The sequence below is a fragment of the Chrysoperla carnea genome, chromosome 1, assembly GCF_905475395.1.
Source record: "Chrysoperla carnea chromosome 1, inChrCarn1.1, whole genome shotgun sequence".
Lineage (NCBI taxonomy): Eukaryota > Metazoa > Arthropoda > Insecta > Neuroptera > Chrysopidae > Chrysoperla > Chrysoperla carnea.
In genome coordinates this window covers 11,440,612-11,566,597 of record NC_058337.1, presented here as the reverse complement: position 1 = coordinate 11,566,597, position 125,986 = coordinate 11,440,612, and the positions used below count along the sequence as shown (strand labels likewise).

General features: G+C 29.4%; 8 protein-coding genes across 12 annotated transcripts; 3 read left to right on the top strand and 5 right to left on the bottom strand.

The window, feature by feature from the left end:
- The first annotated feature begins 19,471 nt into the window (after nt 1-19,471).
- On the top strand, nt 19,472-42,604 carry LOC123305457 (alpha-tocopherol transfer protein-like). Its single transcript, XM_044887171.1, has 7 exons — nt 19,472-19,524; nt 37,865-38,087; nt 39,483-39,577; nt 39,734-39,887; nt 39,954-40,147; nt 41,561-41,822; nt 42,403-42,604. Exons 2-7 carry the CDS (start codon nt 37,901-37,903, stop codon nt 42,444-42,446), a joined length of 936 nt encoding a protein of 311 aa, XP_044743106.1. The 5' UTR covers nt 19,472-19,524; nt 37,865-37,900; the 3' UTR covers nt 42,447-42,604.
- A 1,335-nt stretch (nt 42,605-43,939) lies between these two features.
- LOC123290737 (oocyte zinc finger protein XlCOF22-like) lies at nt 43,940-45,213 on the bottom strand. Its single transcript, XM_044871029.1, has one exon. It carries the CDS (start codon nt 44,999-45,001, stop codon nt 43,940-43,942), a length of 1,062 nt encoding a protein of 353 aa, XP_044726964.1. The 5' UTR covers nt 45,002-45,213.
- A 1,250-nt stretch (nt 45,214-46,463) lies between these two features.
- Nucleotides 46,464-53,025, bottom strand: LOC123305458 (probable dimethyladenosine transferase). Its single transcript, XM_044887172.1, has 7 exons — nt 52,867-53,025; nt 52,616-52,802; nt 51,203-51,370; nt 49,630-49,765; nt 48,738-48,959; nt 47,649-47,755; nt 46,464-46,514 (listed from the first exon to the last, which is right to left on the bottom strand). The coding sequence occupies exons 1-7, from the start codon at nt 52,922-52,924 to the stop codon at nt 46,472-46,474; spliced, it is 921 nt and encodes a 306-aa protein (XP_044743107.1). The 5' UTR covers nt 52,925-53,025; the 3' UTR covers nt 46,464-46,471.
- Nucleotides 53,026-54,361: 1,336 nt separating this feature from the next.
- On the top strand, nt 54,362-65,480 carry LOC123305459 (protein crossbronx homolog). 5 transcript variants are annotated; one of them, XM_044887176.1, is made up of 5 exons: nt 54,362-54,419; nt 61,335-61,498; nt 61,814-61,878; nt 63,228-63,328; nt 64,605-65,480. In XM_044887176.1, exons 2-5 carry the CDS (start codon nt 61,425-61,427, stop codon nt 65,070-65,072), a joined length of 708 nt encoding a protein of 235 aa, XP_044743111.1. In that variant the 5' UTR covers nt 54,362-54,419; nt 61,335-61,424; the 3' UTR covers nt 65,073-65,480. The 5 variants fall into 5 exon arrangements, with proteins under 5 accessions (XP_044743111.1, XP_044743110.1, XP_044743109.1 ...); XM_044887175.1 differs by lacking the exon at nt 54,362-54,419 and adding an exon at nt 60,709-60,853; XM_044887174.1 differs by lacking the exon at nt 54,362-54,419 and adding an exon at nt 60,905-60,981.
- On the bottom strand, nt 54,448-55,111 carry LOC123305462 (M-phase phosphoprotein 6). Its single transcript, XM_044887179.1, has one exon. It carries the CDS (start codon nt 55,012-55,014, stop codon nt 54,556-54,558), a length of 459 nt encoding a protein of 152 aa, XP_044743114.1. The 5' UTR covers nt 55,015-55,111; the 3' UTR covers nt 54,448-54,555.
- Nucleotides 65,481-69,942: 4,462 nt separating the features above from the next.
- LOC123305461 (UPF0598 protein CG30010) lies at nt 69,943-72,950 on the bottom strand. The gene is made up of 2 exons (XM_044887178.1): nt 72,657-72,950; nt 69,943-70,738 (listed from the first exon to the last, which is right to left on the bottom strand). Exons 1-2 carry the CDS (start codon nt 72,795-72,797, stop codon nt 70,241-70,243), a joined length of 639 nt encoding a protein of 212 aa, XP_044743113.1. The 5' UTR covers nt 72,798-72,950; the 3' UTR covers nt 69,943-70,240.
- Nucleotides 72,951-73,096: 146 nt separating this feature from the next.
- Nucleotides 73,097-96,291, top strand: LOC123305456 (golgin subfamily A member 1). Its single transcript, XM_044887170.1, has 6 exons — nt 73,097-73,639; nt 74,848-75,065; nt 83,583-84,110; nt 92,473-92,687; nt 93,723-93,963; nt 95,519-96,291. The coding sequence occupies exons 1-6, from the start codon at nt 73,249-73,251 to the stop codon at nt 95,999-96,001; spliced, it is 2,076 nt and encodes a 691-aa protein (XP_044743105.1). The 5' UTR covers nt 73,097-73,248; the 3' UTR covers nt 96,002-96,291.
- A 21,856-nt stretch (nt 96,292-118,147) lies between these two features.
- On the bottom strand, nt 118,148-122,963 carry LOC123290731 (zinc finger protein 271-like). Its single transcript, XM_044871021.1, has 4 exons — nt 122,633-122,963; nt 119,576-119,661; nt 118,414-119,074; nt 118,148-118,359 (listed from the first exon to the last, which is right to left on the bottom strand). The coding sequence occupies exons 1-4, from the start codon at nt 122,961-122,963 to the stop codon at nt 118,148-118,150; spliced, it is 1,290 nt and encodes a 429-aa protein (XP_044726956.1).
- Nucleotides 122,964-125,986: the final 3,023 nt, after the last annotated feature.

The following is a 125,986-nucleotide window of genomic DNA, read 5'->3' as shown; positions in this document are numbered from 1 at the left end:
TGATAAAAAAAATTTTATAAAACAACGGCTATGATGTTTTTAACGGCAATTTTCGCATTGGCGCTTGTGACAAAAAAAGGTCAAGGGGCAAAAGATTTTAAATTACGTAGTTTAGGACTAGTCGCGACCTTTTATCTTGATTACCTTTCTGATTTTTTTCTGCTGAACAAAAGGTCGTATGGATATTTTGTTTCGATCCAAATGTTGGATTTTGTTCTTATAACTTACAGTTTTTGTGTAGATATTTCACGAATTTGGAATTGTTGTATAAACAAATTAGCTAATATATTCTTTCCGTGGCATTTTTTGTAAATTATTAAATACTTTTGTAAAAGAAAAAAAAGTACGCAACTCTAAACTCGCACTTGTCCGTTTTTTTTATAATTTGTGGTTATATCGGCATCAGTAAATAAAGTGGGCTCGGGGTGAAGTTAAGTATGCAAAATATGAGGACCGCATTTTTTTAAATGATTCTTGTTCAGAAAAGCTTATAGATTAATATTCTAGATGTTGCTAGAAACTCTCTTGGTCTAATTTTAGTATATCCCTCTCTCGCTCCAGAAATGTCAATTTTTGAACCAAGTGGAAGCTACTAGATGGTTTCCGAGATATTTGCAGTTTAATGTTTGGAGAAACTCCAAAAAAGTCATTTATAAAGCTGAAAAACGGGCCTTAAAAATTAGATTTTTGAGCTTATTAAAATACTAAAGGAATGTTTGAACGCCCTTTAATAAAGTTGTGGAGAGTAATTACAAGTTACTTCATTCTAAATTCTTATTTTTGAATTCTTAAAAAGATGTTATAATTCTTATTAATAACAATGTGTAAGACAAAGACTAAATATTTCAATCTTACACATTGTTATTTATAAGAATAATAACATTTTAGACCAATATACAAAAATTAGACCAATAAACTTACGGAATTTTAATCTATAAGCTTTTCTGAACAAGTATCAATTAAGAAAATGCGATTCGTATATTTTGTACACTTAACACCACTCCAGCGGCTGCATTAATACACACTCTGTCAGTTGTCTAACTATTACATTTATGAAATACAGCCCTCTGATAGACAGATACACAGTTAGCGGAGTCTTTACTAACAACTACACAAAGTTTTGCCCCAACTTTTTCGTTTATTAAGCCCTCCCCCCTATTGTTTGGCACCTGATGTGGGGCAACATCCGGCAAATGGTTGATAAAAACACCAAATTTCAAACCTATTCTGACCTTAATCTGACCAGTAGAATCGGAGATATCAACCATTTGGCGTCTCAATTGTTTAACAAAGCTTGCATTAACATAAAGTTTCTCTATGCAAGCTTAGTGTTTCACGAGGTACGAGGCGAGCATCTTTGACTTAATTTTCATGAGGATCACATAATATGGCATAATATGGTTAAAAATAAATTTGTTAGAAAATAAATGTCTTTTAAACACTATAAAGTACAATAAATAAGCCGGAAAATTCAAAATATTTAATTTTGCTCTATTACATCGAAATTTTATTCAATTTTGATAAACAAAGTATGTAATCCTACTAAATTTGGGCCATATTTTTTCAAATTTATGATCAAAATTAACCTAGCTCTATTAGATTTCCAGAATGTGGAGGTCTGGTCCCGGAATTAAGCACATGAGTGATAACTAGCGAAAAACTGACATCACAGCTGAAAAGAATGTCCCAAAATTAGTGAGTTTCAAAACAAATTCCAATAAGATCGGATCAAAATTGCCTGTTTTATTAAAAAAATCGAATTTTTGAACTTGATGACGTCATCAAAATTCAAAATATTTAATTTTGCTCTATTACATCGAAATTTTATCCAATTTTGATAAACAAAGTATGTAATCCTATTAAATTTGGGCCATATTTTTCAAATTTATGATCATAATTAACCTAACACTAATAGGTGTCAAGAATGTGGAGGTCTGGTTTCGGAAATAAGCACATAAGTGATAACTAGCGAAAAACTGACATCACAGCTGAAAAGAATGACCCAAAATTAGTGGGTTTCAAAAAAAATTCCAATAAGATCGGATCAAAATTGCCTGTTTTATTAAAAAAATCGAATTTTTGAACTTGATGACGTCATCAAAATTCAAAATATTTAATTTTGCTCTATTACATCGAAATTTTATCCAATTTTGATAAACAAAGTATGTAATCCTACTAAATTTGGGCCATATTTTTCAAATTTATGATCAAAATTAACCTAGCTCTATTAGATTTCAAGAATGTAGAAGTCTGGTCCCGGAATTAAGCACATAAGTGATAACTAGCGAAAAACTGACATCACAGCTGAAAAGAATGACCCAAAATTAGTGGGTTTCAAAAAAAATTCCAATAAGATCGGATCAAAATGGCCTGTTTTATTAAACAAATCAAATTTTTGAACTTGATGACGTCATCAAAATTCAATATATTTAATTTTGCTCTATTACATCGAAATTTTATCCAATTTTGATAAACAAAGTATGTAATCCTACTAAATTTGGGCCATATTTTTCAAATTTGTGGTCAAAATTAACCTAACACTAATAGGTGTCAAGAATGTGGAGGTCTGGTTTCGGAAATAAGCACATAAGTGATAACTAGCGAAAAACTGACATCACAGCTGAAAAGAATGACCCAAAATTAGTGGGTTTCAAAAAAAATTCCAATAAGATCGGATCAAAATTGAGTGTTTTATTAAAAAAATCGAATTTTTGAACTTGATGACGTCATCAAAATTCAAAATATTTAATTTTGCTCTATTACATCGAAATTTTATCCAATTTTGATAAACAAAGTATGTAATCCTATTAAATTTGGGCCATATTTTTCAAATTTATGATCATAATTAACCTAACACTAATAGGTGTCAAGAATGTGGAGGTCTGGTTTCGGAAATAAGCACATAAGTGATAACTAGCGAAAAACTGACATCACAGCTGAAAAGAATGACCCAAAATTAGTGGGTTTCAAAAAAAATTCCAATAAGATCGGATCAAAATTGCCTGTTTTATTAAAAAAATCGAATTTTTGAACTTGATGACGTCATCAAAATTCAAAATATTTAATTTTGCTCTATTACATCGAAATTTTATCCAATTTTGATAAACAAAGTATGTAATCCTACTAAATTTGGGCCATATTTTTCAAATTTATGATCAAAATTAACCTAGCTCTATTAGATTTCAAGAATGTGGAAGTCTGGTCCCGGAATTAAGCACATAAGTGATAACTAGCAAAAAACTGACATCACAGCTGAAAAGAATGACCCAAAATTAGTGGGTTTCAAAAAAAATTCCAATAAGATCGGATCAAAATTGCCTGTTTTATTAAAAAAATCGAATTTTTGAACTTGATGACGTCATCAAAATTCAAAATATTTAATTTTGCTCTATTACATCGAAATTTTATCCAATTTTGATAAACAAAGTATGTAATCCTACTAAATTTGGGCCATATTTTTCAAATTTATGATCAAAATTAACCTAGCTCTATTAGATTTCAAGAATGTAGAAGTCTGGTCCCGGAATTAAGCACATAAGTGATAACTAGCGAAAAACTGACATCACAGCTGAAAAGAATGACCCAAAATTAGTGGGTTTCAAAAAAAATTCCAATAAGATCGGATCAAAATGGCCTGTTTTATTAAACAAATCAAATTTTTGAACTTGATGACGTCATCAAAATTCAATATATTTAATTTTGCTCTATTACATCGAAATTTTATCCAATTTTGATAAACAAAGTATGTAATCCTACTAAATTTGGGCCATATTTTTCAAATTTGTGGTCAAAATTAACCTAACACTAATAGGTGTCAAGAATGTGGAGGTCTGGTTTCGGAAATAAGCACATAAGTGATAACTAGCGAAAAACTGACATCACAGCTGAAAAGAATGACCCAAAATTAGTGGGTTTCAAAAAAAATTCCAATAAGATCGGATCAAAATTGAGTGTTTTATTAAAAAAATCGAATTTTTGAACTTGATGACGTCATCAAAATTCAAAATATTTAATTTTGCTCTATTACATCGAAATTTTATCCAATTTTGATAAACAAAGTATGTAATCCTATTAAATTTGGGCCATATTTTTCAAATTTATGATCATAATTAACCTAACACTAATAGGTGTCAAGAATGTGGAGGTCTGGTTTCGGAAATAAGCACATAAGTGATAACTAGCGAAAAACTGACATCACAGCTGAAAAGAATGACCCAAAATTAGTGGGTTTCAAAAAAAATTCCAATAAGATCGGATCAAAATTGCCTGTTTTATTAAAAAAATCGAATTTTTGAACTTGATGACGTCATCAAAATTCAAAATATTTAATTTTGCTCTATTACATCGAAATTTTATCCAATTTTGATAAACAAAGTATGTAATCCTACTAAATTTGGGCCATATTTTTCAAATTTATGATCAAAATTAACCTAGCTCTATTAGATTTCAAGAATGTGGAAGTCTGGTCCCGGAATTAAGCACATAAGTGATAACTAGCAAAAAACTGACATCACAGCTGAAAAGAATGACCCAAAATTAGTGGGTTTCAAAAAAAATTCCAATAAGATCGGATCAAAATTGCCTGTTTTATTAAAAAAATCGAATTTTTGAACTTGATGACGTCATCAAAATTCAAAATATTTAATTTTGCTCTATTACATCGAAATTTTATCCAATTTTGATAAACAAAGTATGTAATCCTACTAAATTTGGGCCATATTTTTCAAATTTATGATCAAAATTAACCTAGCTCTATTAGATTTCAAGAATGTAGAAGTCTGGTCCCGGAATTAAGCACATAAGTGATAACTAGCGAAAAACTGACATCACAGCTGAAAAGAATGACCCAAAATTAGTGGGTTTCAAAAAAAATTCCAATAAGATCGGATCAAAATGGCCTGTTTTATTAAACAAATCAAATTTTTGAACTTGATGACGTCATCAAAATTCAATATATTTAATTTTGCTCTATTACATCGAAATTTTATCCAATTTTGATAAACAAAGTATGTAATCCTACTAAATTTGGGCCATATTTTTCAAATTTGTGGTCAAAATTAACCTAACACTAATAGGTGTCAAGAATGTGGAGGTCTGGTTTCGGAAATAAGCACATAAGTGATAACTAGCGAAAAACTGACATCACAGCTGAAAAGAATGACCCAAAATTAGTGGGTTTCAAAAAAAATTCCAATAAGATCGGATCAAAATTGAGTGTTTTATTAAAAAAATCGAATTTTTGAACTTGATGACGTCATCAAAATTCAAAATATTTAATTTTGCTCTATTACATCGAAATTTTATCCAATTTTGATAAACAAAGTATGTAATCCTATTAAATTTGGGCCATATTTTTCAAATTTATGATCATAATTAACCTAACACTAATAGGTGTCAAGAATGTGGAGGTCTGGTTTCGGAAATAAGCACATAAGTGATAACTAGCGAAAAACTGACATCACAGCTGAAAAGAATGACCCAAAATTAGTGGGTTTCAAAAAAAATTCCAATAAGATCGGATCAAAATTGCCTGTTTTATTAAAAAAATCGAATTTTTGAACTTGATGACGTCATCAAAATTCAAAATATTTAATTTTGCTCTATTACATCGAAATTTTATCCAATTTTGATAAACAAAGTATGTAATCCTACTAAATTTGGGCCATATTTTTCAAATTTATGATCAAAATTAACCTAGCTCTATTAGATTTCAAGAATGTGGAAGTCTGGTCCCGGAATTAAGCACATAAGTGATAACTAGCAAAAAACTGACATCACAGCTGAAAAGAATGACCCAAAATTAGTGGGTTTCAAAAAAAATTCCAATAAGATCGGATCAAAATTGCCTGTTTTATTAAAAAAATCGAATTTTTGAACTTGATGACGTCATCAAAATTCAAAATATTTAATTTTGCTCTATTACATCGAAATTTTATCCAATTTTGATAAACAAAGTATGTAATCCTACTAAATTTGGGCCATATTTTTCAAATTTATGATCAAAATTAACCTAACACTTATAGGTGTCAAGAATGTGGAGGTCTGGTTTCGGAAATAAGCACATAAGTGATAACTAGCGAAAAACTGACATCACAGCTGAAAAGAATGACCCAAAATTAGTGGGTTTCAAACAAAATTCCAATAAGATCGGATCAAAAGTTATTAAAAACATCAAATTTTTGAACTTGATGACGTCATCAAAATTCAAAATATTTAATTTTACTCTATTACATTGAAATTTATCCAAGTTTTACAAACCAAGTTTGTAATTCTACTAAATTTGGGCCATACTTTTCAAATTTGTGGTCAAAATTAACCTAGCACTAATAGGTTTCAAGAATCACAGAGAGACAATTTCTGAGGTGAAATTCAGAATTTTCAATTTTTTTTATCATTGACACTTCTAGGGGTAGTTTAAATGAGGTTGAAACCATTCTCAATTGCTTTTTGACTTTAAATTAATGAACAGCGAACCTTAAAGCTCCATAAGAAAAGATTTCTGAAGTAAAATTTTGAATATCGTAAAGTTTTTGTTTATCACTTCTAGGGGTAGTTTTTGTGGGATTGCAACTGTATTGAGTTGCTTTTTAACTTTGAATTCATGATCAGCGACCTCAAAAACCCTCGAGAGACGATTTTCGAGTAGAAATACTGATTTGTTTTCTCTGTTACTATTTGGAATGCTCTGGGGATGAGAAAACTACCCTAATTTCCTCATTTTTTTCTGTTATGCCAAGGTTAGTGCGGCTGAATGTTCCCAAAGGTCTAAGGAACACGTACACAAAAAATTTTTAAAATCGGAACTGTTCCACCACTTTTCCACATTTGATGGTATTTTCCGGCTTATTTACTACACTACTATGCAAGGTTTTCAAACAAAAGTTGTTTAATTTTTGATAAGGAACATTTTTTACATTTAAACTTTTGTTCTATCTCTAACGGTTTACAAGATGGGTCCTACGGACCCAAGACCCAATTGACCTATGATGCTCATTTACGAACTTGACCTCACTTTTTACGTCCTGAGTACGCTGTAAAAATTTCAGCTCGATATCTTTTTGCGTTTTTGAGTTATCGTGTCCACAGACGGACGGACGGAAAACCGGAAATGGACTAATTAGGTGATTTTATGAACACCTATGACAAAATTTTTTTCCTAGCATCATTATTTTTAAGCGTTACAAACTTGGTACTAAACTTAATATACTATGTATATTTCATAAATACATGGTATAATATGTATATTTCATATATACATGGTATAATAAACTTGATTAACAGCTTTCACTAACAACAATTTTTTATATTCCTCTTTCTTACTAGAAATATGGGAAAATTTATGCCGAAAGTATTTGCTTGATTGATGATTGCTTAGCTTAAATTGGTAAATCGTAAAAAACTGGCATATTACCGTGCTCTTGGCTCCCTGAATATTGGCATACTATGGGCAGGTGCCTGGCATACATACAAGGCTCTGATTTAATAAGTTAAAAAGTCAATAAAAATATTACAAAACTTTTTATTTTCTGAGAAAATGACAAATAGTGTTTTTTTCTTAATAATAACAATAAATAATTTTTTTATAACTCTCTGTTAAATTATTCCGTTCCACAACTACGCGATAGTTATGTAAATAAAAATATTCCATGTTTATTTTTATACCTACTGCAGGTAATAATCTCTACAGATATTTATACCAAACAGTTTAAGGAATATAGATAACTAGCTGTGAACTACCCGCTTTGCTGGGCAACATCCCCACTTGCACCCCTCCCTCCACATTTCCTTGCGTGGGATAACAGTTTTGTAATGTACTCGTCATGCTCTTTTATTTGATACCCCACTAAGGTATATTTGTAAATATTCGATAATTCCTTCCCACTTTCTCGCTACACCTTTCTACCCTCCGAAGGTTAAAAGTAGATAAAAACAATAGATCTTTGAAGCTGGTTGTATATCGTGTCAATATTTGAGCTTAATCGATGCACAACTTTTTTAGTTTTTGAAGCATATCCCTTTCAACCCCTATTTCAACCCCTTACTCTACTATAATATGGATGTATTATACATAAAAACCTTCCTCTTGAATCACTCTATCTATTAAAAAAACCGCATCAAAATCCGTTGCGTAGTTTCAAAGATTTAAGCGTACAAAGGACATAGGGACAGAAAAAGCGACTTTGTTTTATACTATGTAGTGATATTGTTTTTGTTTTTTGAGAAATAATCGGTAAATATCTTTATTCTATAGTCTTTATGAAAGTCAATGTCACATTAGTAAAAGTTCATTCTCTTATTTTAAATTGAAAAATAAAAATTTACGGGTTTTTGAAGATGACTCAGAGTTTTGTAAATTAACTGGTATTATGATGCGGTATTTGAGAATACAACAATGTGTTATTCCCAATTGCGTAGAAACTAGCCCAATTTTGATAGGTAAATTGTATGCTTTTTTTTTTTTGTCTTATTAATTAACGAATCGGTAGGTTTAAAATCTTAAAAATGTCCTAAGGATTAATGATAAACTTAATTTTATGTAGGCTTTATGTCAATGTCTTATAAAACAATGTTTGGTATTAAGTTACAAAAAAGCAACTTGTTAGTGAAGCAAGTATAATTCAGGCCCGTGCGCATGGGAGTGGTTTTGGAGATCAAAAGGATCAAAATCCCTCCCATTGAGAATCTGTCCAAATTTTGAATTAACAATATAGTCCTGTAAATGCACTCATTTATAAAACGCATTTCCACTGACAAATCAGATATACGTGCATATTTTGCGCTTGATCCATTCGTTGACTTTGTTTTTGATTTGAGTACTTAAACAGAAAACCTGGATTTTGACAAAGCTATCGAACTGGCTGATGTTGCTAAACATATTATGGTTGAAAGGAGAGGAAATATTGGAGAAGTATTTAGGAAAATTTTCAAAAATATGAGCGATATCCGCGATGAATGCGACATAGAATTGCGGTAAGTAAGGTTCGCGTCATAACAAACTCTACGCTCAAATATACGGACTGATTCAGTTGAAGATTATAGGTCGATTTTTGAATCATAACAATTTCTCAATTTTTGGGTGCCAAAAATTCTCTTGAAGCACTTGATATGTGTAACAAAAATGCGTTTCCGAATGTCTACCAAATGCTTCGCATTCTGGCAGTATTACTTGTAAGAACAAAAAAGAATGAACACTTCTTTTCAACCTTGCGTCGTCTCAAAACATATGTGAGATCACTTTAACCATTGCTCTATGATATACATCGCAGTGTAGAGATCGATGCACACAGAGTCTTGGAAAAGTTTTTTTTCTGTATCTCGCAGAATTAACTTAATGAAAAATATTGACTGAATATCACATTTTGATCTAATTAAATATTCTCTTTCTCTAAAAAGAATTTCTTGTTTTTATTGACTTAATGACGTAACATGGCAAACAAAAGTTTGAACTCCTCCCTTGGATAATTCCGGCGCACAGGCCTGGCCATATCAACTTATTTCGAGCTCTATTATAACTGGTAAGGCGTAGAGGAATATTATAAGAACAGATCTTCTAGAGGAGTGTTTTTCAAAGTGTGGGTGATACACATGACATATATATCAAGGTACATTAATTTTGGGCAAAAGTTTGTAACGCTTAGAAATATTGACGATACGAACAAAATTTTGTTATAGGAACCGTCTGTCCGTTCATCGACACAATAAATGAAAAACAAAAAGAGATATCAAGCTGAAATTTTTAGAGCGTGCTTAGAACGTAAAAAGAAAGTTTGATTTTGGCAATGAGCAACATAGGTCCGTTAGAGATAAAACAATGTTCCTAAAAAAAATAAACAACTTTTGTTTGAAACATTTTTTCGTTAACATTACTGTTTACCCATGACAAAACTTGCAAACTAGGACAAAATTTGGTGTCCAATTTTTTCAAAACTATAAAAGATAGGGAGTTTAACATTTGTAGATAGCTTCAAGTGAATATATAGCTTCAGTTATAGTGGTCTTATGAAACATTCTCGAAAAACGAAAAAAATATAGAACATCAAGCCTAAATTCGCTAATGTATATCAGAAAGTTACGGATTTGGCTCTATAAAGCATGTGTTTTAATACAAATCGGCTAAAATTTTAGCAACATTGAAAGAAAGTGCTTTTATGATACATTTATCCCTATATATTATAAATGTGAAAGTAAGCATGTTTGTTTGTTTGTTTGTTACGCTTTCACGCTAAAACTAGGGAATGGTTTTTATTCAAACTGTACAGCAATATAGCTGATATATCAGAATAACACATGAACTATAATTTATAAAGATATATTTAAAAAAAAATAAAAAAATTTAATTTAATTTGACATTTACCATTTTTTAAATTTTTATAGAAATCTTTAATTTTTGGTTCTAAATGATGATTATAGATGGAACGGATCTATGATCATCATTTTGAACCATAGATTAAAGAATTCTGTAAAAATTTAAAATAGTAAATGTCAAACAAATCATGGCCAACTATTCTGATATACTCAATGAATTATGATTATTTTACATTTAACAAAATTGAAAACTGTGAACATCAAGAGAGGTGGAGGCTATAAAGCGATGTTTTTTACTTTTAAGTCCAGTGAAGCGGGCGGGTATCAATCTAGTACCTTTATATTTTTATTTATTAATTTTTTTTAAACTTATTTAATTGTTAATAAATGTATTTAAATAAGAAAGTTTTGCATAATAAATTTGTTTTATAATGTAATAAGAAATATTTAACTAATTTTATGCAAAAAACTCTCGTGCAAAATATTTCCAATAACAATGATATTAATTTATATACAATATCAATGCCATCATAATATATCTATTATTTTCGAATTTACTTATATTTATTAACTTACAAGACAATCATAATATGATTATTTAAACAAATCGAATTACTTCCATTACATTGTGTTAATACCAATCTTTATGGGCCATTTTTATACCATGTATATATGAAATATAACATAGTATATTAAGTTTAGTCCCAAGTTTGTAACGCTTAAAAATAATGATGCTAGGAAAAAAATTTTGTCAAAGGTGTTCACTAAATCACATAATTAGTCCATTTCCGGTTGTCCGTCCGTCCGTCTGTGGACACGATAACTCAAAAACGACAAAAGATATCGAACTGAAATTTTTACAGCGTACTCAGGACGTAAAAAGTGAGGTCAAGTTCGTAAATGAGCATCATAGGTAAAGTGGGTCTTGGGTCCGTAGGACCCACTTGTAAACCGTTAGAGATAGAACAAAAGTTTAAATTTAAAAAATGTTCCTTATCAAAAATTTAACAACTTTTGTTTGAAACATTTTTTCGTAAACATCACTGTTTACCCGTGAGGGCGCCAATTAGGCGGAAATTTTATAATATGTACTATACTTGATTATCAGTTATGTATGTGTCACATGTTTATATGTGTAATGTGATAAAGAAAGTAAATGGTCATAGTGTCCCACAAATTCCCTGCTGCGTATTTTTTCAAAACGATTGCTCAAATATGATGTCATCATGCTCATTTGAAAACGTAACCTTTTCCAAAAAAAAAATCGTAGAGGAAAGTTTGGTAGACTCGTGAAAAGGAATCCACTCACGAAGTTTCAAATATGTATTCATCATGTAGAAAAAATCGTGGTGTCCTACGGTCTATACAAATCCCAACGGCCAAAAGTAAAATATTGATTTCACGAGTTAAATGAGAAACATTCGGAAGTCAAAATATATTTATTTATTTAATTATATAATATAATAAAAAATCATATTAAATGAATGTATATGTATACTTGTTTCGATGTAATTTGACAAAATTATAAATTTATTTTTTTAATTTTTTTTTTGCTTATATAATTGTGCTTAGTAAAATATTTCAATGTTATTTATTTAATGAAGTAGGTTTATGGCCACTATAATTCCGAAGACTCAATCTTTGTGATGGAATTATTTCCGGTCAAAAATTCAATTAATAAGCCAAACCTCACCGTATTCGATATATAACCGTTAAAAATTTTTGTTACAAAAATTCGATTATATATCGAATACGGTGAGGTTTGGCGAAAATTGTCACAGAGTCAAAAAATACTTGGCATCGTCGAAAATATAACATCTAAATCTTTTTAATTAAATTTTTGACCGGAATCACAAAATTTAATTAAACAGTTGTTTGACTAAACAAGGCTGTTAACAAACGGCTAATTTAACTATTTGACTGCGACATATATAAGGGCTAGCTAGAACCGTACGGTTTTTTTTTTTTAAGTTTTCGTAAATCTACTTACGGTCCTTTTGTTGTATGGTCTTTCTTCTAAAATCTTGACTATATTGAGGTATAAAATAATAAAAGCTTATTGCTTATAATTATCAGCTAATTAATTTATTTTCCATGCCTATAAAAAAAATAGTAAATTATGCAGTTTTTCAATTTTTATTTGCATACCTGACAAGTTATTAATATTATCACACTATCAAGAAAATTTTTGTAGAATAATTATTATTTATTCCACCAATCTTTGTTTATGTTTACTGGTCAGACTAGATTGTGAGGTCAGTATCAGTAGATACATCGCCAACTGTTTTAAAAAAACATCAGGGGCGTTTTTCCATAAAATCATAAAATAAATTTAAAGTTATGAAATGAATGGCATTTGTGTTATTTCTTCTATGAGTGGTTTTCTCTAAATCTTATGCATCAGCTTTTTAAAAACTATAGGTTAGGTTAGGTTATATTGGCTGTCCACGAATGACACACTTAGGCTATAGAGCGCATTGTGATACCATGTGGTTTACCGCCTTTTCGCTGATAATTTCATTTATCAGCTCCTCAATTTTAGAGGCTGAGTGCACCTCCTTCATGCATATACCATGCACTACACCGGTCCATCACAACTTTTAATTAAATTAATTATGTTGCGACGCCGGGAATTGGTTACACTTTAACCAACTTTAACCAGCGGCCGGAATTGGTTACACTTTAACCAACTGAGCTAATTTTAAAAACTATGATATATATCGCAAAATTTTACTCTCTTTTCCCAAGTTCTTACAAAATCCATCCTCAAAATTCGAAACGTAAATCTCAAATATTTTCATTGACTTATATTTTTAGAAACGTTCTTAACTTGCCCTATTAAATAAATTCATAAATTCCAACAATATACAGGGTATTCCGTAAGTAATGCACGCTTTCGTTACATCAGGTAGAAAATAAAATTCTAAGTCCTCTTCCATTTTTTGATCCGATGCACGGATAGTTAGCTGTTCTTCATTAAAGTAAACAACCAATCAGAAACATTGTAACTAAAAATTAAAATCACTTGATTCTGATTGAGACTGACTAATAATAATTTTTGGCAGATTAAAAATAAATTATGAAATATTTATTATTGTTATAAAAGAATAAAGTTTATATTTTAGTAAGTATTGAGTAACTAATTTTGATAGCAATAAATTAAAAGCTCTATTATGCTCAAACTGAATACTTAATAAAAACTTCTTTTTTTTATAACAATAAAATATTTCATAATTTATTTTTAATGTATCAAAAATCATTAATTAGTCAGTCTTACCCAGAGTCGAGTGACGGACAGACAACCGAAAATGGACTAATTATTTGATTTTATGAGCATCTATACCAAAATTTTGTTCGTTTCACCAATTTTTCTAAGCGTTATAAACTTGGTACTAAAATTAGTGTACCTTGATTTATATTTCATACTACTGTACCCAAAAAATAAAGTGACGTTGTATTTATTTTGAAAATTCTTTATTTATTCTTCCAAATCAATTTCATCCCTTACATCCCTTACATCCCATACTGCATCCCCTCCCGATGCAATGCACTTATGCAAACGGATTTTCCAATCTTCGAAACACTGGTTGTAGTCGAGATTGCCTTCAGTTCCATCTTTGCTGCGGCTTGAATCTCCTCTATCGTATCAAAACAGTGTCTCCGGAACCGTCTTTCGAGCTTGCTGAACAGCCAGAAGTCGCACGACGCCAGATCAGGTGAATACGGTGGTTGCGGAACGATATGGGTTGAGTTTTTGACGAAATGATCACGAATTATGAGTGCAGTATGGGATGGTGCATTGTAGTGTAAAAACCATGAATTGTCTTTCCACAATTCCGGCTCTTTAGGCGGATAGCGTTACGCAAATGACGCATAACGTTCAAATAATACTCCTTATTGACTGTTTGGCCAGGCGGAAGGAATTCAATGAATTAATGCACAACAAACGCGCGCAGTTTAAATTCAAATGTCACCTTATTTTTTGCTATAAATTCGTTGTGCTATAAATGAGCGGCACGACATCGATACGCGCTCATGAATGCTGAGCTTTAAATAAAACCCAAGAACAGGTACTCACAAAAGTTATGTTTTTTATACCTTCCCCCTTTAATTAAACTCTTAAGAATTTGTCAATACTTGTTCAATACTACCTATTTAACATTATGAAAAGGTACACAGGCATTTTGTCACACCATTAAAGATTAAATAATGCTAGACATTCCTTCGCACCAAAAATGGAATTCATCTATAAAATTATTATTTATATTGTTATAAATAAAATAAAAACTGATAATTTTTCAAATTTGCAAAATTAGCGATAAAATTTTATCTATTTAGTCATCCCAAAGAAATTCCACGAAATGAAGCTATCATGAACAAATTGATCTGTAATTTAAAAATTTCCTCCATGTGTTAATTGAAATTTAAGTTGGCAGAAACTTAAGACGTGTTGTGAATAACTTTAGGAGAACAGTCCAATATCTTTATGATTAAAACAATTATTAATACAATTGAAGAGCTTAGTGGATGAAGATGTTATGAGACAATTAAGTGGAATCGAGATAATCAGCTGTAAAGTTTTTAACTTGCATAACAAGTTATGCATACATAACAACTCCATCCACTGAAAATAGCTTTATTTGAAAGGTTAGCGAAAAGGGGAAACATGCTATGTTTAAAGGAGAGCATAACATGTTCATCTACATGAAAATCTCGATTTTCATGAAAATGTTACTTAACATGTTCATCCACTATGCTCTTCAATTTTTTTCTTACAAAAGCTGCATTCTTGGACATTGTAAAGACTTTCAACAACATTAAATCTGATTTCATAAGAAATGCCTTGAAATTCCAACAACTTGGTGATTCTTATTTCTAATAGATCATATACAAGATTAATTAGATCCATGGTTACCTTCTCAAATATATATATTAATTCGATTACGCTAACAACCAATTATCCTCCGAAAATGGACTTCAAACTTGAATCAAGTTGTTTTTATTCCTGTCCATTATTCATTATCATCATATATGTAGAACCAAGATCTTACAAAATCACCTGGAATGCCGCACTTGAAATGATCGAATGAACAATACCGATACTAGAAAGCAGAGTTACTACCTCTGAAATAAGAAACAGCTTTACTAGAAAGAAAGCAAGAAGAGAGAAGAGCTTGCAAGGAGGAATATTATCTCGTTTCCTCTGGCTGATCTCTTATGAAGAGAAACGGTATCAAAATAATAGCTTAGGATTTAGTTATTTTGATCACGGGCAAGATTACCCTCTCAATTTTCATGAAACATATGGAGATTCGGCTCGGACTTAACTCCAGTAAGAATGAATTTACCTTCTTCATAAAAAGAGACATTATTCCATAATTTTGTACCACCAAGTTTGTAGGCAAAGTTACTTCTATAAACAAAGACAAAGTAAGACTTGGAGGTAAGGACAAAAATAGCATTATTGTAGGAGAGAAGGAACTCTAGGAAATTGACGAAGCTTCTATAGTAGTTTTGGAAATAAAGACGGCAAAATGGTCATTTTTCATAAATTTTAAAATAAATATAGAGATTTAAAAATAAATCAAAGAAATTTCGTCCAGTATTATCCCCCAAAACCTTGCTTTTAAAACATTTAAGATATTCTATAGAGTAAGATTTTCTTATAGTAGAATGTTATATAAGATGTCTGGATATCTTATACAGAATGAAAACCAAAATCAGAAAAACGCGTATGAACTTATTTTTAGGAGAAATGAAAATATAGTATTTAGTTTTTTTTATACGAGGACGTGTTCATGCTAAAAACAGGAGTTAAAATTATTATGTTTTACGATAAAAAATATAAATCAGTAAAAAAAATTGAAAATTTAACGTGAAAATACTTAAATTATGGAAGTTACTTTTTTTGCTGCATAAAACAAGAATCTCGTAACAAAAATTTTCATTAAAATCGATGGTGTTTCTCAACTTTTCCATGCATCCCGACTTATTAAATGTACTACATAGTTTCTACCCTGAAAAATACTTGATTACAAATATATGTACTAGCTTGATCCGTACAGAATTCCGCTCTCGTAGACCGTAACCCGTGGCTAGAGACATCAAACAACAAATTTCGTGGAAAAGTGGTGAAAAAATCAAAAGTTCTTAAATTAATATTAGGAGAACATGTATTAAAAATAGTAATTATATGTCTGGAGAGCATCTGTAAAAACTAACATGTTTGCCTAATAAAATTTAAGTTTATTTAAATTTATATTTTTTCGTTCCAAATTTTTGTCTAGCGTGTTTTTCTCTAAGCGGTACATTTTTACACCGTGAGATCTAGGCATATAAATACCACGAGTATGACAGAATACATGCGATAAGCAATGTATCTAAGTGAGAGGTATTATATACATGTGTTGTAGCTTCGATATACGTTGAGACAGTTGTAAGACGCTTGGAGAATTTCTTAGTTGAATAGATAAACTACAACAGATAAGCCACGGTACAAGTCACTTTTGCAATTTCATATAACACCTATAATACCTCTTACTTAGATGCATTGCTTAACGCATGTAATCTGTCATCCTCGTGATATTTATATGTCTAGATTTATATCGAACATTCTGTATAATCCGATAATATGCAAAAAATGAAAAAAATTGTTAATATCAAATTTAAAGAGCATACAATTTCTATTAAAAAAGTCCTCACCAAAGTGTTAGTATTTTTGTTTTTTTGTATGTATTTTAGAGTATGTTATTATTGATTTTGCATATTACAATTATGAATATTACAATTTGGTTTATTTCTAGTCAGTTATTGACATCATTCCCACTGTACAAACATTAAAATTCAATATTCAAATTTTAATATTCCAAGCTACCTGGTCCTTAATTATTATTTTTCACTTATTTATGAACTATTTCTTTTAGGAAGTACTTAAAACCTATTTTGAAAACAATGAAGTGCACTATTAAGTCTCGAAAAAGCACTTGAAAGGAGTTCCCATTTACATATTACTCACTGAAGTCTTTGACGCAAAGAAGTGATAATGTTACTTATTGTTGTTTTTTACATTTAATCATGCACACGATATTTACATCATGGTCTATTCGACTATATTTTGATATATAATATATTACACATTCGTAAACTAAATATTGACAAATATCTTGTCTAGTAATCTTAATTAAAGAGAATTGAAAAAAATATATTTTTGATATTTGTCAATATTTAGTTTACGCCTGTATGTAACATATTTCATCAAAATATAGTCGAATAGACCATGATGTAAATATCGTGTGCATGATTAAATGTAAACAACAACAATAAGTAATAATAATAAATAAGTGGATAAACAAATCAAAATAATTCATTGAGTTGAAAAAATTGCATTCGTGTCTAGAACTCGAATAGCCTAATTGATAGGGCGCTTGACATGAATCCCAGAAGTCCGGGTTCGAGTCCTGGTTCGAGTGTATTTTTTCAATTCTCTTTAATTAAGTGATAATGTATTTATTAGTTTTTATATGTGTGTTCCTTTGTAGCACACTAGAGAATAAACGCGTGGACCGATTTTAATTATTCTTACGCCAATCGATTTTTCTAAATCTTGAGAAAGTCACTGAAGATATGGCAGTCATGAAAATTCATTATGGCAACTGCCAGACGCCATATTGTGAAAAAGAATACAAAAATGAAAGTCTATTAACTATGTTAAGTGGTTGGTCCTTTTAGAGCCACAAAGGACCAAACAATACATACATCTCTGAAACATCTCATACAGTCTGAAATTTAAAGTGGACGAAGTATGTTAAGTAGAGAATCGTTGAATAGGTATTGAAAATTCTAACCAAAAAATAGAAAACCGACGGCATTCAATAAATACTGAAAAGAAAGAAACTATCCCAATAGTTTACATAGCAACTTTAACAATCGGGACCCATAATTGGGAAGATTCGGGTCTGTCTAGATTTAAATGGGTCCCAACTGTTAAAGTCGCTGCACGCGCTGTGTTAGATGTTGATTTTGATATATGGACCTTCCTGAACATTTTAAGAAAAAAACTGGCCTGATAGGTTGAGGTACATAAAAATTCTTCATTTTGTACTTTTTATACCATGCATACATGTACTATGCAAGGTATACTAAGTTTAGTCCCAAGTTTGTAACGCTTAAAAATATTGATGCTACCAACAAAATTTTGGTATAGGTTTTCATAGAATCACCTAATTAGTCCATTTCCGGTTGTCCGTCCGTCTGTCTATGGACACGATAACTCAAAAACGAAAAAAGATATCGAGCTGAAATTTTTATAGCGTTCTCAGGACGTAAAAAGTGAGGTCGAGTTCGTAAATGAGCATCATAGGTCAATTGGGTCTTGGGTCCGTAGGACCCATCTTGTAAACCGTTAGAGGTAGAACAAAAGTTTAAATGTAAAAAATGTTCCTTATAAAAAAATAAATAACTTTTGTTTGAAACTTTTTTTCGAATACATCACTGTTTGCCCGTGAGTTGGCCAATTAGGCGGAAATTTTATAGTATGCATTTGAATATCAGTTATGTATGTGTCACATGTATGTATGTGTTATGTGATAAAGAAATCAACACTGACTATACATGGTATTTCAACAATTAACTCAGTCAATTGTTTGTTTTCACTTGTTTAATCTAAAATGATTCGTCTACTAGGTCGTCTGCTATGCTCAAAAACAAGGATTTATTAACATATCATAAAAAAACAAAAATACCTGATTTGATGCAACGTTCAATGAATGGACTGAAATAAAATAATTAAAAATAATGTAGGTATATTTAGAATAAAAGGTGCACTTAATTTTTTTATGAATTGAAAAAAAAAAAGTAAAGCCCATTTTGTGATGATATCGTGCATGTATCATATTTGGATATACCTCGACCTACCATACCGTATGGTAGCTGGTTGCTGGTAATTTGAAGTTTCAGTTTATTGGAAGTAATAGTAGAAGAAACACAATTTCATAGTGATATTAAATTATCGTTGAAGCCGTTACTTTCTTTGTTGTTTAACTTATATTATCATAAATAAAGTATTGTTATTATTGTTCTAGACCTCAATATACATATACGTTTAAATATTACAAAATTATTGTGTTCTTTATTAATTATTATTATCATTCTTTTAATAACAGTAAATTAGTTATTTTTATTTTAATTGTTGTGTGTTTTATTATTGAATTTTACGTAATTGTAAGTATTTTTTTAACTGTTTGTTTTTTTAACTATCTAATTATATTTTTTTTGCTATTTTTCGAAACTTAAAAGTTATTGCTTTTTTTGTTTATACATGTGTTTACTGTACTTTAAGTATATTAAAATAAGTAAATAAGTTATTGGTCAAATTGAACTTTAATTTGTGGAACTCCATAATATTAAATAAATATAACAAAATTAATTAAAGAGAATTGAAAAAAAATACACTCGAACCCGGACTTCTTGGATGCATGTAAATATCGTGTGCATGATTAAATGTAAACAACAACAATAAGTAATAATAACAAAATTAATTTGCAAAGTTCCACTTATATTAATAAACAATTAATTTACCAAGATATAAATATTGTTGTAATATTAATTAATGTCTTGGAATATTAATTGTTTATTAATATAAGTGGAGTTTTACAAATTAATTTTGTTTTATTTATTTAATAAATAAGTTTACTTTTTATATTAAGGATGTATGAGCGTGTATGATCAAGTAATTTCAGGTAAATAAATTAAAAAATATATGTTTTTAATTTTGATAGTGAATTATGTTATAACTTGACGATATAAGATGAAAGAAAAGTAAGAATACAATTTTTCGACTTCTGGCGAAATTTTCAAAATATTGAAAATTTTTTTTAATTATTTAGCTTTCGATATTTCGAAAACCAAGACAGATATCAAAAAATTTTATTCTTAGTTTTCCGTCTACATTCATGAAGTTATTCGATTAACAAAAATGTAAACCATACTTAAACAACTCAGCTGATTTTTTCATTGAATTAAATGCAAAAGATTTTATTTTATATTTTAATGTGCTGTACTTTTTTATATGTGTATGGTATGTGCGTATGGTTTAAAAGATTGTAAACAAACATTTCCGTTTAATATTATGTATCTATGGTTAAATATTATGTAACTATAGTCCTTTTTTGTATCGCTAGATAGAGTCTTTTTTAGTATTCAAATCCAATAATAAATTTCTCATCGTCAAAGTTGAAAATAAGATAAAAATAATTTCAACCCTAAATCTATAGCCTGCTCGTACTTTCCCTTTAATGAATGGAGACACTTGGTTTTTTTTCTTTTCATTGTTAATATGTTTATTTTCTATTAAAATGTTGTTTTTTTTATATTGGTTTTCATTGATTCCAAGTGAAAATTATAAAAACTTTCAAAATAAATGGTTTTTTGAGATTTCTCTATAAAAGCATGTATTTTATATCGATTTTCAATGATTTATTTTTAAAAATTTGTATGGATATGGAAAAATTTGTTTATTTTGTGCTTTTTAGTGAATCTGAAGTACACTAACTAATTTGTCACTAAAAAAAGAATCACCGAATCATTGAGTTATTCGCCCTCTTGTCGTGCATACTTAATGAACATTTAAGACTTTTATGGTTTTCTCACGGATGTGTGGACCAAAATAAAATGGGACCACACGGGAAGCACCAGCTTTCAAATCATCAAAATCGATTCAAAAGTTCTGAGGTAACGCACATAAAAAAAATACAGTTGAATTGATAACCTCCTCCGTTTCTGTTTGAAGTCAGTTAACAAATACTAAAAAATTTATAAATATTGAATTTTATGAATTTATATATTTAAAAAAATGTCGAATGTTAATCCCAGGATTTGCTTTCTACAAAGCGCGTGTTTAACCTCTAAAATAATAATTAATATCTATAATTAATAGATAACTAGGTAATATAATAATTAATATCTGAGAAGTTAATGATGTGGAACATAAGGTCCGCATTCACATGAACACCTTGTTCAGATTAGTAAGCAACAATCCGGAAAATCATCTACGTACTTATTGTTTTTGTTAACAAACAGGTAATATAGAAAGAAACTCATTACTCTTGTCCATAATGCACTAAATTACAGGAGTTATTTTATTATTTAAATAGATTCAGTATCACGTACTGAAAGTAAATGCACAAAATCCTTACAAAAATAGGCGTGGAAAGAAAACCGTTTTACGCTATATCTCCATAACTATATAATTGGATATTTTGTTATACAGAATGTTCGATTTACATCTAGGCATATAAATACCACGAGTATGACAGAATGCATGCGAATGGAGCTATTGTTTTTGTACTGATGATGGAATTTTGTAAAAAATTTCTTCAAATGTTCATAGATCCTACCTAATAGATATCAAAAATGACCAACGTTAAAATTTATATATACAGGGTGTCCCGTAAATACCGCGCGCTTGTGTTGCATCAGGTAGAAAATTATTATTCTGATTGGCTGCCTATTTTAATTAATACCTAACTAGCCGTGCATCTTATCACAAAATGGAAGAGAACGTTTCGTCTTAGAATATTATTTTCTACCTGATGCAACAAAAGAGTGCGGTACTAACGGCACATGCGCGAAGTACAAGATTTTGAATTTTTTCAAAATAAAGAACATTTTTGTATTTTTTGATCAGTTTTAAGTAAAAAAGTACTCGTGTGATTTTTTGTCTAAACGGTTAGTTTTTGAAATAAAAATTCTTGAAAAATTAAAAATGTAATTATCGATTTTAAGAAAAATGTGTTATTTTTTCAAAATCTGTGGGAATTCGCTTACCTAACGTAGCTCCTTCGCTACGAATTTTGTTTCTTATTGGAAAAATACTTGTAGATAAAATTTTTTGAAATATTTATATATTGTATTGCGATAAAGAATAACAAAAAAAAAATTATAAAACACTCAAATTTATCATTGTGTAAGGGCGGGCCACTTCCATTTGTTTATTATTCTTTATCATTTGTCTAGATTACAAATTGAGAGCACTTACAACAAAAGATATTTTCTTTATTTATGTTTCAAAAAATTATAGACTAGGTAATTTTCCTCGTTGTACTATTTATGTCATTCTAAAGGTTTAATTTTTCATTCGCTTCTGCAAATTTTATATGCACTAAAATTCAAATTAGGTTGTACACTGCACGGTAAGAAATGTATAGTGTTTGTCACAATGTTGGTATGATATAGAGACACGTCATGTTATGAGTATATCTTTGTGAGCAGTAATATTACAGTATTGAATAGGGCAATCCACCAGATGTATTGTGGATATCGCCAACCAGTATGGGTCTGACGCCCATGATGCATTGAGTCGTATGCCCTTACTTTTGCTAATGTTGCGATTCTGTTCTCACCGATACTGGCAAAATGATACACACAAAATTTCTTACCGTGTATGAACCTTAAAATAAACATAGACGTCACAGTCACAAATCACAGAAAATATCTTGCATGTTTTTTAATTTAATTTTTTTCGAAAGTATAATAAAATTACTAAGAAAATTTAAAAAAAAATTGATTTTTCATGTTAATGTCACGAATTAAAAGAAAAGAAGTCTTTTAACTCGTAGTGTCTGCGTGTCTGCTTGTCTGCCGAAAAAACTTCGATTTTTATCTCCTTTTCCGAGATCCAATCAAGCTGAAACTTTGCAGCGAGACTTGTACTCCAGTAAACGAGGCTTAATGCTTCAAACTTTTTTCCTATAAATGCGATTGAATGGAAATTTTGGATTAAGCTTTGCTCACCTTCTAGATCAAAAGTTATATGGTGACTAGTGATGCTTTTGCCCAGGGGGTGGTAACCACCTCATCTAAGGGGTCGCAAAGTATACGTTAAAATTGGCAACGGGCATCGATAGAGCGATGAAATCTAAGGAGCGTCATTTAAGTATATTTTGAACCTGGAAAATGAAAAAAATATTTATAATGAAAACAAAGTTTTTATGTTTTATTCAGTAAAAAAAAAATGATGAATTTACCACAGGAACTAAAATCAATGCTTGCTGCTTTTCAGTTTATTTTATTTAGGAACTTACAACATGCTCAAAAAGTTCAAGCAGTTTCGGATTTATAGTTTTCAAAATATTGCAATTTGAATGCAATAATACTAGGCACCATATAACTTTTAATCTAGAGGATAACAAAGATTCATCTCAAATTTTCATCGAAATCGGTCAAAATTGGTCAAAATTGAGAGATTTCAGTTGTTGAATAAACTGTGGATTAAGAGCTAATCATTCGTAGAGATGTTTAGCTTTTGAATTTGAATTGTTCATAATTTCATAATTGATTATGTTAAACTTGATATTTACATAATTTTCTTATTCACTGAAATAGTTACAAGTTTACATTTTATGTAATAAAATAATAATAATAAATATACGCATTATAGGTAACTATGTAATGTATTGTAATTCTGCGAATGCAACTGGTTTTCAGTTACTATTTAGTATTTATTAATTAACTTACTGTTAGTGAATTATTGAACTTTATAAATAAACTTGAATGAAAATAATGTTATGGAAGACTACTTTATTAATCAATTACTTCAGGCTACAGAGAATTTTTTTTCTGCATTAAATTACAGGAGTTATTTGTTTATTTAAATAGGTTCAGTAACACGTACTGAATGTAAATACACAAAATCTTTACAAGAATAGGCGTGGAAGTGCCTCCATTTTGAGAAAAAACGTTACGGCCTATAACCCCGCAACCGTGCACTTTAAGCCCAAAATGGTAATAACTTAATCTTTTTAGACAATTTTTTTTTAAAAGGCAAATAATTTATTGCTAATTATGTCACTAACGTTAACTTTTTTCATATATTTATTGAATTTTTATCATTACGCTATGTATACTTCTTTTTTATTAATCTTACAACCGGTGGTTGGAAGCATTAAACGCGTTATAACTTCATAAATATTAATTTTAGAAAGAAAAGTTTAAAGTAAAAGTTTTAGAAAATTTGTAGATTTAAAAGTTAAGTTATTAGCATTTTCTTGTTTAAACAAATATTAGAAGACATATCGGTCAAACAGTCAATAAGTAAATCGTCATAGTCGTATTAGCCATAAACGATTAGTGATACAAAAAAAATTTGTTTTACGAAAAAGGTAAGTAATTTAATTATCTACAATAAATGCTATTACAGATATAGTCTAAAACGGTTTCCCTTAAAATGGAGGTACTTCTCCCCCCGCCTATTTTAGTAAGGATTTTGTGTATTTTCCTTCAGTACATGATTCTGAATCTATTTAAATAATAAAATAACTCCTGTAATTTAGTACATTATGGACAAGAGTAAATAGCTTCTATATTACCTGTAGTAAATTTCATATCTTGAATGTGTTTTATTTAAACTTATTTCTTCCATAAATATTATATTCAAAAATAATAATTAATAAATAATATTCATCATTTTTCTTCTACGTATTCTACGTATTTTTCTTTCCTACGAGGAAACTTTCCACGATTTTGCGGCTGGGTAGTTCCCCAGGTAATAAATGGTGTTATTTTTAATGAAATTAAAATAAATATTTTTACTATGTTTTTATTTATGAAAGAATCAATGAGGAAGCCTCGGCTGACTAGAATGGAGCCTAGAAAAAACCTAGGTGCGAAATCGACCTAATCTAATGATAACATTATTTATTTCTAGTGCCAGTAATTTTTCTAGTTAACAAATGATTTGTGTACAATATGTATTGTACAAATTTGCAAAATTTGCAAGACAGATCATTTGTTGTGGAATGTATGAAATCGCTAAATATATACCGATAAACCATAGGCGTTTTGACTAATTATAAATCGCGTTAAGGGGCTATAGCCAGTTACGAGCGCAAAAAAACACCATTATATTTTTTTTTTTTTGGAAATATCATTTATTTTACATAAGTATAGTAAACGTATACATGTATGACATATTTAACTTTAAGAGGTCGTTGTCTGATTTAAAAAATTTGATACGATGCTGCTCCTGTAGACAATCTCTTGGAGGTACCCCAAAAAAAATGTCCGGCGGTGAGGCACCACAACTCTGGTTTCGATTATCTAAAATCCAGAAAATTTCGTTAGTCGATAGATGAATACAGGTTTTAACCGAAGGAATAGTCAAAATTTTGATTTTTGATGAAATTGAGGCTTCCAAAAAAAATCAAAATTTTGAAAAAATTTTAAGTATCTAAAATATCGAAATAATTTTCAGAAATCTTATTCGTCCGATTAATACCTGGAAAAAATCTAAGAAGATTATGCAAAAATTCAAAACCGATCGATCGAGCCGTTTCTGAGAAATCTTGCTAAGCGACTTTGAAAACGCTGTTTCGAGAAAAACGCGTTTAAAATTTCAAAAGACCTTTGAACGTATACAGATGTCCTTGCATATATGCGTTTATCTTCGCGAATATTTTTCAAATCAACTTGAAATTTTCAGAAAATATACTTAAATATATGTACATTCCGGATATTCGCTCCGTGCGTGAGTTTCGTTTCCATGGTAACGATACACTACTTTAATTATAGAATTGTATGGATGCATATATAATTGTATGGATTGCATTTAAGACTTACATTTAAAATTTAATATTCTTGTCTCACAAATTTAAATAAATAATTATGATAATTTACATTTGAAAAATAATATTTGTTCAATTTGATTTCTTATTTTCACAATTTTTAATGCATTAAGTTTAATTAATTAGTGTTTTTCAATAATTTTAATTTGACATTTCTATTACATTAACATGTAAAGAATTGCAAATTAGTCATAACAGCCCCCTTTAACTCCAAAATTTTTCACTTAAAGCGCTGGCATCGATTTTATTGTCCCTACCATGACTACGCACACAACGAATCGATTTTTTGAAATGTTTAATAGAATCGTCGAAAATGGACAACGCAGTTATATCGATTACTCTTTATGATTAAAACCTTCAAAATTGAAGTTCATTACAATTGAAGCCGTGCACCTTACCATATGCATATATATATATATTGGTATAAACCGAATTTTATAAAATTTGTTATCATGGATTAGGAGTTGAGAACATTAATTATTTATTCGATATAAAATCATCTTTCATGTAAAGCTTTGCTTTTTATTACGATTATTTTAAAGTGTTAGATTTCAATAAAAAAAACACCTTTATATTTAAATGTTAATAAATATTTATATTTAAATGTTCATGATAAAATTAATATTGTGAATATTTAAATTGTAAATCCTTGAGATTATAATAAAAATTGAAATTATTTTCTATGATATTAAAATTAAATGATATTAAAATTAAATGATATTAAAAACATATCTAACTTATTTTATAATTGCATATGATTATTTAGATTAGTGAAGCCAGAACAAATGCCGTGCAATTATTTCTATCAAATTCATCGAATAATCAAATTTTCCATCCCACTAATATATCACTCTGATAGAAAGTTATAGTAAAGATTCCTTTATATCAATTGAAAAACTCTACAACTCAGACTCAACAAAAAGTTTTATATAAAATTTATCGAAATTTATTCCAATTTATTGGCACTCAGCGGTTTTTTTTCTCTTTAATACGGGCAATAAGGAACACTTTATTTAGTCCATTATCCTGCCTTTTAAGACATAATCGAAAGCCTAAGAATCTATCACCGATTGATTGAAAAGCTATTTCCAAATTTTTAAACTGGGATGGCAAACTGTCCTTATACCACTCATTCGAATACTAATATTGTCCTAAAACTTGCCTCCGTCTGATTGAAAACGCTTTAAAATACCGAGACGAAATTCGCTGATCATTTTGATACCAAGCCGATTTAGAAGCAGCCGGGCCATAATTCCATCTTATTACCGCATTATTATCAAGAAATGAAAAAGAAGTCTCTTTCAAACAGAGTTTCTCTTTTTTCTAAAAATACATGTTCTAACGGATATCAAAAAAGGTAAAAATAGTAAACAAATTTCTATCTCAGATGTTTTAAAAAATTAATCAGTCTGCCAAATTATATTTAAAATTAGTCATACTGTTATATATCATACATAATATTATTATACAAAGGAGAGACCACCTGTTGAAAAATAAACGGTAGATAGTTTTCTCTCACATCTGCCCATCAAGTGAATTACATACTTACCGTTTTTGAAATACAGCTTGCTAAAAAATCTGAAAGTTTTTTAAAATTTTGAAAAGGAGTACTTGATTTCCTTTTTATTTTCTTGGTTTATTTTAAACATACATTGTTTTACTATAGCTCGGAAACAGTAAGTTTTTCATAAAAATTGTTTAAATAAAAGTTGAAGCTAATTTTGAGTCAAACAACTTTCTCATTTACACTTTTACAAAAACATCATTTTTTCTTAATGAAAATCGTGAAAAACCCTTTTTTTGATACTTTAACGCCACCTACTTTTTGTAATTTAACTCGTATGACGTTGCTCCAATGACATAAAATGTAGCTGACAATGTCTTCTACATTTTTTATTTGAAAAACTTTTCCCTTAAACCAATAGATTCCGAGAAAAACGCATTCCAAATTTTTTTTCCCATTTTTTTGGATTTTCTCAAAAACAGCTGAACGAAAAATTCTCTTAATTTTTTTTAAAGTTATTTACATGCCCCCCTAACGATCTATAACCTCAGAGTCACTATTGTAATTTTTTCCAGGTCCGGCCTTTTTTTCGTCTATATTGACTGAATCAATAGTTAATAAGTTTCATTAACACAACATCTTTTGTTTGTGAAATTGGGAATGTCGGCATAGAAACGAATGTGAAAGCAGTTCCGGTCAAAACCAGAAGCTGAAAATATATACAATTTGACTTAGGAGTAAGAGTATTATAATCCAGTACTTTTATCGTTTGAAAGTACGGGGTAGTTTGCGTAAAATCCGGTAGTTCTGATTTTTTGTATACTGGTTTATGATGTTGGTCTAATGAATAATCCAAATTTGTGACCTCAAGCTCCGAACGCAACTTGGTCAAAAATCGAAAAAGACCTTAAAGGACTAGTTTTTGATAGTAACTTCAAGATGTTTTTAAGTAAACTAAATTTGCTATAATATGAGACTAGAATTGTTTATAGATTCTGCACAGAGCAGAGGACATTGAACATTGAACATTGAATTATGTTATAAATATGAAATGAATATCATATAATACAGTAGAATCTCGATAAGTTAAAGTCCAAGGGAAACAAAAAATATTTTAAGTTATAGAGGTTTTTAGTTATCAAGGGTCTATGTTATTGAATGCATCAGAAGGATGGGTTCAATAAAATACTGAAAATTAAATACATATGTAATCATATTTATTCACATTACTTACATTACATAAAAATAAAACAACAACTAAAGGTTTAGTCTACTTATAAAAATCTGTGATCTACTTATAAAAAGCTTTGAAGAATTTAGATAAAGCAAACAATAGGTAATGTTATTGTTTACGTTAACAAGTAAAAACGTGCAAGCAATAAATATCGAAACCAGTTGTTTTGACACTCTTTCAAAATGACTCATTCACACAATTTTATGTTATAGAGGTTGTGGAAAAATTTCTTTTAGTTACTGAGGGCCTAACAGAAATTATTTATTTAAGTTATAGAGGTTGCGTATTTTAAGCTATAGAGGTTTTGGGCTCTGATGGGAAGGGAACGTAGTATTTTTTGAAGTAACTAAGGTTTTTATGTTACCGAGGTTTAACTTATCGAGATTCTACTGTAATACATGAACCTTCTACACTCTACAGAAATGTTTTTCAATGCTTAATTTAAGATAGTTATTACTTTCACTTTAATGGAGATTCATATATTTTTATTTTTTAAATTTATTATTATATATGTATGTATGTGTTATGTAGGACATATTATTTATTATTAAATAATTACAAATACTTAAAAAAGATATAAAAGAAATATAAAATAAACTGTTACATAAACAAAACAATCTAAAATGTAAGAGACCAAGAGTGAATGGTCTATTCAAATCAATTTCGCTTCAAGTCAAATTATTATATAGGATTTCCTTAACCAAATATATCACTCATTTAGGTATGTTCTGTTGAATTATCAATGTACAAAAATGAAATCTTGTATTTTTAATATTAAATATTTTGGAATTAATAGGCAAGAGGTCACCTTATGTGAACAAATGATTTTTGTTCAGACCAAATAAAAAAATATTTTGTTGCCTTTATTTATAAAGAAAACAAAAAATAATACATATTTATCAAATTATTTCACCAATACAGAGACACTTAAATGTGGGAGGTATCAAATTATATATTAATATAGATACGGAATCAATTATTGTTTTATGATAGTCCCCTCTATATTCTAAACTGACACCTACTAATTTAATGGATTTGATAGGTCTGTGAAATCATAAATTTTTCTAATTTTCTCATAGCCACATCTCCCGAATCAGGCCTCAGATCGAAATTCGGTAAAGAGCATTTCCATATGTCTTGATAAGCTTAATTTACTGGTACAGTAGAACCTCGATAACTTAAACCTCGGTAACATAAAAACATCTGTTACTTCAAAAAATACTATGTTCCCTTCCCATCAGAGCCCAAAACCTCTATAACTTAAAATACGCAACCTCTATAACTTAAATAAATAATCTCTGTATAGGCCCTCAGTAGCTACATAGAAACTTGTACATACCTCTATATTAACTAAAACATGTACATACCTCTATATTAACCTTTACCTAACATAGACCCTTGATAACTTAAAACCTCTATAACTTAAAATATTTTGTGTTTCCCTTGGACTTTAACTTATCGAGGTTCTACTGTATAATTATCTGCTATCAATAACAGAACATTCTGTATAATTGGGAAATACCCATAATTGCATTGAATTTATCCTTAAAGAAAAGGGTCAGTTTTATGATTTCAAATGTGAATGAAAACTCAAGTCTTTAGGTAAAATGATATCGATGGTGAAAATACTTATAAATTGTATCGCATCTATTCAGTTTTCTTTCGGACAGATGTTTGGAAATGCAATAATGACATATTTTTATGTCGCATTTCCTCCGAAAGCTAACGATTTTCGAAAAAATGTTATAAATAAAAAATGTTAGTTTTTATGAGGATCAACTTTTTAGACTCTAAATTGCCTGTTAAAGCAATTCCCGGACAACTAAATCCAATCTGATGTCGGAACATGATGTCCCCGATCAAACTCTACAACTTTTGTTAAAGTTATTTATTGATTGATTAAATACAAAATGAGCTATTAGCTATAACAGATTAAAATGGGGTCCACCCTGTAAAATACTTAATTATAAACCACAAACCTGCGGTTTTATTAAAAATCAAAGATAATGGTAATAAAGAAAGTCTTTAAGTTTTATGCTTCATTTCGTAATAAATTCGGACCTAATAAAGATATTTGAGAAATTCGAAACCACCCTGGTTCCAAGTTTAATTACCTAACGGTTTGTATAGTACTAAAAAATTACTATCAGAACCAGATAAAGAAATTTATTAACATGGTGCTTCTTACTAGAAATTCTATCTATCCAAGCTAAAAAAGTTTTAAATAAGGATAATTAAAAGGCCTATTGGAGCTTATAAACAATAACAATTAAGTTAATCATGTGACACTTGTTAGCACATTTTTATACCATGCAAATATGAAATATACATAGTATATTAAGTTTAGTCCCAAGTTTGTAACGCTTAAAAATAATGATGCTAGGAAAAAAATTTTGTCATAGCTGTTCATAAAATCACCTAATTAGTCCATTTCCGGTTGTCCGTCCGTCCGTCCGTCTGTGGACACGATAACTCAAAAACGAAAAAAGTTATCGAGCTGAAATTTTTACAGCGTACTCAGGACGTAAAAAGTGAGGTCAAGTTCGTAAATGAGCATCATAGGTCAATTGGGTCTTGGGTCCGTACGACCCATCTTGTAAACCGTTAGAGATAGAACAAAAGTTTAAATGTAAAAAATGTTTCTTATAAAAAAATAAAAAACTTTTGTTTGAAACATTTTTTTGTAAACATCACTGTTTACCCACGAGGGCGTTAATTAGGTGCAAATTTTATAGTATGTATTAATATAGGAATATCAGTTGTGTGTGTCTATTTAAAAGTGAATATCTTTTGTTATTTACGTGACGTCAAAAAAACAAACGATTGCGCATCAACACTGTCTATACATTTTTGTATGTGTTATGTGATAAAGAAATCAACACTGACTATGCATGGTATTTCAACAATTAACTCAGTCAATTGTTTCTTTTCACTTGTTTTCTCTATTATCAATTATTTTACCTGATGTGACGCATTTAAGTCATACAGGGTTATGGGTCACATATTTTAAGATACTGAACCGAAAACAGAAGTTTAAATCCAGCCTACTACAAATTGACAAATAAGGCCGATTCTTAATATTTTGCATAGTTATAAAAGTATATTTTTTAATTTTATAACTAGTGTGCTATGGAATGTAAAAACTGGATAAATTGATAATTTAATAGATAATGTTATGTATTTAAATATTTCAGGACCAAAACGACGGACGGGCGGGCAACCGGAAATGGATTAATTAGGTGATTCTATGAACACCTATACCAAAATTTTTTTCGTAGCATCAATATTTTTAAGCGTTACAAACTTGGGACGAAACTTAATATACTATGTATATTTCATATATACATGGTATAAAAATTATAAATGCGAATTTTGTCATGAAAATCGGTATATGGGTATAAACAAGTATTCTCCCCCCTCCACTCCTAAAATTTTCAGAACTGATTTAGACTTACACAGCTTCATATAAAAAAAATCATGCCTTTTATCCAAAATTGCCTTGGCGATTGTACATCCTGAAATGCAATAAAACTATATAATACACTAATAACTTCGAAAAAAAAAGAATAATACCTATTATCATTGAGGATACAAATTTTCCAATTAAATTTTCTCCTTATGCCTCTGACTGATGCGGGGCTCCTAGGTAGTTGCCTACTCTATATAATGGTTAAATCGACCCTGAAGGTAATAAAAGTAAAAGCAACCTAAGCACTTACCCTTTACATCCCGCTTTGGCTCCAAGATAACATTTTTATTAAGTTTCGTCCCAAGTTTGTAACGCTTAAAAATATTGATGCTACGAACAAAATTTTGGTATAGGTGTTCATAGAATCACCTAATTAATCCATTTCCAGTTGTCCGTCCGTCCGTCTGTGGTCACGATAACTCAAAAACGAAAAAAGATATCGATCTGAAATTTTTACAGCGTACTCAGGACGTAAAAAGTCAGGTCAAGTTCGTAAATGAGCATCATAGGTCAATTCGGTCTTGGGTCCGTAGGACCCATCTTGTAAACCGTTAGAGATAGAACAAAAGTTTAAATGTAAAAAATGTTGCTTATAAAAAAATAAAAAACTTTTGTATGAAACTTTTTTTTGTAAACATCACTGTTTACCGACGAGGGCGTTAATTAGGTGCAAATTTTATAGTATGTATTAATATAGGAATATCAAAGTGAATATCTTTTGTTATTAACGTGACGTCAAAAAAACAAACGATTGCGCATCAACACTTGCGCATTATATGAGAATATCAGTTAAATATGTCAGATATGTATGTATGTGAAATGTGACAGTGTGTTATCAACACTGCCTATACATGGTATTTCAACAATTAACTCAGTCAATTGTTTGTTTTCACTTGTTTGTTCATACATTATTTACAATAAATTATCTTGTTTGATCGGTAATAATGAAATCACTAATACCTACTTAAGTTAAAACCATTGACTTTTGATAATTTTTTTTAAAATAAAGTACTGCGTAATAATAAAACAATACTTTTGTTTTTTTATAAAATTATAAATAATACCTACTTACAAAAATATAAAAAATACTATAATAATGGGAATTCATATCGCAAATTGAGTCGGAGCTTGTTGAGGTGACGTTATACTGCAGTTTTATGTAGAAAGAGTTCAGCGAGTAAGGGTTATACAGGGTGTTCTATTATTGATAGCAAAAAATTATACCAGTAAATTAAGCTTATCAAGACAAATGGAAAAGCTCTTTACCAAATTTCGATTTGAGGCCTAATTCTAGAAATATGACTATGGGAAAAAATAAAAAGATTTGTGCATTCATAGACCAATCAAACTCATTAAACGTAGTAAGTGTCACTTTAGAATATAGAGGGGAATAGATAGAGGCAAATAGATAATTTTTCTAAATATAAAACTATTCAAGGTCTGATATTCAACACTGTATATACAGGTGTATTTCAATAATTAACTCAGTTAATTGTTTATTTTTACTACTTTTTAATTTTGATTGTTTATATTATTAGATATATTTTATTTTGATCTTTAAACTATATTTAACCCAAATAAAAATGTAAAACTAACTTCCTGATCTTTATCCATTATTTGTTAATGAATTTATATTTTTATATTATGGTTCATAAAATTTATGAAATATTATGAAATTTTTAATCTATATTTAAAACAATTAAATTAATTTAAAATGCTAATCATATTCTACTTAAATATTATTTGGTTATTAAAAAACTATTATTTTGCAATTTCATAATAATTATGACATAATACGGTTAATAACAAAAGAAAAAAAGCGACACTTTTTGTTTCGTTAAAAATTCACAATATTTGCAAGCATGTAACTTTGTTATACTAGGACTCATTTTAAGCGCACAGAAGTGAACTTGCGAAACATGCGCTATTATTTTACTATAAGATTTAAAGTGTTATCACAACAATAGGAAATTCAAAACCATTTGTAAATAGAAAAAAAAAGTTCAATTAAAACTTTATAATTTTCTAAAGAATCCTCATAAATATTCATTGGTGGAAAAAAACATTTATAAAGATCAGGTGAAAACAAACAATTGACTGAGTTAATTGTAGAAATACCATGTATAGACAGTGTTGATTACATACATACATGTCACTCACACATGTCACATTACACATACACACATGTCACACACACCTAACTGATATTCCCATATAAAACATACTGTACAATTTGCGCCCTCTAGGGTAAATAGTGATGTTTACGAAAAAATGTTTTGAATAAAAGTTGTTTATTTTTTTATAAGGAACATTTTTTACATTTAAGCTTTTGTTCTATCTCTAACGTTTTTGCAAGAAGACCCACTTGACCTATGTTGCTCATTTACCAACTCGGCCTTACTTTTTACGTCCTGGGCATGCTTTAAATATTTCAGCTTGATATCTCTTTTCGTTTTTGAGTTATAGTGTTGACAGACAGACGGACAGACAACCGTCTGTCGAAATGGACTAATTAGATGATTTTATGGACATTTATACCAAAATTTTGTTCGTAGCATCAATATTTTTAAGCTTTACAAACTTGGGACTAAACTTATAATTGCATATATACATGGTATAAAAACGGTTTTCCAGATAAAAATGGTTAAAGTTACAATTGAATATCATGTACTGCGATTATACCCTTTACTCTATCGATTTGAAAGGATATGTTATAGGTATTCATATTTTACCTGCCCTGGGTATTTTTTATTTTTAGTTTAGACAAAACTCTTTGGTAGTTTTGGAGGAAATTGGAATTGAAGTAAACCGGAAAATAGTGGACTAACCGGATAAACTCAAGTGCGATTTTCTTGTTAAAATATGTACCTACTTTTATGGGAAAATAGTATCAGGCAAAGCAGACTGGCTGATTGACGGCATGACGGCAATTTGAAATCAAGCATGGGAGAGGTCCCAAAACAAAGTAAGTAAAAACTGAAAAAAAATTCTGCCGCTTTGCCAAACAACTTCCATAATGATCGCACAATCGTTACACAATACTGGCAGCACTAAACGAAGCACTTTTACTAGTCGGAAGTAGTTTGGGGAGGAGGTGGGAGGAAAATGTCTACCAGTATTGTGTAAGGTTTGTGCGGTCGTTATGAAAGGTATTTTGTAAGCGACAGACATTTTTTTCAGTTTTTATACCATGTATATATGAAATATACATAGTATATTAAGTTTAGTCCAAAGTTTGTAACGCCTAAAAATATTCATGCTACGAAAAGAATTTTGGTATAAGTGTTCATAGAATCACCTAATTAGTCCATTTCCGGTTGTCCGTCCGTCCGTCTGTGGACACGATAACTCAAAAACGAAAAGAGATATCAAGATGAAATTTTTATAGCGTACTCAGGACCTAAAAACTGAGGTTAAGTTCATAAATGAGCAATATGGGTCAATTGGGTCTTGGGTCCGTAGGACCCATCTTTTAAACCGTTAGAGATAGAACAAAAGTTTAAATGTAAAAAATGTTCTTTATAAAAAAATAAACAACTTTTGTTTGAAACATTTTTTTGTAAACATCACTGTTTACCCACGAGGGCGCTTATTAGGTGCAAATTTTATAGTATGCATTAATATGGGAATATCAGTGTGTGTATAGCTATTTAAAAGTGGATGTATTTTTTTATTAACGTGACGTCAAAAAACAAACGATTGCTTCATCAACACTGTCTATACATGGTATTTCAACAATTAACTCAGTCAATTGTTTGTTTTCACTTGTTTTTACTAACTTTGTTTTACAGCAGTTTTTAAGACTTCTTCCACGCTTGATTTCATCCACAAAAGTACATGCTGTAACAAGAATAATTTTTTGAGAATTGTTTCGTTTTTTTTTTATAAACTTAATAAATTTCAATGTATTTATTTATAAAATAAACTATGTAAATGATTATATATTTTTTGTTTACTAAAGTTATAGTTTAATTGCAGTTTGTTACTAAAAGTACACACATTCGAATTAATTAATGGAGTGCAATGGCACTGTTACATAGCTGTCGTGTGTAGGTTTAAAAACAAATTAAATTCATTAAATAAATTTAAAAGAAATGGTTCTTTAAAAATACTACAATTTCTAAATTGAATTATTAATTAATTAATTTTAAAATATTATTTATACAAGGTGTTAAAAAAGTACTAGAGCAACCGAAAAAAAAAAAAATGTTGAAAAAAATAGCTTTTTACAAAAATTGTACAGTTAAAATAGTTTGTATTGTAAGCTCATACCTTGAAATTGACCTTGACTTTCAAAGTCATTGAAAAATGAACTCTTGCTTGTACCTGGTTAGAGATGGAAGAAAACGTTAAATAAGTCATGTTGTTCTTTTAAAAAACACATCAAATTTTCCGTGGCGGATTCAAAGCTTGGCAAACGAGCAATTGCCCACTGGATATGATCCGAAGTGCATTTACGAAGACTAAAAAAAAGACCAAATTTAATAAGAGGGTACTACAAGGGAGCATGGAGTTCATTAAAGAATACTAAAAAAAGAGAGGGAAAAGACAAATTTGTAGGAAAGTGCACCACAAGGGGGGCACCAAGTTCATTAACGAAGACTAAAACAAAACCCTCTTTATTTATAGATTGTGCCCAATGGGCCTTTTTCCTTTAATCCGCCACTGCAAATTTTGTTCCAAATATTTTTTCATGAACCGAATAGATTGGCAGAAATTGGCCTTGAAAATTCTATATATTACTGTATGGAAGTAAGATTTTGTAAAACCTTTTTAATTTAACGAGTAAAATATGTTGTTAAAAACATTTTCGGAAGGCGGCTCTCTCTGCTTCTGCAAGCATAGAATACGTCTTAATTCAGCTAAAAGGAATAATATAGGAAAAAAATTTTAAACAAAAGTTTTTTATTTTTCGAATCTGAAAAAATTCAGTATTTGAAGAATTTAAAAATAAAATTTTTAGCCTGTTATTGCCGAAAATTGAGCTTTAGAAAAAAAATTTACAAAGAAACCGTCTTTGATTCTCCACTCTGTTTTCAAGCTATTTAACAGGAAACTTTTTTAAAAAATCACCCGTATACTTACTCTACAGCTAAGAATTAACATTTTTTACTTTTTTCACTTGTTAATTTTGTAAAATTGATATTTTTTCGAAAATAAAAAAAACTTTACTTTCACAAATCAAATTATCAAAAATATTTATTTTAATTTATTAACTTCCTAATAGAAAGTAATTGTTTTGACATGAAAAAGTTAAATCTTTAATTTTATGGTAATTTTGAAACGTAGATCTCAGCTCATATCGGATACAGTAACTGACGCCTTTTATGCATCAGATAGAAAATAAAATTCTAAGACGAAAAGTTTCCTTCCATTTTTTTATCTGATTCTCGGATAATTATCTATTAATTAAAATAGGCCGCCAATCAGAAGCGCACTACAACGGCAAGACAGTGGGGAGTGGAGGCAAATAGTAAGAAACTGCCAGAGTAAGGTCTTTAACGTTACGCTGGAATGTACGTATGTGTTTGTAAGCAAGTGTGTGAAGTGTGTAAGAAAAATCCATTACTCCTGTGACACCCTGTATGTGGGTTTTATGCCAAATAATACGAAATAAAACAGATCAAGTTGGTTACTGTAAAAATAAAAAACTTTTAGCTTAAAACTCAAAAAATTTAACTTATCTAAATTCTATAAAATGTTTTTAAAATAATTTTTATATTTTCTTATTCAAGGTATTCAACGTTTCCACCAACGTATTGATCATTAAAATGTCCAATGAACTAAAAGTGAGCATTGGTGAAGATGGAATTCCATTCATTCAATTGGGACAAGAACAATTACGATTGGATTTAGAGGATCTGGATGATGAATATAAAAAAATTGCTGAAAGTGAATTACGTGAAACGCCTGAAAATGTACAAGAAGCTGTAGAAAAATTACGTGAATTAATTAGAGGTTTTTATTTTGATATTGAGTATTATACTTTTAAAACACAGTTTGTCCACAAATAAAATTTTCTAGAATAACAAAATAGTAAAAATCACCCAAAGGAATTACACGACTTTGGAAAAGTCGACAAAAGTTTCTTAAAAAAAAATTTTACCCAATTCATCTTAACTTTTTATAGATGGTTGCCAAAGTTTTATTCCAACGGGAATATGGTCAGGCGCGTTCACTCCTGCTAACTTCTTGACAAAATCTCCACCAGGACCGTGAGTAGGAATCATCCTAGGGGTGGTTGATTTTTCATATTTGAGTTTATGATGAATTTGTTATGCAAACTGTCCACAAAAATGTGGCGCACTTAAAACTATTCCAATATTTTCGAAATTTTAAACACCTAACAGAGAACTCTGTGAAAAATGATTGAATACGGCTCATTCGAATGCTGTTATCTCTCGTGGCTCCATTTCAGTGAAACCTACAACATTTACATTTACGAAAACTTTGAAATTGGGGCGTTTTCAATGTGGAAGACGGGAAACATGTCAATTATATGACTTTTTGAAAAATTTTGAACAACCGTTTGCTGTTTTCTTGAATGCAAGATTTATGAATATAATAAGAGAGAATAATAGTGGCCTACAAAAATATTGGGCCATTTGGTGTAACCCACACCCCCAACATGTCGGAAAAACCGGAGTTTGCTCCAGAAGGTATTTTTGGCCACTGATTACGAATCCGATGTCAGATTACACGGATTCTGTCACGCCTTCTGAAAATCGTGCCATTTTTGGTCAAAAATTGAATTTTTTGGACACAAACACGGCAAACTAAGTGTTTATAAAAAATGACACGATTTTCAAAAGACATTATAGAATCCGTGTAATCAGGCATCGGGTTCGTAATCAGTGTCTAAATCTATCTCATAGAGCAAAGTTTGGACGGTAAATACAGCGACCAATTCGTAATAAGCGATAAATATTTAGTTTTCCGTTTTTGTGCCAAAAAGTAAAATTTCGGGTCAATAATGGCACGATTTTTGGAATACGCAACGTAATTCGTGCAATTTGACATCGGATTCGTATTCAGCGAAAAAAATACCTACAAGATGACAATTTTAAGCCAAAATAAGCATTTTAAAAAATTTGGGCTTTCATATGCCCCCCCGTTGGTGCTCTATGCCCCCTTATATGAACAGGTTATGTTGGCTGAATGTTTCTTGAGATCCTATAAACATGTTACAAAAAGTTTCATTAAAATCGGTGCTGTTTCTCAACTTTTCCTTATTAGTTTTACTATTTATTGAATTTTCTTTATTTATGGACAAACTGATTTCAAATTTGATAAAATCTGTTTCTCAATTACTATTTTATGTTTTTAATGTAATAAACACTTATATTTTTCTAGCTGAAGAAAATTTATCCATTCCATTGGATGATGAAACATTTTTATACAAATTTTTAAGACCATGTAAATTTTATGCAGAAAGTGCTTTTGTTCGTGTAAGTATAATCTCATCATTATACTTAAGCACGTATTTAGTGCGTTCATTTTAGATTTTAACTCGAAACCCTGGTACTTTACTGTTATATCTACACTTATTATCGAGATGAATGCCCTTTTAAATTGTATTCATAAAATATAACTTTTTTTTCTAGATGAAAAATTTTTATAAATTCAAATTAAAGCATGAAAAAATGTGCTCTAATTTATTACCCAGCAATGAACAAAACGTATTCAAACAAGGAATTATAACATTTATGCCAAAACGAGATCGTTTCAAAAGGCGTATCATGATAATACAAAGCGGATGTATGTATTTATTTTTAAAATAAAAATTATATCAATGACATACTTAAACTTTTATACTGGTTTCAGATAAATGGAAACCAAAACAATGTTCATTAGAAGAAATATTTAAAGCTGTTATGCTAGCATTAGAAGCAGCTATGTACGAACCAAGAACACAAGTAACTGGTGCTGTTGTTATTTTAGATATGGAGGGTTTGTCTTTATCACATGTTTATCAATTTTCACCACAATTTGCAAAAATGGTCCTCGATTGGGTTCAGGTAATATTCAAATTCAAATAAAATAGTTATAGTTTAATCAAATACCATATGACAGGGGTGGCGAACCTTCATCTATCAACGTGGCTTTTTTTTTATAGAAATGGTTAATGAGCCATAAACGTGCATCTAATAATTCATTCATCAAATAATTTTGACTGGTCCTCTTAATTGTTGGGATTCGCAATTAATTCTTGCTTAATGACGTTTCTTACGTGACGTCAGTGCTTTCGTCAAGACATTTTATAAAATGAGTGGAGTTTATGTCAATTTTTTTATTGATCTGTTACTTTTCAGATCAGTTAGCTATCCAGGCTTCCTTCAAAACCTTCCCTCTTGAAAAGTATGACTATGTCGAGCAATGACATTTGCAACGGAGTAACTTGCCGCTTTCGTATAACAATTTTTACAACATTTTTAATTAAAGACTTCAATTGTTTATTTCTGTATTTAATTGCAATTGCAATTAATTCCTTTTGCACTGGTTCGCTTTTTTGAATAGCGGATTTGTGATTTTATTTGTTTTGAAATGCCAATTGCAGTTCAAGATGTATCTACAATAACAAACGAGCGCGCATTCGTAAGATTACTCATAGTGAACTAATACTTCTTAGTGAACTTTGTGATCGATGGCGTGCCCAAAATATTATAGGCACGCGGGTTCGCCATCCCTCCCATATGACATAGAATCTTCCTTACCTGTATTTCGAAGAATGTTAACATCATTGACACAAATCAGTTACATATGGACCAAGATGTGGCCGCAAAATTTGCAGGGTATCTCTTATATTGATAAAAACCATCCATGGTGATCTTCACGTTTATAAAGAATAAGCTCCATGATTTCCTGAATTCCGTATAATCTCAAGAGAGGGGATTTTTTTTATTTTTTATTGCAAAATTCACACACTTACTTGGTCCAAATGTTATAGTGATCAAATCTATATCAAATTGTAGAATTCAAGGTGTTATTCAATAAAAAAAAATGGTTGCCAGTATAAAAAATGATCTAAGTTGAGGCATTCGTGAGTTTTAATGGGGAGAAGCACTGAAATCGCGTGGCGCTAAACGGTCGAAACTAAACTCTAAAAATTCATTCTGAATTCTTCCAGCTTGGTGGATCAGTAGATCGCTGCTGGACTGACCTACAAAACCAGCGTTCGAAACCCAACCCAATCAAAACATTTCTTTATTATTTACAATAAGTTTTATATTCCATCAGTCAGTCAATCAATTGTTCGTTTTCACTTGTTTAAAATTACTTCCTACAATTTGATTTTTTCTTAAAAACTACTATTTTCTCCAAGGTATCGCGTTGAAAAACGCGACGGGTAAAGTTTTTTTAATATGAAAATTCTCACCCTGTACTATTTTTTAATTATTTGTAAATAAATTGTTAAACAAATTTTTTTTTAGGAATGTGTTCCATTACGACTTAAAGGTGTTCACATAATTAATCAACCATTTATATTTAATATGCTGTATGCGATATTTAAACCATTCTTACGGGAAAAATTAAGAAATCGAGTATACTTCCATGGTAAACAGCGTGCACAGTTAGTTGAATATATTGGACCTGAATCTGTACCAGCAGCAATTGGTGGAAAATTAGAAATACCTGAAATACCTGGCCTTGTTTTATATGATATTTTATGCGAATATGAAGAAGAATATAAAGGTATTATGCATATTTTAATTTTATATAAATATGATCGATCTTAATGTCGAAATAAAAATTCTTTTAAAAAATTAAATCATGTTGGCTCATTGTGCGGATCATTTCCGGATTAACCATTTGGCAGAGTAGACAACTGTCTAAGAGCCCCGCGCGCACAAAAAGAGTTGATAATGTTTCATAGAGAGAAAATAAAATTGGAAAATTTGGGACCTCAATGATAGTATGTATTATTGCTTTTTTGGAAGCATGCTGTCAATTGATGAAATACTTCATACTTACAGAAAAGAAACATCTAATATCGAGTAGTAGAAGTAATACTACTTCTCGATGCTTACTACTCAATGCGTTTCTTAACATAACACATCCATATTATTCGCCGTTATCACGATGATGGATCTGTAGAAGAAGGTGTGATCAGAGGAAAAGATATTATAAAATTGCATTGCCCAAGGACCCTGCCATGGATAAAATCCGGCTTTGATGCGGATGAATGTCACAGGTCCCTTCCATGGTTAAAGATTGACCCATAGATTAATTGAAAAAAAGACACGACTTAGAATAATTATTTGTTTTGTTTTAGCTTGCAACGAAATTGGTTACATGAACTGTATCAGCGTTAAATAAAAGTCAAGTTGGTGGAGTGCTCTAAGCGATATTATGGAAAATTGAAAATGTGATAGCAACTAGATAAGAAATCGATTTAATGAAAATATTTTTTATACATAACTAATGTATTTTTAACCTATTATTTTGAAATTTAAAGATAGATTTAAAATTTTTTAGCAAACATTATATATATATATATTGAACATTATTTTTTAAATAAATTTTTTGAGATTTTATAATAATAATTCTATATATTTATTTATATTTCTTGTAAGTTGATCTAGTATTCTTATGGGTTCCATAAATTATAAAACATTTGTTTCACAAACGTATTTGATGAAAATGTTTCAATTTTAAAAGTAAATAACATCGCGCTATAGCCTTTATAGAGCGGGTACTTTTATAAATTGCTATCTTTATAAATTATAGCCTATGTGTTATTCTTATTGTAGTTTCATTAAAATCCATTGTGTAATTTTTGCATGAAAACGTAACAAACATACAGCCATTTTCGGTTTTATAATGTACTAGCAGTTAACCCACCCGCTTCACTGGGTGGGTTATATCCCTGCTAATTTCGTTGTTTTTAATTTTTTGATGTCGAGTCTTAATTTTTTTGAAAATAAAAAATCATGTTACTCGCTGATAATGTAGCTTTCTATAGGTATATCTAATGTATCCAAAAACCTTCATCCACTTTTCCACCCACCACCTTAAGAGTTAAATTTTCAAAAAGCCCTCTCTTAGGCTATTGTGCCAACAAAAAAAAACCCACATACAAAACATGGCCCTACTCTCAAAAATTTTGACTGTGCGTTGTTTTATCAGTCAGTCAGTTATACTTTTATATAATATACAGATTGAATTTTATACTGTTTTCCATTATCATATATGTAGTAAGAAGACATTATTATTTATAAGACAAGAAAAGACTCTTCAGACAATTAATTGATGATATTGTATGTATTGTATGACAATTAATTTTGGTACTTGAATAGGAGAAATATGAATAGGAGAACATAGTGTCTACGAGAGGAAAGAAAAACTTTAGTAGATAATATATAGAACTGTAACTATTAGTAGTTCTGTATCAAATATTCATTCTATATTATATTAGATTTTGTAAGAAAATCTTTTATACTGTGTTTCCTTTAGAAATCTGTTAAAAAAATTCAAGTTTCTATCTTCAATGTTTTGTTCTTAACTTTTTCTGCCTGTTCGAACTTTATACTTATGGGTTTCTAACCATTGTTTCAAATTTTTCGTACAACGATAAAATGTAGATTCAGATTTTCCGATTAATAAAGAAGACAATGTGTAGTGTCAGAAGTTTCAGGTAAAGCAAAGCACGGAAAAAACAAATTAAACAAAATCGTCCTGGTTTATTACTAAAACTATAATAAATTACAAATCATATTTTATTTATTTTACAAATTATATCACTCTTTATTTACATTTCGAGTCAAACAAATCAAGTTATCACATATCACACAAACAGCTACTTTGTTTAATTATAGTTTGTGAGTGCGTTTATGCAGTGTTAAATAATGTTTTAAAGTAAATGTTTTATCACAATATTCACAAGAAAAAGGTTTTTCACCTGTATGAAGTCGTTTATGTAAATCTAAACTGCTTTGTCGAGGAAATTTTTTTTCACACACCTCACATGAGAATGGTTTTTCCCCAGTATGAGTTCGTTTATGTAGATTCATACTATATTTGGAAATAAATGTTTTATAACAAACTTCACAAGTAAAAGGCTTTTCTCCGGTATGAATTCGTTTCATATGTGAAATTAAATTACCCCTCACGGCAAATGTTTTATCACAAGCATCACATGAAAAAGGTTTTTCTCCGCTGTGAGTTCGTTTGTGTTCATTCATCTTCTGTTTCGAAGTAAATGTTTTATAACAAACTTCACAAGAAAAAGATTTTTCTCCGGTATGAATATATTTAATATGTGAAATTAAATTACCCTTCACAGCAAATGTTTTATCACAATTATCACAAGAAAAAGGTTTTTCCCCAGTATGAGTTCGTGTATGCTTGATTAAACTACCTTGTAGAGTAAATATTTTATCACAAAATTCACATGAAAAAGGTTTTTCTCCAGTGTGAGTTCGTTTATGTTGAATTAAACTGACCCACTGAGCAAATGTTTTATCACAAGCGTCACATGAAAAAGGTTTTTCTCCTGTGTGGGTTCGTTTATGTTGGTTCATATTATATTTCGAAGTAAATGCTTTATCACAAATTTCACAAGAAAAAGGTTTTTCACCGGTATGAATTCGTTTAATATGTAAAATTAAATTATTCTTCACACTAAATGTTTTATCACAATTATCACAAGCAAAAGGTTTTTCTCCAGTATGAGTTCGTAAGTGATTAATTAACTTACTTTGTACAGTAAATATTTTGTCACATACTTCACATGGAAAATGTTTTTTATCGGTATGAGTTTGATTGTGTCGACTTAAGCTACTTTGTCGATTAAATGTTTTACCACAAATTTTGCATAAAAAACATTTTTCTCCGGTAAAAATTCGTTCTTGTTCATTTAATTGCTGTTTCATAATAAACTCTCCATCTCCAACTTCACCTTCATTTTCACCAAATATTTCATCCCTAATGACTAATTCAGTTTTTATTTGCTGTTCAAGTTTAATATGTTCATATTTATCCTTAAACAACTGATTGTTTAAAAGGATTCCTCCTTCTTCTAGCTCTGTCGTAATAAAATCTTCAGGTGTTTCTTTTTTAATTTGTTGATATTCCGTTGTCTCACTTTTATTGAATATTTCATTTTTAACAATAATAAATTCTGTATTATTTAAATCGTTTTCAATTTTAATATGTTTTTCGCTGTTTAAAAAATCCGTATTTTTATCTGCCATTATTTTTTCTTTTCCAGTGATAGTTGACAGTCGTAAATTAGTAGTATAAAAAACAAACAGTTGAGCACATTAGCAGACTATATCAATAAACAGATGAATAAGTTAAATGCACAAGTTTAAGGCGATTTTTATTTCTAACTGACGATGATAGATGGTATAACAAGCTAGTAAATTATAATATTAATATTTTTATTTATAATTTACTAGCTTGTTACACCATCTATCATCGTCAGTTAGAAATAAAAATCTTAACTTATTCATCTGTTTACTGATATGTTCTCTGATAAAAACTTTTAAAAACATTTTAAGTTCACAAACTAAAGTTATTTTATAGATTTTGGGATATTTGACCTTTTTAAAATGTTTTAAAAGTTATTCTACCTGATTTACTTTACGGCTTAAACACCCTTCACCAAAATGGCGCGGGGGTTAAAACTAAAAGGTTTCGATTTAAACCATATAGTTTTTTTAGGATTATTTTCTGAAGTCAATGCATAAAACCGCAACTCGTTACAGGCAGCAAACAATTTTTTTGAAGGAAAAAGGTTCGTTTATTATACTACTATGCAAAGATGTCCACTAAAATCTACACTCTCTCTTGAGCGCCACTTTGGTTTGAACGACTTGATAAGAAAAAAGAAACTTGTTGAAACAAGAAATTATAGCCTAACATAAAATTATATAATATTTAACAACAAAAACATATACCAAGCGAATATTGGTTATTTCAAACAAGTTTCATTTGATCCTGGATTATCATTAGTTGAAAGCGAAATACGTTTACAAACCAAGAATATGCCGATATTAACTTTATTTACTGATATTGTGATGGCAATATAAGAGCGTCAGTGCAATAATACCAGCGGCGGTTTCCTGATTAAAGTATTCAAAAGTAATGTGTTACAATGCAATCCGACTTCGACTAAATTACACCCCAGTATTCCGCTCGCAAAATCATTAAAAATAATTAAATTTGAATGATTTTGCGGGTGGAGTACTGGGGTATAATTTAGGCGCAATCGGATGACATTGTAGAAAGAGGTATAATTAGTATTTGGGTTTTATTTACACAAACAAAAATATGTTTTTAGTTTTTATTTATTAATTTAATTTAAAATATAACAAAATTATTTAAATAAATGAAGCACATCAAGCAAAATGAATGCCCTCTGAATTGAATGCGTGTAATAAGCTGAAAAAGATAATTTTAATTAGATTTTGGGAAAAACAAATGACATTTCACTTTTATACCATGTATATATGAAATATACATAGTATTATAAGTTTAGTCCCAAGTTTGTAACGCCTAAAAATATTGATGCTACAAAAAAAAAATTGGTATAGGTGTTCATAAAATCACCTAATTAATCCATTTCCGGTTGTCCGTCCGTCCGTCCGTCCGGCTGTCCGGCCGTCCGTCTGTGGTCACGATTACTCAAAAACGAAAAGAGATATCAAGCTGAAATTTTTACAGCGTGCTTAGGACGTAAAAAGTGAGGTCAAGTTCGTAAATGAGCAACATGGGTCAATTGGGTCATGGGTCCGTAGTACCCATCTTGAAAACCGTTAGAGATAGAATAAAAGTTTAAATGTAAAAAATGTTCCTTACAAAAAAATAAATAACTTTTGTTTGAAACATTTTTTTGTAAACATCACTGTTTACCCACGAGGGCGTTAATTAGGTACAAATTTTATAGTATGTAATTAATATAGGAATATCAAAGTGAATATCTTTTGTTATTTACATGACGTCAAAAAAAACAAACGACTGTGCATCAACACTTGCGCATTATATGAGAATATCAGTTAAATATGTCAGATATGTATGTATGTGAAATGTGACAGAGTTATCAACACTGCCTATACATGGTATTTCAACAATTAACTCAGTCAATTGTTTGTTTTCACTTGTTAATAATATGATATAAAGTTCTTCAGTTATAAAGACTATATTGCAAAAGCATCAACATTCTAAACAACTTCTAAACAATAATGTTTAACGCTATTTGATCTTTCAATCACGGTTTAATCGATTTCTGTCAAAAATAATTGAATTCTTCAATTTGTATTTTTTTATGGTTCACATTTTATAAAGTTTTTAAAAATTATTTTTGAAATTTGATATTCAACGTGAATTTCTGGTAGTATAACTGGTGTTATTAAAAAGTCTCGACATTTAAATGCTGGCCTATAAACGAAGCCGTGGTTAAAATCCGAACGATATTATTTTGGCATAAATTGCTTCCATCTGTTTTACATTAACAAAAATACTTGTAGCGAATACAGAACTGAATGTAGTGCGTATTTAAAAATATTTATATCCTACCTAATGAAATCGTCGATATCCATTGTTCTTGCCCGTTTTTGGTCAGCTTCTACTGTTTTTAAAATCGTTTCAATTTTTGATTTTATGTCAAAATTTGGATCAATTGCCTAAAAAATATAATAAATAATACGATAATTTTACATCAAAAAATTAGAACCAAGCTAAACTTTGTCGAAAACCATTATTGGGATAATCTGAACGTATTACAAAGACTATCTTTCATTTAAACCTCGGTTTTTAATTTTTTTTTAGAGAATGAAAGGTGATAAATTTGATTTTTCTTCGTTAATAATTTAAAAACTCTAGTTTTTGGAGTAGAATAGCCTTATGTTAATCTATCTCCTAAACGGAAGAACCGATTTTGATTTGTGTGTGTTCTTAGCAAAATTTCAATTGCGAGTTTAGTGGAAGTGGAAGAGAGGCGATGATATTCAAAATCGGTTCAGTTTGGTGAAGACTATAAGGAAAAAGATAATTTAATAGAAAGTGTTCTTAGCTATGTTTCAAGTGCGAATTTAGGGTTGCGTACCCTAAAACATTTGTCGGGGATTTTTTAAATTTTATAAACATTTGTTTTTATACGTGTATACAGGTTATATTATTTATGACATTACTTCTACTCTAAATAATTTTATCTATCTTATAATAGACCAGGGATGGAAAGCCTTTATGTATCAACTATCAACGTGTAATTTTTTCTAAAGATCTAAAGAAATTTTTAATGAGGCCATAAACGTACCGTCAGACTTCTTGATTATTGGGAAAATATAACACAAATAAATTTTAAAATACAGTTGTGTCAACGAAATTGACTAATATGTCATGTAGTCCACCATGTAACTACAATATAAAACGTGTTCATAGTGAACTTTGTGATCGATGGCTTGCCCAAAATATTGTGTCATTGGTTCGCTATCCCTGCCAATGATTCTAAGCTATTCTTACTCTTCACAGATCACTTTTCAGAATAGGTTCTGGATATCCAATTAAAGATTTCTACCAAAGTTGGTCCTATTTTTTTCACAGTTACAGTTTTACTTGACCTATTAGCAAGAAGTAATAATAAATTTTCAAAGTGAACACACTTACAATATTATTTAAACTACAATGTCGTTTGTAATTTGCTTCTAAAGCCGCAGTAACACCTCCTTGTTTAAATGCAGCTGATAAGGTTTTATTCTTTCTCGTAAATGCAATACGAGTTAAGGCATCCCATTCTGGATAACAAATTGGTGGAGGGGGTCGAATCGGTTCAATTCGAACAACATTTGATTCTACTTTCGGTGGTGGACGAAAATTATTTTTTCCTACCTAAGAAAAATATTATATTTAGAAAATCATTCAAAATAATATTATTTTATATTGTCTAGTCCCTTCCTTTAAAACGTAGTAACGCGAATTAAGATATGAGCGAAAAGTTCAAAATGCGATGAAAAGATAGAGAAAAACCCACATATAAAAAAAAAATTCTTGTTCTTTGCCGCAAAAAAGAAACTTGTACCTACCCAATTGTCGATATTTTAGATCTCATACTTACCGGTTAAATTCACTTAAGCAACAACAGAGGTCGTTAGTGCATAAGTTTTTGTTCACGATATGGACTCTACAAAAAACAAAAACGACATACCCATGTCCAAATCAACGTTTGCCACAAGTTAAATTTTTAGAAACTTTTTGTAGTTATGTTCATGAGAAATATCTACACAATAAAATCAAATTTTTCTTCTATTATTAATCGAAAATTTAGAGCAAGACAGAATTAAAAATTGAAAACATATTCAGCAATTTTACTTCATACATTTCCAGCATACATTCTTTTTTTAAAAAACATCATCAAATGTGATGATGAATGGATGATTCTATATTTCTATGCCGATTTTATGCAGAGAAAATTTATAACAACAGCTCGCAATATTTTAAACCGCAGTAACACTGAGAGACGCATTTTAAAAAAGAGAACTAGACTACTATTCTCACTTACCTTCATTAACATATCGACACGAGCTAATAACTGAGTATTTATTGATAATCTACAATATAATTTATCTCCAGGTTTTGCAACCAGACGCTGTGCGAATTCTCTTTGAAACATTAAAACAGCACATCGAAATTGGGGCCTGAAAATTTGTAAATACAGCCATATTACTAGATTAACTTACTAAAGGTCGATTCACATTATACATAAAAAAAAATACATGTTTACATAAAAATATTCTTGTGTGGTAATAGAATTCGACAAATTTATCATATAGAAATGAACTTGTGTATTATCAGCGAAATAAAGAGATTTTCTTTTCGACAGTGGATTGATTGTTGTTTCAAACGTTTGAAACGCTTAAAATTAGTGAGCAACAAATCATTTCTTTAATCGGAGTGTAATATCTGTTCAAAGGTTACACTATTGGCTATCGAAAACATACTCATCTTATCTCAGCTGAAAATATACAAAAATGAAAGTTTAAAGTCGTCAAAAATGAAAGGTTCAAATTTGAAGAAGTGTAAAAATGAGCAAAAAACGATGTTGTTTCGAGTTCCCTGCGATTTTAACCAGTGATACACAACGATTTGACACTTTGCATGTTGTATATTTCTTCATTTTAGAATAAATGAAAATACCGACCGAGACCGACTCTCCCTCATCGAGTTTCCTAATTAAATAAATACATATTTTATAAAACATAATAAATAAAATACACCATATCCCTGTAAGAAGAGATTTTATAAAAAAATTTATGAACCAATCAAAAGAAAATAAGATGTAAATAACACGGCAAAGTAAAGGTGCTTACTAATTTTTAGGCAAAACTGAACGGTTATCAGATGGAAACAGGTGAGTGGATATTAATAAATCATCCTAATCAATTTTCAATTTATGTAATATACAGGTTGGGCCATTTTAATTTATACACCTAAATATCTCGTTTTGTAATTAACCAATCAAAAAATTACTTAACAAAAGTTGCATAGTTTGATGGGGAGCATCATGTTCTGATATCAGATTGGACCTAGTTCTTAATAGTCTTTAATAGTTAGTTTAGATCCTAAATATTTTTGTTTTAAAAATATTATTTGAACGTTAACTTTGTGAGGAAATGCGACTTAAAAATATGTCATTATTGCATTTAATCGAAAGAAAATACGCTTAAAGTTCATCGATAATTGTAGGTCAAAGCCATGGATACAGGCAAATGTCCTCTATTGAACTTAGCACTTTTGGCTGAAGCATTTTTCCGCAGTTAGTATTTTTTTCTTTCTATTAAAAGCAATAATGACATATTTTCAAGTCACATTTCTTTCGAAAGCTAACATTTTTCGAAAGAGTGTTTTGGACAAAAATTGTTAGTTTTTTATCAGGATCAACTTTCTAATTTAAAGTATTATTCTATCTCTTACCGTTTAGGATCTAAATTGGCTACTAAAGCAACCCCATCAAACCCCAATGATGTACCCCATCAAACTCTAAAACTTTTGTTTAAATTATTTTTTGATTGATTGAATGATTAAAATGGCTACAATTGCTACATTAAAAAAATACTTTTGTGAATAAATATTACCTGTGTAATAATAATTTAAAAACTAAAGGAGAACTAATTTGATATGGCACATTGGCAACACATAAATCGAAAAATGGTAAATCAGATTTCAACACATCTCCAATAAGTATTTGTAATTTTGGTTGGTATTGAGTTCCTTGCACACGCTTTTGAAGTTCAGCCACTAACCTTTAAAACCAAATAGTTATTGAAAATTTTATAACAATCACATACAATCTATTCAGCGAGCGAAATTTATACACCGCCTCATTACTACCACACGTAGAGAATTTTAAGAAAGCTTAGAAAAAATGAAGTAACTTTTCTATATGAATGGGCATTTGAAAGTATTTCCCTAAGATCAGAAAGAAAATGGGGAAAACATTGGCTTATTTCTAACAAAATTCTACGAATATCGATCCACAAAGAAATTTTTATATTTTTTATCAAAATATAAAAATGAACATTTTCGCCAAGCTCGTTTTGTTAATGAGCTAACTAAATTTTCTTTGTTTTTATTGATCATAAACTCAGACGAAAATTATCAAGCGACGGCTTTTTGTTATATAAAACAATTTTTTGTATATCATAACCGCAGGTCTGTTATGGCAATAAAAATTCATGTTTTTACCTTTCAGCAATTACGTTAAAACTGTCATGAAGCAGTAAAATCGCTTTATTAAAATCCCTCCGTCAAACAGAAATAAATCGGTGTTAAAATTTCCCTCACTATTATATGACATTAAATAAAAACTAAATTCACAAGGGAATTGTTATACCAAGAGCCAGATTATTTGAAAAATAATCGTCGTGCGCTGGACTTCTTGCACTTCTTCAGTGTAGGAATTGATCCCAATAATATTTATTTATACACAGAGTAACAAATTTTAATCGATGGACCCACATATCTTCTAAAATACACTACAAAAAAATGTTTCGTACAAAAATTATTTGGATTAAAGTGGGACACATCATATTCTTCCGTCAGATTTTATCTGCGTCTTCTGGGTCCTTTAATAGTTAACTCAGATCCTTAACTGTAGGAGATAGAATAACACTTTAAATTAGAAAGTTAAACTTCATAAAAAAAACTAACATTTTTTATTTAAAACATTTTTTCGAAACTCGTTAGCTGTCGGAGATATCAAGCTGAAATTGTGTTGATTTTTAAAATTTTTCTAATTTATAAAAAAAAAATGCAGGCACTGATATTCAACACTTTCTATACAGAGTATTACAACAATTAACTCAGTCAATTGTGAGTTGATCAGTCTTGCCGATTTGGTTCCATTAAAAATTTATAGCAAATAACAATAAGCATACATACACCAAAGATTGAATCCGTTTTTTCTAGTTAATCCCCTTGATATTATAATTTAGCTTTTATTTATTGTCATAAAGGTATACCGTCATAAATTTAAATTGATTTTGTACCGTGGGTCAATTTCACAGGCTATAACTTTTTTACATCTGCTTAATAATTGAATTGTTAAGTTACCAGTACCAGGTCCAACTTCAAGAACAACATCGGTAGCTTGAACGGCTGCTTTGTCTAGTATAGCAGTTATTATTGCTGGATTTTTTAATATATGTTGTCCAAAATCCTTATTAAACATAATCCCTAAAAAAAATTTAAATTAAGTTTAATTAATTAACTTTAAAAGGAATATAATTTTTAATTTTACCTTGTTTGGCCACTTCATTGTGAATTCTAGATTTTTTTTCTGCTTTAATTTTGGGCATTTTTGGTATATTCAAATATACACATTTATCCTCACTTTTAATGAAAATATTTCAAAACACGTGTTTGACGTATTTACTATTTGGATGATAGGTTAGGATTACCCAACAGATCTGTCATTACAACAAGTGAAAACAAACAATTGACTGAGTTAATTGTTGAAATACCATATATAGACAGTGTTAATGGCCCAATCGTTTGTTTTTTGACGTCACGTAAATAAAAAAAGATATCCACATTTAAATAGCCACACACACATAACTGATATTCCAATATTAATACATACTATAAAATTTGAACCTAATTAGCGCCCTCGTGTGTAAACAGTGATGTTTACAAAAAAATGTATAAAACAAAAGTTGTTCATTTTTTTATGAGGAATATTTTTTACATTTAAACTTTTGTTCTATCTCTAACGGTTTACAAAATGGATCGTACGGATCCAAGACCCAATTGACCTATGTTGCTCATTTACGAACTCGACCTTACTTTTTACGTCCTGAGTACGCTATAAAAATTTCAGCTTGATATTTTTTTCGTTTTTGAGTTATCGTGTTGACAGACAGACGGACAGATAACCGGAAATGGACTAATTAGGTGATTCTATGAATACCTATACCAAAATTTTTTTCGCTGTATCAATATTTTTAGGCGTTACAAACTTGGGACTAAACTTAATATATACTATGTATATTTCATATATACATGGTATAAAAATACCACTAATCTACATTATAACTGGATAGAGGAACCCCATCCCATGAATATTTTTAAGATCTCAGTGCCGCGATAGTAAAAAACTAAACCTTTTATCAGGTCACCGAACTGATCATTTTCATTGAATAAAAAATTATAGAACGATTATAGAATGCGTTGATATATTTATTTATTTTGTAGAAATTTTGTTTTATTGTGTTTAAAGCGTGCTTTTGACAGCTGATTCCTTTCGTTATTTAAAAAGATTGCTCTCTTGTAAACTCTAACGGTTTACAAGATGGATTCTACGAACACAATACCCAAACGAACTCAAATTCATTTTTTACTTCCTGAGCACGCTATAAAAATTTATTTTTATATCTCGATATCTCTTTTTGTTTTTGTGTTTCCAGGCAGACAGATGGTCATACGGAAATGAACTAATTAGGTGATCTTATGATCAAAGTTTTGTTCTCATCATCAATATTTCGAAGGAATACATACTTGAGACTAAATTTAATATACCTTGATATATATTTCATATATACCGGGTATAAAAATGTAAACACTTATTTGAAAAGTTTTGCAAATGTCTGCTGCCATCATGTGGCCTAATTTGGCAATATGAGAATACGTCTCTGAATTTATTTTTAAATATCAATTTATTTACTAATACCAATATTATTATTTATTTCAAAACTGATTTTATTCTTCCAGAATAGTTTTTATTTTCAAATGGAATATATAATTCGCCTACAAAATTTGTTTTACAATCAATTTTCTCCCAATGTGAGATATTATGTAAGTTAGCTAAATATAAAAATTAGAATTGAATTTTTGAAAATGTTTTATTAACTTAACAAATTAAGTCAACCAATATACAAATACAATAATATATACAGTTTATTAATACATATAAATATTAAATTCATTAAGTTCAATCATCATCCACTGGCTTTAAGAATTTTTTTTTCTTTTTTGAAGAATCTGAATTTTCATCCTGTCTATGTCGTTTTGCATACTTTTGAAATTTTTTATTAAAAGTTCTTGAAACTCCAACATAATGTTCAGCCATGCTTTCGTCTGATATACTTGTTTCAAGACGTTTATCATGCTCTGCAGCTAATGCTGCTGCTTCTTCAGCCATTATTCGTTCGATCTCCGGATTGATACCACCAAATGATAATCTACCTTTAATAACATCTTCACATGCACCTCGACTTAATTCAGTTATAAAAGTCACTTCTTTTTTCATTTCATCGGTAATTTCTGATGCATATAAACTTTGACTTTCTTGAACCTCTTTTTCTTTTTCGAGTTTTTGTTTACTTTTTTGCATGAATCGCATGCTTAGTAAACCTTTGGATAAAGAAGTCTTTAATTCACCGCGAGACATTTTTAAAGTTAACTTTAAAAGTTTAATAATTCGAATGTTAACAACTCTATTTAACAAAATATAACCTTAAAATATTTAAGTAATAATGAATGTAGCATTAAAAAACTAGGATCATTATATTAAATTAATGAAAAAATAATGTTATATTTAAATAAAATGTTTAATTTTCATTTTTTATTAAATTAATTGAAGTTTAAACAAATTTTTTTAATTTAATAATATTAGTGATATTGTCACATATATGTAAACACCATGCTGGCTATTGAGATTGACTAAATGACTATGCATGGCGTTCCGAAATACATTCTAGTTTAATGGACAGTATAGAAAATAATTATTAGTTACTTGGTTGATTAGACATATAGTCCATTGAAATGTTACATTGACTGAACATTTTTGGGAGGACGCGATTTTATTTATGGAACATGTAGGGGGGGTCAATACAACCTTAACCCCAAGTTTGTGGGGTTGGCACCCTTGTCCCCCGCCCGCCATCTTGAAAAAAGGGGTGGAAACATATTTTTAGCTGTATCTTGTAAACTATTGATTTCTCCAAAAATTTGTAAAGGCATAATTTGTAGCAAATTGTCGTGGCTACAATTTTGTCTATGTAATTTTTTGCAATAAACTTAAAATTTAAAAAGTTATGAGCAAAAAAGTGACAAAATTTTGTCAAAAATTTTTTTGTTTAATAACTTTTTTTCTTGTCATTTTATCATAAAATTAGGTCAGAGCACTATTATAGAGAATACGTTTATGAACATTTCCCCATAATTAACAAAAATTTTCGGGAATTTTGTTCCCTAAAAAAAAATTTGAATATTTTCAGCCATTTTCCCAAAATTCGGGAAAAAAGACCAATTATATATATTTATTTATATGGTAAAATTAAATTAATCTTGATACTAATTGATTTTATAAAAAAAATTTCAAACAAAAGTTGTTGGAATGTAGAGTTAACAATTTCGATTTTGTTTTGAACAATTTTATTTTATAGAATTTTTAAATAAAAGTTTATAAAAAAATATTTAATTTTGAACAAATTTTTATTAAATAAATAAATAATTAATATATAAAACAAATAATTAATTTTAATGTAAATGTTATTCGTACTGTAACCCATTTACATCTACGCATGCTTGAGCCCTTCTTAAGATGTTTGTGGTTGCTCTGCTTATTATTTCCGGAGTTATTGTTCTAAAAGAATCAAAAATTCGTCGTCTTACTTCGACTCTACTGTGACTATCTCTTTTATACACCAAATTTTTATTATATCACAAAAAAAAGCGCATGGATTGAGATCTGGAGATCTCGCGGCATTACAATGGGACCACGTCTTCCAATCCAATTTTCTCCATACACTGTATTGAAGTGATTTCTGGCAACCCTTAAAAAAGGGGCTGGTGCTCCAATAATTCGTTGTCTTATTTCTGCGCATAAATTTTTGTATTATGACTGTAAGATCATTTTGTAAAAAATTTAAATAAATTTGTCCGTTTAATCTGTGAAGAAATTCAAATGGCCCAATCAGTAAATTATAATAGTAAAAAAAAAAATTAGATGTTAAAATTAAACAGAAAAATTATTTAAAAAAAAATATTACCAACTCATCATCTACAACACCTGGCCAGATATTAATTCTGGCCATCGGTGTATTGATGTCTGGTTTCTTTCACATCTCGTGGATTAACATCACTCCAATGTACAAAATATTTCTGTTGATTGTTCCATTAGGTATGAAAGTAATTTCATCTGTCTGCACAAAATATACCGACAGAAATTCATATTTTGACGTTGTTAAGCCTTTTGATATATGATATTTTGATATCGATGAGTTGAAATTTTTGAGTCCTAAGTTCCCAATCTAACGGCACAAATATTTCTTTATGCAAATTTCTGTAAACGGTAAACAATTTTGAATGAAAATCTTAAAAGCTAGATATAAAAAGTTAATGTTTATATGATACAAACAAAAGAGTAAAAAGTTCAAAAGTCACAACTAGAAGTCGGTGTTTCTAATAAAGAAATATTTCTTTATGCAAATTTCTGTTAAATGTTTTGGGATTAGTGTAAAAGAAATACATAAATTATGGAAAACAAACTCGCTAATAAAATTCTTTCAAAACAAAATATACTTTTTCTACCTTTTTAAAAAATACTTTTATTCCGCTAACCCAATAGTTTTTAAAACTTTTAAAAGTAGAAGAAAAGAACTAATTCTGCACTTTTTTTTTTTAATAATAATGAATTATTTTTGTATATTTTTTATTTTATAAAGTAACTTGTAACATCTTCAAAAAATAAAAAATTCTTCATATCTTCATAAAAAATTTTCGATCGGTGATATAATAAATTATTGTTAAAAAAAATATATTTACTTAAATATACCATAGCTCGGAGTTTACTTAAATATACCAATAGTTAGTCTACACTATTATTATTATGCCACGCGAACGAAGTGGAACTTCGTTAACTCGAATCTCAAGGGAAATGCAAAAAATTTCGAGTTGAGAAGACTTGAGTGAGTTTTTGACAAGTAGTTGAGATACAGAGGACTTAATTGCTAAATTTTCGACTTAGAAAGGCGCGATTATATTTTACTATCTACGACGTCATCATATTTTACTAACTACGACTTAGAGAGTCTGCTTTTGAAATTCGAGTTACAAAGTATAAATATATCAATACCTCGTAGGGAATGAGGGAATAATATTTTGTTCAAGTTACAAAGTCTTAATAATTCGAGGTACCATGTATTTTGGGGTTCAGTGGAAGGGAATGGGATTATTTTTCGACTTACTTGAGGATTACGACTTAACAAGATTCCATTGTATATTATATTATGCTACTTTCATATAACCAAAATCTAACCTTTTCAAGAATATCTGGCGTCTTCAAAATACTTTAAATAGCATTTAATTAAGAACTATTAACACTCAAAGAAATTGGTCAAAGTTCTTTGATGTTACCAAAAAACGTGAATTCTGTTTGCATGGTTACTAGAACTTTGATAGTGTAAACATGAAGGTTATAAAGAGTAAACATGGTGTAAACATCCAACTTTGACAGATAGATACTTGGATGAAATCGTAACAGTTGCTAATTTCACATCAATTCAATAGTTCAATACATTTTTATGAGGTAAATAAAAACTCCAAAAACAAAAACCATTATACTGGAAAAAAACTAAGCAAAAAAAAGGCTGTTATATGGATTAAAAGTTCGGGCAGCGAAACTTTGGGGTTTTTCTTTTCACATCAAAATAAGTATTTTTTAAAATTTTTTACTTTCCCGGAGTGGTGCAACATGTCTAACCAACAAAATGGCGTCAAAAATGGAATTTTTTCAGAAATTTTATCATTTTTATTTTATATTCGAAAGAGGAGACATCATTAAGTATGACAAAATAAGGAATTTACGGACAAATTTTATAGGATTAAATTATTTCAAAGTCGTTAAGAATAGGTATCATGAAAAAATCTCAAATATGGTTATAATTATGTTCTTGATGGAATCGAAAATAAAAAATCACCCATGAATAAATAATAGTCCAAGAAAACAATTTTCCAAAATAGCGACCTTTTTCATGACTTAGACTTTTTTGGACATATCTCGGTTTCTAGTGGTCGTATCGAAAACATAAAAAGTAAAATTATCGTAACAAAATTCCTTATAAACCTTGTAACCATGTAAAATTAATAAATATCACATAAAAGCTTAGAAACAATGTTTGGTACCTACTTAAGTAATGTAATAAGTCAAAGAATATTTAACTCTTTTTAATTTTTGCTTACCTACACTAAACGATAAACGATAATCGACTATAAAATCGTGTTTCCGGATAATTCATTTGTTTCCTGCCATTCCTTTCCTTGCATTTGAATTTAGATACATCTTAGAAGTAAAAATTGAAAATGTTTTGGAATTCAAACAACATTTTTAATAACTTGAGGGTGATACCAAAGACAAGGAATGCTAGCAAAACTTCTTAGACTAACATTTTTTTATTAATCATTTGAAATTTGTTCGCTCTATTCTGTTATATCTTACTCGTCACCTAATTGCTTTGATCCGCATGCAGATAAATTGTTTTAAGAAGTTAACTAGTTGAAATCATTTCTTACAAAATTGGTCTGTAAGGCTATTCACACATAAGAATTTTTACAATTCAGGAAACATCCGGAAACATAATAATCGATTTTACTTTGTAGACGTCCTATTCTTGAAAAAATCGAATTTTGATTAAAAGAAAGATGGCATAAAAGCCACCATTTGCGGACATTTAATTTGATGTGTTTACTGACTACTCTATCGGTATGTACCTAAGAATATGGACTACTTTTTACCTAAGTATAGTGTAAATAACACAATCGATTTTTGATTATTCCTCTGTTATCTAAAATTATTCGAGTATTATTAATTTATGATAAGATAAAATTATTAAAAACATGTAAAAATACACAATTGACTGTATTAATTATTGAAATACCTATATATAGTCTGAGTACAATCGCAGGCGTTCCGAAGATCTTATATCACTTCCAAGGGCCTCTGTTCGCAAAGTTGTTACGGCTATTACAGGACACTGGTTGGGCGGCAAGCATGCTGAACGCTTGGGCCTGGAAGTGTATCACAACTACTGCAGGAGCTGTCACAGTGGTGAGAAGGAGGACACAATGTCTCATCCTCTCTGTCACTGTCCAGCTCTTCTCATCAGGAGATGGACTTACTTGAGCCAGCCTCTCTTTGACGACCTCTCCGACCTAAAGTCAGTCGACGTTAAAGCCCCCCTGCTGTTCTTAAACAGCTCCAAATGGTTCGTGGAGTAGTGGCCGGGGATAGGCCTACCCATTTACGGTATCACAACGGACCCTATGGTCTAAATGTGTCCCACCCCAGGACAGCCACTCTAACCTAACCTAACCTATATGTAGTCACTATTGAATAATACTGCTTGTATTATTTTTATAAGTAAGACAAGTTAAAAAATAAAAAAGTTTCATGTTGAATAAAATGGCAATTTTTTTCCAAAAATTTCTAAGATTTTAATTTAATTTTCTGAAATCTTCATATGCTATCACACGATTTTTTTAACCAAAAATATATTATCCGATGGATTTAATATAAATTAAAATCATTATACTCACTATTAAAGCTATACTTACAAATTTTCAACTCTTTATTTTTTATAGTTTGCCCTAATTTGAACCTTAATGAGAAAACAAATATATTTACGAAAAAATGTTACAAAAAAAGTTCTTAATTTTTTTATCAGAAACATTTTTTACCTTTATACTCCTGCCTGTTACGGTTTATAAGATGGGTAATAGGGACCCAAAGTCCAATTGACCTTTGCTTGCTCATTTATGAACTCAAACGTAATTGTTACGTCCTGAGTTCCTGAGTATGCTGTAAAAATTTCAGCTCGAGATTTTCGTTTTTGAGTTATCGAGATGACGGACGGATAGACGGGCAAACGAAAATGGACTAAAATTTTGTTTGCAGCATCAATATTTTTAAGCGTTATATAAACTTAGGACTAAATTATAATACTGATATATTTCATATATTGGGTATAAATTGTTATTTTTTATGTAATATCTAAATTTGTATTACCGAAAAATAATGATATCAGGTTTTTCGTGTGATAACATTATCAAATGACGAAATGTCAAAAATGAAGTAACGTTTACGATTGACAGAGGTTTTACTGTAGATCAATTATTTATTATCCACCTGTGAATTATCTGGTAGAGAATAGAAAGGAAGGAGTAATTGTAAATTGTGATCAGGTGTCATAATTTTTTTCACAACAAAAATATCTTATGTTCGTTTGAATGTAATTTCTTAATATATTTCTAATCTATTTATTATTTTTATTTATTATAAATGTTTTTGTTATCTATTTTATTCGATTATTAAAATTAATGTCTATGTGAAATGCATGCTACATTAAATTTATCCAAGGTTAACTTTTATTTATTTATTTTTATTATATATCTAACAACGTTTCCATGACTTACCTTTATTATTATTTGTATTATTTGGTATTTAATGCAATTAATCATTTTTAATTTATGCATTATTTGTTTTAATTTCTTTTCAATCTATTAATTATCAATTGAATTTTCTGCTAGTAAGATATGAAATAATTTAATGCATGTAATTTTCCGTTTGAAATTTAAATCCATTGGACAAAACTACAAAAATTTAACAAAAAATGAGTATCCGTGAACAAATGAAAAAATACTATTAAACATTTAATTACACAGCTGAAAATTATAAATATTTAATCAAGTTTTCTTTTTTTTTAATTTTAGGCTGACACAAGCAGTAGTAGTAGTGGAGAATTTCGTCGACAAGGTTCACTACGACGTGTTTTACCACCAGAACCTAATGTTGAGCCTAATATGTTAGTACATGACATTGAAACTGATAAACTATGTAAAATATTCCAACAGGAATATATTATATTAGCCGAATAGTACGTACAAATTATAATTAAACGATAAGGCTATTTGTACATAAGCGGGTCTCTAGCGGACCTTTAGCGTAAATACTTTTTAAGATAAATTATCTGAAAAGCTGGTTATTATCATTACAAGTTAGTTGGGTTGAGTTTATCGACAATAGTGGAGTTGATTGGGTTCTGTTTTTAGCCCTTGCGTTCAAAAATGGGACACTGGAAAACGCAAATATTCTATTCACGCTAGAGATCCGTATGTGTACGAATAGCCTCACTCCTAATTAAAATTTCGAAAACTTAAGTTCAAAGATTAATTCCTTATTTTTATTTTAGTAAAATGCTGCAAACTGAAAATATACAAGGCATTTATGTTATTCCGTCCTATAAAAGTTCCTTTTGTAAGTATAACGAAAATTTTATGCCTAAATATTTTTAAACAAAGGGTTTTATACCTAAAGATTTTTAAACAATGGGATAGCTAAATAAAGAACCACAAATCTTCGTGGCTCTTTTCCGTTCAGTTTTGGGTTTCCTACTCGTTGGAGAACCAGTTCACACTCTCTGGCGGCGTTAATAAGCAAAATTGTTACATTTGGAGAACAGAGAATTCATACAAGATCTATTAAACGTCATTGCATGCCCAAAAAGTGACTGTAGAGGTGGTCATTTGATTGATTTTGTATTGAAAATCTAGTCCAAATAAATTGCAAAGGACCAAATAGACCTTTTTCATGAAAAACAGAAATGCTTTTTGTTAATTTTTTATGAAAATATAGGTCGAGTAGAGCCTGGAACTCAAAAATTACGAATTTTTAACAATGAAAAAACTATCAAAAAAACTTGTTAAAAAGTGACAATATTTGAAATAATTTAAAACATTTTTTTTGGCTCCACTGCACACGTGATCTGTGATGTCAATCCGACAAGCAATGACAATAAAACAGTGTCAACAGTCGTATTAATATATATCATTATTATCAACTTTAAATGACGTCAAACCGACCTTCGTGTAACTTCGTGTGTTTTCGCCAATTTGAATTTTAATGATTTTCATTCTGTTTTCTCGGTCATATGGCTCCAAAAAATCGGGGAAAAAAATTAGCCCATTTATCAAGACTTTTACTTTCATTTAAAAAAAAAAAGAAAAAAAAAATGTGAAAAAGATCTATTGAATAAAAATACCTCATATACAAAAATCGGTTGCTTGTTAAATGTTATTCAATGTTTACATACCGACATAAAAGATGGTGCACCCTATACGTCGTTGATTTTTTTTATGATTTTGATAATATTTCGTAGAACCTGAAAATAAAATAATATACAAGGTGTTCGTTTTTAAAAAACACAACTTTGATGCTTTTCATGTTTTTCGGACATAATATTCATTACGAAAATAATTTTAAAATGTAATAAGTCACCATCTATACCAGAAAAAAAATTTCTTAAAATCAAGCAGTTAAGCCTTAATCTTTCGGGTCGCATAACGGGAACCCCGTATATATATATATATATATATAATATAAGTGCTCTGAGAATATGGGTTCCGAAAAACCTTTTTTAAAAATTAAAAACCTACATTTTTAAGTGCTTTTTCAAAATTTAATTTCTTTTGGACTTTAAAATTTTGCTAAACTTATAAAAATGAATCGAAGTGTGTGTTTCTGAACCACCTTATGTTCAGAAACACACACTGGTAATATTCCTAAACCAAGATCCGCCTAAAATAAATCTTTTCTTCTATTTATAGTATGGTTTGGAGTTATTTTTGTAAGAAGCGGTATATATGAAGATGGCATTTTTCGATTTACTATTACATTACCTGATACTTTTCCTGACAGTGGATTTCCAGTAAGTAACAAATTAATTCTTTAGTAAAGATCCCTGAACAACCTTTTGAATGCATTCGAATTAAACTTCGTTGATTCGAAAATATTTATTAAATGCTGATCAAATGTCTAAATGACCACTGATATCGATACAAATCAGACATCGAAAAATAAGAAAATAAGATATGATGAGAATCAAATTTTCTTATTTACAAAAATCGTACTTGAAAATTTTACAACCGATTTGGATAATTCCTAGCATTTTTGATTCAAGGTAGGTTCTTTGATAATAACTGTAAGAAAGTAATTATTCTTGAGGATTTATTACATAAAAAAGACGTCAAACCGTAAAAAACATGAAAAAATGGGTAAATACTAGATAACTTTTATAACATGTCCTAATTTTTTTGTAGAAAGTATAGATAAATATATATTCCGAAAGCTCAATATTTTTAGTTTTCAAAACCGTTAATTAATCGAAGTTCGGTAGACGGAAAAGTTGACAGAGTTACAATTGTTTAAGTTCGCGGAGTACACGAAAAACGGTTTTTCCACTATAACTTGAAAATTTGGGGTGTTATACAATTTTGAAACACATTTTCGTGATGTTCACATCAAGACACTAGGTCCTTTGAAAAGTGCAAAAGCACTGGAGCACGGTATCATTTTTGAAGTAAACTCAACCTTTCTAAAAATTTGAATATTGATTCTACTAAGTATCAAGATAAAAATGTCCGCGGCCTAAAAGCGCTAAGAACTAAGCGTTAAAATTCCATTATTTGTATACGGTGTTTGCTAATTCGGTGATAATCTAAAAGGAGCTTACTTTAACTTGCGCTCTTCTGCAACAAGTTTAACAATTATTAAACTACTGATAAAAAATGCACTGCTCTCGAGCTAAATAAATTTTTAAGTTTTCTCAAATACTTAAAGTACTACTTGCGTTTCCTCAAATAGCTCATAAGCTTTCCATTAATAAAAAAGGGTGGCTTTTTGACATGTGCTTGAAACTCGAAAAATAACTTGAAACTCGATCAAAAATGCTTCAAACGAAAAATGTAGGCGCACATCTTACACATACAGCTAAAAAGTCGAAAAAAAACGAAAATACTTCCTTCTTTTGTTTACAAAGTTTTTACAACCTAATAAACAACTGTGGAAAATTTCAAAGATGCATAAATTTTTTATTTATTACCATACCATGATGTTTATTACGATTTTATTTATTACCATAATTTTATTAGACTAATTACCATTAGTTAATTAATAACCTTAACTGAACTTTATTTATTTTTTAGCGTGTCGATTTCCAAAGCAAAGTATTCCATCCACTAATAAATAATGAAACGGGTGAATTGAATATTTGTGGTGGTTTCCCAGAATGGCGTAAAGGTGAAGAACATATATGGCAATTATTACAATACATAGTGTATATATTCTTGAATTTAGATCATTCTGTAAAACATTGTATAAACATTGAAGCAAAAGACATGTACTTAAATAATCGAGATGAATTTGTACAAAGAGTTAAAGACAATATTGATGCGAGTGTAAAACAAGTATACGATGTACCACCTTTACCCGATAAACATTATATACAATTTAGTCAATATGATCATGTCAAACATGATCCTGTACGATTAGCTATATTAGAACCGACACCAGCTGAAAATAATCGATCAACTGGTTACTCTTGGGTTGAACCTGGTACTTTTAAACCATTAAGTAAAACGTGCAATCAATCAAGCCAAGATCAAGATTCATAACATTTTTATATACAATTTGGTGGAGTGAGTACCTGGAAGTTTTGACCTCGGATTTCCGTAATAGTGAATGAATTTGTATGGTCGAAGTGGGATTGTGTGTTTAATAGCATAAATTGCGAAGTTTACCTCTTTTTTTGTGCTCCTAATTTTTCTATTAAAAAAAAAATTATATATTTGAGCATATAATTATATTTAAAATAGTATAGTATATATGAAATATATAGCAAGGTAAGAAATATCAAGCGGGAAGTTTTTATAGCGTACTCAGGACGTACAAAGTGAGTTTGAGTTCGTAAATGGGAAGCATCAGTCAATCTTATATGGGGATCTCTTAAACCGTTAGAGATATAATAAAAGTTTGAATGTTAAAAATGTTTCTTTAAAAAAATATACCACTGTTTACCCGTGACTGCGAAAATTAGGACAAAACTTTGGTGTTCATTTTCTACAAAACTATACAAGGCAGGGAGTTGAAAATTTCCAGGTAGCGTCAATTAGTAGTTTTGTGAAACATTCTCGAAAAACGAAAAAAAAAAATCTAGAAAATACTTTCGACAATTTCGTCATTTTTGAAAGTATCTTCTGAGTACTTTTTGAAAGTGATGTTTACGAAAAAATATTTCAAACAAAAGTTGTTTATTTTTTTATAAGAAACATTTTTTACAAAAACTGATTTAAATAAAAGTTGTTAATTTTTTTATAAGGAATAACTTTTACATTTAAATTTTTGTTCTATCTCTAACGGCTTATAAGATAGATCCTTTTTCATTTGATTGAATGATTAAAAATTTTTGAAGGTATTTTCTAGACGCCTTCACGAGTAAACAGTAATGTTTACAAACAAATATTTCAAACAAAAGTTGTTTATTTTTTTATAAGAAATAACTTTTTAAAATTTTGTTCTATCTTTAACGACTTACAAGATAGTTCCTTTTTCATTTGATTGAATGGGCAGCCGGTCAATTTTGAAGCTAGAAAGTCGAAAAAAAAAAAATTTTCGAAAACCAATTAAAAGGCGGAGGCCATAATTGTGTTGATTATATAAACTTTTCTAATTTTTAATATTCTATTTTTAATTTGTCTGTTTGTTTGTTTTCTTTTTTTTTTTAAATTTTAAACTTGCATTTAAACTTAACTAAGAACGCTCTTCGTTAAATTACCTCTCAAACAAAGAAAAAAAAAATTAAATGCCACAGACAGGCACGCAAAGCGGTCAAACAAACTTATAACACGCCTCTTCGGGGGTTAAAAATGGAGATCACAATTTTTTAATAGGTAAACTTTTTCATATATATTATTAGCTAAACATTCTATGTATGTTTTTTAATTTTCAATCACTATCTCGGAAATCCGAGCTTTTTGTTTGTTTAATGCTCCAGGAGCTCCACTAATTATTATAAGAGCCAGTGTATCGAAAAAAAAAAAAGTTGTATTCCAACTTGCAATCATTTGTCCAAATATACTGATGTCGGTGTTTATTTCCTAACATACGAAAAAAATCGATCGAGTGCGAGTTGTATTAGCGTGGAAACAGTTCAGCCATGAATCACCTTTCTGAAGTTGACCTAAATTTTTTTTGTGGCACTTAAAATATTTGTGATATTACCACGTAAAGAAAAATTGCTGAAATGACTGCAGGTTGGAATTCAACTATTTTTTTTTTTTCGCTATAGATAGGCTCTTAGACTAAAAATACATTGTACATACAAATAATATTATAGACATTTGTTTTTAAATTGTGCAATTTTAATATTATTTTTTTAAACTAGTTTTTTAAGCTTTAAAGATATATTTGGTTCCTAATACGATCTTGTTAGGAATGTTGTTAATAAAGTTCATAGCTAATTCTTTTACTATAATTACAAGTTTGTTTATATTTTACATGAGCCTTAGCCTGTCCATCAAAATTTTTATATTATTTTATTTTATTAATTTAATTGAATTTTACCCCTCTTTTATACTTCCTTGAAAGGTAGCGATATCAAATATTTTGGACATTTTCATAATTCAAAAACCATTAGCCGTCTAATGTTGAAATTTAGAATTTAGCAATATTATGTAACCTCTAGTTCTGCACCTTTTTTGACCAGTTTATAAATGTAAAAGAGAGTTATGTGGTATCTACATAAGATTTTTTTTAAGTCGAATCACTTTCTGTTGGGGTAATAATGGAAATTAGAATAAAAACAAATATTAATTTCCCTTTAAAATAAATTGAATCAGCAATTTTGAAAAGGGCACATCTCGTTTTTTTCATGACAATATGTTTTGAATGCTTCCCTGTACCAATTGTGTTTGTAAAATGCATGTCTTTGGTATTGCTTTGCTATTGTCAACGTCATGGCGTGTACAGAAATAATTTTGAAAAGGTCACAACTCTAAGAGATGATGTCCCAAAATGTAACTCAAAAATATTTTTATTAAATATTATACTTAATTAGAAAATAATTGTTTTTTTCCGGAAAAGTTTAAGTATTCAGACATGTGCCCTTTTCAAAATTGCTGATTCAATTATTTTATTTTTATTCAACGCGAGAGATCAAGGCTTACAAGATCAGTTTCCTCAAAAGAATAAAAATATGAACTAATATTGGGGGATATGAACTAGTATTAGATTGATTTTATATCCATAATATTAATGTACATTTTATGATACTTTTTTAACATGTAGTGTTTATTTAAAAATATATTTCCAAAATTATTTAAAAAGAGGCCTTAATGACGTAAAATGATCCAAAAAATCTTGGATAGCTTTATCTGGTTCAAAAATTGATATTTAACTGTTTCTGGGGACAAGGGGAAATGTACAAAAATTGAAACAATAGTGTTTCTGGTAACATCCGGGACATTAATCTATAAGCTTTTTTGAATCAATTGACAAAATGCGGTTCCTGTATTTTAAAATACATTTGTGGATACATATGATTAATGATTTTACAAGACATTCTGTTAACATAAAATTTATTTAAAATAACTAAGATATTAATTTAGGTTTTGATCATTGATCACAAATATTCAACATTTAAAATCCATACAGAGCAATGTCTCAACTCTCCTACTGTTTTTTTAAATTCTGTCGAGATAATTTTTTAATATCGTAAAAACTAGCTGAGAGTATAGTGAGTTTTACATGGTTTGATATTTTTGGAATCAGAGAATATTTTTGAAAGATACCTTGAAAATTCATAACGCATTTTTGAAACGCATTCAATAATGAAAGTGGAGTTGGTATTATAAACAAAGTGAGAACTTATGTAAAAAAAAAAAACAGATGTTTAAATATGACTTTTTGTACTTTTTCTATTATATTTGTACGAATTTTCTCGTATTAAGCACAAATGATTTTTTAATGACAATTAGTATAATACATTTTTGTTAACTTTGAGTATAGACATAATTGTTCCGAGAGGAAATAAATACCACAATACTATAAATAAATTGTATATTGAAACAAAATTTTTTAATATAATTTAAAATAATGCCCATAATGAAGCGAAATTTCCACGATTCTTTTTGTCTGACATTTTGAGAATTGATAATGGTAAGTTTTGTGGCTCAAGTATCGAATGTATGGAAATCAACTTTTTCGATTTTCATGTTTTCCGACAGTTCTGTTTGTCATATAAGTTAAAAGGAAGTGGAGAACAGAATGCGTGGAAAAAATGAAAGGAATTTTGCAACTGTCAAAATGGTTGAAAAATGTAATACTACACAGATTCCGAATTTTGATAAAGGAATGCCCAAAAGTCATAGAGCATAAACGATTTATAGCAAATTTTTATAAAAAAAAGATATTGATTATTCAATTACGAACCACTCTGGCTGAAAAAATTTTTGAAGTCAAGTCTTAAAAACTCTGAAAAAGTCTTAGGAACTCTGAATTTCTCAACGTTTTTGGACTGTCTAATTCAGAGTTCCTAAGACTTTTTCAGCGTTTCTAAGACTTTAGAGTTTTTAAGACTTATTTTTTCTTCAAATATTTTTTCCACCAGGGCAGTTGAAGAAAAGAGGGAAAATTGTGTCGATTTACCTAATTCTGTTTGTTTATAAGCTCCAGCGGACCTTTTAAGTATGCTTTTTTATTTTTTTTTTTACTTGCATGGATAGAATTTGTATTAAAAACACCATGTTTTTCGAAATTAGTAATGTGTATAAAAGAAAGTAATGTGTGTAACAGTGTTTGCGGAGTACAAAAACAACGTAGCAAACAACTATTACACTAAAAGGGTCATAACTTTCTTTTATACACATATCAAGAAAATTCGATGTTCTATGTGTCAAATACGTTTTATGTGTCTGTAAACTCTCTCGCGGTCGCAATTTTAGTCCGATTTGAATAAAATTTGGCATTAAGAAGAGTTTTAGTATTTGAATTGTCAAGTTTGTTAATAAGAAAAATCGACAGATAAACAAGGGGGGAGGGTGTGTGCAAATACAAAATTTTGAATTTTTTCAAAATAAAAAATATTTTTGTATTTTTTGATCAGTTTTTTTAAGCAAAAAAGTACTCGTATAATTTTTTCTCTTGGCACTTATTTTTCGAAATAAAAATTCTTCGAAAAATAAAAAGGGAATCTCTGAGGGAATTTGCTTAGCTAACACAGCTCCTGTGTTATGTTTTTTTTTTAAATTTATAAAGGCAAGAAAACTCAAAATACATTGGAAGCAAGCAGTCTTGGGTTAAAAGCCAGGTTAGTCCAGGAGGACACTTAAATTTTTTAGTTAATCCAGGAGTACACTTAAATTAGGAAGTTGTTTCTTCCATTAAAAAGGTAACATTTTTTCAGAAACTGCATACAAATTTTTTTTGCAAGTCTTCTACGGGATTTAGGGAGCTTTTCGAAAAAAAATTTTCTAGTACCTAGAAGTTCTCTGTTCTTTATTATAAACATCATATCAAATACAGAAAATGGTAGGCCTTTTTAACGATTTGCTATTGTTTCGGACAGTTGTCCAAAAACTATTCAAGTAAAGAAAATAAATATATTTTACCTTTATCAAACAGCGCTTTTACTTTAGCGTGTCTTTACTTGAACAGTTTTTTGAAATATGTTCGAAATAAAAAATAATCATTTTTTTAAATAAAATGTACACTTGCTTCATTTCAGAAAATTCGCTATCAATAAGACTACGAAGGTTCGCAAGCATGGCGATTTGTAAATAATAAATTAGCTAATTTGTTTTTTCTGTTGACTTAATTGTTGGTACCAATCATGATTTAATTTATACTTTTCATTATCCCACGTAAAATATTCAGGTATTTCACTATTTTTATTACTAAATTCAAAATATTTACTAAATTCAATTGCTAACTTCGATCGAATTAATCCAATTCCACTATATTTATCAGGAGCTGGATGATAAATTCGTCCATTTTCTGGTTTCATATAAATTGTTTCAGGTTGAAATTTAACACTTAATAAATCTCCTGCATATGCATACGACAGATGATTTTCGTTTCCTTTTTTGATTACATGTGTGTAGACTATTGGTAGATCATCACATCGAATAAAATTTCTTTCGCGACCACAAATTGATAGATAAGGAAAATCTTCCATATATCTCCCAGTATCATTTATTCGCAAACGTTTGAAGAAGAACTCTAAGAATTTTTTGTCTTTGAAGCATGATGTGAAGTTTTTAATTCTTGCATCATCTAAAAATAACTGAAAATTAATTGATTATTTGTAATATAATCCTGTACAAAATTATTAGAGAATCCTGTACGAAATAAGCTCCGTAATCTTTCATACTTCTTAACTAATTTACTATAATTTTGGGGTTCGAATAATTTGAATTTACCCGCCTGTCAAACATACATTTATACAGATAAAAGGGGTGGAAATACACCGATCTCATAGATTATTGATATCTTTCTCATCCCTAGTTTATAGTGCTCTACGTAAACAAACAAGCTAAAATAACATAATCAAAAAGTATCAAAAGTGATTAATCGATGAGTTCTTATACAAAGAGTTTTCTTTATAGGCATGACGAATTTCAAAAAGAAGTATTGGAGTTTTTTGGATCCGATATTGATGAGGATCGACTTGTTCTACACAGAAACTAGTTCGTAGTCATTTTGAAGTAGAAAAAATTGCTAACCCAAACAATATAGCTATAACAGCAAATCATCAATGGAAAATGACGGAAAACCGGAAATGGATTTTATGAACACCTCACCTATACCAAAAGTTAATTGTTCGTAGCATCATATTTTTAAGCGTTATAAACTTGAGACTAAACTTCTCTGGTGGAAAAAATATTTGAAGAAAGAAAAGTCTTAAAAACTGAAAAAGTGGAAAAGTCTTAGGAACTCTGAATAACTTTGGATTTCTCGACGTTTTTGGACTGCCTAATTCAGACTCTTAAGTTTGAATAACTCTGACAGTCCGAAAACGTTGAGAAATTCAGAGTTCCTAAGACTTTCAGAATTCTTCTTTCTACAAAAATTTTTTACACCAGAGTTAGTATACCTTGATATACTTCATATATATAGATAGTATAAAAATTACTAAAAATTATATTAAATTAATCCAGGTATTATAAAAATACAGAAGGGAAAATAACGGATGCAGAGGGGGTAGTAGGGGAGGTGTAATAGCCCTTCCCTGAATAATTGAAATTTAAAATCTCAAATCCACTATAATAAATAACCAACCAAGAGTAACAAAATTAGTTATAATTATGAACAGGCGAATTTTCGAATGAAACAGTTTTTATATTCTCCTAATACTGGAGACTAAGAAGTAACAATAACTGCAACAATTAACAAAATAAAGATATAGATAAGAATTCATAACCATAAAATTATAAATCTTAATTACATACATTTGACCCATATGACGTCATACCATATCTTTAAGAAATTAATTTAGAGAACGCTAGCTTGTAAGTGGATGCGATATGCAAAGCGAGAGAGAAGACGAATTTCTGCGTCAAAAAATTAAAGAGCTTCCTTTATTGTTTAGTTGATGAAACACAATATATCATCGAAATATCTGATAATTGTGAATTAACAGAAATTCAAAAATACGGACTCTATTATCATTTGTGGTTGAGCAGTATTTGTTTCATCCTCCTTGATTGCGAAGTATGTGAAAGAGCAATTAATTATCCAGTACCTTTAACAAATGCAAGCTCTGATCACACAGATGCAATAAATTCTGGCCACTTTAACCATCCTAGTGAGGCAGTATATCAACTTCTGAAAAAAGCCGAAGAAGTTTTCACTAGCTATGAAAAATCATTATAGCATCTGTAGAATGTTCATGAGCTTTTAACAAGAAATATTCAGCATTGCAGGATTAGAATACTTGTCTTTATATTATCTTAGTGCATGGTACTGATTAGTGGTCTATTGTATATATGTCTGTGATTTACTAGACTATATTTTTATTCATATCTATAGTAATTACGAATTTTATTTTTGATTATGTTATTTAGTTTTGTATGAATCTGTACAAAATGGTACAAAATTTATTTTGGACTTACAAATGATAATTAATGATTTATAAATTTTTAGTTAAATAAATTAATCTTTTTAAATGTTAGTAAAAAATTTTGCATTAATTTTATAGTTACCATTCCTTGATGATCGATAAAATAAAAATATTCTCGAATTTTAGGTTTGGGAGATTGACCCTGCACATATGATATGAACATTTTGGTCGTCACTGTTAAATGCCTTTTGTAAATATTCCATTTGGATGTTAAAATAAACATTTCAAATGTTTCAACAATATAAAATAAACAATAAATTAATTGAATATGACAAATTGGCAAAATTGAACTTTAGAATCGAAACTTTATAGTAAAAATGATTTGTTACTATTTAAGTCTATGGGACATTTCACACTAGTTATCAAATTTGACAACTATTAGTATAAAATGGACTGTTAAACGTCACTTTGACTTAAATATGTCAATTGTAATTTGTCTGATTATGTTATGTGATTTTATAATATAAATTTAAATTTAATTATTGATTTTAGTTTTAAATTTTGATTTATTTAATTCGAAGTTTTATTTAATTATTGTTGTGAATATTGAGTTGAGTTGACGTAACAATGAAGTGTTGTTAACAATATGCATATGCTAAACACCTATTATTGATAAGGGTTTGTTATCTAGAGGTTTGTATATTAGTTATTTAAACAGAAAAACTACAGTGACCATGTTTGCAAGTTTAAAAAATAAAATTCGAGAGGAAACAGGCAGTGATGTTGTTATTAAGGTTAATCCACCATTCGGGAAACGTGCCCCCTCATCTCGGGGTCGACATTCTCGAACAGGATCCACAACCAGTTTAAATTCAATAATGTCAACTGATGGTGTTCGAGATGATCAAAATGTAAGTCCAATTTCCAGTAAATTTGATGAAGAAGAATTGCAAAAGATTTTAGCGAAAAAAGACGCGGAATTTGAGAAAATTTTAAAAGATAAGGAATTGGAATGGAATAAACAACTAGAAGAACGAGAAAATGATAAAATTTCGGCTTTAAAAGAAAAGGAGGATCTTGATAAAAGAATTTTGGAACTTGAAGAATTATTAAAGATTACAGAAGGTATTCCTTAAAAATTTAAATTAGTAATCTAAGTCTCAAAAATGGAATCAATTTTGAACAAAAATTAATTTAAGCCCTCGCAATTTGAAATACGTATTTTTGGTATTATGTAACATATTACGTGGATTATACTTATAAGTTGTAAATTTTTAATCAGTAAAAACATTTAAGAATTAAAAATGCAACCAAAATACTTTTTGAAAATTTGAAGATATTTAAAATTCCACATATGACCTAATGGTGCATGCATAAGACAAATAAAATGGATACATTTTTTTCGACTTCTAAATTTTGAAACATTTGAAAATATATACTTAATTCCAAAAAAACTGCCATAGTTAAAACATTCTAAGCGTACTCATCATATGTTATGTTATAATAGTAACACTTAGAATGTTTTAAAACGAGCATTTTTTTTGACATAGAGTATATCTCGCTTCTTAAATTTTAATGATTTTGCTCCCCAGCCTACCTAGTATTTTAGGTAGAATGTAACAATTTTTAATGATCCATCTAAAATTTGAAGTCATTTATTTAATAAGCAAATCCCAATTGTTGCACATTTACGTCCTAAGCACTTCAGCTTAATATCTCTCTTCGATATTTTTAAACGTAACAAACTTGGGACCAAACTTAGTATACCTTGATATATTTCATATATGCATGGTATAAAAACAAAAAACAGAGGATTGTAGCGCTAAAAAACGAACAAATTTAGATTGACTGAAGTCAAATCCGATGAAAACTTCCTTATTTATTTTATCGCCTCGTATGACTCGTAGGAAATTCGTTCGGGACTCAAAACACCAAATTTTGAATTAAAAAAAAAAAGTTGTGTATTTTGTAATCAGTTTTAAGCAAAAAAGTACTCTTGTAAATTTTTATCTAGACGCTTAGTTTTTGAAATAAAAATTCTTGAAAAACTAAAAATACAATATTCGATTTTAAGCAAAATGTTTTTTTTTTTTTCAATTTTTGAGGGAATTCGCTCAGCCAACGCAGCTGAAAGCAAAATGAAATCGCATACTAATATCCAGCTTGTTAATAATCGCTTATGGAAAAGGGTAGTCAACTGTGGCCTATTATTTTGTCGAATAAATATTTTTTGCGAACAACTGAGATAAAGATAATAATTCGTTTCTCATCCACATCTATTATTTGTTTAACGTTCAAAAAGTCTAAATGAATGTATAAAATTTGTTTTATAGAACAGAAACGTAAACTGGCCGCTTACCGTGAAGATAAAGAACAGTTGGAAAGTCTACAAGCACAGGAAATAGGAAAAGTTAAACAATTATTACTGCAACGAGAGAAAGAATTGGCAGAAAAAACTTCATCGTTAAAAGAAAATAGTGATTTAGTTGAGTCTCTTCGTGGTCAAATATCACGATTGCGACATAGTGAACAGGAGCTAAGTTGTGTTCAGGTATTTATATTTTAATATTCTTTTTAATTTTACCTTATAATATAGTTGTATATGGGCGAATTTTGGTATTAACTAAACTATTAAATATTAAAATTTAGTTGTAGATAATAATTATCTACCTAATAGTCGATATTTTAATTATCATATAATTAGTGGACTCGATGAACAGTTTTATTTTATAATACGTATCCACGTGGATACTACGCTGATTCTGAATTTTATTTTAAATGTGGGGAATACAAAGTTACTACAAATGATTAACTACTAGCTACAGGGTGACTACTACTACTTGGCTACATATGGAAAACTTTTTTATTGTAAGGTTTACGAAAAAAAGTTATTCTTTATAAAAATCTTTGCTTTCGAAAATATTAACATTCAGCTATTCACTCTTGACATATAATGTATAGGGTGCACCACAAATTGGGAAAGTTTGATAGGAATGTTAATGGTCGTTTTGAAATGTATATAATTAGAGAAACGGTTCAAGAAATCACTCCTGAGATATGGGAGCGTATTTAAAGAATTTTTTTAAAATAACAATTACATGTATGGAACGTGAAGGTGGGTACGTTGAGGCAAAAACGAAGTGAAAATAACTGTTTTTACTTACGTCAACAATAATAAATGTAACGTAATGTATGAAAAATAAATGGTAATAATTTATTTATAAATGTTTCAAATAAAGAAACGTAGGATTTATAAAATTTAATTTAAAATTGAAGTGGTCAAAACATTCCCAACGTTAACAATTTATTCTTAAACGTTTATCTTCAGTTCGTTTTTGCCTCAACGTATCCACGAACGTGTTCCAGATATGTAATTGTTCCTTTACAAAATTCTTTAAATATACTCTTACATATCTCGGGAGTGATTTCTTGAACCGTTTCCCTTATAACCTGTTCAAAATGGTCTGCATTTCTAAACGACCATTACCATTCCTATCGAACTTTCTCAATTTGTGCACTCTGTATGTCAAAAGTGAATAGGTGATACCTAGCATTTCAAAACAGAGATTTTGATAAAGGGTAACTTTTTTTCGTAATCATAATAAAAAAGCTTTCCATATGTAGCCAACTTAAGTAGACACCCTGTTTGGTTTTAGTTAGTACTCCCATCAAATTAGATGAAATTTCATGATTTACTGAAGTTTTGAAGGCAGTAAGGCCGCCTATATCAAGTTTTAGCTTTTAACCCTGTATAAGAAAAATTTTCATATGTGCAGAAAAAAAAAAGATTTTGGAAAAAATCAACGATTTCCGAGTTTTATAATAAACTGTTAAATATTTTCTGAAAAATTTCCATCAATGTTCAATCTTCCATGTTTTTGGTGTTTTTTTTTTAATTTTCTTAAAAACTATGCATTTCAGAGAAAAAATACTTTTGATAAAAATTGTTAAGAATAAAATTGCCTACCGATCTGTATATTTTGATTTTTCCCTATCTTCCTCATTTTAGAAAAAAGTCGATATTTAAATAAAATATTCGAAGCATACATTTTTTTTTCTTCTCTCTAGTGGTGAAAATTATAAGGCGGAAAAAACATATCGATTTAAAATTTAACGTTCTACAACTTTGGGCAAGAGTGTGTTTTCCCTAAAATGTATAGTTTTTGAATAAATTTTAAAAGTTGCGGAAAATTTTTAATAAATATCGATTTTTCTAAAAATCCCAAAGATTGGGGATAATCAAAATATACAGTTTATTTGGAAATTATATGCTCAAAAAATTTTATCAAAAATATTTTTTTCCTAAAAAAGGTATAAAAAACACGGTAAAATTGTACATTGATGTAAATTTTACGCCCGATAACTATTTTTTCTCCAAAAAGGCATAGTTTTCGAGTAAATTGCAAAAATATGTGACAAAACGTTAAAAATCGTTAATTTTATCACCCTTTTTGTTTCTATGCATACGAAAATTTTTATTCTACAGGCAAAAAGCTAAAACATGGCATGGGTGGCATTGCTGCCTCCAAAATTTTAGTCAATTTTACCTTATTTGATGGGATTATAGGTAGGTATTCATTCGTAGCATTGCTCGAATACAGCTGGCTGAGCGTTTTATACCTCGTTAAAATTAAATAAGAACTTGTTTTTATTTTGTATAATCTGGTTAATGCCAAAACTCGCATTTAATTTGCAAAACATTGGTGATGGTTTTATTGAATGGAAAAATGAAACAACGAATTTTAATTGTGTGAAAATATCAAAGGTGGTTGAACGACATAGGTGTCCCTATCCGCAAAAAATGGATTCTTTTATATTTTGGTAACATAATTGAATTGGATTAAAAAAGTCGCCAATTAAATGTAGGATTCGTACAAATAGGGTTTAAGAACGCTATCCGTAGATACTAAATTCAAGCTTTGATTCTATATTTATATATATTTTCTCTAATTAAACATTAGAATCAAAATTTTGATTCTTATAATTTTATAACATGTAAAAGTTAACCAGGGAAGTGATACATAAAACTCTAATGCCATGTTCAAATCGGTGCCAGCGGTCGGGTAACCTGACTACTGGATAACATGAAATGCTAGTGAAGGTATTTTGTATGAGTACAAAAGGGGCACTTATATGACTGAAATGAAGTGAATATTGTACATATATGTTACAGGAAAAGTTGATCCTCCAGTAAGAGTCGACTCTTCCTAGGTAAAGTCGATTGTTACTGGGCTTTTCAGTGAAAGTTGATGAAAACCGAAAAGTGTTGACATTTGATCAACATGTACTAGTCAGAGTTAACTATAGCTAGGTTAAGTATACTTTCACTGTCTTGAGATAGTATAAGTTGATTTTTTGCAAGGATACGGTCTATCAACTAATAAAAACAAATAAGAAAGGCAAAACCTTTATTCATAAGTGTACACGGAAAAGTTTAAAAGAACTAATAAAAATTACTATACGTAGTTCTTAAATTCAAATCGATGAAAAGGCCCATTCCCTTACAATTTTCAAAAAATAAATAGGATGAATAGGATAAGTTATCGACCAGGGCACGTTGCCCGTTAGCCTCGGATAAGGCTTAGCATACCAAGACTTGGTAAATCAAAGAAAGCCCAAACTTAGACAATGACTGACAGACCAAGCCTTTATTTATTAACCTTGACCAGGGATTGAGGAAGATTTGATAAACCACGCTCGATTTATTAGCCTCGAACAAGGTTTGGGCCAGGGCTGGCAACTTACTTGGTTAGTTTTAATCTCGCCACCAACATCTACAAGTAATTGGAATATTTCGGTATGTCAATATTAATTTCTTTTTACGTTCTGGAGAAGATTTGAATAGTACAAATACCCACGGTTTAATTAGCTCTATTTTAGATTTTTTCTAGTATTATTCAACTTTTCTGAATCCAAATCATTATAGAGTAGTTCTCGTTTTGTCTTTAAAATATACTTATTTCGACTACCATGTAGTCATCATCAGTATGAATTAGATAATCGTAATTATACTCTTATAGTGTATATTACTCGTTGCTAATTTGGTGAGCGTCTGCACGTGCAAACTTTTTTGCTCTATCTATATAATAGTTTTCGAAAAAGCATTAATTTTAACAACTTAAAATAACAAAAATATTTTTTATAAAAATAACCTTTATTCAGAATATTTTCTCAAAACCCCAATGGATTCTCCAAAAATTAGAAAAAGTGCACGAAATTTCTGATGACTGTAGTTCCAAAGGATACCGTTTTCGGACTCATGTTTATCTTTATATTAAGTTTTTGTAATGTTTTGATATCAAGAATAAATTCCAAAACTATGGACACCATCTATATAATCGCAAAATTTCGTACGGTACATATATTTCTTCGAAATACAATTGTGCCTATGTTTGATCTTCAACCATCTACTGCACAATTTTTTTCTAGAATAGTACAGTCAATAAGCTGGGATGTACGGGAAAGTTGGGAAACAGCACCGATTATGATAAAACTTTTTGTAACGTGTTTATAGAATCCCGAGGAACATTGAGTAATCTTAACCTAGTCATAGAGGTCATAAAACTCCACCTCGGGGGGCCTATGTAGCGCAAATTTTTTTTGAAATGCTTATTTTAGTTTAAAATTGTCATCTGAATGGTATTTTTTGTAGCTGAGTATGAATCCGATATCAGATTACACGGATTCTGCCACGCCTTTCGAAAATGTGTAGTTTTTGCCAGTAACTAAAAATTAAATATTTTTTTCTAACATAGCCTTTAAACGGACCCTATGGTCTAAGTGTGTCCCACCCCAGGACAGCCACTCTAACCTAACCTAACCTAACATAGCCTCTAGAAACCTACTAATACATTGATATAATTGTGTAAATATAAAATTTAGTATTTCCAACAACAATATTTAATATTTTTTTGTGCCAAAAATGGCACGATTTTCAGAAGATGTGATAGAATCCGATAATCTGACATCAAATTCGTAATCAGCGACCAAAAACACCCCTGCAGAGCACAGTTTGTACGATAATTACTTGGTTTGCGCTTTTTGTGCCAAAAAAGTGAAATTTCACGCCAAAACTGCGCGACTTTCGGAAAAGGTGACAGAATCAGTGTAATCTGACATCGGATTCGTATTCAACGACCTTAAATACCTACTACATGACAATTTTAAGCCAAAATAAGTATTTCAAAAAAATTTTGGACTACATATGCTCCCCGCTGAGGTCCTATGCCCTCTAAGACTAGGTTAAGTTTGCTGTTTCTTGGGGTCCTATAAACACTTAATTAAAAGTTTGATTAAAATCGGTAGATCGGTACTGTTTCCCAGCTTTTTCAGTATCGACACTTTTTACCGGCTTATTGACTGGATTAGATATTTATGGCTACCGTACTCTTTATAAATGGATTAAAAATTCGTTTTAAGGAAAAATGTTTTGCTAATTTATATACATATATAGATACAAACAAATAACCATAAAAATTTTATGGCAAAAAATTGAATAAAAATTCGGAATAAAATATAATCCAGTAATCATCGAGATTTGAGTTAAGAAAAAGAGCGAAATTTCAAAAGAAGTACGAAGTAGTTCCACGGGAAATCTTCATCTAAGTTTCTCGACCTAAGTTTCTGTAAAGAGTGGCCACCAGATTGTTGGTGTCCACCAAGGTGTAAATCTCGGTAAAAATTAATTTTATGTGAAAATTCATATAATAAAAATTATTGAGAATAATATTTCCAATAAATTTTGTTTTAATCATTTTTCATACTGCAATATTTGATAATTGACCTTTTCCTATAAAAATTAATTAGCTGTTATTAAGAAAAAATACTTTAGAAAAAATCGGATTGTAGGGAGTTATTTAAAAATAAACGGAAAAGCGCGAAAAACCGGTTTTTTGCACAAAAAAAAAGGAAAAAGTATTTTAACAATAAAACAAAAAGGGGGATTGTAGTACTACAAAAACGAAAAAAATGATCGTTTGCGATCGGTAACATAACATTTTAAGATAATTTAAAATAAGAAAAGAAGCATTTTATTCCCTAAAACATCTGCGCAATTATTATTTTTGTATATGCATGATGAATCCGCGAAAAAGCAAAGAAAGAGTGAAATTTACCAACTATTTTGATCAGTTGATCAAAACATCAGTGGGCACTGTATATATAACGTATGCATTATAGTTTGTAAATTCCCGTTTTCTTTGGTTTTAGGGCAACTCATTGTTTAACCACGACCCCTTTTTTAAAAATCAAATTTTCTGTCTTTTTTTTTGTGCAAAAAATCGGTTTTCCCCACTTTAGCAATTTTTATACCATGTATATATGAAATATATCAAGGTATACTAAGTTTAGTCCCAAGTTTGTAACGTTTAAAAATATTGATGCTTCGAACAAAATTTTGATATAGGTGTTCATAAAATTACCTAATCAGTCCATTTCCGGTTGTCCGTTTGTCTGTCCGTCTGAGATAACGATAAATCAAAAACGAAAAGAAATATCAAGCTGAAATTTTTATAGCGTGCTAAGGATGCAAATGAGCAACATAGTTCAGTAGGACCCTTGATAGTTCAGTAGGACCCTTGTAAACTGTTAGATAGAACAAAAGTTTAAATGTAAAAAATGTTCCTTAAAAAAAAAAAACTTTTATTTGAAAATTTTTTTCGTTTCAAAGGATTTGGTAATCAACACTGGTCTATACATGGTATTTCAACAATTCACCCAGTCAATTGTTTGTTTTTACTTGTTTTAAAATAACTTTCTAAATTCCGATTTTTTTTTTAAATACTATTTTTCTCTTAAATATTGCTTTGAAAAACCGGATGGGTTAATTTTTATTATTACTGAGATATTGCCGCGCATACTGTATTTTTACAGAACCTATGGAAGGAAAATTAAAGGAAAATGTTCCCGTGGTACCTCCTACTTACAATTAAAATTTCACCGAAGTTAATCGCAAACCTAGTCGTTTTTTCGACAATGTTACGATATTAAAATATTTGCTTAATGCATTTGACCTCAATACAATCCTTTTTTTTTTGTAAATCCTGCACATTCCCATCCAACGCTCTGCACAGTTTCATATATTTTTAAGTTTAAGTGCTTTTACAGTTTTATTTTTATTATAATTATTCTTTGTGATGCTTTATAAATGATCATCTTCTTATCCCAGCTTTATACACTAGTAGGTATATATTTTTTTTATGTTTATACATACATATGGTTTTATGGTACACTAAGGGGTATTTGACTGTTACAATACCATTCAACATTCTATATCTCTATCCGATCGGGCGATTTTAACGGAGAAAATGGAATGGCAGAATACAGTCTGTTCTTTTGAATAATCAAAATAGAGATAGTTCTAAAAACAGAATGCGTAATTTTGTGCGGTCTCAGGTGTTTGCTTAACTGAGGATGGATTCTGTTAGAATTTGGTAAAATTAAGCGTAAATTTTACTTATAGAAGAAATAACACATAAATGCCATTCATTTCATCAAATTAAATGTATTTTATGGAAAAACGAGTGCCGCTTGTTATAATTTTCTTTGTAGGAAAATATTTGCCATGCTTTTAACTAATTAATATTAGGTTTCAAATTAATCTTGTTATTCAATTAATAGTTGAATAAATCTACCGGATTTTGATAAAGAATTCGATAAATTTTTGCAAATGGCTAATTTTTTATTTTTTAATAATTTTCTTTTGTTGTAAAAAATACAGAAATTGAGTTTTCCGGTTCCGGAATAATTCGCGCCAACTTTTGCATGCGGTTTTATCTCAACACTGTTTTCTTTGGTGACGTTTTCTTGAATAACTTTGCTTCTATTGATCGGATTGGGAAAATAAAAAAAAATTGTTTATTAAGAATTTCTGCATCGACCTTGCCTGCTATCTGAACATTGTAAAATGACCTCAAAATCTCAAGAAATCGCTGTTACAACTTTCCCTGATAACTATTCGAAAAATGAAGGAATTAAGTTGTAATTCTGAAAAAAGATGTAACTTATCACAAAAAAGGGTGAATTTTAGCCTGATACATAACCTCAATTTTGAGAAAAACTAATTTTTCTAAAAAATTTCAATAGTTCATACAATTTAGGCAAATCGGACTTTTTTTTTTAATTACTGGTATTTTTAGGTACTTTCGGATAGTGCGAACGATTTTTTTTCAAAACCTGACTATAAGCCGAAACACTGTAAAAAAAAATCGGAAAAATCCTGCAACCTGCATTACTAAAAGGTATAACAATTGAAAATTTCCAAGTGAAATTTTCATTTGTTATGTTGAAAATTTGGATTTTCTAATTTAAACTATTATTCTATCTTTACCTTTTAGGATCTAAATTTACTATTAAAGAACCCGGAGAACTAGGTCCAATCTGATATATGAATATGATGCCCCCCATCAATCTTCGTAACTTTTGTTTAAGTTATTTTTTTATTGGTTAACTATAAAATGAGCTATTAGCAATAATAGATTAAAATGGCCCAACCTGTATTTAAATTGTAAGTTAATTTCCTTGAAATGATTGATGCAAAAGAAAACATACTAAACTTAGAATTTGCAAATTTTTTAGCCATCTGCCCAAAAGAGTTTCGTTAAAAGGGGTAAATACAGTCAAATACTCTTATAAAATAAAGTTTTAATTTTGAGCACAAAATATCACGTTTGTACAGAAATTGTTTAATTTTAAACTTTATTTTTTGGAATTTGTTTTTGAAATAAGTATCAATTTATGGGACCTTAATTACATGCTACAAATAATTTCAATCTTATTCTTTTGTGTAAATATTTATCCACCAATATTAAAAATTATTATTATTCTAATAAAATAAGTAGGAGGTGGAAATACAGGTCAAAATAGCAACAAAATGATTACACTAATTATATTATTATTTGTGTTATAAATATTTATGCGATGTATTAATATTAAATTGACTAACTATGAATTAAAATTACATATTTTATGAAAAGTTGATACTTATTTTGAAAAAACAAATTGGGTTTTATATAAAAATATATAAAAAATAGTAATATAATTAATTAAATACAATATATAATGTGCTTAGGACGAATTGGAAACCTTGCGTCATGCATCTGCTCGTGAAAAAGCGGCATTAGCTTCACAATTGGCACAAAGTGAAGAAGAAACACGCCATTTACGTGATCGTGTTGAGTTACTAGAAAAACGTGTTAATAATGTTGAAGCAGATAATACTGAACCAGATGATAAAATGAAAGCTTTACTATCCGAACGTAATCTTTTAGAACAACGTTTGGAAGAAGCACATTTTCATTTAGCTGATATAAAAAGTTCATGGAGTGAAAAGATTACGTCGTTAGAAACACAAGTGGGTCGATTAAGTCGACAAGCTGCTGAGGAAGGTACAGAACGTCGTAGAGCGTTAAATGAACGTGACATACTTAAGGAGAAAGTGAAACAATTAGAATTTGAAGTTGAAAAAAGTAAACATGAAATTGAAACACGTGAAACGAAAATTAACCGATTAGTAACTGAAGTAGATGAATTATCAGCTGAGTTACGAGATTTACGAACGGAGTCTGATGAAGAAGTCACATTTTTACGAAAACAAATTGTGAGTGATGATAATACACACTTTGAAATTTGATTAATGCTTATTTTACTTATGTTTCAATTTCTTTAGAATATTTTGTTCAAATCTATTATAATTTTTTCCCATATTCATAGCATTCCAATTAGGTCGTGCCAAAATAATTTATTGGTATTGTTGGGACCTGAACGACAATGTTCTTAAAATTGTCTGTCGAATTAGTGATGGTTTTCATTAAATACGTCATATTTAAAACTGTATAATCCGGTATCCAAGGAAAATTATGTCCGGCAAAGTTGGAAAAATCTAGGAACATTTTATTTTATGCAAAACAATTTTGCTTCGATCAAAAACATCGGCTTCATATGTTTAAATAAAAAATTTTAAAAAAATACACTTTTTTATTCAAATTTTCATGGAGTACTCAAATAAAGTTCGAATTGTTCGTTATGAAATAAGCTACAACATAAAAGTTTTTAAGGAGCGAAATTTAACTTTTAGTACATTATTTTCATAATCTTAGTTGAGGAAATAAGGCATTTTGAGATCGAAATTTAAAAGTACACCTCCAGTTTCCACGGGATCGAACCCAAACTGTTCGCATGAGGGTGTAGGAAAAAGTCAATTTGGTAAGAAAGGTAAATTTACGCGCACGAGCGCGCTTACAAATTCATAATAACAAATCGTGCTAACAAATCATGAAAATAGAAAAAAAAAACTATTAAATCTATAATATTCTGAACTATTCTAAGAATTATCCTTTTGTTCTTGCACCTCATCTTTTTTTAAATACAAGCGTTCAAAAACAAAAATCGTTATTTTGGTGAAAATTTTATATTGATAAAATTAACGATTATTGTGCGGTTTTGATTAAATATTTGATTCAAAACCAATTCGATCTCATGTTTTGGACATTTCTAAACAGTTTTCATCGTATGACTTTTTTCACTTTCTCGCCGTTCGCGAGATGTAGTTGTTTAAAAAAAAAAACGTTTTTAGGTTAAAATTTTCTTATCAACAAATTTGATGATAATCGACAAATAATTGATTAGAAAATCCACTGATTTTATATTTTTGATTATTTTTACGAGACCGGGCGCCAGGTACCGCAGAAATCGGAAGTGTACTTGTAAATTCTGACCTTTTGGTCATTTTTCGGTTTTATTACTTTGATTATCTCGAATGCATTAAGAATATAAAAAATGTCTTCGGTAGATTTTTCAAATTAATGCGTCACTATGTCTTGGTCTGATAGTAAATAATTATTTTAGTCTATGATCACACACTTTCTTAGTCTATCCGCCTTTACGACAAATTTTGGAATGCAATGAATATAAGACATAAAATATATTATTTTCATTCTAACATCTCTAAATGGTCGAGAAAAGGGGAAAATAAAAAATGTTTAATGCTTCCAATAGTTCCATTACATGTAAATAATATTTTTCCTAAACAGAACTGCACATAATAGACGATTTCATTCGATACAACCAGCGATAAATTAACTTTTTGGTAACAAATTATTTATTTACGCTTTCATTAAAGTTGAAAAACAACGAACGGTGAATATTTGTTGAGTTAGCATGAGTCAAATTAGTTTGGGTTAATACATCATCTTGAAATTTTCCTCAGAAAATACTTTTCGTTAACTATAGACATAAGATTATTGGGAATCCAACATTGACTAAGATAATATTTATATAGGCCCATATATGATCGATAAATAGATCGAAGCCAGCCATGGTATCGTTAGATCCGAAAACATATTTTAGCCTAGTCAAATAACACTAAATTTGTTAATTTCCAAAAATCCAAACTAATTACCAAAAGTCCCGAATTTATTTCCGCCATTTGTGTAACTTGATGTATGCATTATTAGCGATTGATATTATTTTGAGGTGTTTAATTTAGATTTAAATATTATACCTTTAAATAAAACACTACAAACGATTCCGTACAAACTTCTATCCCTATTTTGCATTTTCTTTTGAACAATATTAAATTTATGTATGTGAAAATAAATATTTTTTCGTTTTTTTCGACCAACTACAATTTCGGAATTTTTTTGTCCAATTTCGGTATTGACCAAAGTTGATACATGCCATAATTCGTTTCAAATTATCCACATAAAAAAATTTTTTTGTCGATATAAACTAAAAAAAGTCATTTTTTAACTCCCGACGTTAAAAAAGACTTTTTATAAATTTGCCTATGTGTATGTGTTTGTCTGTCTGTCTGAGCCATCGTAGCTCCTAAATGGATTAACCGATATTCCATACCGATATGGCATCAAGTAAATGATTACTTTTAATTTTTTAAGGAGAAAAATTTAAGTCGTAATTCATTGGTCTTATCACTTAGGGTTTATCAACAGGGTCAGAATAATTCAATCTGTCTATCTCAACTCAAACCATATAGACTCATGCCAACTCAAATTATTTATATTTAAAAATTATTTATTTATTCCATGTGAAAATATATCAAGGCATATCCATATATGAAATATATCAAGATATATTGAGTTTAGTCCCAAGTTTGTAACGCTTATAAGATTTGATGCTACGAACAAAATTTTGGTAAAGGTGTTCATAAAATCACCTAATAAGTCCATTTTCGGTTGTCTGCCCGTCCGTCTGTGGAAACGATAACTCAAAAACGAAAAGAGATTCCAAGCTGAAATTTTTATAGCGTACCCAGGACGTAAAAAGTGAGGTTGAGCTCGTAGAAACCATCTTGTAAACCGTTAGAGATAAAACAAAAATTTAAATTTAAAAAATAAACAACTTATGTTTGAAACATTATACAAAAGGCCACACCCACAACGTTTAAGCTTTTATGTCATGGTGGGTTGGAAACCAGTAAGATAAATGATGTCCAAAAAAGATCAACAATTCACCCAGGAGGCTCGGATTCGATTTCCGGTATCAGAATCAAAAATGTAAAATCATGTTCCTACATATGATGATGAATGGTGAATAAAAAATGAAAACAACTTGATTGATGTATTGAAGTCTAGTTTCTGAGGGTAATTGGTTATTAGCGTAACCAAAGCAATATATACTAGGTAACCATGGATCTCATTGATCTTGTAAAAGATCAAAAAGAAATAAGAATCAGCAGGTCGTTACACTTTCCAAAATCTATATGAAAGCCTTTTTTGGTTTAAATTATGGATTTGTTGCTTCCTTTTTGATGATCCTCTTAGCCTTGGTTGCCGCGATACGACTCTTTAAAAGGAGTTTTTCTCTATTATGTCGAGAATTATCCATTTTATTTTAAACTTTTCTGTACAAAAAGATGTTGTGTATACTATTTTTCTGCTCGACGGAGTCGGAAAACGGCAACTAATTTTAGCACAGTGGGACGAAAGTGGGGAAGAATGTGGAAAAAAAAATAGATTGTACCCTCTGGGTAGTGGAGTGACAAACACCAGAAAAAGGTACTCTATATCTTTTGATTCTCATAGTATAGCTCAAAACTTACTGTTTATGATTAACGGTTTGTACATACATGTTTGTATTCGATTTAATTTTTTTTTTTACTTATTGCTCTTTGGCTAAACAGCACGAAACATTTGATGTAACGGGCTCTCAGATGGTTTGAATGAACTACCACTGTTGATAAAATATTTTCTGGTGATGGATTCGTTATAATATTATAAATTAAGTGTGCAGTTCTGTACTTTCAATTAGTAATATAATTGTTATGTTTTGGGGACTTCTTAAATATTTCATTTATATTTTTGTTGTATTCTAGTTTTATTTTGCTAAATAAATTTTAATTTTTAAGGTTCTTTTGTGTTTATTTTATTTTCGAATTTATTTTATTTTTTTTATTTATTTTATTTTATTATTTTATTTTAAAAGTGGCATTGCATAAATAAATTAAAGAGATTTACAAAATTACTTTCTGTAATTTTAGTTAGGAACCGAAGAGCACAAGATGAAATTTTCAGGGTAGTTGGGATCCATAAATGATAGTTTAAATAAAGGTTTATAGACTGGCAGCTAATAGAACTTTCGATTGTCATATAAACTAATGTTTTCCATTAGTACATTAGTTATAATGAATGAAGCTAAAAGACCCTGTGTCCATTCTGGATATTAGGCACAAAATCTAAAAATTTAAATCATGTTCGTTAATAATAACAGATAAAGAAAAGTTTTAAGTGGAATAAAATCAGCATCGAATCTCTCTAAATGAGCTTACAGGGATAAAAATGAACCGATATTATTAACTTCATAAACTATCCTGAAAGCTTCATTCTGAACTCCCTTTAGGAATTAATACTCATGGTCGTGTGATACAAAAAGCGCCACCAAATTCAGATAGGCGAACTTACAAGTGATGGACGTATATGGGCCTGGGAATGTATTGCCGGGGACCCAGAGTTAATCTCCTTCTTTTCTAATATTCTTCAAAATATTAATGTTAAACATCAAGCTTTCGTTAATTACTGACAATTTAAATATCTTGAAATTGGATCGGTTACCTAGTCAGGCGTAATTTCGTCAAAAATGTTACAAATTAACAATAGAAAGGTACGAGCAGTTCAATAATAATAATAATAGACCCTACAAAATGTTAGGTTAACTAGGAGTGTACAGAAAATTTTGGTAAATTTTTTAATTTTGCAAAAGTAATAAATTCAGAAAATCAATGGTCAAAAATCCCAGTTTAGAAATTTAGTAAGAAAATAACAAAACAAATTTTTTTAAATATTTTCATTTTTGTATAAAATTACAAGCCCTGGAAACACCTTCATTGGATTATGTAAGATGGATCTCAAAAAGAGAAAATTCCTTTATTTTTTTAGGAAGAACTTGAATTTTAAATATAAGCGCTATATCTACTATTCGTGACTCCAAAATACTGCGCTGACCTCTACTAATTTAAATATGAAATGGAGAGAAGGGTGCAAACATTACTTTAGAACATAACCATGGAGATAGATTTTAACCCTTTTCAACCGCCATTAAAGTACCATCTATAATTTCTTGGAGTCTTGAATTCACACATTATAATGAACTAAGATGGATAGAGCGTTTATACCGGATATCTAAAGACCTAGGTTCGAATTCTGGCCACGGTGTAATTTTTTCACTATTTAAATTATAAATTTACTAGCCATAATTAATTTGTGATAATATTCCTGTTTTACTCATCATACTGTCGAAAAACCAAATTTTTTAATAATATTATAACAATATATTATATATTATGGTAGTTGCTATCAGCCCGCTCCGCTGGACGATTTGTTTATGCAAATTAAGTAAATTGGACCAAGGAATCATGTTGTCCCATACAAATTTTGTCCTCCTTTTTCACTCTCTTATAGGTAGAATTTTAGAAAACCTTTCTTATCGAATGCTTACGCCAAACACATCGACCAAGTTTCAGGTCTCTATGATCAGCTGTTTAGGCTGTGATCAACACACAGCTGTGTGTTGATCCGTCATGTCAGTCAAGTCATTCAGGATAAAGCATTTTATATGTACAATCTTGTATTCTAGATATAATCATTTTAATTTTGTATTTAAAAAAGTTTAGTCAGTCAAATTAAGCATTGAACGTTGTATGTTGTTTGTGATGTAAAATCCAAGTTTTCGACCTCGGCAGACAACCGGGTCATTGTCAAAAATAATAAAGTAAGAACATTATTCCAGTTTTTGTCGATTTTGACCCGGAAGGACTGGTTTTTCATCAAAGATTGTGGATTTAATTTTAAAGTAGTCTAAAAAAGGCCGGAACAGTTTTTATAGGACCGATAATTTCGGAGATACAACTTTTCAAAATTTGGCCAATTTATCAAGTTACACGATTCCTTATCCACAGATGATATGCCAGGCAATATCTTGACAAGTCAAAAGATTGTCTTGAAAGTCTGACATCAGTTTTGAGGATGTATTTATTTTAATCAAACTTTCCATCTTTGATGGACATGGTTGGTAAAAAACGTCGTCTTTTGAGTTATCAAGAGAGTTTTCAAGAATATTCAAACGGCACCAATAATTTTTTGTTTACTTCATCTGGCATGTCATTTATGGATGAGAGATCGATTAATTTGAAAAATTGGCCAAATTTTGAAAGGCTGTATCTCCAAAACTATCAGTCCTGTAAAAATTGTTGCAAGCATTACCCCCCCCCCTCAAGATAAGGTCATGTAGAGGTTTTTAACCCCTCCACTCTCTCGGAAGCCTTACACAGATAATAGTAAAGCTAATATTTAACAAATAATAATTATAAAAAAAAAAAAAATTCAAATTTACTTCGAAAATACTCTGCACCGTCATGGCGTCTTGAATGATGTCACGACTTACCAAACAATCATTTTTGTGTATGAAAGTTGTAATAATAAGGGGGCCCAAGAGGGGATTTGTGTAGTAACTCGAGCGAGTCATATTAACATATGAGGGGTTCTTTGGATCTTCCTTAGTAACTCCTTCAAGTTTTAGCACTAAATGTGGGGGGACGCGCGTAGGGCAGATGATCCATTAGTAAAAAAAAATGCGATAGGGGAATTAAGTCAAGCGCGTCAGATTCAGATATGTGGAGTTAATTACATGCTAAAAAATGTACATTTCAATAATCTGATGATTTGAGCGAGACGCAAGGAAATGGGAGGCTTGCAAAGTTGCCTTAGCCGTAGTAACTCGCGCGCGATCAAATATTTTCAGATTATTGAAATGTAAATTTTTAGCATGTAATTAACCCACTATATCTTAATCTGACGCGCTCGAGTTAATTCACCTATCGTAATTTCTTTTTTACTAATCTGATCGTCTGCCTTAGGCGCGTCCTCCTATATTTAGGGCTAATTTAATAAAATCAACACGGATTGTCTTATAAAGGGTTGTTTTATAGAAGCCCTTATGACTATGGCATTTTTATTTATGTGCTCGTTGGCATCAAATTTTGCATGTGAACCTATTTTTTATTAGACATGGTTCCCGGTAGTAATGTTGCCCGTGCAAACCCGGATTAGCTTACTTTTAAAGGGTAATTTATAATGATGTTGGTATTTATGATCCGATTGGGTACGGATAGTTGGCATATTTTTGAATAGACGCGGATGTCGTCATGCCATACTTACAAGTAAACAATCAAGGTTGTAACAAGCGACACAACTCGTAGTTGAAAAAAGTGTCTAATAAAAAAAATATACCCACTTGTAAAATCTGAGACAAACAGTCTGATAAATAATGCCGCTATAACGTCTTTATAAAACTACTCCTTATAAGTAAACAATCCGGATTTAGACGGTTGGCATGGCCACAATTATACCTAGAAGCGGTGTCTAATCTAAAAGTGAAACCAGCACCACAGAGACGTTTATATTTACAATTTATATGTAAACAATCAACGATACGTAATGCATAACGATTTTCGCACCTGGAGATTGTGTATGCATAAATAAAAAAAATCCTAATTTACACAGGCAGTATGTAAACCAATATAGTGTGATAGTGATCTCAATCTTTTTGTTTCGTCTTATAAAAGGCAAATAAGCTCTTCTCTTCTATCTAATCTCCGTCCAATTTTTTAATGCTTAAAACTCTTATTTTGGACCAGAGTCCAAAAATTAAGGTTATAAAAATCCATTACACCTCAGCTGAAAAACACAAAACGATCACAATGTAAGAGTCTAAACTAATTTTGAACTTTTTAATAATTTCCGAACCTTAAAACTAATCGTTGCTTCTCCCAGCAAATTAAGTTTTACTCATATATGGGATTGTCCATAACTCTCGTAACGTTTTTAAATAAGTAATAGCATGTAAAAATTCAGATTGCTCCTTTCCCCCTCTCCTCAGTTACGTAAATTTTCATATTAACAAATGGAATTCCGTAAATTCACAACATTGATGCCAAAACATTCCAAAAAAACAAGTGAAAACAAACAATTGACACATCCTCCCCCCGTCCTTGTAACGTAAAATGATAATAACGTATAATGAAATCAATACATTTGAAACATCAAAATTTCTGCAGATTTAAATACAAATAATTTCCCCCTTGCACGTTTTTGGATTATTTTCTCACACATACTATATGTATACAAGTTATTCGTAAATAATTGGGCCAACCAGAAATCATGAATTCCTTGCGAAATTTCAAGACGAAAAATTCTTTGGCCTTTTTTCGATCTGAGATACAGTTAACGATTAAAGCTTGTTTAATTATCGAGTTTAATTTTAATTTCTCGATTTGTATTATGAAAAATTTAAGGTTTTTATAATAAGCAAAGTTGTAGAAAAAATTGTTTATTATAATTTATCATCAGCCCAATTTTAGATTTAGATTTGTATAAATATAATTGACAATATGATGGTGTTGGCAACAATTTGAAGATTATCAAATAATTAGATAAAACTTAAATTTTTAGGAAAACACTGATGATGAAGTACGCGAATTACGTGAACGACTAGCAAATGTTGAATTACGTGCAGAGACCGTTCAAGCAGATTATGCACGTGCTTTAGCTACAGCTGAATTGGAAAAAACAACAAATAAACAATTACACAGTGAAATTGAACAATTGAGAATTGATTTGAAAACTGAGCAAGATAAATGTAAAGAGATATGTTCGTCATATGATAAGTACGATCTTTTTTTATTATTTATATTATACAAGTGTATCGGAATCGAAACACTCTAATTTAAAACACATTCACTTAAATATTGAACATAAATAAGCAACCAAGACTAGAAATTTATACATATAATGTACAGGGTGCTTTTTTAAGTTGACATATGATTGAAACTCGATAAATAAATTTAATCGAGGAAAATGCTTCGAACGAAAAATATTAGTTTCAGAGACACATGTTTATACCGGCATCGAATTCGACCTCTTTTCTTTTATTCATAATTTCACTTTTCTCTGATTCATAACTGACAAACATATTCGATGAACGCTTTAAATTAGAAAGTTGTTTTTTTATAAATAACAAAGAGGAGAGAAATATAAAAAAGATAATAAAATTCTCTACAAAAATGGTGGTATGTATTTTTTGCGTAAGTCACATATTAAACAATCTACTGGAAAGTTACTGCAAAATTTGAAACAAAATATTTTGAAATTTTACGATGCTCATATTGCAATAATTCCATAACAGCAACATATATATGAGTTTTTTACTTTCAAATAGCGTTATTAATGTTTTAGAGGCGCATAAGCTGCTTTTAAATAACTTTATATGCGGTTTGTTCGAGAGTGCGCAACTTTGGCGACCTCTGGCCAAATTCGAGAATAACGAATCATAGTAAACAATTATTTATATAAATGTTATTGCCCGTTATGCTGTCTATAATTTTCATTGAGACTTTTTTTCCATCCCTTTCGCTTGCTTAAATCGCAAAGAGGAAAATTATTTGTCTCAAATTTTGCACTAACTTTTTAGTAGATTGTTTAGTATGTGACTTACGCAAAAAATGCATGGGACCTATATTTAGAGAGTGTTCCCCCAAAAGGTAGCATCCCGGCTTTTCAAATTTATCTTTGACCATCCTAACCGTAACCAAAAATTCGAGCTTCCCCCCAAAAATGCGATTTACTATATAGCATTTCGGCTAGAATTACTGTAATATTATTTGTAACTTGCTATTTATAATATATTTTTTGAAATTTTATAGAGAACGTAATGATAAAGATGCAACATTATTACGAAATGCACAAGTATCACAAGAAGTTGAAATTGCACGTCAACGAATTGCAAATCAAGATACTGAATTGGCTGAGTTATCAAACCGATTAGCTGATTTAGAAAGAGTAGTCTTAGATAAAGATTCGCAATTATCAAAAACAGAATCAGAAATTACAAGTTTAAAATCGAATGTTAATAAATTAGAAGAAGATGTTTTAGAACGAGATAAGGTATGTATGGATATATTTTAATTATTATATTATTTTATATAACAATAATTATGCTACAATGCGGTGTTTACTTCTTATTAATTCGTTTTTTCTTCTTAAACAATTTTACGTTTGGTATGCCCAATGTAATTATTCATTTCTATTAGTTCCATTATAGAGCACAAACATTCCACCCTGAATCTTAAATTTATTTTTCATCTTCAGTGATAGCATTTTTGCGACCTGCGAGCTCATAAAGAATATCACACAAAAAATCATATTACCAGACTGTGTGATATTCTTTACGAACTCGCAATTTTCAAGAGTAGCATCTCAGCCGAAAATCTGCGGTTTTTTTACTAAACTTTCAAATTTTTTTCACATTTTCTAGTCGCCTTATTGATTTTTGATGTTTTATGATTTCAAATTTGGATTAGCGTAGGGATTATTTTTGTAGATAATAACATTTTCTATATCTTTACTTAAAACTTTTTCCTGAATAATGCATAGGTTTTTATTTATAGCCCTCCAAACTTATTCAATATGGCTATTGCTAAATATATATTTAACGACCCTTGATATATTAAAAATGGTGATAACCAAATTTGTAGAACATGAAATTTCCTATAAATTTCATTCAAAACTTTTTGCCGTAACATTGAAGATCAAAATTAAGATAGGTAGAAAATTTAAATGGAAAAATAACATTTGGTAATAATTATCATTTTAAAACGAGAAAGAAGTAATTTTTTTTGTATTTTACAATATTGTTTAAAGTTTGTTTACACACAATACACTGTAAGAAGACATAGTTCAAGGTTTTTAAATTCTCAAAGACGAATCGATAGTCGTGCACCTTGTGTCTGTCAGATTTCTTACTATTGCGCAGCAAGTCAATAAAATTTAAACTTACTTTAGTACACCCTGTAAAAACTTTCTTTTCTCAGTTCCATTGGTACAGAGCGTACAACACAAGGTACAAGGTGCGAAAAAATTGCACGACTAGCTATTTATCAAACTACAGAGAACATGTTTGCATAGTAAAGTATTAAGTTCTACCCTGAGCTTATGGAGATGAGGCTCACTACGTCTCTTTATTATTATTTTTTCTTTTTTAACCCGTCAGCACTCGCGTAAACCGTTCTTGCTCAAATCATAAACTCTATATAATTTTATATAAATTTATTTTTTAATACCCTTCATTTTAACTAATATCACCATATTTCTATTAAAAGTTTTTAAAATTTACTGAGTAATATAGGTTGTACAAAGTTTAACGAAAGTACAGAAACAGGCCCGAAAATTTCCGAAGTGAATATTTTTTTATTTACACCTTCACTCCCGTGATGAGAGAAATTTTCGCACTTTAAAAAACTGTTGAACATATTTCAAAACATATATACCATTTGAAAAATAAAAGTTATTTATAGTATGTTTTAAATCGAGCTTGAGCAAAATACTCATAACGCGAGTGCTGAAGGGTTGAAGCTAAATCAATAATACAATCCCGGATCCTCAACATAGTCATTCCAAGGTATTTAGACAGTTAACTCAGTTGGTAATCTTTTGGTTTCAGAATATAAAAGTACTACAACAACGATTAGCTATCATGAAGAAAACATTACAACGTGAATTAAGATCGAATGATTCAGATACACAAGTAGATAATTTAAATGATAACACCATTAATTTACAATCAATAAATAATAGTAATACATCATCAAATACACCAGCAGCAGTGTTACAACCTACATCACAAACAACTAAATACGTTGGTACAAATGATTCAGGAACATCAGCAGCATCAGCATCAAAACAAAACACCAATACTGATGAGGATGATATTAATTTTAAATATTTAAAGCATGTTATTATTAAATTTTTAACTAGTCGTGAATACGAAGCTAAACATTTAACACGTGCTGTTGCAACACTTTTAAAGTTCTCACCGGAAGAAGAACGTTTGTTACATGAAACCCTAGAATGGAAAATGTCATGGTTTGGTTCACGGCCAAAAGTTGGCAATGGTCAATTGGCTAAAGCAATACCACCTAGCTGATATTTATTTTAATTGCATTTGTTTTATTGCATTTATTCAATGCTTGTTTTTAAAAATTTCAATACAAAATGATTCATTGATCAAGTCAATTTGGACACCTGACCTGTATATAAACGTAGTAGATGTTGATGCAGAGCTCAACTTTTATTTATAACCATTTTATTTTTTAGTACAACTATAAGCCGGAATGCATAGGAAAAGTTGGACAATAGCACCGATTTTAATGAAACTTTCTGTAACGTGTTTATAGGATCAAAAGGAATCTTCAGCCAACTTAACCTAGTCATAAGGGCGGGGGGGGGATGGTCTATGTAGTCTAAATTTTTTTTAAATGCTTATTTAGGCATCATAAATCGGTGGTGCTGTTTCTCCACTTTTTTCCTGCTTATTCATTGTATATTTTGTGCATCTATTCTTTTATAAAAGCATTTAATTATTTTTTACGAGTAATCAACATTTTTATTTTTATAAATTAACAGTCTACTCACAACACTATAGTAATTACTAAATAATGCCATTTTTAACTGTCTGCTAAAACATTGTGCGTTAGAAATATATACAAAAAAAAAAAAAAAAAAATAATAATAATAATAATGAGTGCATTCACGCTATCGTTAAAAGTTCAGTTCCGAACCAATGACACTCCAGAAAATCTCAATTCAAGCAATATACCTAAGTTGGCTACATATGGAAAACTTTTTATTATAAGGTTTTCTTATAATAAAAAAAGTTATTAAATCTCTGTTTTCGAAAATATTAACATTCACCTATTCACTTTTGACATCGAATGTACAGGGTGTCCCCACAAATTGAGAGAGTACGATGGGAATGTTAATCTTCAGTTCGTTTTTGCGTCAACGTATCCATCTTCGTGTTCCATACTTGTAATTGTTCTTTTACAAAATTGTTTAAATACAACACTACATATCTCGGAAGTGATTTCTTGAACCGTTTCCCTTCTGTTCAAAATGGTGTACACTTCTAAATGACCATCATTCCTATCGAACTTTGACAACTGTGGCACCCTGTACATTTGATGTCAAAAGTGAATAGCTGAATGTTAATATTTTCGAAAGCATGTAACCAACTTAAATAGATACGCTGTATACTCAACAACCAAAGTACATTATGTAAATATTAAAAGAACATTTTTACCAAAATTTCAAACAGCTGTATCTCTGCGAAAAACCATCGAATTTGAAACCGCAATTGCTCGTTTGAAAACTTGTAATTTCTAATTTTGGAATCTATTAAAAAAAATTATCACCCTTTGTCGCTTCGCACGAAGAATTGAAATGGTAAGAAATGTTATCCCTAAATATTATGTGAAGTTTAGAAACGTACCAAAATTACAAATACCTTATTATGCTTACGAATATAAAGTTGTTAAATGTTTCAAAAATCTGTTGCATAACTGTTACCAACGAATAACGCGCTTAATTGGTACCGTTTATACAAAATGAGCAAAAAGTATGGAAACCCCAAAAGATCTCGCGTAGATCGGATAAAAAAATTACCAAGCTCAAAATTTAGTAAAAACTTAATTTCCAACAAGGAATTGAACGGTGACCTTAGATCTTACTTTGAATTTCACCTTTAAAGGGTGATAGAGCAAAAAATAACTTCGTTTTTTTGAGTTTTTTTTTTGGATTAAATATAAAAAACGTATACATATAGGACATTTCTTTAATTTTAAGATACCGTTGTCCCATTTCAAAAATTTGATATGATACTGCTCCTGTAGGCGATCTCCTGGAGGTGTTTCAAAAAGATGTCTGGCGGTGAGCACCATATCTCTTTTGGATTATCCAAAATGAAAAAATCTAAAAAATTTCTTTAGTCGATAGATGAATATAGGTTTTAATCGAAGGAACAGTCAAAATTGATTATTTTTTGACAAAATGAAGGCTTCCAAAAAAAAATAATTTAAAACTGTTCAAAAAATTTCTAATCTCAAAGTTGGTCAAAATATCGTAATTCGAAACCGATCGGTTGAGCCCTTTCGGTGAAAATTCGGTGCTCACCGTCTTTGAAAATTTTGTTTCGAGAAAAACACGTTTAAAGTTTCAAAAGACGTTTACACTCAGTTAAAGTTTATTTTTACACGTTTACCTTCGTGAATATTTATTGGATCAACCTTATACTTAAATATATGTATATTCCGGAAATGCAAAAATCTGTTCTTTGAAAATTCTAACTGGATATAACCCCTTAAGGTTATTTTGGAATTCGAAAAAGCAAGAAATTTTACATGGAATCATTTTTATATGTGTTAAATATTTTTAGGGGTTTCTATACTAGTATGCATTTTTTCCATTTGATCCGTAGAGATCACGCTAACATACGACCTTAACACACATCTGAACATAATAGTCTAAGAGATAGTATAAGGTCGACCTTCACCCATTTGATAACCAGATGAGATATATTTTTTATGAAATTTCATTGATTGATAAACACGCCTATGATGATAGCTTGTCTATCGAAAAGTGTTCATTATTTTCGTAATTAAATTATCTTGATGATTTTTTTATACCAATTTCAATTGCTTAACGGATGATCGGTGTAAATCTATTCATAACTTATGAACTGGTTAATTAACAGAAGAAAGATAATTTAATTAAGAAAATAATGATATAGGTTTGTCTGCAAAAAAACTGTTATGAAAAAAAATTAATTTAGTTAAAAATAGACATGAAGGCTTTTCGAAGGACAAGCTATGAAAGGCGTGTTTTTCAATCAATAAAATTTCATAAAAAATATGCTTCATCTGGTTATCAAATGGATGAAGGTCGACCGTATACCGTGTCCTGTACTATAAATTTATCGCTCTTTTTGATTCTGGAACAAAAGATGGAGATTTAAATGGAAAATTATATTATGAAATAGAAGATCATCCAGTATACCTAAAAAAAAGATAAACATTAGAACTTATATAAATATTTTGTTTTTTTCCGCAATTTTATGCAATAAATATTTAGTGTGGCATTGATGTTTGAAATCTGATAACCTTTAAAATTACCCAAAAAATGTTTGGTAGTGCAGCTAGATGACTTCTCTTTGATTTGATACTTTTATTCTCTTACTTTATGATATTCCATATCATAAAGTAAGCACCATGGAAACTATCATGCAACCATAATTGGAAACTATCATGTTGCTTGTATTTTGTGTTTATTTTTATATATATAAAAAAAAAAATTTTTTATGACAAACGAAACAAGATTTATGAAAATATTGGAACATACAATTTTTAATTTCGTGATCTGGTTGATTACGGTCCAAAATTCGTTCATGTAACGATTATGGGCGCAGTTATACTTGAATAACTTGCCAACTCACAGAAAGGTTGATTTGATTTACAATGCACCAATAAATCATAAAATAAACGAAAAAATTATGAAGTGTTTGAAACTCTCTATCCTTATAGAAAAATATATAATATTTAAGAATATGATGAGATTCGAGCAAGGTTATGCCGAATAGCTTCGGACTTAATATACAGAGGTTTTTATTCCAGTTTTTTTTTTTTTTTTTTAAATAAAAATTATTTTACTGCAAAATTTCCAGGGTATTTGTTACAAAGATGAAAAGCATGAGGACCTAGATAAATCGTGCCTCAAGTTTAGACAGTCACGTGAGACATACATAAATTTTAAAAGGGTCGTCTAGCCATATTGAGCGCTGGAGTACAAAAATCAGACGATCTAATTTACATTTTGCCCTCTTTTTTGTTTTAAAATAATAATTTTATTATAGTGAATGTTTGTTTAGTATTTTTCGATCAGCTAGCAACACCGCCCCCCCCCCCCCCCAAAAAAAAAAAACCTCGCCCCCGGGTAAAGACGGCTTTGAATTTATTGCAATCGCGATCGTTAATATAGTAAATAGTATAGCAGTACAATGATATCAATATCAATGATGATTGTAGGGTTAATTTTTCCTCCTCTCCCCTATTGAATGTAGGCAATCATGGCGGATGTTCTTTACTAAAATGAGTACTACCATTCCTGATAATTTTCATTCTTTTAACAAATATCCTGGAAAATTTGCTATCGCCTCTAGGACCAAACGAGTGTGATACACAACGCTAAATAAGCATGTTATCAAATTTTGTACCTGCGCAGGAAGTGATTGTTGTACTGTTTTGAAAACAGTATGTCCTGTAAGTTCTTAGTGGCCTGTTAATGAGAAATGTTTAGGATAATTTATTGACCTTGGATTTGTTTTCGACCCTCTGACTCGGTTTTGCAAGTGATAAGAGATAGAATATCACCTTAACCCATTACGTTTACGTATCACGTTGGTTTCTCTAGTTATGTACCAGCGTTTTGGTAGGAGATATGAATTATTGTGTCCGACGCGACGATTAAAATAAACACTCACTCAGTGTATGAATAGAAAATGATTTATGCTTATTTTTAGTAAAAATATTTAACCTAATCTTGTATATAAATAAGTAAAATGCAGTTGTGATATTAAAATCGCTAACTAATCGCTAATTATTTCCAGTTATTGCATTAAAATTGATGTACATAAACTTTTAATTTTAATAAATTTTTATTTAAAATTTGTTAGCTGTAAACAAAATTGTTCTATTCAAATTAAGATGAGCATTTCTGTGGGCTGTATTATGCATTTTGTTAAAATATATCCCCTTAAGGACCCACAATAAAAATATTTAGCTAGATTATAAAATTATTAATTAGCTAGACCGGTTTCGATTGCTTTGGCAATCCTCTTCAGTAGCATTAAACCTCTTAAAATTAAAAAGTCTTAAAATTAAAAAATATTTACAAATCCGAAAAAAGAACCGCATCAATCTGAAACAAATAATAATAAAATATTACCCTTAAAATTAAAATAAAATTATTTACCCGATTATAATAATAATAAATCTTTATGTTACACCCTCTAAAATAATGTAACTGCCTGCTTTCACCTAAAACACAATAAAATATTAAGTTTTAATCCTAAGATAGGATTATCGTTATAAAAATATCAGAAAACTAAGGGATTAAACCTGAAGATAAAATGTAAGATAAGAAACGTTGTAAATATAAAATAAAAAACACAGAAATAAAAATAAAAATAAAGAGAAAATTAGATTACCAACAAATTAAAAATTTTTATCCTCGGTATACCTAAAACAGAATAAATAATTAGAATTTAGAAAAACCTGCAACAAACCAAAATAAAATTAAATGAAAATAAGCAAATTAAAAACAAAAATAAAAAATAAAAATAAAATTAATTAAAGAACAATAGAATAAGTATTACCAAATGAAGTAAAATGGTGTACCTAAAACAGAAGAAATTATTAATTAGCGTACCTAAAACAGAAGAAATTATTAATTAGTGTACCTAAAACAGAAGAAATTATTAGTTAGTGTACCTAAAACAGAAGAAGTTATTAGTTAGTGTACCTAAAACAGAATAAAATATAAAATAAATAAATATAGTTGTAACTAGAGTACATGTGACGATTAAGTTTATTGCTTAATTATACTTGTGGTGTACACTTTTTACCTGTTTTATTTGAATGGTGATCGAAAAACAACACAATTTGGGCAGGGTTTCTTTTAGTTACCTGTTTCATTTGTGTTGTCTCGAGAATCGATATTTTATGCTATTTTTCATCTTTTTTATTTATCTTTCCTATTATTATTTTTTGATTTAATTTTTATTTTTTATTTTTGCTTAACATTTTTACTTAATTTGATTTTTTGTTTGTTTCAGTTTGTCATTTGGTAAAATTTTTTATTTTTTCAACTTATTTTCTTGTATTTTTATAATTTGCTCACTTTCATTTTTTTATTTATTTTATATTTTATTCTGTTTTAGGTACACTAACTAATAACTTCTTCTGTTTTAGATACACTAACTAATAATTTCTTCTGTTTTAGGTACACTAATTAATAATTTCTTCTGTTTTAGGTACGCTAATTAATAATTTCTTCTGTTTTAGGTACACCATTTTACTTCATTTGGTAATACTTATTCTATTGTTCTTTAATTAATTTTATTTTTATTTTTTATTTTTGTTTTTAATTTGCTTATTTTCATTTAATTTTATTTTGGTTTGTTGCAGGTTTTTCTAAATTCTAATTATTTATTCTGTTTTAGGTATACCGAGGATAAAAATTTTTAATTTGTTGGTAATCTAATTTTCTCTTTATTTTTATTTTTATTTCTGTGTTTTTTATTTTATATTTACAACGTTTCTTATCTTACATTTTATCTTCAGGTTTAATCCCTTAGTTTTCTGATATTTTTATAACGATAATCCTATCTTAGGATTAAAACTTAATATTTTATTGTGTTTTAGGTGAAAGCAGGCAGTTACATTATTTTAGAGGGTGTAACATAAAGATTTATTATTATTATAATCGGGTAAATAATTTTATTTTAATTTTAAGGGTAATATTTTATTATTATTTGTTTCAGATTGATGCGGTTCTTTTTTCGGATTTGTAAATATTTTTTAATTTTAAGACTTTTTAATTTTAAGAGGTTTAATGCTACTGAAGAGGATTGCCAAAGCAATCGAAACCGGTCTAGCTAATTAATAATTTTATAATCTAGCTAAATATTTTTATTGTGGGTCCTTAAGGGGATATATTTTAACAAAATGCAAAATTGTTCTACTTTAATAAAACGCATTTAATTTTCAAATAATAATATATTGTAAACAAAAATTAATTTAATCTATTAATTAGTAAATTCTAGGTTTATTAAAAAACATATTCATTAAAAAAATCGATTTTTTTAGAAAATCATTGCACTTTATTTTTAATTTTTTTATTTTATAATCAACACGAAAATTACGTATTGAAAACGTAGCAATTTTGTTATTAGACAAATGAAAGTAGTGAATGAAAATTGAGATCAAAATATATTTTCCGATTAAATATGAATTTTGTTTTCTTTATCGAGAAAAATATTTCAAATAAAAATTATTGAGTTTAAAAGTGGATTGATGAAAAGATTTTATTTCAAAACTATTAAATTAATTGAAAAAACACTTTTACATTTTTATAATAAAAGGTAATACTTTTTGTTGGAACCATTTTTCGATAATCAAATTCATTTAATAAAAATTAACTGTAAATATCGATTTTTATTTACATCAAAGTTTTTTTTTTTTTTAATTTAATTTACATTTATAAGTTCATCATAATAAATTCAATTTCTAGTGATCGTAAGTTCACGTAAGTACAGAAGTGCATTCGATGAGTATCGCCAAATTGGCGGCTTTAAGTCAGAAATTAAACACATATCAAACTTTTGTGTTCATAATTCAGTAGTAATTCATACATACTTTGAATTTGAAATAACACTCCATTATCGGACATTTAATACTTAAACAACTCAATTAATAAAACTTTATTGTGATCCAGTAATACTATGATTTTACTTCGGGAAAATTAAATGGCGGGTACTTACCCGAAAAATTTCCATCAAGATTTTAATTTTATGCGATAATCATATGCGAGTGTCATCTCGTAGATTTTTTTGGTAATAGTTAAATGTTAACCAAATGACATTACTAAATACGTAATGCCATCTCTTGCACAAGGGAAAAAAACCAATAAGGAGTGGAACAGCAGAATAAAAATTGTTTTATTAACTATTAGTACAGGGAAATATAGCATATTTTAACGGAAAAATATGTACCACAGTGAAACTTTGTTAATTAAATTTATATTGGTACAAGAAATAACAATCTGTTGAGTTCTACCAAAATTTAGGCGTCCTACCCCCTCTCAGGGTTCAAAAGTTCAATCTAATTTAATTGTGCACATTTTCGATTTTCTATCTACAAAATTGACCGAAATATGCTAATTTTAAAATGAATTTTTTTTTTGTTCATTCAATCGAATGAAAAATGATCCATCTTGTAAACTTTTAGAGATAGAACAAAATTTTAAACGTAAAAGTTATTCCTTATAAAAAAATTAACAACTTTTGTTTGATCATTCTTTCGTAAACATTATTGCTTACCCGTGAAGGAGCAACTTAGGGCCAAATTTTGGTATCCATATTAAAAGATAGGGAGTTGAAAATTTGTACGTACGCTTCAACTAGTGATCTTGTAAAATATTCTAGAAATATTCGATAAAAAATTCTAGAAAATACTTTTGAAAATTTCGAAATTTTTTGAAAGTATTTTCTAAATTTTTTTGCTCGTTCAATAAAATGAAAAAAAAAATCCATCTTGTAAACCGTTAAAGATAGAACAAAACTTTAAATGTAAAAGTTATTTATTATAAAAAAATTAAACAACTTTTTCGTAAACATTATACTGTTGACCTGTGAGGGGTCTCGAAAATATTTATTAGACTTTCAAAAATTTCGAAATTTTATATAGTATTTTCTAGAATTTTGCTATCGTCGAGAATGTTTCAAAAGTCCACTAGTTAAAGTTATCTGAAAATTTTCAACTCTCTATCTATTACAGTTTTGGAGAAAATTGATACAAAAGAATGTTTCATTGTGGTACATATATTTTGCCGTCAAACTTTCATATTTAGTCTTACTTTACCTGTACTATATGAAATTACACTCCAACCAATAAATAAATTACTAGGCTTTTTATCTATATTTTGAGAAATTATTACCTTCCACAAAAATGTGTTCAATAAGCAACGTAACGTCCTCCTGGTTTCTGCACATATGCGAATAGTGAAATATATTTTGATCTTCAGTAAAAAATAAATATAAATGATAAAAAAAATAAACTTGCTTAAAATTTTATCTTTAAATTTTAAAATGATAATAAAATTAAACAATTTGTTATAAAATCCAAATTCAATAATATCAATTCAGTTTAATTTGTATTTTGTGAAGAGTACACGTAATTTTACTATTAACCTAATCATTTTTAGATATGGGGTGTCAAAAAACTGCCGCATAAGAACGGCAGAGCGATATATACAGATTCTTTAGTTATCGTATAGTCCTTATACAGTAAGATATGGAAGCATTTAAGGCAGCATTAAGCATTTAATTATTACATGAATGTGTAGAACAAAGTCATATTGAATAGAAAGTGTGTTTCTACCATGGGCTCGCTTAGAAGTTCGCCCAAGCTAATTTTATTGAAAAATCATGAAATTTAAGAAAACAAACATTGGATCTTATATTTCGAGCTATTCTAAGAATTTGTTGTCTCGGGACATTTTTTCCTAAAAGTCATGTTTTTGAGATACAAGTTATTGAAAAAAACCTAATTTTGATGAAAATTTGGTATTATCCAAATTAATGATTATTGTGTGGTTTCTATCACATATTTGTTTTGAAACTTATTGGATCTCATATTTTGGACCATTTTAAACAATTTTTGTCTCTTGACTTTTTGCCCTCACCGTTTTTGAGATATAATTGCGTTATACTATAAATAAAATTTCGCATTTTTAAGCTAAAATTTGTTCATCAACAAAATTGACGATTATTTAAAAACGATTGAAATTTCTACTATTCTAAGCACTTTTAGTGAATTGCCATTTTTCGTCTTATATCAACATTTTCGAGATTTAAGCGCTTTACGCTTTTTTTTAACTCTTGGTGACGTATGGTGAAAAATGACAAGACGCAAAAAGTGCTTAGAAAAGTCCCAAATATAAAGTTTCATAGTTTTTAAATAAAAATTTGATCCCAATCATGCAATACCTAATCGTCTATTTTGTTGATGAAAAAATTTTATTTTAAAAATGCGAATTTTTTCATAAAGGTAATACCTCAAAAGGGGGGAAGTGAGGGGAAAAAGTCAAGAGATAAAAATTGTTTAAAATCGTCCAAAAATGAGATGCAATAAGTTTAAAATCAAATATTTAATAGAAACCACACAATAAACGTTAATTTCTACAAAATCAAATTTTCATCAAAATTAGATTTTGTTTTTTCAATCACTTGTATCTCAAAAACGGTGAATTTCTGAGCGAGCGCTCACACACGAACATTTTGAGGCGAATTCGATAAAAAATCATATTGTTGCCTAGAATTTCAACCTTTTAGTCTTTATCCGACTTCATTTCTTAGATTATTAACCTTTGATATAAAACAAATAACGCATCTTGCCTATTATTCCATGAAGTTTTGATCAACAAAATAATTTGAACTGAATTGATTAAATTGTGTTTTGATCATATTCAAGAAATAATTTACATTCCAAATTCGATGTAAGGATCAAAGCAAAATGAATGAAATACTATTGTAAATAAAATATTTTTAATTTTATTTGAACGTAATATAAACAAATATTATAGTTTCAATTTCATTAAATCTTAAATAGATGAAAACAAGTTATCAAAATGTGTAAAACTATAAATAAACATTTTTATTACTAACAGTCTTTTATTTACTATAATATATTATTTAAATAAAATAAATATTAAAATATTATTAATTAAGAATAAATATATAAAACTTAAATTTGAGAGACGAGACTCGTACTAAATTTCAAATCACTTGTTAAAATTACGGCGACCGTTCATAAATCGAATTACCTAATTATTGAAAGGAAAACAGATAATGGGGGGGGGGGGGTCTGGCCAAATAAATTATTAAAATTTACTAAAGCTGACCCTTTGAGGATTGGTTATAGTAGTTGTGTACACACACATACTATGGTCAGTCAAGCGAACGATAGAACAGTGGTCAGATATATACTATCGAAACAATTAAGATTTCCGTGATATTTAAATGAATTTACTTAAGAAAATTGTTATACAGATTGTATATTGCATAAATAACAGTTATGTCAGTCAGTCAGTTAAATGTTACAACAAAGCTGGTCAATCAGCCCTAATGTATGTACAATAAATAAATAAGATTCAATTCATTTATTAAACTTGAAAATTTTTTTAGTGGTACTTAATTGTATATTAACCATTAATAAAATGGGCAGTCAACCATATTGTGGAGAATTTTCAAGTTTAATAAATGAATTGAATTTTATTTATTTTTTAAAATACAATTCGCGCCTTATACTCCTTCCATTATTCTGATGCAAAAGGAACACTACTGACATCTTATAAGTACCATGGTTACAGAGTTGACCGTCCAGACGAAATCGCAAGATTATTAAAAGAATTTAACAACCAATCATTTTCGACCAATCACAAATTATCATGCCACGCTTATCGGACCGCCCGCCATGGCGTTACCTTGTGATATTTTGGTGGCAATTTGGAAATATCGAAAAAATATGGCTTCTCTCTTCAAAAATTACTTAAAAAAATTAGCCTGTTACAAATTCATTTAGTTCCATTATTTAGTTCTCAATAATCATGTAATTCGTTCAAGTCATACTTGTAACAAATGATATGAAATTTTGCATCAATATCTCCCAATATACGAAATAATAATACAAATTAATTTACCATACAAAATGTTCCTAAAATATTTTTCTAAAGTAAACTCAATTTACAGAGGCCAACCTTAGAAAATTGAGATTATCCAAATGAAAGAAAATTGAGTAAAAATTTTGTGGAAAAAACCTATGTTTGTGACATTATAACATTAATTTTACTTTTAGAACTGATGATCCCAACACCACGGTGATTTTATATTCAACAAGCAAATAGCTTGTGCATCCCACAAGCAATGTGTATCAGAAAGAGATATTATTATAGGTATGTTTTCTTGCATGTGTTGTAACCCACTCTTCAAAGTCGAGACAGACACACATCATAGTAACAAACCATCATACAACTCAAAGCGAACCAAACCTACACGTATTCTTATTCACATTGCTTAATGTATACATACATATGTAACTACTTTCTCACACTTGTGGGATGCACGATTCGGAAGTGTAAATGAAACGCCCGGTATATAGCACTTCCGTTTATATTATAAATACATGGCAGGATAAGGCATAATCACAAAGTGTCAATGAGTCCGAATGTTATATACCAGAAAAATAGTTTAGCTGAGGTGAAAATGATGCATTTTAAGATTGAAAAACAAAAATAGATCGATTAATCTCTAAGATTTGTCCATGGTTACTGTATTTTCATTTTTGGTTTACTAATCGAAAAATATTCAATTAATGCTAATTGTAGATTTTATGTATTTTAATTAATTAAAGTATAATAGTTTTTTTTGAGATCCAAGACGAAAATACTCCCTAACTCCCTAAAGCATCTATTAAATATTTCTTAGAATATATGCTCTTATAGAAATTCAGAATATATGCTTCTTGAAATTATATTACAACTATTTTTCAATCTGACTCTGATGAGAATTGAAAACAGCGGCGCTGAAATAAATAAAAAAATTATTCGATAAAATTGTCTTCGATCAATTTTGAAGCTAGAAAGTCGACAAAGAACGAAAATGTGCAAAAATACCTCAGCTAGAACTTTTAATTGAACTTTTTTTTATTTGATGCATAGTTTTTTTGTAATTTGTAAAAGATTGATTAAAACCCCCAACTACCCTCAAAAAAGGGGGTTAGGTACACCCCTGAGCGGTCAACTTTTTTTTACGAAGTTTTTACAACTTGTAAAAAATTTCAAAGATGCATTAATTTTTTCCTTTTAGATATTTAGTTTCAGTGTACTATTTCCAGAAGCAGAGATATAAGAAAAAATTATGAATAAATATGTTCACTTTTTTATAAATTGTTAAAAAAAAAACAAATGAGGCCGATGTCTGATCGAGACGAAACTATTATTCCCCAATTCTTGAGAAAATTATGCAGAAAATAATTGGATATCGGCACTTGAATCAATAACCTTCAGTAAATCCTATTTTTCAAAGATAGGTAGGTGGTATACTTACAATTAAACAATACTTCTTTACAAATTTCACTACATATTCGTAAACTTCTTCAATGATATCCATTAAATTTTCATTAGTAACTCCATCAGGTATGATAAAAGGTTTTCTAACATCTGCTAGAGCTGGAGCACTTGTTCTATACACATACCATTTAAATTTATGATTCGGTTTCAAACAAACATTATATCTATTATCATCGATTGTATATTTGTTTGAATCAATTAATTGTTGTACATAAAAACGTAATATTATTTTATTTGGATTCCATCTCTTTAATCCCATTCCTTTCCAATTTGGAGGTGTAATATTTTCAAAAGATTCTTCGTGGAATTTTTTTTTCATTTCTAATTCTAATTGATATTGTTTTTTTGCATTGCATACTGTAACAAATATATAAATAAGTGAAAACAAACAATTGACTGAGTTAATTGTTGAACTAGCCTGTATAGAAAGTGTTTAATATCAATGATTGCATTATTTTTAACCGACTTCAAACAATAAAGGAGGAGGTTATCAATTCGACTTTTTTTTTATGTTTGCTACATCAGAATTTCGACTGGGTGAATCGATTTCGATGATTCTTAATCTATTTGAAAGCTGGTGCTTCCCAAGTGGTCCCATTTCATTTTGGCCCAGTTCTGACAACAATATCGATGAGAAAACCGTAAAAGTCTTAAATTTGCATTAAGTATGCACGACAAGAGGACAAATAAGTCAATATCACGCCAACCGATTTCGATAATTCTTTTTTTAGTGACAAATTAGTTAGTGTACTTCAGATTCACTAAAAATCACAAAATAAAAAAACTTTTCCAAAACGAATTAGTATGCACTAAAATGTAAAAAAATAACGATAATATAATGTAGTTAAAATTATTGTTAATTTTGAAGTCGGTGTCAGTCAAGCGGTGTTCTGTCAGTTGTTTACTTGGTTGACATCGACTCCAAAAATAACAATAATTTTAACTACATATTATCGTTATTTTTTTACATTTTAGGGCATATTAATTCGCTTTGAAAAAGTTTTTATTTTGAAGAAGGGGTTTTTTTTTTTGTTAAAAGTTTTTTTTATTTTTATAAATTAGGAAAGTTTAAAAAACCAAAAGAAGTAAGGCGGCCTTTCGGCCACCATTTATTTGGTTTTCAAAAGTTTCCGAAAGTATTTTCGAGAATGTTTTTTATTTTACATGAAAAATGGTTATTAACAAAGTTATTTGAAATTAAATTTTCAACAATTTTGGTCCTAAGCAATTTTTTCTTAGGATGGATATTTTTCGACTTAGACCTGAAAAGAGGTGGTTTTGAATTTCTTTGTTGCATTAAGTACTCGTTTATTTTTATTTTACGCGAAAAATGCTTCCCACTCAAGTTTTTAGGAATTAAATTTCCTACAGTTTTGGTTCTCATCAATTTTTTATTTTTTTGGACCTAGTGTCAAAACGAAGCACCATACCGACCCTCCTTAACTTCTGAACGAAGTCTATAGTAGTGATGAAGATTTAAATGGCCCAAATTTGGGTGGACCATCGACTAAACGTTCGAAACGACAATAATTTGGATTTTAAAGGATTTTCAAATATGTACTAGGAGAAAAAAAAATTTGCATTTTTTCATTGTAAAAGTTATTTTATTTAAACCTCTCTTTCTCTTTTTACCGTAAGCGTGCGTCACATAAATATGAACCTTACAAAAAAAAGGTCGGTATCAAAGTTATTGCAATCTAAATTTTCAAAAGATAAGTTTATCATCGTTTATACGAAAAAAAAATCAATAATAAAGAACATAACAGAATAATCGATTCTAGACAAAAAAAACTTCGGTATAATTAAAAATAAACGAGTTATGCAATAAACAAAAATTCACGATCATCTTTTTTCGGGTCTAAATTGAAAAATATCGATACTAGGAAAAAATTTATAAGAACCAAAACTGTAGAAAATTTAATTTCAACTAATTTTGGTTTAACCATTTTTCGTGTAAAATTAAAAATAAACGAGTTATTTTATAAACAAAAATGCAAACTATGTCAAAACAGTGTCTGAAAATATGTAATACTAATAAACGTCACAGCACTATAATAACTTCGTGAGTTTCCGGATCGTTTTCGCCAATTTGAATTAAATGATTTTCATTTTATTTTCTCGATCATTTGGCTTTAAAAAATCGGGGAAACAAATTAGCCCATTTATCGAGATATTTACATAATATTATTTATACAATATTTTATACTATTAAAGATAAATAACAAAAAAATTATTACACTTACTTCTTTCATAATCTCCTTCGCTTTCGGATGATGATAATCCAGGATCAAATGAAAATTGATTGAAGTAACCAGTATTCGCTTGTAAATAATCCTTCCATTCGGTATTATTATTTAAATTATGATTACTTAAATGATCGTCTTGGCTCGATTCAGTATTTGTGGCACTAGTTTTTATTGGATTATTAAAATATTCATCTATATTACTTGAACTATTAATATTGTTTGAATTATCACTTTTTGTATTATTATTTGTTGAATTATCACTTTTTGAATTATTATTTGTTGAATTATCATATTGTTCGCTTTCTGTACCTAAACAAGCGATGATTGATGTATTATCCAATTCAGGATTTGTATTTGTGCTACTCGAGGAACTTTCACCATCTATACTTATACTCATTTTTTAATATAATTAATATTTGATTAATAAATAATTCTCAAAGAAAGTAGTTGTATTTGACTGACAATACGTTATATTAAAAATATAATAAATTAAAGTAGATGCTTTTGTTGTTAAATATTATATAATTTTATACTTGGCTATAATAATGTAATTTCTTGTTTCAACAAGTTACTTTAATCAAGGTTAGTTAATGGACTCATTTTATTTATTATTTTGTATTTAAATATTCGAAACAAATAAAAATCAAATCTATAAAATAACTTTGTGAACGTGAAGTGTTTTTAAAAGTTTTTATTAAATGTGAAATATTTTATTATTCAAAAATTTCATTCGAGAGATTTCGACAGTCAGACACATGCGCGTTTTACTCATTGACTTTATAGTTACGTAGATTAAGCATATTTCACAAAAATTTTCACGCATGGAGGTTAACCTCCATGGTTTCACATAAAACATCGTGATTTCACTGAATTTTTTCGCTTATTGACTTAAAAAAAATACTTATCACATTTACATTTTTTCAAAAAATTCTACAATGGATTTGACCTAAGCAATTACCTCAGATGTTGGTACGTTTAAAATTGTTTGACACTAAGTCTATATGTAACTATGAAGTCAATGGTTTTATTACTAATTTACTACTGTCACTCGAAAAGGAAAAATTAAACGATCAGTTGTTTGAGGATAAATATGAATATAATAAACTTGAACAACAAATAAAAACTGAATTAGTCATTAGGGATGAAATATTTGGTGAAAATGAAGTTGAAGCTGGTGATGGAGAGTAAAAATGTTTTTTATGTAAAATTTGTGGTAACAGATTTAATCGACAAATTAGCTTAAGTCGACATAATCAAACTCATACTGATAAAAAACATTTTTCATGTGAAGTATGTGACAAAATATTTACGCTACGAAGTAATTTAAGTATTCACATGCGAACTCATACTGGAGAAAAACCTTTTTCATGTGATAATTGTGATAAAACATTTACTGTGAAAGGTAATTTAATTCCACATATTAAACGAATTCATACCGGTGAAAAACCTTTTTCTTGTAAAGTATGCTATAAAACATTTAGTACGAAACAGAATATGAATGAACATAAACGAACCCACACCGGAGAAAAACATTTGCTCAGTGGGTCAGTTTAATTCAACATAAACGAATTTATACTAGAGAAAAGCCTTTTTCATGTGAAGTTTGTAGTTTCACATGATGAAATTTTCCCAGCGAGCTAATTTGATTCAACATAAACGAACTCATACTGGAGAAAAACTATTCTCATATGAAGTTTGTGAAAAAAAATTTACTTTAAAACATCATTTAACATTGTTATGGTCCCATGACATTCGTATTATCACTCGGTAGTAAATCGCTCTGTAGTAGTTTATAAGTCAGTATGTTGTTCTCGTTAATATTGTGAAAATTTGCAGACTCAGCTTTCTGGTCTTAAAACTTGTGGCATTTACACGTGTCACTTGAATTCATGGTCAAATTTGAATACACGAGGATGATTGTGTACAGACGCGATTGAAATGTTGCTTCCTCTCAGCCGCGTATATAAGTCAAAGTTTTCTGACGCTTGGGGAATTCGTTAGTTGCATTTGTAAGAGATCCATTCGTTTTGCGGATCTATTAGTAAAATTCGTTAGCAACATTCGTTGTAGAACCATTCGTTTTTCGGTTCTACTAGTAAAACAAATTAATTAGTTAATTCATTTTCGGTTTCGATTCAAATACTTCAAACACAATTTCATTGTAAATAATTGATCAAATAAAGAATACTTATACAATAGTGAGTGAACTTTAAATATTATACGCTTCCAAAAAGATATCCGCTCGTCCAACCCCTGATCCACAACAACTGCATAAACGCAATCACAGACAATCACTAATTAAACAAGGTTGTTGCATGTGTGACATGTGCTTGAATAAGCTAATTGTTAATAATAAACTAGATTTGTGTGACTTGAAATGTAAATTAAGTGATATAATTGTAAAAATAAATAAAAAATTATGACCATAAGCAATTGTTGTAAGTCTGCTGCAAACGAAGTATGGGCGCATGATGGTATTGCATTGGAAAATGTAAGATACTTTCAATATCTTGGAGTCACTTTAACCAATAATGGCAATAACGGTTAATGGAGTATGCATATGGAAAGTATAATAAACAAGTGAAAACAAACAATTGACTGAGTTAATTGTTGAAATACCATGCATAGACAATGTTGATGACTATCATATTACACATACATGCATGTCACACATACATAACTGATATTCCCATAATTACATACTATATAATTTACGCCTAATTTGCGCCCTCACGAGTAAACAGTGATATTTACGAAAAAATGTTTCAAACAAAAGTTGATTATTGTTTTATAAGGAATGTTTTTTACATTTAAACTTTTGTTCTATCTCTAACGGTTTACAAGATGGGTCCTACGGACCCAAGATCAAATTGCCCTATATTGCTCATGTACGAACTTGACCTCACTTTTTACGTCCTCAGTACGCTATAAAAATTTCAGCTTGATATCTCTTTTCGTTTTTGAGTAATGGTGATAACAGACGGACAGGCAGACAGACAGACAACCGGAAATGGACCAATTAGGTGATTTTATGCACACCTATACCAAAATTTTTTGCTTAGCATCAATATTTTTAAGCGTTACAAACTTGGGACTAAACTTTAGTATACCTTGCATATTACATATATGCATGGTATTAAAAGAGCAGAAGAGCGCTAATTAATATCGAACGATTTCTTTATAGCTTAAAAATTTCTTTTTTGGATTGTTTTAAGCATGTTCAGTGATTTTATTCTACCCATAATCACATTTGGAATTGATAAATTGTAAGTAACCTGGTGGTCTAAATTGAAACTACTGAAAAAGCGGTCCAATTCCTGTTATAAATTGTACTAATTTTTATCGCCAGATGGCGAGCTTTATCTTATTTGAATTTGAATATTTTGATTGGCCTTCAAAAAGTGGCGCCCAGTTATCAATGGTGAGCGTATATGTGTTGTATGTGGCGGTATTGAGTGTGTGGAACATTTGATTGAAGACTGTGAATGCACATCCGGTGAACTTAGACAAATTCTTAATAGTATGGAACTGAACTCTGCTCAAAGCATTTTAAATGTACCCGACGTACACAATATATTTATTGTGAGGAAATATTAAAAATATATCTTTGATAAACGTCAGTCTTATTTATAAAATATACCCTGGACTGTCTGCACCAAGTTTTGTCACAACTTAAGGTTTAATTTATTAATATGTAACTTAGATTCTCTTCACTTCTTTTCAGCAAAATAATGTAATATTTTGAATTTATTTTTATCTATTGGTTTATAATTATTTATCGTAATATTTTGATTTCCATATCAATAAAGAATAATAATAAATAAAATATTTTTTCTAATGTATGATAGTTTTGGTAATAAACCAGGGTGATCTTGTTTCATCTGTTTGTGTCGTGCTTTGCTTTACTTGAAACTTCTGGCATATGCCTGCAGTAACATTTCCAGAAAAGTTTGGAAGGTATACTCGGCAATGCCAATATATTTACAACACTAAATCACATTCGTAGTTTTTATGGAAGGGGAACCCAGGATGCTAAATGTGTAGTAACTCGATTTTGTTGCTTAGATGATTTTAAGAAAAATAGGTCCTATAAATAGAAAATGTAATAAAAAACAGACTCATGCAGGGCTAGAACTAGAGTTAAAGCTTCCTCAGGGAATGATTAAGTTCGGGGCTCTATTTCTCTATTGAGTTTATCAACAACGTTTTCGTTGAGCGTATGAACACGGTGATCTGCATTTCCAGGCTTTTTTCCCAAATTTGAAATGGTAGTAACAGTATCCGTTAGCTCGAGCTGGCATTATCGAGTCGTCGATTTGGTGATCGGTAATATGGTCGGTTGTAAAAACGAGTGCTTGACCGTGATCTACCGCGATGTGAAGAACTGTTCTAGTTAATTTTTAACGCAGCTATTTCATGCAGCGCCTTGGTCGTTGCAGAAATTTTATCGTCGTGTCGTTATTCGTTAAATACCTGTAGTTAGTCGCCGTTTAATGTTGTTTTCAAATTTATCGATGTTTAACGGCGTTCTTTTACGGGGTCACCAATTATGTAGCGGGCTTAACGTAATCTTTGTGTAGTAAAAAATTGAACTGTTTATACTCAAATATACATACAAATATTATAATACAATTCACAAACCTTTTATTCTGATAGATGAGTTCTTCACTTCAAAAACGAATAACTTTCAAACTTTTCATTGCAACCTCCCGAAAAATTGAAAAAACACCTCCCAAAATTACTTTTTTCTGTTTTATACATGCTAGAAGGATGGGATTTTCACCAATCGACTCGGAATAAAGTCAAATTAACAGAATAGTTCTAAAAATTGTATTACCCACATCCCCTCGGATAATCGAAAAAACCCCACCAAAATTTGATTTTTCATGTCTATACCTGAAAATTACCTACTGGATACTCTGGACAAGTGCCCAGGGCCACGGCTTGTCCTCAAAAAAATTATTCTTTGTAGTTGTCGTTCCATTTTACGCATTAAATTCACGATAAAATGATAAAATAATTGATTTGTAATGCGATTTTCGAAGTTTCTAGCCCCAAACTAATGAAGTATTAGTATTTTGTTTCTTTTATAGAATTTAATTAGGTTCAATTGAACATTGACATTATTAATCGAAGTATTAAAACCGAAAAATGACCAAAAGCTTCGAATTTGAAAAGTGCATCTCCTATGTTAGTGGGACCGGGCACAAACTGTAAGAATGTAGAAAAAATGTCAGAAAGTGTGCTGTTTAAATTTATGCTCGCTTACAAGTTCGTAATAACCAATCGTGTTGAAAAATTGTGAAATTAGAATAAAAAAAAAAAAAAAACAAGTGAAAACAAACATTTGACAGAGTTAATTGTTAAAATACCCTGTATAGAAAGTGTTGTGTACTTTTTTTTTTTAAGTATTTTCCAGAATTGTTTTAAGTCCACTAGTTGAATTTACCTGCAAATTTTCAACTGTCTGTCTTTTAGAATTTGGAAGAAAATGGACATTAAAATTTTGTCCTAATTTGCGCCCTCACGGGTAAACAGTGATATTTACGAAAACATTAATAAAATCGGTTAAGTAGTAAACTCAAAAATGACTGTTTGGTTATATTTTCATACATACTTTCATTTCCTGTTTTACCCTTTTAGGGAACGCATTTCGAAGAATATTTTCTTAAATGAAACCTACACTATAAAATCAATATCCCCTCGAAATTTCAAACTTCTATCATTAGCTTCTTAGCCTAGGACACCAACGCCTCTCCCCCTCCGAAAGGTTTCTGATTTTAAATACAATAAAAAAAAAACAAAACCGGAGCTGCTATTGAGGATTTTCGAGTAAAAAAACCACTCATGGATGCGACTAGGTTTAGGAATTCAAAAATAAATAAATTTTTATTCTACGTTTTCAATTTATTTATTTGGTTACATTTTTTTAAATTATAAACTAGACATCATACACAATGTTGCTTCGGTATTTCTACCTGTTTCTGATAAGTTGATGAAAAACAAGTGAAACTAAACAATTGACTCAGTTAATTGTCTAAATACCCTGTTTAGACAGTGTTGAATACCAGACCTTGTATTTTATTATAAATTAAATAAGTTTAAAAAATCAAAAACATTTATGTGAAATAAAATTTCCGGTTTTTTCGAAAATGCGAAGGACATGGAAACTGTCAAAATATAGCCCAGAAAAATAAGACATAAAAAAATCGATCTGCTTCAAAAATCCAAGTGAAGTTTTCTCACCGGGGTTATCTTTATCAAAATATCAAAAAGAAATATTAAAAAAATATTCATAATATTAAAAAAAAATTTAATTTAATTTCTATTTTTTTAAATACATATTTTTATAATTTATGCAATATCTTCAGATTTTTCGTATGGTAAAGTATGCGACTTATTCTAAGTTTACTCAGTTAAATATTTCTAAAGCTATTACTTCTAGGCAAATTTTATAAAGAAGCTTTTTTGTGTAAAATTAACTCGAAAACAATTTTTATAATAATTAAAACTGCAATAAACTTCACAGTTTACCAGGTATTTGAAAAAACCTATTTTCACGACCTGCAATGTTCATTTCATAGGTCATTTCTTGCATCCGAATAAAGATAATTCCAGTTAAAAAACTTCACTTGAATTTTTTAATCAGAAAAATCATTATTTTTCTTTAGCTAATTATTTTTTTTTTTTAAATTTCCTAAAATGCAGTTTTTGAGAAAAATTAAAAAAAAAAAAAAAAAACACGGAAAATTGTAAATTGATGTTGATTTTTCAAAAAATATTGAAGTTAAGGGGTAACGACACTTCTTGTCCATATGGGCGCGGCCATGTTTTTTTCATATTGCTGACATCTGGCGTCGAGAAGAAAACATGTATATAAAGTTACCTACATTTTGAAATTATGGAAACGAACCTTTTTGAAGGCATTTTGTGCAAAATGCAAAATTTTTATCAGGTCTGATTTAAAATCAAAACTTACAAACTTAAGTGGCATTCCTTAACCCAAAAATTCAGTAAATTTCACCTAATTTGATGGGAGTATCAAGCCTGATGAAAAGAAAATGTTTTATTTCAACAGTTTTGTTATTTCAAATACCACTGTGAAACAATCGTTTATGTCTTACTAAACTACCTAGCTGAGTAAATCTTATATTACAAATATCACATGAAAATGGTTTTTCTCCAGAATGAATCCGTTTATGTTGAATTAAAGAACCTTGCTGAGTAAATCTTTTATTACAAATATCACATGAAAATTGTTTTTCTTCACTATGAACTAGTTTGTGTTTATTTAAATCGCCTTGCCGAATAAATGTTTTATTACAAATATCACAAGAAAATGGTTTTTCATCACTATGAATTCGTTTATGTTGATTTAAATTACCTTGAAGAGTAAACGTTTTAGTACAAAAATTGCATGAAAATGGTTTTTCACTACTATGAATTCGTCTATGTTGAACTAAAGTACCTGGATGAGTAAATTTTTTATTACAAAAATCACATGAAAATGGTTTTTCTCCAGAATGAATACGTTTATGTTGATTTAAATTACCTTGGTTAGTAAATGCTTTATTACAAATATCACATGAAAATTGTTTTTCTCCACTATGGATACGCTTATGTAGAACTAAATGGCCTTGCTGAGTAAATGTTTTATTACAAAAATTACATGAAAATGGTCTTTCTCCGCTATGAATTCGTTTGTGTTTATTTAAATCACCCTGCCCAGTAAATTTTTTACTACAAATATCACATGAAAATGGTTTTTCTCCACTATGAATCCGCTTATGTTGAACTAAAGTACCTTGCCTAGTAAATCTTTTATTACAAATATCACATGAAAATTGTTTTTCTTCACTATGAACTAGTTTGTGTTTATTTAAATCACCTAACCGAGTAAATATTTTAGTACAAATATGACATGAAAATGGTTTTTCACCACTATGAATTCGTTTATGTTGAACTAAAGTACCTTGATGAGTAAATTTTTTATTACAAAAATCACATGAAAATGGTTTTTCATTACTATGAATTCGTTTATGTTGAACTAAAGTACCTTGATGAGTAAATGTTTTATTACAAATATCACATGAAAATGGTCTTTCTCCGCTATGAATTCGTTTATGTGTATTTAGATTACCCTGATGAGTAAATGTTTTATTACAAATATCACACGAAAATCGTTTTTCTCCACTATAGGTAGAATGTTCATCTAATATTTCATTTTTAATAATCAGTTCTGTATGTAATTCGTTTTCCAGTTTAATATTTTTAAATTTTTCATCATTTTCATAAAAAGGTTCACGTTTTACACTTACAACACTATCACTATCATTGCTGCCTTCTTCTTCTGGTCTTTCATTTTTAATTCGTTCAACTTCCATTACAGTATTTTCATCTAATATTTCACTTTTAATATACACTGTATGTAATTCTTTTTCAAGTTTATTATTTTCATAAATATTTGTGTACAGATGTTTATCATTTTCAAAAACAAGTTCATGTTTTACACTTACAACACTATCACTATCATTGGTGTCTTCTTCTGGACTTTCATTTTTAATGCGTTCAACTTCCATTGCAGCATTTTCTAATATTTCATCTTTAATAATAAATTCTTTTTCAAGTTTATTATTTTCATAAATATTTGTGAACAAGTGTTTTTCATTTTCATCAATTGGTTCTTGTTTTACACTTTTAATGCTGCTGCTAAGTATTTCTTCCTCCATTATATCGTTGCTGCTGTCTCTTAGAAAATATACTAACTAGAATTGGCAACAGAATGAGAACCAACTTTCAAAGCATAGATATGAAGATTGCGTTCTCTATGTATAATATTCAAAGAGGTTATATAACATAGAGGCTTAAAAGAGCTCCGTATACTTAGCAGATAAAATTGTTATTTTTCACTCAAACTATTTCCATTCATTTGGGAATCGTTTGGGAGGATTTGGGAATATAATTTTAGAATTTGGGAATTATTAGTTTTCCTGTAATTAATGATTCTTTTTCAGCGTATAGTTAGCAGGTAGGAAATTAAATCCACTTAATTTTTATGTTATTCGAAAGGAAATCATTTGGGAATTACGATAAACACGTTTCAGAGTTTGGGAATGTATAATTAATTAATTACACCTATTTTTTAGTTAATTGATAGGTTATGTTAATTAAACGTACACCTGAACCATGAAGGTTATAAAGAAGGAGAACGATCGCAATAGAAAATATTGTCCCCAATATTTTGAAAAAATAAGTGAGGCGCTCGGATCGCTAAGTTGTACCATTAAATGCGGGTTGTTGTGCGCTAATATACTACTTACCGACGACAGCGCGGCTGGTGGCTGAAAATGAACTATAAATTCTACAAATTTTCAGGGACAGGTGCGCTAATGCTTTAGTACATAGCGATCGTTCTCCTTCTTTATAACCTTCATGACCTAACCATTAATTGTTATATAGCAGTATGGCGCCAATATAGATCAGGAATCGTTTGTGAAGGTTTATTTGATGTGTTTTGGGAGTGATTAATGTCAAAATATTCAGATTTTGGAATTTTATTATTTGGGACTGATTAATGTCAAAATATTCAATAGATATTTACTATATGATCATTTGTATCATTTTTTATGTAGGTGCAGATTAATGCTTTATGCGAAACTACTTTCAAATTTTTCTATTGAAATAAATTCTTATTTTTATTAAAGATTAATAATTCGTCCAATAAAAGAAGTGTTAATTAGGAAGTGTGAAGTGTGGATAGGAAGGAAAATTATTTAACTGTTTATTCTAATAAAGATAAATAAATTGATCATGAAATAAAAATTGCATTTGTATTGATAAAATTGTAAATAAAATATTTATTCTCTTATAGTAGGTACAGTTACAAGCTAGCGTAGGAGGTATTTGAAATGTATTTAATTTGGTTTTCTTTTTGTACTATATAATTTCACAAATTTGGTTGAGTTGGTTTGAGCATTTTACAGCGTTTTTAACTTGATATATACGTAAAACTCGAAAAATAAGTTGAATCGAGGAAAATGCTTCAAACGAAAAATGATATATTCAAAGGTACACATCTTATACGGGTATTCAATTCGATCAAGTTTTCGGGTTTCAATAACTTACAAACATTAGCCGAGCACTTTTTTTTTTTTTTTGTAAATAACCGAATAGTTAAGACAGAGTTTTAATTTTTTGCGTGTTTCTTCATTCCAATTTGAACAAAAAATGGTTTTTATGGAAAAATAAACCACTTTCATTGGATTTATTGGAAAATATTTTTCGAAGAGTGTCTTGATGTCGTGTAGAAACAATTATAAGTTATAATTATTTTGAGTAAAACTTTTCAGGACGTTTTTTCGTTAACTATACTGTTTTCGGCAAATGTTTCGAACAAAAATGTTACATTTTTAACCATAAAAACTTTCTAATTTAAAGTGTTTCTCTATCTGTTACCAATTACGGAGTAGATTGAGCTTTTCATTGAACTTGAAATCTTAGGTCAAGTTTATAAATGTGATAACCAGGGCGATCTTGTTTCATCTGTTTGTGTCGTGCTTTACTTTACCTGAAACTTCTGCCATATGCCAGCAGTAACATTTAGAGGGAAGTTTGGTAAGTATACTCGACAATGCCAATTTATTTACAACACTAAATCACATTTTAGCCCTTTGTAACATCATTTTGAACATGCATGCAAATTTTCAGGTCATTTTATTGTGGGCAACATAAAAAATACTTTGTTTAAAAAAATGTCGATAATCTTCAAATGACTATAACCCCTTAAGAAAAAGCAAAATGCAAATTTTCTCTAAAATGCATAGTTATCGAGTAAATTACAAAAAATTGTGGAAAAACCTTAATTTTTCCAAAATCACTTTTATTTCTGAAAAATTTTATTCTACAAAAGCTAAAAATTTATATAAGTGGTATTCATAACCAAAAAATTCAGTAAATTTCACCTAATTTGATGGGAATATTAAGCCTGATGATAAGAAAATGTTTTATTTCAACAGTTTTGTTATTTCAAATACCACTGTGAAACCACCGTTTATGTCTCACTAAACTACCTAGCTGAGTAAATTTTTTATTACAAATATCACATGAAAATGGTTTTTCATTACTATGAATCCGTTTATGTTGAATTAAAGAACCTTGCTGAGTAAATCTTTTATTACAAACATCGCATGAAAATTGTTTTTCTTCACTATGAACTAGTTTGTGTTTATTTAAATCGCCTTGCCGAATAAATGTTTTAGTACAAATATGACATGAAAATGGTTTTTCACCACTATGAATTCGTTTATGTTGAACTAAAGTACCTTGACGAGTAAATTTTTTATTACAAATATGACATGAAAATGGTTTTTCACTACTATGAATTCGTTTATGTTGAACTAAAGTATTTTGATGAGTAAATCTTTTATTACAAATATTACATGAAAATTGTTTTTCTCCACTATGGATACGTTTATGTAGAACTAAATGGCCTTTCTGAGTAAATCTTTTATAACAAATATCACATGAAAATGGTTTCTCTCCACTATGAATTCGTTTATGTGTTTTTAAATTACCCTGATGAGTAAATGTTTTAGTACAAATATCACACGAAAATCGTTTTTCTCCACTATGGGTACGTTCATGTCTCACTAAATGACTTTGATTATTAAATGAAAATGATTTGTTTGTACTTCTAGTATGAATCTCTTGTGATTCTAAAATAGAATGTTCATCTAATATTTCATTTTTAATAATCAGTTCTGTATGTAATTCGTTTTCCAGTTTAATATTTTTAAATTTTTCATCATTTTCATAAAAAGGTTCACGTTTTACACTTACAACACTATCACTATCATTGCTGCCTTCTTCTTCTGGTCTTTCATTTTTAATTCGTTCAACTTCCATTACAGTATTTTCATCTAATATTTCACTTTTAATATACACTGTATGTAATTCTTTTTCAAGTTTATTATTTTCATAAATATTTGTGAACAAGTGTTTTTCATTTTCATCAATTGGTTCTTGTTTTACACTTTTAATGCTGCTGTTAAGTATTTCTTCCTCCATTATATCGTTGCTGCTGTCTCTTAGAAAATATACTAACTAGAATAGACCTTTTCATCATGTCATATGCGCAAGTGCAGAATTTATTACTGACAGCAATAAGTAGGACTAAGATAGAAGAAATTTGTTATGCATTTTATCACATTGGTTATAAATCATTTAGTACGAAACAAATGTGAATCGTGATTTTAAAATGAAAAGCCCTATTGGCAACAGAATGAAGATTGCGTTCTCTATGTATAATATTCAAAGAGGTTATATAACGTAGAGGCTTAAAAGCATAGGAAACGTAGATAGTGAATTATTGATCGTTAAAAAAGAGGCCGAAAAAGGGGATCGTCTTCTCTCTTTGATTCGCAGTCTGATAAAGCGCAAATATTAATATTTTGAGTTATTGTATAAACACGGAGGCTGACACGGACATGTCTGTGTATTTCATATAGTATAAGACAGACGAAGACAACTATACGCGTACTTTTTTTAGGTCTCTCTCTATAACGATAAACCGTTTGGATCATGAAGGTTATCAAGAAGGAGAACGATCGCAATAGAAAATATTGTCCCCAATATTTTGAAAAAATAAGTGAGGCGCTGGGATCGCTAAGTTGTATCATTAAATGCGGGCTGTTGTGCGCTAATATACTACTTACCGACGACAGCGCGGCTGGTGGCTGAAAATGAACTATGAATTCTACAAATTTTCAGGGACAGGTGCGCTATTGCTTTAGTACATAGCGATCGTTCTCCTTCTTTATAACCTTCATGGTTTGGATGGCCACATTACGGTTCTATGTTATTACTTTAAGATAGTATTCCATGTCTCAACTGTTAGAGATAGAACAAAAGTTTAAATGTAAAAAATGTTCCTTATAAAAAAATAAACAACTTTTGTCTGAAATATTTTTTCGTAAACATCACTATTTACCCGTGAGATCCCACAAATTATATAGTATCTATTATATGGAAATATCAGTTAAGTGTGTGTAACATGTATGTATGTATGTCTGGTTATCTTCCTTTACTTATATGACGTGAAAAAACGAACGATTACGTAATCAACACTGTGTTTAGATGGTATTTCAACAATTAACTCAGTCAATTGTTTGTTTTCACTTGTTACTATTGGATTTTAATACTAGGAAAGACTCTAGCGATAAAACAAAAGAGTGAAAATATATATTAAGAACATGAAAACTCCTATACCGAGCTGTAAGCGCCCGTGATTGAATTTAAGGCACCTATCTGGACGGGGCCTAGTCATCGGCCGTTGCGTACTTTGTACTTCGCATCAGGCTGTCTAAGTGATTGAAAACAATTGAAATTGTTTAATTGATTGAAAACAAAAGACTAAAAATTGAGCAAAAGGCAGCCTGATGCGCAGTACAAAGTACGCAAAGACCGACTCACCTAAATAGTCGTCTTTTTCCTCCTCTCCTCTACTCGTTTACGTCCTTAAAGTAAACGATTTACCGGATTACCTTGACAATTTTGAACCCTTTTCTCCATGCATAGAAGTCCAAGAAGCGAAGATGTTGCTGTATACTGATGATGTAGCTTTATGCTCAATAGATTGGTGGGATGAAGAGGTCCTTAGTAGAAATAGGAAACAACTGCATTACTTCGAAAATGACAATCAACGTGAAAAAAACAAAATTGCTAAGAGTTTGTCAGGGAAGAAAGTATAGTCGAACTTTCAATATTTAGGAGTATTGATAACCAAACCCAATATAGCACTAATGGTTTTAAGAAATTTAATACACAAATACAAACAGTTTCCAGTAGGCTTGATATTAAAAATGTTCAATTTTATTATCACACCTATCCTGACATATGGAACAGAATTTTGGGGGATTGAAGATAGTTCTACAAAGAACTACTAGGGGTACCTAAATCGACCCCTAGTTGCGCAATAGATCTAGAATAAGGTGTAATGCCCAGTGAAAGATTTATTATGCAGCACGCAATCAACTTTTATTTTAGAGTAGCTTTTTCAAATAAAACATTACAAAAAAGTTGTATGCAGGGGGAATGGGACACCATATTTAACTACAAGACTGACTACAAGAAATATTTGTAATTTAGAGTAATTTTAAGGCTTAAGGCCGTAAATTCATAAAATTTGTTAATAGAGAAATAAGAATATAAAAATTTAAATGTTTAAAAAAAGCAAACTTGAACTAAGTTATGAAAATTTTACAGAAAACGTTTATTTATTGACTTTATTTAAGACTGTACAATTAAATTGAAATTTAATAAAAATTGAATTGTCGGCTGTCACACTTTCTTTTTGAACACCATTATACAGAATTATTAAACCAGTGAATATATAAACTTTCAAAACATCACGTACTGACAATTTCTATAAAAGTGTAATAGATGTAGTAAAATAAGTAACACAGGAATTTATAAAAAAAGGTGCTACTAGTCTTTACGCAGCTTCTCTATATCCTATAGACTTACCATCACAGATGTTTGTAGTCTATTTAATGAAAAACCTATCCTGTTGCAGATACTATACTAAGCCGAAATGAAACACTTTTTTGTACAAAAAGGCTCCATGCGTTTTTTGCGTAAACAATCATATTAAACAATCTACTGAAAAGATAGTGAAAAATTTGAGACAAATAATTTTCTTTTTTGCGATATAATCAAGCGAAAGAAATGGAAAAAAAGTTTCAATGAAAGTTATAGACATCATAACGGGTAATAAAATTTGCCTAAATAATTTTTTACTATAACTCGTTCTCGCGCCAGAGGTCTCTTACACACTCCCGAACAAATAGTTATTTAAAAGCAGCTTATGTGCCTCTAAAACTTTAATAACGCGCCATTTGAGAGTAAAATAACCATATATATGTTGCGGT

Bases quoted from the DNA above. Each gene is read 5' to 3' on its own strand.
- LOC123290731 (XM_044871021.1), bottom strand. From the start codon at position 122,963: ATGGAAGTTGAACGAATTAAAAATGAAAGACCAGAAGAAGAAGGCAGC. The intron at 119,662-122,632 runs GTAATTTAAAAA...TTATTATTAAAG, and splicing joins TAAAACATTTACTCATCAGG to ATGAAATATTAGAAAATGCT. The intron at 119,075-119,575 runs GTAAGTGTAAAA...AGTAATGAAAAA, and splicing joins CCAATGATAGTGATAGTGTT to CCATTTTCATGTGATTTTTG.
- LOC123305457 (XM_044887171.1), top strand. From the start codon at position 37,901: ATGTCCAATGAACTAAAAGTGAGCATTGGTGAAGATGGAATTCCATTC. The intron at 38,088-39,482 runs GTTTTTATTTTG...ATATTTTTCTAG, and splicing joins ATTACGTGAATTAATTAGAG to CTGAAGAAAATTTATCCATT. The intron at 39,578-39,733 runs GTAAGTATAATC...TTTTTTTTCTAG, and splicing joins CAGAAAGTGCTTTTGTTCGT to ATGAAAAATTTTTATAAATT.
- LOC123305458 (XM_044887172.1), bottom strand. From the start codon at position 52,924: ATGCCCAAAATTAAAGCAGAAAAAAAATCTAGAATTCACAATGAAGTG. The intron at 48,960-49,629 runs GTAAGTGAGAAT...TATTTTTCTTAG, and splicing joins GTGTCGATATGTTAATGAAG to GTAGGAAAAAATAATTTTCG. The intron at 47,756-48,737 runs GTAAGTGTGTTC...TATATTTTTTAG, and splicing joins ATTGTAGTTTAAATAATATT to GCAATTGATCCAAATTTTGA.
- LOC123290737 (XM_044871029.1), bottom strand. From the start codon at position 45,001: ATGAAACAGCAATTAAATGAACAAGAACGAATTTTTACCGGAGAAAAA.
- LOC123305462 (XM_044887179.1), bottom strand. From the start codon at position 55,014: ATGTCTCGCGGTGAATTAAAGACTTCTTTATCCAAAGGTTTACTAAGC.
- LOC123305459 (XM_044887174.1), top strand. From the start codon at position 60,955: ATGCATGCTACATTAAATTTATCCAAG. The intron at 61,499-61,813 runs GTACGTACAAAT...TTTTTATTTTAG, and splicing joins TATATTATATTAGCCGAATA to TAAAATGCTGCAAACTGAAA. The intron at 61,879-63,227 runs GTAAGTATAACG...TTCTATTTATAG, and splicing joins GTCCTATAAAAGTTCCTTTT to TATGGTTTGGAGTTATTTTT.
- LOC123305456 (XM_044887170.1), top strand. From the start codon at position 73,249: ATGTTTGCAAGTTTAAAAAATAAAATTCGAGAGGAAACAGGCAGTGAT. The intron at 92,688-93,722 runs GTACGATCTTTT...GAAATTTTATAG, and splicing joins ATATGTTCGTCATATGATAA to AGAACGTAATGATAAAGATG. The intron at 93,964-95,518 runs GTATGTATGGAT...TTTTGGTTTCAG, and splicing joins ATGTTTTAGAACGAGATAAG to AATATAAAAGTACTACAACA.
- LOC123305461 (XM_044887178.1), bottom strand. From the start codon at position 72,797: ATGTTTATTTTAACATCCAAATGGAATATTTACAAAAGGCATTTAACA. The intron at 70,739-72,656 runs GTAACTATAAAA...ATTAATTTTCAG, and splicing joins TTATCGATCATCAAGGAATG to TTATTTTTAGATGATGCAAG.